At 40.3% G+C, this 142,859-nt stretch overlaps 8 protein-coding genes and 1 long non-coding RNA gene across 19 annotated transcripts; 4 read left to right on the top strand and 5 right to left on the bottom strand.

The window, feature by feature from the left end:
- Window positions 1-6,690: 6,690 nt before the first annotated feature.
- On the bottom strand, window positions 6,691-11,727 carry LOC120726677 (galactose-specific lectin nattectin-like). Of its 3 annotated transcripts, none has more exons than XM_040020439.1 (3): window positions 10,523-11,727; window positions 7,747-10,323; window positions 6,691-7,409 (listed from the first exon to the last, which is right to left on the bottom strand). In XM_040020439.1, exons 2-3 carry the CDS (start codon window positions 7,832-7,834, stop codon window positions 6,976-6,978), a joined length of 522 nt encoding a protein of 173 aa, XP_039876373.1. In that variant the 5' UTR covers window positions 7,835-10,323; window positions 10,523-11,727; the 3' UTR covers window positions 6,691-6,975. The 3 variants fall into 3 exon arrangements, with proteins under 3 accessions (XP_039876373.1, XP_039876371.1, XP_039876370.1); XM_040020437.1 differs by having other exon boundaries at window positions 7,747-10,654; window positions 10,782-11,727; XM_040020436.1 differs by having other exon boundaries at window positions 7,747-11,727.
- A 701-nt stretch (window positions 11,728-12,428) lies between these two features.
- Window positions 12,429-59,745, bottom strand: LOC120726676 (rap guanine nucleotide exchange factor 5-like). Of its 2 annotated transcripts, none has more exons than XM_040020434.1 (26): window positions 59,214-59,745; window positions 48,661-48,711; window positions 46,118-46,224; window positions 45,439-45,560; window positions 42,793-42,970; window positions 37,417-37,498; window positions 37,232-37,280; window positions 37,016-37,101; window positions 33,466-33,645; window positions 27,839-27,984; window positions 26,806-26,906; window positions 23,551-23,629; window positions 23,304-23,448; window positions 20,453-20,544; window positions 20,313-20,343; window positions 19,952-20,030; window positions 19,582-19,731; window positions 19,286-19,383; window positions 18,531-18,653; window positions 17,985-18,163; window positions 17,776-17,866; window positions 17,645-17,695; window positions 17,441-17,528; window positions 17,293-17,357; window positions 16,539-16,593; window positions 12,429-15,995 (listed from the first exon to the last, which is right to left on the bottom strand). In XM_040020434.1, the coding sequence occupies exons 1-26, from the start codon at window positions 59,355-59,357 to the stop codon at window positions 15,877-15,879; spliced, it is 2,691 nt and encodes an 896-aa protein (XP_039876368.1). In that variant the 5' UTR covers window positions 59,358-59,745; the 3' UTR covers window positions 12,429-15,876. The 2 variants fall into 2 exon arrangements, with proteins under 2 accessions (XP_039876368.1, XP_039876369.1); XM_040020435.1 differs by having other exon boundaries at window positions 37,028-37,101.
- Window positions 59,746-80,852: 21,107 nt separating this feature from the next.
- On the top strand, window positions 80,853-82,517 carry LOC120726823 (interleukin-6-like). The gene is made up of 4 exons (XM_040020792.1): window positions 80,853-81,093; window positions 81,236-81,337; window positions 81,441-81,593; window positions 81,996-82,517. Exons 1-4 carry the CDS (start codon window positions 80,929-80,931, stop codon window positions 82,197-82,199), a joined length of 624 nt encoding a protein of 207 aa, XP_039876726.1. The 5' UTR covers window positions 80,853-80,928; the 3' UTR covers window positions 82,200-82,517.
- A 3,871-nt stretch (window positions 82,518-86,388) lies between these two features.
- On the top strand, window positions 86,389-97,867 carry LOC120726824. Its single transcript, XR_005694382.1, has 4 exons — window positions 86,389-86,548; window positions 87,554-87,556; window positions 92,184-92,188; window positions 97,852-97,867. It is a non-coding gene; the product is annotated as an uncharacterized LOC120726824 (long non-coding RNA).
- On the bottom strand, window positions 91,634-117,550 carry fam126a (family with sequence similarity 126 member A). Of its 6 annotated transcripts, none has more exons than XM_040020786.1 (12): window positions 117,374-117,550; window positions 108,199-108,275; window positions 107,030-107,111; window positions 102,582-102,683; window positions 102,020-102,199; window positions 101,109-101,189; window positions 100,914-101,029; window positions 100,149-100,244; window positions 99,372-99,488; window positions 98,901-98,988; window positions 96,511-96,673; window positions 91,634-93,801 (listed from the first exon to the last, which is right to left on the bottom strand). In XM_040020786.1, the coding sequence occupies exons 3-12, from the start codon at window positions 107,078-107,080 to the stop codon at window positions 93,284-93,286; spliced, it is 1,512 nt and encodes a 503-aa protein (XP_039876720.1). In that variant the 5' UTR covers window positions 107,081-107,111; window positions 108,199-108,275; window positions 117,374-117,550; the 3' UTR covers window positions 91,634-93,283. The 6 variants fall into 6 exon arrangements, with proteins under 6 accessions (XP_039876720.1, XP_039876719.1, XP_039876721.1 ...); XM_040020791.1 differs by lacking the exon at window positions 108,199-108,275 and adding an exon at window positions 95,086-95,426 and having other exon boundaries at window positions 93,689-93,801; window positions 117,374-117,548; XM_040020790.1 differs by lacking the exon at window positions 108,199-108,275 and adding an exon at window positions 95,086-95,429 and having other exon boundaries at window positions 93,689-93,801; window positions 117,374-117,546.
- Window positions 117,551-119,398: 1,848 nt separating this feature from the next.
- On the bottom strand, window positions 119,399-121,195 carry si:ch73-345f18.3. Its single transcript, XM_040020854.1, has 4 exons — window positions 120,718-121,195; window positions 120,292-120,373; window positions 119,958-120,179; window positions 119,399-119,869 (listed from the first exon to the last, which is right to left on the bottom strand). Exons 1-4 carry the CDS (start codon window positions 120,769-120,771, stop codon window positions 119,472-119,474), a joined length of 756 nt encoding a protein of 251 aa, XP_039876788.1. The 5' UTR covers window positions 120,772-121,195; the 3' UTR covers window positions 119,399-119,471.
- Window positions 121,196-121,475: 280 nt separating this feature from the next.
- Window positions 121,476-128,841, top strand: klhl7 (kelch-like family member 7). 2 transcript variants are annotated; one of them, XM_040020853.1, is made up of 13 exons: window positions 121,476-121,963; window positions 122,092-122,194; window positions 122,720-122,813; window positions 122,911-123,035; window positions 123,116-123,291; window positions 123,387-123,561; window positions 124,605-124,747; window positions 125,012-125,252; window positions 125,476-125,677; window positions 125,769-125,866; window positions 125,985-126,168; window positions 126,566-126,739; window positions 128,014-128,841. In XM_040020853.1, exons 1-12 carry the CDS (start codon window positions 121,835-121,837, stop codon window positions 126,729-126,731), a joined length of 1,836 nt encoding a protein of 611 aa, XP_039876787.1. In that variant the 5' UTR covers window positions 121,476-121,834; the 3' UTR covers window positions 126,732-126,739; window positions 128,014-128,841. The 2 variants fall into 2 exon arrangements, with proteins under 2 accessions (XP_039876787.1, XP_039876786.1); XM_040020852.1 differs by having other exon boundaries at window positions 126,566-128,841.
- aste1b (asteroid homolog 1b) lies at window positions 128,376-133,287 on the bottom strand. 2 transcript variants are annotated; one of them, XM_040020850.1, is made up of 7 exons: window positions 133,176-133,287; window positions 132,275-132,537; window positions 131,557-131,823; window positions 130,438-131,441; window positions 130,110-130,341; window positions 129,788-129,980; window positions 128,376-129,485 (listed from the first exon to the last, which is right to left on the bottom strand). In XM_040020850.1, exons 2-7 carry the CDS (start codon window positions 132,510-132,512, stop codon window positions 129,149-129,151), a joined length of 2,271 nt encoding a protein of 756 aa, XP_039876784.1. In that variant the 5' UTR covers window positions 132,513-132,537; window positions 133,176-133,287; the 3' UTR covers window positions 128,376-129,148. The 2 variants fall into 2 exon arrangements, with proteins under 2 accessions (XP_039876784.1, XP_039876783.1); XM_040020849.1 differs by lacking the exon at window positions 133,176-133,287 and adding an exon at window positions 132,817-133,084.
- On the top strand, window positions 133,064-141,383 carry smarcc1b (SWI/SNF related, matrix associated, actin dependent regulator of chromatin, subfamily c, member 1b). Its single transcript, XM_040020848.1, has 28 exons — window positions 133,064-133,325; window positions 133,624-133,743; window positions 134,046-134,131; window positions 134,224-134,305; window positions 134,395-134,487; window positions 134,606-134,675; window positions 134,769-134,838; window positions 134,909-134,984; window positions 135,302-135,427; window positions 135,727-135,809; window positions 135,898-136,004; window positions 136,105-136,164; window positions 136,306-136,334; window positions 136,450-136,565; window positions 136,653-136,724; window positions 136,808-136,921; window positions 137,207-137,360; window positions 137,465-137,575; window positions 138,693-138,752; window positions 138,889-139,147; window positions 139,282-139,353; window positions 139,444-139,490; window positions 139,576-139,678; window positions 139,774-139,916; window positions 140,255-140,389; window positions 140,563-140,696; window positions 140,871-140,957; window positions 141,045-141,383. The coding sequence occupies exons 1-27, from the start codon at window positions 133,158-133,160 to the stop codon at window positions 140,884-140,886; spliced, it is 2,706 nt and encodes a 901-aa protein (XP_039876782.1). The 5' UTR covers window positions 133,064-133,157; the 3' UTR covers window positions 140,887-140,957; window positions 141,045-141,383.
- Window positions 141,384-142,859: the final 1,476 nt, after the last annotated feature.

The following is a 142,859-nucleotide window of genomic DNA, read 5'->3' as shown; positions in this document are numbered from 1 at the left end:
AGCCTCTTCTTGTTCCAATATGACTTTGTCCCACTGCACAAAGAAAGGCCCATAAAGGCACTGATGAGCAAATTTGTTGAAGAATTTATTTGGCCTGCACAAACTCCTGACCTCAATCAGACAGAATACCTTTGGGATGAATTAGAGCAGAGACTGTAAGTCGGGCTTTTATTATATTAAACCCTTTAGCTTAAGAATGGGATGTCATATGTGTAAGACAAGCAAATACTTTGGGGTATTTAGTGAATGAATCAATCAATAATAGAAGGTCTTCTTAGAGTCACTAAAGACCTCTGTCTATCCAAACCACTGGGAGGTTATTAAAGGACAAAAATGCACTTCTAAATATCACATCTCACTGTCAGAAATGCAATTAAAAAACTTCTGTTATATTTTAGGGCAGGGAGGGAAATACACTGTAAATATCCCAAATGATACAACATAAAAGAATCTGAAAATCCCAACATAAATGTTTTTTTTTTTTATAACAGTGAGTGTAGACTTTAGAGGGGGTTTTTAATCATTGTTTACAGAAACACAGAGTTTGATTTCCTGGTATAATTTTTATTATCTTCTTGTTGATAAGATGTTTTAATGACATGATAAAGCAACAATTACTCAGACAAAGAAAACACTAAAACATGAAAGTGCCAGAGTTCAGCAAGTTTTAACTTGTGCAATTATATTTTATTGGTTTTATGTTCTTTGTCTCACTGATCAGTTTTACCTGTTTTCTCAGCTGTGTGGTGTGTGTGTGTGTGTGTGTGTGTGTGTGTGTGTGTGTGTGTGTGTGTGTGTGTGTGTGTGTGTGTGTGTGTGTGTGTGTGTGTGTGTGAGTGTCTTACCAGCCTAATTTGGATTCTGGTGCTTTCTGTCTGCTGAGTTTTGTATGTTTTTATAAATCATATCTGATATTTAAAGCACAGTGAGAAAAAATGTATAAGATAAACGGCCAGATCACATGATAAGGGCAAAACTGAGTTTGGCAATGTAATAATTAGTAGTGGAGAAGCCCTAAAGCTGAGGACAGCAAGCAGAAAAGAGAACAAATTTTCCTCAGTCGAGTTACAAAGAAGTTAATTTTAAAAGAAAAGAAATAAATCGTAATAATCTAGGGTGCTCAAACTATAAACATAAAAGAATGAAAAATATGCAAGCCAACAAAAAACAAACACATTTACTAATAAACAAGTTTTAATGTCTTAATAGTTTATTTACTTATTTGTCCTGCCAAAATGAAAGCGAAGATCCTTCTGTGTGGAGAGACTTTGTTCTCTTTATGTTAGATTAACTCATCTGTTTTACTTTTCCTTTCGTAGCTCTGACCTGTCCTGTTTAACCCCTTAGCAGTCCTACAAATTTTGCCTAAAAGGGTTAGGAGTCGGACGTACCGTGGGCGGTACGTCCGACTGCTAAGGGGTTACTTGTTCATGGCCTTGATAAGGCTTTTTACCATGCAATAAATATATAACTACATAAAATAAAGAGTCAGAAAGAGTTATGCTCCTCTTCTTTGTAACTGTGAATGAGGGAAAAGCTTTTGCTGAATGCATTTGACCAGTGGCATTATTTCAGCTGTGCAGCCATGAATATCTGCAGCGCTTAAATTAAAGCAGTCACTTGTTTCAATACCAGCAGAGCATTTTCACCTCTGTTTCTGTGACTCTGAGAAAAAAAATCTCTTCAACATCTTAACAGTTTCATCCAGCCCTGAATTCTGTTTTCCTTTCAGGTGAACGGAAATTTAAACTGCAACGTGGAGCCTGTCCCATGTTCTGGTGGAGCTTCAACGACCGCTGCTACAAATATGTCGCCACCCACATGACCTGGGCTGATGCAGAGGTCTACTGTTTGTCACAGGGAGCCAACCTGGTGTCCATCCACAGTACAGAGGAACAGAGTTTTGTGAAAAACCTGATCCAGAACTTTGACCACGCAGAGGGACTCACCTGGATTGGACTCAGTGACAACTATAAAGAAGACACCTGGATGTGGTCCGATGGTTGTCCACTGCGTTTTGTCTACTGGAGTCCAACACAACCTAATAATCAGGGAGGAAATGAACACTGTGTTCACACCAATGTAGTATCAGATAAGAAATGGAATGACTACACGTGTGCTACCAATTTACCTTATGTTTGTGCAACACGCATTACCTGTCCTTAGAAGCACTGAACCTTCTGTTCCTGCTAGTACAATGCTACAATAAAGATGTGAATGCACACTGTAATCTGTCTTTTGTGTGTCTGTGCAAAAGTCATTAAATTTCACTCACCTTGATTTTCATGAATACAGAATCATCCACTGGTAGCTCTGATGGTGGATCACAGGGAATATTTACCCATTGTTTTAATCTCACAGCTAATGTTAATATGATGAAGCAGGAGATAAAAAAACATTGAACATCGATGCTAAATTTTCTTTGTCATTGTTTTGGTGATAAAGTCATTTTAAAATAAAATACAATCAAACTAACAATAAAGTATTTATGCAGTGACTCTAACCAGAAAGCACCAAAGAGTTCAGCCAGTCTAAATAAGGGATGTGGCTTCTGTCACGGCTGTCCTAATTTGAAGGCTGCTCCATATGCGGCCTTTATTTCCCCAGATTTGAAGGATAGGTCAGGTGTATCCTTCGTGGCCCACCATATCCCAGAATTCATAGCGCGGCCCAGCCAATTCCAGTTTCAAACAATGGCGACTGCTACTTAGTTGTAATATTATATTACTCTTATTACTCTTTCCAAAATGTTATCAATTAAATTAATAACTAATGTAATAATAATAATTAATAACTAATTGGAGGCCAATTACTGAATTTCCCTTTTGTGTTTTACATGTAAAGCAGGAACTGTATTACACACACGATAAATGCATTTAAAGTACATAATTCGCTCAGAACCAGAGCAGATTTGATCCCATGTTATTTTTTATATCTCACGTTTTCACGATTTGTTTACTTTAATTTTCACCTGAGTGAGACAGTCATAGAAAAAAAGATGTATTGAGTGTAACTGAAGGTATAATTATAGGTGTTACGTGTACAAGATGGAAACACCAGCGAAACACATCAAAGCAATGCTCACTCTGTTCAAAGCAGAGCAGTTGTGCTTTTGTTACATGCTGAAGCCTTTTTATAAATAATGGATTTGTATTAATGTTGATGTTTGAAGTCTGAACACTCCAAGTGCACATGTTTCTAACGTTTGCATTAAAATGCACTTTTTCAGATGTTCCAGTTGAGTTCTGTTAGATCTGCTGTAGAGTTATGATAAAGAGCTGCACATAAAAATAAAAAGGAACACACAGTTATCATCTGTGCATGAAATCACTCACTTCTAAAGACACACTTACTCTTTGTTGTCATTGACACTCCCCAGTTTGAAGTAAGAATGTGTTTTTAGAGCACAGGATGATCAGATTAACAGGATATAAATTGTATTTACTCTTTAGGGTGAGACTACATGCTTTTGATGTAATTTTAATTTACTGTTTAACATTTAGCTAATTATTGATTTCAATCCATGCTAAAATGCTGCTACAGACAAGTCACCAGTTAGCAAACTGACTGTTCGGCATACAGATATATCCATTCTGGGGGCTGTTGGTGTTTCAAAGCAGAGAAAACAACAAAACCCCTTTGAACGCACCCATTTTGACAAGGTTCGAGTTAAAACACACACACACACACACATATATATATATATATATTTATATATATATATATATATATATATGTATGTATGTATTTATATATGTACACACACACCAATATTTCCACAAAAATCTCGCATAACTAACAATAGGACTTTTTCTTGTTCTTTTGACATTTGTTAAATTTCAACATGTTCCAGAAAGCTGTGTTTGTTTTACTGTGTAAATATGTTGTATTGCATCACAGCAGTGAACAAAGTGCAGTTTACAATTTGATGGGGTGGGGGATGCTTGGAATCAAAGACTAAACTATGCAGCTTTAAGTTGTGGAAATAGCGGAAGGCATTTCACCATAAAGGCACTGTTCTCAGTCCTCAGCACAGCAATGTTAAGCAAATATCCAAGTAAAGTAAATTTATTTATTGTTTTTCAAGATACAAATCACAAAGTGCTTCACCTGATATAAAATCAACACAACATAAGCCCAGGAGTTAGATGACATCAGAATGAAATGTCTTAATAGGTCGAGGAAGATTTACAATATTGAACAATATTTAACATATTGCAATGTAAATCGTGCATCTGATATTCAAAGGGGTGTTGCAAGTCAAGACACGACAACAATATCATCAAACAGACTCAGTATTCGTGGGTGTTAAATATTTGCACTTCAATCTTCAAATGGCCTTTCCTCCAAGTCTATCGAATCTAAATCTATTTTTTCTGTGCTTCAAAGAGGAAAGTCAAAGGTATTTTTCCAGTTACCCATAAAAATTGAAATTTCTTACATTCCCAATAATAAGAACATTGAGAGGAGGCAGCACGAGGGCTGAGGTGGCTTTCAGCTGGAGCAGAGAGGGGAGAGCTGCACACACCTTCTCTAATGGAAGGAGCCACACATGTAAACAAAAATGACATCTGATCATGGATCATGATATCATAACAACATGAATCTTTACTGTGCAGTCTTAATGTGTTTTAACCTGTTTATATATAGTAGATAGTTCATAGTTAGTAAGTTATATCAGACATATCTTTTCTTCTAAATTCCTAACGACAAACAGTGCGAGTTGCACATAAAAAGGAAATTGTTTTTGAACACTCAAGCTCATTCCACGTGCACAGTTCTCCTTTCCTTCAGCGTTGTTTGGCTCTCCTTAACCCCAAAATTCAAAGATGATTTGAGACCCACATCAGACCACATCCATCTGCCTTCTTTGTGAATGTCCTAAGCTTTGGAATAATCTTCCTCTTCACATTAGTCAATCGACATCAGTGCTGGTTTTTAAATACCAGATTGAAAACGCATTTTTATTCACTGGCTTTTGACTCAGTGGTTGACTGACTTGTATTATATTGTTTTCGCTATGTTTATTATTTTATCGTATTTATTATTCTTATGGTATCTATTATGTTTCTATTGTTCAGCACTTTGGTCAGCCTTGTGTGTTTCTAAAGTGCTATATAAATAAACAATGATGATGATGATGATGATGTCACTGAGTCCGATCCTGGTGAAGACATTTTAACCACTTTCAGGTCTTACTCAAGGTTTTGATAAAATTATGCCTCTCCAAGACTGTGGGTGGACACAAGGTTGGTTCCCTCTGACACACGGTGTGGCTCTGCATCAGCTCAGGTCATAGCTATGGCATTGTGCATATAGCAGCGGTCGCTGTAGCTGTACCAGGAGCTGGTTTCTTTGGTAATTTATTTGATTGTATTTTATTTTAAAAAGGCTTTTTCAGCAAAACAATTAAACAAAAAAAGTTCAGTATAGATGTTGGGTGTTTTTTACTCCTGCTTCAATATTGTGGCAGGGTGTAGTCTGTGGTGGCGCTGCAGGGATGATAGAAGCACCTGCACGGCATCTGCAATCACGCTTCGCCGGCTTAAAATCTGTGCTCTGTCTGCTGTTGTTGTTGATGATGATGTGAGTGGCTGGCAGCTGCAGAGCTGCAGCCATGTGTGGAAGAAAAGTAGTTAATAAAGGTGATGCTGAAAAGCATGTTCATCCAAACTTCGTCTGGTCTGCTGTAGGTCATTTAAAAATATATTAACGTTAGTTGTGAGCAGTGTTGGGTTACTTTTAAAATGTATTCCACTACAGACTACAGAATACATGCCCCAAAATGTAGTTTGTAACGTATTTCATCACGTTACTCAACGAGAGTAACGTATTCTGAATACTTTGGATGCTTTTTACAACTACATGAATGTACTGTTGCTGTGTGATTTATTACTATTACTAAAGGCTACTCGCCATACCAATACCAACTAGATTTTTAAATCTTAATATAAAATGAATAACAGTAGGGTGGACATTAGGTAAGGCTGCACTTTTTGCAGCGATCTTGTAAAAAAAACTATTCCGTGCGTATATAAAACAGGTCTGCGGCACCGAACCGTAGTAAAGGGACCTCTGGCTAATAGTCGGGTTCTGTGTCACGCTCGTAGCTGAAAACTAGCTTTACTTTGTTGTCTGGGTCAACTTTTCTAGCGAGAGACAGAGAGAGGCGTTGAAAGGCTGCTCCAACGGAACTTATTGTTTGGGAGAAGAACACAAACACAGTGTACAGTCGAGTTTTAATGGCTTACTTACAACTGGGCTCATCAGGCACTGTTTTTGGCTGCAGTGGTTATTATTATATTTACATGCTTCCAGCTCCCGTTTCTGGTCGGTGACAACTCGTAGTTTTCAACTCTCCTTTTTCTCCTTCCTGGCGCTCATATACACATAACGGGTATGGCAGTCCATTCTCCCTGCAGCACGGACTACACTGCCCATGAGGCTACATTCATTAGGGCTATGCATGTAACACTCTGCCTGTTGCCTTCTTATTAAATAATTTTTTGAATAATTTTTTAAAACACTTCTTCACGTCATTATATGGGCCGCAAATAGGGGTGACGTGGACCGTTAGATTGAGACACAGGTATTACTGCCTCTTAATGTGTGTTTTGTCTGGTTTTACACCAGCGTGGAATTACCAAAAATAGAGAGGGCATAGCCTAACATATGAAAAAGGAAAAGACAGCTATGTAATCCATTTATTTCAACAAAGTAACTGTATTCTGAATACCAACCCATATAAACGGTAACTGTAGCGGAATACAGTTACTCATATTTTGTATTTTAAATGTGTAACGGCGGTACATGTATTCCGTCCATCTGAGCTAACAGTGGATGATTCTGTATTCATGAAAATCAAGTTGAGCGGAATTTAATGACTTTTGCACAGACACACAAAAGACAGATTACAGTGTGCATTCACATCTTTATTGTAGCATTGTACTAGCAGGAACAGAAGGTTCAGTGCTTCTAAGGACAGGTAATGCGTGTTGCACAAATATAAGGTAAATTGGTAGCACACGAGTAGTCATTCCATTTCTTATCTGATACTACATTGGTGTGAACACAGTGTTCATTTCCTTCCATATTATCTGGTTGTGCTCGACTCCAGTAGACAAAACGCAGTGGACAACCATCGGACCACATCCAGGTGCCTTCTTTATAGTTGTCACTGAGTCCAATCCAGGTGAATCCCTCTGCGTGGTCAAAGTTCTGGATCAGGTTTTTCACAAAACTCTGTTCCTCTGTATTGCGGATGGACACCAGGTTGGCTCCCTGTGACAAACAGTAGACCTCTGCATCAGCCCAGGTCATGTGGGTGGCGACATATTTGTAGCAGCGGTCGTTGAAGCTCCACCAGAACATGGGACAGGCTCCACGTTGCAGTTTAAATTTCCGTTCACCTGAAAGGAAAACAGAATTCAGGGCTGGATGAAACTGTTAAGATGTTGAAGAGATTTTTTTTCTCAGAGTCACAGAAACAGAGGTGAAAATGCTCTGCTGGTATTGAAACAAGTGACTGCTTTAATTTAAGCGCTGCAGAGAATCATGGCTGCACAGCTGAAATAATGCCACTGGTCAAATGCATTTGGCAAAAGCTTTTCCCTCATTCACAGTTACAAAGAAGAGGAGCATAAGGTAACAAATATCCACATAAAATGATCTTTTGTTAACATAATAACCACAAATAAAGGTAAAAGTAAATAAGGGAAAATAAGAGCTAGAAAATGGGCCGGTTACCAGGTTGTTGCTTCACTTCATTGTCATCAGAGGGAGACTCAGAAGGAGCACCCAGAGCCAGACCAAACAAGAAGATGAGCAAGATCATGTTGGAGCTTTAAGTCTCACAGTATGATGAGTAGCTGCTGAAGCTTCCTTATGTAGGATGGTTTCTTTTATAGCTGCCTGAGTGGGTGTTTTTACTGCTGGTGTGATATCATTGGTCAGATAGACCAAAACTCTCCACCATAAACAATAACAATAAATATAAGCCTGAAAAAATCAAATTCCAAAGAAATTCATAATTGTTTAACTGTTGAACAGTTTCCTCTTGGCACATTCAGGAGAACGTGACTCTTTATTTTATGTAGTTATATATTCATTGCACGGTAAAAAGCCTTATCAAGGTCATGAACAATTAAACAGGACAGGTCAGAGCTACGAAAGGAAAAGTAAAACAGACGAGTTAATCTAACATAAAGAGAACAAAGTCTGTCCACACAGAAGGATCCTCGCTTTCATTTTGGCAGGACAATTTAAAGTAAATAAGAAAATAACAAACTATTAAGACATATTTATTAATAAATGTGTTGTTTTCTCACTTTGGTTTAAATGTCAGCACTATTATGTCATTATGCTTTTTAGTTTCTATGAAGAATTACAACATGAGGACCCAAATGCAGACACTGACAACGGTGAGGGCAACACACACACACACACACACACACACACACACACACACACACACACACACACACACACACACACACACACACACATTTTCATATCTCAGTCAGGACATTTCCCTAGCTGCTCACCCTGACCATCAAAAATAAATGCTAAAGTTACTGGAACTTTCATGATACAATAAAAGCATTCTATCATAAACTAAAAAAACAAAACATAAAAATAGACTAAGAACAAAGTCCTGGTATTTACAGATAACCACCTTGACTTATCTGATGAAATTATCTTATTTCATCAGATAAGGATGAATAGTATTTGGAGCTGCACACATAACTCCACAGAAAGCAAAAGCAAAAGATGTAATTCTAGCTGGCAGAGGCCATGAGATTTATTAGCTACAAGTCTTAAATAGTTGTCAAATGCCACATTAAGGAACTTATAGAATTCTGAGATTTTATGTAAACATTTGCACAAGCTTTCACACATGCCACAGTTTATTTTTTAAACTCATTAAGTTCACAGTTTTTTTTTTACATTTTTATTGTTGTATGCTCATTACCATAGTACTGTAGTATCACCCCAAGAGAGCATGTTGCAGTCAGGCTGCTGGTTTACTTGTGGTTTCTAGGATGTTTAAAATAGAAAGGGAGGCAGGCCCCTCTTCTGTGAAACCAGCTTCCGGTTTGGATTTGGGAGACAGACACCCACTCTACTTTTAAAATTAGGCTTAAATTTTCATTTTTGATAAAGTTTATAGTTAGTGCTGGATCAGGTAACCCTGAATCCATCTTTTGATAGTTTGCAATAGATCTTGGCTGCTGACAGAATATAGGCATCAATAATACTACATCATTACAAATCCTTCAATATGTCCTCTTTTGAATTATGAGATTTGCAGGTTTTGTTTCGCGCCATAATCCATTGTCTAACCTGCTTCTCCCTGTGCTCAGGTTTTGCTTGGAGGACCTGTGGATATGGAGTGGTGAGCAGCCTTTATTTCACATGAACGTTTGGTAATTATTTGGAATCTGTGGAAACCCTGAAGGAAGACCGGGACTGTTACCACTTTGTGGCTGAGTTGCTGTCATTCCCAATCACGTCCACTTTTTTATAATACCACTAATAGCTGACTGTGGAACATTTGGCAGCAAGATAACTTGATGACTGGACTTGTTGCACGGGTTACATCCTGTTACAGTATCACACTGGAATTCACTGAGCTTCTGAGAGTGAGATATTTTTTTCACAAATGTTTGTAGAAGCAGTCTGCATGCCGAGGTGCTTGATTTTATACACCTGTGGCCATGGAAGTGATTGGAACACCTGAATTCAATGATTTGGATGGGTGAGTGAATGCTTGTGACAATACAGTACATGTGTGTTTACTTTTATATCATTTTGCCAAGAATGACTTTTATAATAAAACTATTCTATCCTGAACTAACAACAGAGTCCAGATATTTACAGCAGATAATGAACAGTATTTGGTGACCTGCAAGTGACCCCGCATATATAATCAAACATACGGAAAGTGAAAGCACAGGATGTAAATGCCACATTAAGGAACTTTAACAAAACTTTAAGTAGTTTAGTAGTTTTAAGTAGTATAGTTATAAAAGGTAAAAACTTGACTCTTGTTTTGAAGAAAGGTGTAATATTAAGGCTAATAATTTTGTCTGTCTGGTGTCTGGTCTTGTGCATCATTCTATGATTGCATATTCACGGCTTTTTTTCTTGTGCACCAGACCCGACGTCTGGAGCAGGACAAAAACACAGGACTCAGGCAGGCGTCGTGCAAAGATAGATCCGTTTCCCCAGCATCTGGAGCTCGCTACTTGTTGCTGGACAAGGAGAGGGGATCCAGTTGACTCCGCCTCCATTCCAACCAAGATAAGTGATAAGTGTCGTTGCCTGATAACAGAATAATCACGTCTGTGTAAACTCGATTCATTTAAACTCAGTATACCACGTTCTCAAACCACGTTTTTCCATGATTTGAACACTGGGGAACAAATTGTGGCAGATTCAGCCTAAACGCATGGACACAAATTCTGTCGGAGATAACTGCCATGGCACGACAGCTGTACTATTCACTGTGGTTGCTGCTTACCCTCTCCTGGGTCGCCTGACTGTTTGCCAGAATCGCTTCAAGGCAGTCCGAAAGTCTTCTTCCATGGCCTCAAAAAACTCCTCCCCAATCAACTTGGAGTTGACCTGGATTTTTCTGTATCTGAAAACAAACCTAACCAGGGGGAAGTACAAGTTTACAAATTCATCAACCAATTGAGACAAGAGTAAACAGGTGTGAAAACGCCCTAAGAAATTAATCGCCAGAAACATTCCTACTGCTAATATAGTAAAATACATACCTGGATAGAAAAATACACAACATCTTTGGAAATACTACAACAGTGCTTTCTGTTGAACGTCAGACATCTTGCTTTTAGAGTTTGCATTCACTTAATCCACAGAGGTTCTGCATAACTTGTGCTCCATTCTGGGGGCTGTTGGTGTTTCAAAGCAGAGACAAAAACAAAACCATTTGATGGGGGCGGGGAGGCTTGGAATCAAAGACTAAACTATGCTGCTTTAAGTTGTGGAAATAGCAGACAGCATTTCACCATGAGGCACCGTTCTCAGTCTCTCCTCAGCACAGCAATGTTAAGCAAATATGCAAGTAAAGTTAATTTATGTTGTCTTTCAAGATACAAATCACAAGGATATAAAATCAACAAAACATAAGCCCAGGAGTTAGATAACATCAGAATGTCAGGATGTTTAATATGAAATGTCTTAATGGGTTCAGGAGGACTCACAATATTGAACAATATTTAACATGCAATGTAAATCACAATATAAATGTAAATAAATGTAATGCAAATCGTGCATCTGATATTTATTCCTAACAATAAGAACATTGAGAGGACGCAGCGAGTGGGCCGAGGTGGCTTTCAGCTGGAGCAGAGAGGAGAGCTGCACACACCTGCACATGATCTAATGGAAGGAGCCACATGTGTAAACAAAAATAAACAAATAAACAAAAGTAAACATCTGATCATGGATCATGACATCATAACAACATGAATCTTTACTGTGCAGTCTTAATGTGCTTTAACCAGTTAGTAAGTTGTATCAGACATGTCTTTTTCTTTTAAATTCCTAACGACCAGTAGTGCGAGTTGCACATACAAAAGAAAGGGTTTTTTGGACACTCAAGGTCATTCCATATAACATCTGGGCCAAAGTTTATGTGTGCACAGGTCTCCTTTCCTTGACCCCATAATTCAAAGCTGATTTGAGATCCATCAGACTACATCCATCTGCCTTCTTTGTGAATGTCACCGAGTCCGATCCAAGTGAAGACATTTTCACCACTTAAGGTCTTACACAAGGTTTGGATAAAATTATGTTCCTCCAGACTGGATGGACACAAGGTTGGGTCCCTTTGACACACAGTGCAGCTCTGCATCAGCCCAGGTCATAGTTACAGCATTGTGCATGTAGCAGCTGTAGCTGTAGCTGTACCAGGGGTTGGGGACAGTTACCACACAATAAATGTACTTCTTGTTCATCTGAAGTAGATAGAGCACCCAGAACCAGCAAGAAGTCAAGGTCATCGTGTTAGGGCTTTAATCCGTCACTTTTGATAAAGTGTGTTGCTGGAATTTAAAAGGTGGATGTCACCAAGAATCCTATAGAGAAATGTGACTGGATGCTTTCTTTTATGGACCCCAGAGAGGGTGAGTGCAATGTTAGTCAAATATCACTGGCCAAAAGCACTTTCGCCAAATAAAAAACTAAACTTCATTTGGGCGTAACTGCACAGGATTTGAATATAAGCCAGAAAAGACCTTCCCTTCTCCACTGTCAGTCAGATTTTGACATAATCAAACATACTTCAGAGATTACACTGAACCGAGTCTGATACGACTGTCGTTGCATCAGCCACCACATTCGCTCGTCCACATCTACATAGTATCCGAACATCGGCCAACAAAAAGACAAACACCTGGAGATATGTCACATAAAACCTATAATTTATTCCTTTTCAGTAAAATCTTCACATAGTAAAACGCAGCTTTAGAAAAGACGTGACTTCAGCCGTCTGAAGGTCGAGGGGAGACAAAGGGAGACGTATTGCTTTGTGGTTGACTTTCTTTTTTTTTCCCCATTTACAACAGATAAATAACATACCAAACATAGGCATATATTTACACATCAACAATATTACAATAGTACAAAGCCTTCAACATGTCCTCTCTTGCATTGTGAACATTGTGGTTTTGTTTTGTTTTTTTCGTCATGCAAACAGGTTTTAAACAACACTGTTCTAAAAAAAAAAAAGTAACTTTAGACACTCATAACAGTGGCCGAGTAACACTACATAGAGTCTCTGTTGGTCTCCTCCCTATTACAGTTTTTACTGCTAACAAAAAAAGCAACAACAACAAAAAAAATCTGATCTCTGATCTGGTCCTCTGCTGCCCTCATGTGGCCACAGAACGTGACAGCAAGTCCTTTTACTTTCCCTCTTTTGCAGTTTCAAACCACAAACATCTTCTTCTGCACTGTTAAAGTTCCTGACATGGCACAAAAAACAGAGACATTTTTTTCCACCTATGAAATACATAAATAAACAATATATTACAATAAATAACTTCTGCTCTCTCAACACAACGAGCAGAGGTGTGTGTGCATGTGCGCTTTGTTTACAGGTTAATAGTAAAAATGACTACCACGAGGCCTTCATGTGACACTGAATTCAAACAGATCATGGCTCTCATTCATCACCTCCAGCCAGGCAAAGAATCACCAGCTTGCTTTCCCCACAACCAAAAAAGGAATCTTTAAAAATTTGAAGAGGAAAAAAATAAAGCCAAACAAATTAAAGTAATAAGAAGGTTAAATTTGTTTAGTGCAGCAACGTGCAGCAAAGGATGGCAAACATCAGATGGATACAGATGAATGCTCAATCCGACTTTTAACTAATTCTGAACGTGTCAGTTTTCTTTCTCTAAAGCACGACTGGACTCGAGGATTTTACACGACTCCAATACTCTTGAGATAAATACAAAGCAATGAAATGCAGACTAAAGGTGTGTCTGCAAAACATTCAGTGACAACAAAAGGGTTAGAGTGTATATTTCAAAGAATCTTTAATGCACAGTGAGAAGCAGCTTATAACACAAGAACTATGTTTAAAGTGACTCTTCACCTTCACATCCTTGAGTTCTTTCTTGTAAAGAACCAACGATGCCTTCGGCACTAAAACAGTGTCAAGAACTTTAAGAAGGTTCTGATCTAGAGGTGGAAAAAACAGCTCTTTGCTGTGAAAGTGTTTAAATGATGATGGTGGACACTTGTGGCAACATTTTTACTGTATTGCACTTCATCCTAATGTCTTGCCTTAGAAGAATCAAAAACAATGCAACACACATGTGGCAATGTGGAAGAAAGCCTACAGATGTTTCCTCCCACTCAGCAGAAATGTATTGCTGAAAAAACAGGCAAGGCATGAACAGATATCGGGCACAAAATAATGAAAATACTAGTATGTTTTTTTCCTTAATCTCTATTTCTCATCATCTGTCATTACTCCTCTATGATTCATCCAGTAGTCAATTTCTTTCGCAGAGTGATAGTTTGTGTAACAAGACGGCAGATTCTACTAATGGAAATATTAAATAAGGGTTTTTCACGTCTTATGGCTTTATCAACAAGACAACAACATAACTTGGGAACTAATTGGATTCAAAGTAGATTTCTTTAGGAGAACCACAATTAAAAGGTTCAACAATCTATAGAAGAACCAAAATTAAATATCCCATCCATGCACGTGTTATTATACAGGAATTCTCTGTAATTGTGCTTCCATTATTCAGTCTCTCCCTTTGTTATCTTTCAAAGAGTTTACATGAGACCACTTCTGCATGAAGTGATATTTTCAGTCAGTAGGAATTAATCGAAATCTCCTCTTAACTCTTATTGAACCCTTAATGATGACCTCTGACACCTCAGCATATATCAACAAAGATGTGGTTTTATGACCATTAGACTAGTTTCTGGGTTTTTCTAAAGGTAGGCAGAGACCGCCCTCACTAACTTCTGAGGCACACTCAGTCATTTTGTTCTATAAGTGGACCTGAAATACGACAGAAACCACTCAGGTTAGAAAAAGCGCTTCAAGGGGTAAAGAATTAAACCACAATTCTGTGGCACAAAGCTATTATTTATGTCTTGAGTTGGAATACTTTATCTGTCTAACACAATAAAACACAACAACAAACATAGAAAAGAGAACATAGCTCTGTGCTGGGGCCTTGTTTCAACAGAAGCCCGATACAATCTCACACACACAACCTGAACTCAGTCACGATGAAGTCAAACAGCATCTCAGTGAGAACTAAGACGTCAGATTTTCCTTATTCCAGGAAATAAAACTCTGTGACAAAAAGACACGGATTCCCAAACAAACCAAGAGCCTCACAGAACAATCTGTGCTGCAAGACTCCACGTGAGTTTTGGCACTGAAAAATGTGTAGGTCCATATACACAATGCAGTGTTATCAGTAACTGTTCACACAAAAACACCATAGAGAAGAGTGCGCGAAGGGCGTCGGCCTTAAAAGTCAAACAGGAGTTGGACAAAAAAAAACTTCAGCTTGTCCAGTGTTTCCTTCACTGTTAACGGTGCACCTTGACTCACAGACTCTATAGATCACAGAGAAAGTCTGAGTGAGTATCGCTGTGTAAAGTGTGCTGCCTCATCACAGTAACAAGAAAAAAGCTGCACCCCATCAACTAAATAACTACAGCATGTGCGGAGTTAATGTATCACAAGTCAAAGATGTTCCATGTAGATAAAATCAGATTAGAGCACCCACAGTAGCGATTGTGGCCACAGGTCCTTCACTCCTCTACAGGTGCTTTTGTGTTTGTAGCTGAACTGAAATGTAACGAGGAGGCTATCGACTCCTTACTGACCCCTCAGGGGGCACGACGACGTGACGGCAAAAAAAATAAAGTTTAAAAATTCCACCTGCTGAACAGGCTAATAAATAACAAAAGATCGATCACAAGAACAAAACGATGACATACTCAGTCCAATAGATACTGTACAAACTAATTACAGCCTCCTCTGCTCTGTGTCTGCGTTTGGCAAATCTCCACTTCGCTGCGCAGATTCGGTTCTTGTAGAAAGTTCACAGGTCGTGCGCAGTTTATGAATCCTTTCTTGGCATGTGTTTGGCTTTTACCAGAGCACACCTTGTTGTCCATTTGGCACCACTGCTGGTAGCATAATTTGTTGTCGGCATGTGACATTGTCGTGTACAGAGCGTCCTCTACGTCACACAGCAGCATTTCCACCATTGTGTCTCTGTGAGTGAGTGAGTGTATGTGTGTGTGTCTGTGTGTGTGTGTGTGTGTGTGTCTGTGTGTGTGTGTGTGTGCGTGCGTCTCTGTTTAAGCGCGGGGCTCCAGTTTGTGTGAAAGTTCAAAAAGCGTCTGCTGATTGTCGATAATGTGCAGGTAGTGAACGCTCGCCCTCACCTCTGCACTGTCGACCCCAATTACCTCGTTGCCTAAAAGACAAACGCACACACATCAGTGGATTCAACACAACATACACACACAGTTACTACAAACAGACTGTATTACAGCCTTGGAAAGAAAGAAATAAAAGACTGTCTGGAAATGGTTGCTTGGAAACTGGAAGAAACTGACTCAGGTAAAAATGCAGTACACTAACTGAGCTGCAGATGGCGACAGATTCTTCTCAAGGATTTGAAAACAGCATAAACAACAGCTTCCAGCAGAAAAAACAACTATCTTTTAATATTTTTTTACTTTTTGATGTCATGGCATTATAGATAGACACAAACTTCTAATGTGTAGTACATAGATATATGTGACAGCTCCTTTATGGATTATAAACTACTGGAAGTATATGATTTGTTTACACTGTGAAAAATATATACCATATACTTAATAAGTACCTAAACTTCAGCAACCTGCATGTTTGATATGTTTTACATTGGATGTCCTTCCTAACTACACTATGGAGTGATCAGAAGCGCGACTTTGAACCTAAAGATTCAGTTCAGTAAAAAAATGACATAACCCACCTGACTGGTCACTTTGGCAGTGGCGAATCATTCTCACCGTGTCTGCAATCATATGCTGTTGGTTTAAGAGAACACATGTTGCATTAGGGTGACATTAAACTGGAAAGATCACATTTGTTCTGGTGGACTGTAAACATCAAGAGCTTTTCTTTTGTCCAAAACATCCATCTTTTTACAAACCAAACACATTTAACAGGCCAGCGTTTTACTATTGGTGATGGTGGATTCACTACTCAGCATGTACTCTGGAAATACAAAGCATCTACTTTCATCAGTCAACTTGACAACAAATAGTAGATGGTGCCTTCATCAGATGTATGATGTATTCACCACAGATGCAACTTGGTATTGTTATAATATATTGCAGAATACTGACAAAACAAAAACTACAGAGCATAACAGTCCCTGCTTTTTTAAGGACCCTGAGCACAAACATGAATTTCCCATTTGTTTTCTCCACTGACATTTCAGAAAAAGCTCTTAGTAAGTCTGCTTTGGATGATTACAACATTATAGCTCATAATCAAAACCCCCATGAAAAATATAAATGTGATTTTTACTTCCAAAATCTCACTGTTGCACTCTTTCATTGTCACAATACAAATATCCAAGTATCGTGACCTTGTTATCACCTACACTGCAAAGCTTAAGTCTGCAGAATAAATCTAGAGAAGCTGAAAGGAAAAAATACTTAAATGTCACATGGAAATGGTTTGAGGCACTGAAAGACATTAAAGAAATGACTCAAACTCACCAACTTCTCAAAGTTGACCAAGTTGTCATGGAAGGTCTTATTTCCCTCGTGGATAAAAGTGATATCTAAAAGCAGGAGACAGGCTTATTAGGGATTCATTCAGTGTTTCTGTGTGTGTGTGCGTGTGTGTAGGATTTAGAGTAGATACCTTTTAAGAGAAGAGGCATGAAAGGGATCTTAGGAGGTTTCATCCTCTTGAAGGCTTCTCTGTAGGCTTTGTGGTTTAGAGATGGATCCTGGAAAAAGAGATGGAGGAAAACAGAAAGCAGAGTAAAGAAAAGGAGGAAGCATTTAAAGGAATAGCACATTTTCATCTCTGCGTGTTTCTCTATGTCTGTCCACCAGGTCTCACCGTGATGAGTTCCAGCTCTGAGAAGAGCTTCTTGAACTTCCCCGGACATTTCTGAAAGGGAAAGCGTTTGCTCAGAGCTGGACTTGAAAATAGGCATCGTAATGAACAGACTCAGTTCTGTTAAGACTTACCTCCCACGTTTGGTTGAGTCGACTGACAGCAGCTGTGTTAAGACCCATGATGATGGCAAATGCAGAGTTCAGATTTCTCTGGGCTTTACAGCTGTGTGCAACACAGGCAGAAGCAGAAAAATGTTATTAAAAAAAGGAGATAAAACATGATGTGCTTAAAACATACTCTTCATTTTGTTTACATGACCACGTGTGTGTTCTGTTCTTACTGAGCTGCAATCTTGATAAACTTCTTGAGAAGCTGTACTCGCTTGTTGAGCGATACACACATGAGCACCTCGGACATGACCCACTGCTGGACCTCGTTACAGCGCTGCAGCAGGACTGAGAGCGCCGCCGTGTGGCCAGTGCCAGGAGCGCGGCTCAGAGTGTAGTACACCAGCTCCTGCTGCATGTTGACGGAAAGAAAGAGTGTGAGTGAAAAACATCAAGAAACACACACTCTATAAACGAGGCTACCTCGCCATTGCTTGTTTCACTCTAATCTTGCTATTGCTTAATTTTTTTGAATTTAAAATCAAAAAGCCAAGATGGAGCCTGTGTCTCTTCATCTGTGCTATGTTTAAAGTTTTCACAAGAACAACACATCTAAAAAGCCACTCAGCTGCTGGCTGAGCTGTGCTCATGAACCAGGAAGTCTCGCTGAGCATTTGCTTATACTCTGATGCGTAAACTTCAGCAGCATCTGTCGTAAATATGAATTTATTTAAAACTCTGTGCATACACCACATACATTTATCTGTATGAGTGGATACCTCGTGAATGGATTTGAAGAGACTCCAATCCAGGTGTGTGAGGGCAGCTGCCACATCCCAGGTGTTGATGCCCAGGAGTCGAACTGGCCTCCTGCTTAGCTCAGCACTGTCTGTTAAAGGAGGCTGCACATACAAACCCGTAGAGAAATTTAAATTATTGCACAAAAAGACAAGGCATGCTCAAATAAAATCCTATCAGGAGCATTAGTCAATTTGCATCTGCATCAGTGTGTATGTGGCATTATGGCCACATCTGTTCTGGGACCTTTTCATTTATCAGCTGTTATAAACGCCGATAACGATAGTTCTGCAGATAGCTAATATCGCCCCACCAACAAATCAGTCAGGCTCTAGCCGCTAAGACATTCAGACATAGATCTCACTCTGTGATGATGATGCCCCTTTACAAAGGTGCCCTGAAACGGCACTTTCCAGTCCAGCTGTCACTGTCGGGCAACCACACAATAATTGTGGCTCACACGTTTTCCTCTCCTACTGAGCCAGAGTTAATAACAATCACCAGGCCTGAGCCTCTCCAGTTTGCTGCTGCATGACTCATTGCAACACTGAAAATATGTCTGCTGGGGAAGTGAAATACTCATTTTCATGCCTGATTTGCCAAGAAAGTGATACAGAGGCTAAATAACTAACTTTGTTTGCTGTGTTTTGCTTTGGACCTGCAAGCTGCAACTTGAGCTTCTTTTAAAGACTGAATGTTACAGAAAGACAAAAAAAAAATGCAGCCATTTACATACCAAGATCTCAGTAAGATCCCTGCGACAGGCCACAAGCTTTCCTTGTGGGGTCAGAGACTCAGAGTACACACAGTCACTGGGCTGTAACACCCTCCGCTCTTCAGAGACAAACACAGACAGAAGGAGAGAGATGAACGAGAGCCAAGAAAATGTATCAGTGATTCCCAGCTAGGAGGACTTGTACAGCTATTTTTGAGGAGCAGGTCAGGCAGCAGGAGTAAATCCCACATATTGCTTATATTAGAAAACTATCTTGACTATAAGTTCTACTTGAATTGTGCTTGAATCGCATTTACCTCCAGTGTGCGACACCACGGCGAGCACCATGTCCTCTTCTGCTCTGTCCATCTTCAGAGCCACAATCCGCAGAAGCTCATGGGCCTCCAGCGAGGGATGCGTGTGGACACTCAGGTAGGAGTCGGCACTCACGTACACGCAGCAAATAACTGAAAAACACGCAAACATGGCGAGAGTAAATGTCTAAAATAAACGAATACTGAAATTCTGGAGAAAGAAAACTTCAGTTAGTTTTTGCCAAAAATATAGTTGAAAACACCATTTAAGCAATTTGCATGTGCAAACTAAAATTACACTCCACAACTGTAATTATGCATAACTGTGTAGAGTTTGGGGCAGTGATTGTGTATGTCTGTGTCTGTTACTCACCCTCTCTGGTATCGGTCTGTGGACTGCGGAGCTGCAAACAGTTTTCCTTCAGACTCATATGCTGATACATTTGTTTGCTCTGCGAGAAGAACGGAGGACAAATGGAGATTTGAAATGCTTTATCTAGTCTGTGCTGGATGTTATTAGGCACTGATAGCACCTATATTATCTCCATCAGCACCTACACTGCTTAAAGAAAATCTAAAAAGGTTGTTTCTGTGTTATTTAACAATGCAAAAATACAGATCCTCCATCTGTTTTAGCTTGTTGTGGATAAGTCAGTAAGTACAGTGGCCAATGTGAGTCAATCTTTTTCTAAATATGTGACAGATTCTCTCTCATATCCATTTGTGTGTTATACCTTTTGGTTTGGAGGGCAGTCATCCACCGTGCTGCAAGAAACAAAGAAACTAGTGAAGGAGTGAAGGAGGTTACGGGTAGTCAAAATAAGGCAGACAGATGAGTTTACACATCATCACATGCTTCTTTAATGTCTCTTACTGCCTGCGACGCAGAAGTTTCTGAAACTCCTTCAGGTCTTTCTCCAATGTGGGGAACTCGTACAGATCTTCTAAAACACACCTGTACAGAGTCTGACAGACAGAGAAAGGAAATGTTATTAAAATCCATGATCACATGATTCATGCTAAATACTTCTTGACTAATGGTAAAGGTTGTCTGAGCCAGAAAAAAAAAATAAAAAAGAATGTGTGCTAACCTCACTCTATTGCACAGCAGGCATAAGAGCCAATCACAGCTTTTAGTGTGAGGAACATTTTATAAACACATGTATACAAAGACTGACCTCAATGCAACATAACAACCAGGATCACTCTGCGCTGACTGTGTAATAAACAGCTGTGTATGTGCCATAGTTATCTGAACTTAGCTGTACGTCAGAACACACTGATAAAATATCTTATAGATATATAACCATATATATTTTTGACCACTGATTTATTTCTGTTACTACTTTATGTTTATGTTATAAAAAATAGATTAAAAAATAAAGTTATGAATCTGTCACGGACCCGACTCTGGGGACTCGGGGTCCATGAGCAGTGAGAATTATTATTAACTATTATTATTATTATTATTATCATTTGGTGTGTGTCGTCTGCACTGCCACTGTTCTCTGTCCACATTTGTATGTAGCTGTTTTCTGTGGCCAAGTTACACAGAACTTCAGGCCTGGTGGGTGTGGCCCTGCTTGAGGACTGGCCACACCTGAAGTCCTTGCCACACACCTGCTGATGATTTAGGAGAGCGATGGAGCTTCCACCGGCGCGGGATTATTGCGTTAGACTTCACGTCAGTCTTGTAGTTTAGTTGGAAAATCAGTGAGTGTATTCCTGCTTGGATTAAGTGTTTTAACGGCCGCCTCTATTGTTTTCCTCAGGAGGAGTGTGGGACGAGAGACAGCAGTGAGCACGGGGAGTGCAGAGACACAGGAGCAGAGAGCACTAAACTGGGACTTTTCGGGAAGAAGACACGACACGGGAGTAAAGGGGGAGCACAGGAATTTATTGCTTTTTTGCACTGTAAATAAACGCACCGCTTGCAGTGAAGAGTCCTGCGTTCTGGGTCCTCCTTTCCCCACATCCCTACAGTTTGCCCTGGCAAACCGTGACAGAATCCCCATAACCAAAGTTAACTTAATCAGATTGTCTTGATTCATTTAGTCAAACCCCAAACTGCTTTATTTGTAATTGTTTTATCAAAATACATGCTGTCTAATAAATATGGAAGCATCAGTTCAACATTTTACATTTATCTGTTACTTAATGTTATACTTTTAAACCCAGATACTAAAGAGAAAAAGAAAATCTATAACCCATTCTGTGTCTGATACCTCAGCCAGGCAACCTGCCTTTACAAATATTTGTTTAAAAAAAATGTTTCGCTCTAAAGAGCTCAATGAATTTGAGCAAAGTACTGTGATAGGATGTCACTGTCATAACAGGTCAGCTCATGAAATTCCCTCTCTCCTAGATACTCCACAATCAGCTCTAAGTGGTATTATAACAAACTGGAGGTGATTGGGAACGACAGCAACTCAATTACAGAACGGGGTCACCGAGTTCTGAAGCGCATAGTGTGTAAAAATTGCCAACGCTCTGCTGACTCAGCAACTGCAGAGCTCTAAATCTCCTCTGGTGTTAACATCAACACAAAAATTGTGCACCGGGAGCTTCATGGCATGGGTTTCCATAGTTGAACTGTAGGTGTAATGTGTAGGTGGCGCAGCACAGACACCAATGCTGGGGATAGACTGCCACATTCCTAGACACATACATTCTGTTTAACTCCTTTAGTTCCAGTGTGATAGTTCCTCCATCACCAAGTGTAGTACTTAAACCTATGCCTGGACATGCCACAGAATAAGTGACGCGACTGAATTAGCTCTCAGAACTTGCATGGATCCACACAAACGCACACGCATCTCCAGACGCCTCCTTATTGTTGTCATTGACCCACTGTAGCCTCCGGTCCCTATTCCCCTCTCGTTCCTCAGTTACTAGGCAACTATCACCTGGGTTACACACTCCATTTGAGATTATACCAATGCCAACCCTACCACTTTGGTTTCCATGGCAACCCGGCACCGAGCAATGGGGCCGTCAGGTTACGGAGGGACAAGTGATGTGCGAGTATATGTGTGTGCGTGTGGGTGTACACGTTTGATTGTGTTGTGTGTGTTTGTTTGTTTCCCCTTCGGTGTCAGAGACATCCCGAGTCGATGCAGCGAACCATGTGAAAATAACAAGAACGCAGACAGACGCAAGCAGCATTTGTGAAGAAAAATGTGAGTTATGGGAGGTTATGTGACACTTAGGATTCTGTGTGTGTGTGCTTTCAATCACTACCATGCCCATACGTGATACAAATTGAAGAAGCTTCCAGATTATAATGTGGAATAAAGCATAATAATTGTATAATAATTGTCAATGTTATTTTGGATTCTTCTGTGAAGTCATACAAAACACATCTCACGATACATTCAGAAACTCCTGCATTTTATTATTTGCCAGAAGGATGAGATGAATCTAGTAAAGAAGGATTTGCTTGTGGGAGAAGGCAGGAACGCCGATCAGTTTGTCATCACATGCAGCAAGCGCACACATGTGCACAAACACACATACACAAAGCTCCTTATCCTTTCTAAAAAGCACTTGATGTCCAGTCATGCAGAACTTAAGGAAGGACAACTTAATTTAGAAGACAGGGAGACAAATGAAGATGAATGAGCCTTTTGATGTTCTTCAGCAATACATTTAAGAGAAGACAAGACTGGATCAAACTCAACATGTCTTTAAAACTATATAATCAGAAATAGTGAAGAAGGCCATACCTTCATGAAGCTCCTGACGTGCTCCTCTTCCTTTAGGAAATCCTTATAGAGTCTGCTCCAGTGGGAAACAAGCTGCAGTACTTTACGTTTCCTGAAGAGGGCATCTTTGCCCTCCTCCTGGCCCCTGCAGCGTGTGCTGCTATAGGTGACTGTGGTCAAGGAACAACAAAGGGGAATATGGAGTCTGAAACGTGTGTGTTAATATGACTGTGTTTGAATCAATGCATGGTTTTCCTTGTAAGGATATTGTCCCAGCAGGGCCTGACAGAGGTCATGAGTGGACATGAACACCAGATACGTTAACAGGAAATCATCCAGCAGCATTTCTGAAAAACAGAAAAAAACATTGTTAAAAATCTAAAATCTTTACTTGAAAAGTGATCCAAGATATGTTTTCTCCTTATCTGTGGGATTAAGATGTGGAAAGCCAAAACAAAGTATCTTATATTCTTCTATCCCTCAATTAACTTCTGATTTCCCCAGATGAGCAGCAGAAGTTAGTTTCACTTTAAAAATCAATTACAGCTTTTTAAGATACAAAAGAGAGGTCGAGCAATAAATCTTCAAGCTTGAGCTCAATGCCCTATTTTCTTCTTTTACTTGCCCTTCGACTAGACTTAAAGCAGCAATAATCACATGTTACATGAACAGTGTCTCTTTATAGTGAGGAATCCAAAGATAATTATAACCCATTTCCACAGTTCCCAGCAAAGCATTTTTAATAGTACACATTTATTAATAATAATAATAATAATAATGATAATGATACAGATGGATACATAGCAAACTACAACTCCAAACATTCACACTCTTCTCTTTCCCTTCACATGGAGATCTCCCCCTTCCTGAGCCTGGTTCTGCCAGAGGTTTCTTCCTCTTAAAAGGAAGTTTTTCTTTCCCACCTACACAAAGTGCTTGATCATAGTCAGCTGTTTGACTGCTTAGAGGTTTCTCGAGAATACTGCAGTGTCTTTATCTTACAGTATAAACTGCCTTGAGACAACCATTTGCTGCATAATTAAACTTGGATTGACATTAATTTAAATATTCTGGAGTTTAAAGTTACTTTCTTATGTCACCAACCACTCCCACACAGTCCTGACGAAGCAGATTATACTTTCTTTATAATTTTACCCAAAGCTGCTTTTTACTAAATATTGAGCTATTTTTCTTTGTCAAGAGAATTTTTGATGTCTCACCAGGTTTTTTTGGGTCCCCGGGGGAAAATTTAAACAAACCTATGACAATGAGCAAGTCAGGCTTTTCTTCCTTTTGGCTCATTTTCCAAACAACTTCAAAAAAAAAAAAAAAAAACCTACTCAAATTTATCAGAGTGGAGCGAGCTAATGTGCAAGGCATAAGCCAAGAGTGTGTGTGAGACTCAGCAGGTGATCAATGGGTAAGAACCAAATATAAACAGCCCTCGTGGCAGATGGGTAATGAGCCATTGTTGGTGCTGTGAAGAAGTTGCTCTGTGTGTGTGTGTGTGTGTGTGTGTGTGTGTGTGTGTGTGTGTGTGTGTGTGTGTGGTGTCAACTCTTTCCCTGGGAAAATGTGTGACCCACATATGACTCTGTCAGGCAGAGAGCAAAGAAATCAATTATAGAAGACCGAGCATAGGCTGAGGCATTAATATTTTATCAACGGTCTTTGCTTTAAAAATAAAAACACAACTCTTGAGAAATATTTTAAGCAGGTCTGACAGTACTTATCACTTTTTCAGAACCCCGTTCACTCACTTTCCTCACACTTCCTATTCAATCTGAGGAAGTGGAGCCCTTTCTTGACCATTTATCAGTTCTTTTCCTGTTTCCCACCCTCTGTCTCTCCATCCTAAAGTATCCCCATCTACCCCCTGCTCCACTACACACACCCCCATTTTTCATTTTCTCCTTCTTAGCGATTACATTTCCCCCTGCTACTTCTCTCCTCCTACATTCACCCTCTCCCAGCTCTCTGTGATGATAAATATCCATTTTCATCTTCAACATATGCCCTCTGCGTTTACCCGCTGGCACACACAAAGTCAAACACATGCGCTCAGACACACACATAGCACCCTGATGAATAACTCACTGAGTTCTGACCTTGGGCACTTTATCTCTTGTGAGAGAGAAAGGGGTGGAAACAAGAAGAGAGAGAAACTGTGTGTGTGCTGAACTAATCGCACTAATCTGCTGCTGTGTTTTTGTTGCGTCTGTGTTCTCTTTGTGCGTGCACGGTGCACGGTGAGGGGTGTTTGGGGTAATCGCTGCGGAAGCGTGTTTGAGCCTGTTCAACATGCTGCACCGTTAAGCCACCTAAAACGGCATACTGATGCATTCACTCACACACACATGCATACACACACATACACATATGTGCTTATTCAGGAAACACCAACCATAAAGCAAAGGTAGACATAGACACACACACAGATGGGGAGAAGATGAAGATAAATTTTGCATTCCCACTTCCTCCTTTCCCTGTCCTGTCATAAAAAAAGCAAGTGTTTTCTCATTTTCACTAAATAAATATCAGACAGAGCTCCTCCACAAAGACCATCTCAGTCCTCTCTTGCTCTCCTTCTCTCTCTCCCACATTTATCTCTCCGTCTTTCTTCGTTTGCTTCCTGCAATTCAGTGAGATGGCTCCCTGTGGACTGTTGGGAACTGGTGGTACTGAGGGGGCTGATGCATAAAGGAGCCTTGTCTAGAATAGATGCTAACAGACAAGTGCAGGGTTTTATAAAATGAATGCCGGACCCAGACCTCCCTCTGTGATTAAAGCATTATTATAGTGGACCTGGGATCTGTGATGGCTCTGAAATGTAATTAGAAGGAAAGAAGTCAAGACCCATTGATATTTAAGAAGGCCAATTTTTCACCACGATTTTAGTGCTTTCTAAATTCAAATATGATAAAAGATTAACTAATTACATCAAGGATTGCTATGATTTCCTGAGTAAAAGATTACTGCGCTATAAAACAATCCATAATGTAATAAGCTAGACTTAAGGTTTGTGTAAATGTGACATGACAGTTAACACTGAAATCGTTTGCGCCACAACTGCCTAAAGCACCTCGTGGCAATCATTTCACAAACCCATTAGAGCATTTAACCTCCTGAATGCTCCTCATATTTGTGGCCACTGACATGGCTGAATGAATGCACATACACGCACACCTGGATATGGTTTGAGGGCTGACTCATGCAGCCACACACAGGCTCAAACACAGCAGGGAAATGCTCATACCTCACAGGTCTGACCCAACTTCGGGGAAATTAAAAGAGACAGAGAGATCGGGGCTGGGTTGTGTTGTAACTTGTGCAGCTGGGAAACAAAGTCCTTGGCAAGAGGTGTGGGGCCTCATTTAACACAAGATACTAAGACTTACAATTAAACTCTACACCTTTACATTTATGCCATGATGTAGATGGTTCTTCACAAAGACATGCCTCTGACTACAGCTTCAAGGACAATCAAATGTGTGTTTGTGTGTTTACATGTCTCCAAACTCACCGCTCTCCTTGTTCTCTGGTGCCCCTCTTTGGTCATCCAATCGTAGGTCACTTAGCAGATGCTCCAAAATCTTAAGCGGCGTTCCGGACACCACCACATACCTGTAAGATGAAGAGTTGCAGTAATCTTCCTCACTATAGCAAGAGGACCAAGTACCACTTGTGTTCCTCCACCCTGCCACCCTGCCTTCGTCCATATTCTCCTCCGCGTCGTCGTCATCAATGTAGCGAAAATGGGGAACATTAAATGCAAACATCTCTGACTTGCTTCCATCATCATCATGACTGCTATCCTCCTCTTCATCGTCATCGTCTTCATCACTATCTTCATCTAAATCCTCCTCTGCCTCTGCAAGCGTGACTAGCTCAGAGGTCATCTTCATATCTAAACTGTTCCCAGTTCAGCCCTATAAGGGTCGCTCATTCTGGATGCAAACTGCTCTGCTGTCTGCTCCTGTCAGCCGAGAGCTCCAGAGATTGAAACCCTCTCTCTGACAGCTCCTACAGTAACTCTGACAGAGAACCAACGTCTACGGAAAACACTGAAAACTGCTTACACACACATACACATACACCCACTTAACCTGCCTGTCACTGACACTCCCTGCATTGTGCCTTAGGTCAAAGACTGTGGTATGCTGTGCTTCAACTTCGAAGAACTGCACTTGGAAAGGAACACAGATGTGTAATTATACGTACAGTATAAGATCCTAAAACACACTGATATATGGAAGGAAGTGAATCAGTCTTATGTGATCTATTTTCCTCTTCCAGCTGAAAACAAAAAGCCATTCTCTCCTTCCTGCACTCTGCCAGAAGCCAAAGCATACATTATCCTAGACAAACACACACACGCCCACACAATTTTGACAGCCCTACTGATATTCTGCTTGCATATGCAAAAGTGTGTGTCTGCAACTTGATATCCCAAAGAAAAAAAACTAAAAACCCAAAAGAGACAGGAGGACTATGATTATGTTTTCATTGCCATTGTTAGTGTGGAGGGCCCTCATTATGCAGGAGGAGGGACCAACCTCTTGTCGCAATCCTCCTCTCTGGACCCGCCCCCGGACGATGTTGGTGAGGGCCTGTCCGATGGCGATGTCACTGATGATGTCACTCTCCGCAACACCAATACGTCCCGACCCCTCTCCTTTAGACAAACCCTTCCTACCGCCTCCTAAAAGAGAAAATGTGAGAAAAATATAACACACAGTCAGGCAAGGACAAAACCGCTGGAAGGCAATTAAAGGAGTAGATGCAAGATTTCAAACAGAACAGAACAATACGACGCATCCCATGTGACTTTCTTACGTACTCTGTAGTGGATTTGAACACTCTTTGTGGTTTTTGCCAACTTTGTTTATTTCCCATCTGCTTTTACCAAACATTTAAGCAAATCAACTGCCTCCTTTAGCTTATAACTGTGGTCTCTACGTGGTGTTCAATAAATAATATAAAATTAAAGCGAAGGATGCATTTAAAACAGTAATTATATAAAATATGGTTTGTGTGATTCTATTAAAGAAAGCAGCTAGCATGCAATTCTAGTTTTTGTAAACCTCTCAGATATTGCCCTTATTATGTGTTTTTCCAACACATAAGCAAACTCACACCTCAGTTTTAATCCACACTTTTAGACACTGCCTGTGTTGGCAGCTTCAAAGGGAAGGATTGCATTTTCTCTGCCTTTGGAAAGATTTCAAGAATTATATTACAATGAGGACATCTATGAATGTCAGCTTTAAATGATCTCCGACTCCTTAAATGTGCAGCAACTTGATCCATGACTCTGATACACGCACACAAACACACAGACACACGCTCCTGCTATGATGGTGCAGTGTAACAGTAACAGAGCTCCAGGTGAACAAAGGAGCACAATAAGAAAGAGCCTGAGGAGAAGAGAGAAAAGCAGAGGAGAGAGAGAGAGATCAAAGGAGCAGGAGAGCAGAGATGGATAAAGAAGCGACGTCTCTCCTCCAGATGCTCGCTGCAGTCTCTGTCCCAGCCAGAAGGACTGAGCAGCAGTCACAACTGACACAGAGAGTCAGTGCAAGGCTGTTTTTTCTCTTTAGCTGGCCATAAAATTAACAATTTAGATGTAACATTTCCACTGACTGATAAAAAGAAACCAAACCTCTGAAAACAACACTAACCAGATCTTAAAAAAACGTGCTACGCTTCATAAAAGTGTGAACAACGCACTAGATAGTAACTGCTTTTGCAACGATCTGTGTCTAAAGTGAAAATATAGAGATTTCTGCTGAAGCTGATTGAGATCACAAACACACACATACCTGTATAGCATTTAGAAAAAAAACTGAGACAAGTTTGCAGAGAGCAGAGAGCAACACACACACACACATACACACACACATCTCTGGTATTGTACGATGAAAGGATCAGTCTGATCCCAAGAGACAGCAGGTGGGATCTGACTTGTGTCAGACAAAACAATATGCCCAAAGTGGTGTGTGTGTGTAGAGGTGTGTGTGTGCAGACATGTTTCAGTGATTCATATTCTATGGGAGTGTGACACAGATGTGCAGCAGCAGCCATCACATCCAGTGTGCTGTAGCGTGTCTAATTCTTTTTCTAAAGGAATGATAATTGCTGGTTGATGGTACCTTTACACCCCCTCCAACTTGTTAGAATAGTAGACTCTATCAGGCTGATCACCTGAACAGTTATTCAACCATCACACTTCCATGTTTAGAGCTCGTACTGTGATAAGCCAACAAGAAAATAAATATTTCATTTTTTGCTTAGTTCTTCTACTTTATATAACATTAAGTGTTACCTTAAGACCTCCCAAAACACAGCAAAGTAATAACTTGTGAAATCCCCTAGGGCTAAACTTTATCTAAATTTGGAGATAAACACAAACACTAAACTAAGCTGAATTCACAGACCTGAAAAGCAGACAAAAACACCATCCACCTGTAGAGAACAGGGACTTTCATAAAAGGACATAGTCCTAATGACATGATGTTTAATTTCCTCTATAACATGCTAAAAATAATCATACGGAAGGGTTAACAACACAGAAATGCAAACAGGATATTAGCAAAGCAGTGACAGCTCATCTGACAAACCATCATTAATCACATTATGGCCTGGCACAGACACCGCGCCCAGCGACCCTGATCTGGTGCCGAGATAACAAGTTTGGTGGCCTAAGGGTCTAAAGGGGACACGGCACTGAACAGAGACTGGGATCGGCTTTATCACGAGTCTCCCTTCTCTATCTCTGTTGACTCTTCCTGTCACTCTACACCATCAGATATATAATAAAGTGCTCTAGAAATACACTTAAAAAAACACACCCATTATGTAACCAATTACAACTACTGTAAAAACAAAGAAGAAAATGTTCTGCCTTCCTGATTCAGTAGCAAGCTGTTGATCTTTCCGACAACACTTACATTCTTTACACAGATGCCAAGAAAAACAACTCTGAGCCAAGAATGGAGGAAGGCAGTGAGACAACACAAACACACGCAAGATCAAAAATCTTTCAGAAAATGCAGCAAAGTAAAACTTGCAGCAGTAACACTATGACAATTAGTAACATGCACGCAACATCTCACATACGCTTCTACGTCGTAAGAATAAAGTGCAAACAGCAAAATGAGAGAAAAAGCATTTAATGTAGCCATGGAAAAGACTCAGAGGCATGAAAAAGTAAAACTATCCAAAAGGGCACTTGTGGAGAGGAGGGGTCAGAAAGTTATGCAATAGAAAAAGACAGTGAGAACGAAAAAGAAATGATAGATGAAAGGCAAGAGCCTGGGAAGTAAAGTGAGGGAGACAGAGGAGTGTGGGAGAAAGCAGCATTTACAAAAGACAAAAAACAGAAACATTTTACTCAAGCTGCCATGCGTTTTAGCAAAACATCTGATATGAAAGGAAAAACAGGGGATTTCAGGCAGTTACACATCAATGACAAAGAGAGAGCTTTCCAAATAAATAATGGATCTGTTTCAATGCCTCCTTACTTTACTGTCTCCCAATAACACCAACATATCAACCTCTAATGTATAGACTAAAAAAACTGTAGTTAAAAACTGTGGGTATGACATTTCTGAAATGTCTCAAAGGCATGAAAAAAAGAGCTTCTGACATTTCTTTAGACATTCACTTGTTCTCTGCTAACAGGTGTATCGGTCCGTTTCTTCCTGTTCTCATTGCTCCTTCCTCAAGCCATTTGTACTTCCAGCTCTCCTGCGTTCACCCAATTTTTCCTGTCCCCCCGCTCCCTCGCCCCCTGTCTGTCTCCAAATTGTGCAGACTTCATGCTCGAAAGGTTTGAGAAGTCGAAACAGAAAAAAGAAAGCTCAGAAACCTGGGGACACGCTGCACTCGTCACAGGGTCAAAGAGTTCAATCTGAGTGTGAAAAACGAAGGATATATTTATTTTATATATATATTCAGCTTTGTACAGGATTTGAAAGTCTCTTTTACCCTCACTGTTTCTATCAGTTAGTCACACACAGACACACAGCATGACGTAACATTGTCAGGAAAGGTGGATGCCCATGCAAAGCCTAAAGGAAGCACTCTCTGTTCCTTTCCTGTTCCTGCTAATGTATGTGTGTGTGTCAACACTGACCAAGCCATATCTTTGTTATGATAGCTCTGTGCCTGATTCCTGGAAATAATGGATAACACACAATGCTTTTAAGTCAGCAGCACACAGATAGTATGTGCAACCACACATAGTGGGACACACATAAAGCATTAATCCCAAAACCTGCCCAGTGTGTAGTGCATGGTGTAACACCGAAGAACCCTTTGTGTAGGTGGACCTCTCGAAACTTCTAATGCTGATTAAATGTGGAAGAGTAACAAAAATGCAAGTCAGAAATGACTATTGAGAAATGGAAAAACCCAAAGCAATGCAATGACACAGGAGTTAAATCACTATGGAAACAGCCCACACTGGTTTGTCAGAGCTTATCTGTCACAAAAAAAAAAGAAAATCACCATGACAACCCAGTAAAAGGAGAATGGTTTCTGTTGTGTATCGAGCTGGTCGTCTAGCTTTGGTTTCTGCTAAATTCTGCAGCCTGAGCTGAACGATGAGCTGAAACAATAACACCTACGAATAAAAGGTCAACTGAGTTTAATCAGGGCTGCAAAGCATCTTTGTTTCAAAATATGTTTTTAATAATTTATGATGTTGTGTGGCTCAAAACTGACACACGTATTGGTCACATGCAGTTTAAACTGCTTACACTGTAGTGCTATACAGCAACACCTGGGGATGTCACACCACACTTTTATGCTATAATATTAAAGGCATGGATAAATCAAATATGAAATGTGGCCAGTAATGCACCTTACACTACTTGTGTTCTGGTATATGAACAAGTGCACTTTTCTTTTCAACAAGATTTTGTCGATAAGGCACCTTAAATGTAAATTATACTTTGTAGAGAAAAAATGCTTTCAGTGCTGATGCGTCATTTATGTAAAGAAATCTACACACAGCCAGGCTGCTTTGGATTTCTGTTTGACATCCTGGAATAACCAAACAGTGTTCTGTTTACTCTGACAAAGTAAAAAATGGGCACGACTGCAGGATCAATAAACTACATTAACTTAAAGCTATACTTGCTCAGATTTATGTTACATGAGATAAATCCTTCAAGAGTCTAAATACAGATATAATGATATTGATACCTAAATGTTTAGAGCATAATGATTAGATTGGAGTCTAGTTGATCTCTCTCTTGCATCCCTCCTCTAATATATAAGATGATAAAATACAGTATATTTTTATTGTGTACATTTTCAAGAAATGAAACTAGATTTATGCACACTTTAGAAAATCCCTAAGGCTGGGCTTCAGTCAGACTCACACAGACACACAACCACGGTGATGCAGGGTGAAATGTGACTGCATTTCCTTCGTTTCCGGCCCTCAGGTGTACTGTAGAGCAGGATCATACAGTACAACGCTTCACTAACACCCCGCTCATTATCAGCCCACTCTGACTCAGCCTGCCACAGGGCAAGCAGCACATGAACATACACATGCAAGCGCCCACGAATGATTATAAGCTCTAGCCAGCAAACTGACACACACACACATCTACACGCACACACACAGTACTTGACAGCGTGTAAAAAGAGTATGAGATCACGATGCGCTAAGCCATTATTAACACCCACATTAGATGAGCTACAGAACTGGTGTATGTTTAAAGTAAAGTGATCTGAATGAACCCGAGCTCTGGGCGTCTTCAGTGATAACTTTAGTTGGCGTGTGCATGTCAGTGCAGAATTGTGCCCTCATGTACTGAGAAAAGGTCTAAAAAGGCCAGGCGTGCTGGAAAATACATGCATGCATGCGTGCCTATCCCTTAGCTGGACAGAACCACCGATAATGATGGTGCTGAGGAGGATTTACTCGCATGATCCCTGACCTGAATCCATGAGTAACTCTGACCTGAAGTGTGTGTGTCCCTGCTTAAAAATGATGACAGTAATGACAACATTAACCGCATGACGTCCATTACTCTCCACTCACATTAAGCGTGCAGCCACAACTCTGTCTGCAGATTACATGGTAAGAGTTCACAAGACAACGTCAGCAGTCCTGCCGATACTATAAGATGTACTATAATATCAAACTATAGCACTCTCTACTCACCGCCTGGTTCCTGTCGGGTAGACGGTAGTTGTGGTTCTGCAGCAGCCGACAGCCGTCTTTGGCCAGCCGCTGCACGGCCTCCAGCCCCAGCCGGCTGGTTAGCTCCTCGCGGCCGCACACGGTGCCCATCCCTCCGCCGCCGCTGCTGCTGCTGTCCCGCAAAGCACACACACCTCCCAGCTGCAACGCAGGAGGCATGAAGACATATCTCAGCCCGCAGTCCCAAGACATTGTAGAAACACTCAGAGTATGTTTGAGGAATGGAGGTCAACAAAGTTTGGTCATAATCCAGAAACACACAAGGAGAAGTTTGCTGTTGCCCCTATATGTCCATGTGAGTAGGATAAGAAAATGTGGTAATCCTAGCTCTCTCTATCTAATCTTGTTCTCCCTGTTATTATTACTTGTCTCTTTATTCTTTTCTATCTATTTCAGTCACTAATTCCTTTTTATCTACTGAACTTCTCTTTGTCTCAGTCTGACTGCTCTGTGTCAGAGGATCTGGTGGAGAAGGAATGAGAGTGTGTGATTAGTAGTATAAGTGGGCGGGAGTGGGTGTCTGTGTGAGAATAGTGTGCTAGGGTGCAAGTGTGGTGTCTGTCTCCTCCCCTCTATAGTCAGTACAGAAATCTGCTACTGTCCTGGTAGTCTAGCTGAGGCAGATGAAATAAGAGAGTGGATAAAAAGGAATGTATAACATCGTGGCCTTAAAAAAGGAAAACGAAACAGGAACATATTTCCCTGAAATAGCTCAAGGATTCTGGAGAAACCAGTGCTTTTGTCCCTAGATATACCTGACAATAGAAAACATTGCTGTGTGAGTGTGCTCCCCGGGGTGCTAGTATGATGGTTATCACCAGTGGCTGGTAGCCTGGTCTGTTTATTTTCCTTGGAAGAGAGATAGAAAGGGGAGGGGGGGGGGGGTTCATTTGGCTGGGGGTGGGTGGGTATCCTTTCCTGTGGGCTCAACTATCCCACGGTGCCATGTTCCAATAGAGGGTAACACACACCCCTGCAGAACATCGCTCATTTTTGTTTACTAGGAAAACACCCCCCCCTTCCCCCAATGGCACCACTTATCTGGCAGAATAGCCACGTACACAGAGACATTATATCACAACCCCTGTGCCATGTCCCTTACTACTTCCTGCAAACCTGCTTTCAGCTTCCTGTCAATGACACACCAAGATAAAACGCTGACAAATGTGTGTACTTGAATTGTCTGCCTGTTTCTTTGATTTGCTTTAATTTTTCTATGATCTTCAAGTGTTTAAGCTAAATTAGAAAGCACTATATTTTAGAGCCTTTTGAGTTTAACAAAATATCTGCATAGGTTAAAAAAAAACTGTACGCCAAAGGAAATGAAAGTTGAAATTCACATTGTTATCCTATACGTTTTGCAGTTGTACTTGTTTATTAACATGCAACACCCATGTTACCACTACAGTCTGCAGCAGCTCCTAAACAGCTCCTGCAGGATCAATGTAATGTGGATCAGTGTAATGGATCAGATTCACTATTCGCTGTATCCACCTGGGTTGCATAGCAGTTTCCACAGCATTCACGACTGTACCAACATAGTGAGGAGTCCTACATCATTTACTTGTAAATGTACATTAGTGCCTATATTCATTTGCAAATGACTCTAATTCATTTAAATTATGCACTTCATTTGTTGCTGGTAATTAAAGCAAAACTAGTTTAATGCGTTTGTAGTCAGTGAGAGGCAGAATGAGGAATGAGAGTGGAGAAGACGATTCCTCGTTAAGAACAGCTCTACTTCGAAGCGGCTGGATTCACAATGTGTTTGGGCTCATTTGGATATTTTCTCTTTTTCCTCGGCCAACAAAACAAATATGAAAATTTGAGCTTGTCTCATAAATAGCTTACTATGTTAGCCAGAACTCACTTCCAAGCTTCCAAAATCCAGATAACACGACATATTCAAACAAAATAACACTGTGCAGTTAGACTTTGTGGATTGATATTTAAAAGGAGGGATCAAGAGAGTAAAAGGAACGTGTCACTGTCAATTAGCTTTTCAGTATATGTGAAATATAAAAATCCACAGAGGAGCAACAACTGAGCAACAGCACAACACAAACACATACCAACAACATCCAGTGAACTGAACAGGTTATAATAGAATTGCTGCAGTCAGAAGCAAAATATAAATATGTTTAAACATATATGTTTTACTCTTTAAAGAATACTTTATCTGCTTTAGACCTCTACATTTTTTTTTCAAATTGATCATCATTTACACTGAAAATAATAGAGACATCTAACACATCACAAGGCATCACAACAAGCTGAAGTGTGACGAGCCAAAAACCAAAAAGTGGAAGTAAAATGTAAAGTGATCCGTTGGCTCTGTGTATGAAATGGTTTATGTACATCTAAGAGGGATGGCTCAATGCACAGTGCCTTTTTCCTATGATGAAGTATTTCTGTCTTGACTGCAGTAGTCTCCTCCAGGAGGTCTCAATATGCATGGGGCTTGAATGGTCACTAAATGATTATCTGACTACCAATATTACAAGCCTACTATGCTACGGCCTTTGCAGTCACCCCAGATCATCCCACCTAGGAGAGGCTTAGGACCAAGGTGTCAGGCTAATGTATTTTTAGCATTTGAGAGACACAAATTTCATTATTAGAGGGTGAACAGCTTACGATGCACTTTCACACGTTGTAACCACACAAATTAGTTGTATCAAACTGTACTGTCCACAAACTACACTTGCATGCTCCAGGCAGACTTGACAACAACTACTTCTTTGTGATCCATGTGCATGTCTTCAAGCACGTATAATCCTAGCCTTAGACAGTGCTCTAAACCACCATCATCAAAATACCAACTAGGGAATAACCTTCAGAAGAATGGTGTTTCACCGATGCTAAAAAGCACTGAAGCTATTCTAGTGTTGCATGATGACCCAGCACTTCACTACGACGCTATATGGATTTTCCTTTAATCTGTCACCCATCCGTACACATTACTATATGTGTGCAATTGTGTTTAAAAGCTGTTCTTCCTCCTGTTTTCTTGTTCTTTCCTCATTTCTCCGGTGTATCCACCGAATTAATAATTCATAGAGAGAAAGTTCTGGCTCTACATAGTTGGGACCAAACAGATCTCCCTCTGCACTTTGCTCTGACCCTGTTTTCTACATTCAACCCCATGTGTACCCCCTACATAAATTCAACCTGCAACCTTTAAGAGACAAAGATAGATTAAGCAAAACAATTATCATTTTTATCTCTTCATTTGGAGGGGATCTACAAAGTTTGTCTGTGGATCAGACTTTGTATTGCTGCATTAAGGAGCTACTAGAATGTGTTTATTGTGCCCTATTTAGACACTGAAATAGCTTCTTAACAGTAATGCAACAAGAACACAAACTGATTCGGCTGTAGGCCTACTTCAGGCAAGTGCAAACTGTCGAAGCAGCAGATTCCTTTTTTAAATGAAATTAACTTTGAAAAATTAATTGAAGGACAAGACTATGGTTAAAAGAAAAAAAGGGGGGTTAGAGACGGTTTTTACTGTGTGTGTTACCGGACTGCTCTCCTCGCTGGGCGTTCGAGGCTCCTGGTGGCTCGTCTCTGCTGTCTCAGAGTCCTGCTCTGACACTGTAACCAATCAAACAGTAGCACATTAACACGTTTCTTCTTACGACATGACATTGTCCTTTTCATTCTGTCTTCTCACTGTGGAAACATTGAAAACACACACACATACGCATCAACTAAATGTACTTACAAGCTTTACGTGTCTTTCGCGCAAGAGCAGCCGCCAACTCACTTTGCACCTATAAGAAAGAAGACTGAAGATGTTAGACCACAAAAACATACACAAACACATCTGGTGAACTATAACACAATCCAGTTTTCATCTAATGTTTATCTCATTAGATGATGATGCTGTATTGACCCTGCCACACTGACCGTAGAAGTGAGTCTCTCAAGAGCTTTCATCTGAAGAATCTCACTGCAGATGTCCCTGTTGCCTTCAGAGTCTTCCTCTGACCTTGGAGAGAGAGAAACACCTTTACTGGTAACTAACTGGTTCGTAAAATTTAAATAAAAAACCCCACAATGACAAAAGTTTAAAGTCCTCACTACACTGCCCCCTGGTTTAATAAGAAAGAACTACAGCCAGATCCAAATTGGTTCTATTCGTCTGAATAGCAGCGATGTTGGTACATCACCACTTTCCTATTTAATAAATTAAATAAGCTGACTTTTTTGTGGTGGAACCTTATTATAATTTTACAGTGACTTCATTAAGGTGGCACAACAAGTTCTCAAACAACAACCGATGAGAAATCTCATTGTAAAATATCGTGAAAGTGCACAAGACTTTTTCGTGACTTTGTTTTACCTGTATTCAAAGTTGCCAATTACAATTAAATAGGAGTTTTGACTTAATTGTTCTATAAAGCTGATTATGAATGCTAAACATTTTTAATGAAAATTAAATGAAAACATGACTGCTAAGGTGAATTCACGGGGAAAATCGTATTCCCTAAAGTTGTACCGACCCATCTGACTTATCATCCTGTGTTTATAGTTCCTCAGGGCCTGCATGGTTTTGTATTAGGAACTTCTCATCGGCCCTTTCTCTTTTTCATGTGGTTTATGCAAAACAGCTCGGAGACACACCCTTCTGTTGAAGTTAAAGTGGCCTAGTTTGTGTGTGTGTAGGTACTGGCAGTGAGTACATCGGATCACAATTTATATAGATGTGCAGCTCTTGTTGAGTTTTTTTTTTTCTAAAAGTGCTCTGTGAATATATTTAGGTTTAACTTCATTTGTGTGTGTGTGTGTGTGTGTGTGTGTGTGTGTGTGTGTGTGTGTGTGTGTGTGTGTGTGTGTGTGTGTGTGTGTGTGTGTGTGTGTTTTGGGTAAACAGGCGGTTGTTTGGGGGTAAACTCTGCAGCATAACTCAGTAATAATACAAGATTGCACTGAGTTTGCCTTCAGTGGCGACACACTGCACCCGAGGGCCTCTCATCTAATATGTTCTCTTACAAAACCACTGTTTGGATTGGTCTCCCACATACTGCCTCACCCCCACATGACACACACATATATTCTCCCTGCCTCTAGCACACAAACACACACTCACACACGTACACACACATGCCCCAATTTGCATACAATTTGGATTTTATCAACAGGTGCCGTAGGCACTTGTAATAGTTGTAGAGGAAAGAAGATGAAGCCCTGTGTTGACTTTGTGTGTGTGCATTTGTGCTTGTGTGTGTGTCTACACTGTAATCTGATAAGAGAACGGTGGATGCAGAAGCAGGAGAGATGGTGATAACGCATAGCCTTCAGCCTGACACTTCAGCTTTGGCATAGACAGAGAGAGACAGAGGCAGGCAGGACATCAGATGCCTGGAAGGAGAGAAAACCTTTCCTTATAGCTTAATTAGTCAGAATTACTGGTTTCTGTTAACAAACTCAGTGGAACAATAGGAGCAAATTATTCATTTTTGTTTGTTTCATACTTTACATTTTTATTACCCATCAAATCTAGAAGCCCATTACAAAACAAAGTCTATTCTGAGCCATGATAAATGCTAAATTTATTCCAAACAGTGTCCTTAATTTTGTTTGCTGTTGTTCATTTGGTAATTTGGTGACTCACCATGAGCCTGAATGCACCAGAGCTGAAAAAGAGGTGCAGTAGGAGGTGTGTCACCGGTCATTAAACAACACAAAGCAGAAATTGATACGAGATTATGATGATGGGTCACCTCCTTGTTCAAATTGTATCAGAGTGCACGGCACAAAGAGCAATCTTTGACACAGAGTTCTTCGGTCAGAATAATACAACTACATAACGTAGACACTGCGCACACGCATGTAGCCATGATCTGAATTTTTCTAGTCTAACAACAAAATAAAGGCTTTTCAACGGACTGCGGCAGACTGAGTGTGAATCATAAGGAGGACGTGTTCTCTGGAATAACCTCCTCTCTAGCTAAAACCCTTCGCTATTCTGCTAGACTGGCTTTTTTGGCTTTACTCGCCTCCCTTTTAAAATAGAGAGGGCTATAGATCGTCTAGTGTAGTACCAGAGGACTATGCAAAGCAAGCAAGTACGTTTTCCCCTCTCAGGCGAACGGTGGCATATTTTAGCTCCTGGCAAGTCTGCCTCTCCTGCACAATGCAGAGAACAGCGTTTTTCCACAGACGGGGAAACCAGCAAAATAATTGTTATTGACAACCACCTCATACATCACACAGTAAAGTGTGTATATGGACTATGGGTTACAGTATATGAAATACACAGTGTCATGCAGGATAAGAAAGGGATCCAGCGTCTAATAAATTGTTATTTTCGAAACATTTCCTCCTTTTGTCACTTTTAGTGTTGCTTGTGATCTCAACTTATTAACTTTTTAAGCAGTTGACACAATATTGTGTAAATTGTTAAACTACTGTAGTGTAGATTGAGTTGTACTGCACTCCATAATATTCAAAATGTAATGTTTAGTTTAAATCCTTAAATGTAAATGTAGCAGAGCTTATTATACTGAGTTATGTCACACTGGGAAGATGCTCATATGCATGTCGCTGTGTCATGGGATTTGGCAGCTGTATGCAGTTGATATTCAGTGCATGAGATATATTGATGTTCACATCTAGAGTACCCAAGACATTTCTATATAAGCAAGATTTACTCTTTATGTAATGGGAGGTAAAGCGTTTGGAAAAAGAATGATGCCAATCTCAATTTTTTTAATTGCTGTTGTCAAAAAAAGCTCATTAAATGAAAACGTCACTGACTTAATCAATGAAAGATTCTTGTATGACAATATTGGATTCGCTCATGTCGCAAGTTTAAACTTGCAATCTGCCTGAAACCATGACATTCCTGTCAATTTATAACAGCGAAAACTAACAATGAACTGACAAATCTCAGTGATGAAAATGTGCCTGAGAGCGTGTCATGTTGCTGAGACGCAGAGGTCCTTGGAGACAGAGTGACAGTGCTGGCGTTAACTGAATGATATTGAATGAAAGTAGTAAACCTCTTCTACACATGATGCACCAGAGCAAGCCCATTTAATTAGAGACGTGTCCTTCTTTTGCTTTACTGAAGCAGCAATCACTCAATGGTCAGCTCAGGCTGTGCAGCCAGTATCGTTTTAATTGTTCTCTTGTTAGATTAAACGGTAAAACACATGACGCAACGGTTCATGGGAGGCAGTCACACCAGACTGCAATTTAAATTTTGCTGCAGCATCTTTTTTTAAATATGCATTATGTAATGTTAGGTGATGTTTTATTACAGTTACAAAGAGAATCAATATCAACTGAGTCATATATTTAACAATTCATCAGCTCACTTTGAAGCAACTAGTAGAGTAACGTCAGCTATTTTCGACAACGGCTACAAATATTCTCTAAGAGGGGCAGAGGATGTAAGAAAGAGAGAAAGACAGAGAGAAATAGCCTGCAGAGAAATGACGCGACAGGCAAAGACAGACACAAAGCAACAGAGTCAAAGTAGCAGTGCGAGAATCCTGAATGGAAAATCTCATTTTTATCTGGTCTATAAAAACTAAATTGCTTCATTTTATTCAGATGCAGTTTCCAAAAGAAAATCTACAATCTATTTGAGCCAATATGGCACTACATCCATATTGATTCTTAGGACAGACATATTTACAGTCTTTTAAATATAAATGAGTGATTCAGCATGTTAAATATGCAATAAATTTCTTTTTCTTTCTCAAATCAAATTTATAAACTCTTCCAGCACCTGGTAGGAGTCTGAGTGCACATGTCGTGCATTATTATGTATAGAAAATAACCATACCTACAATGCAATACATGATAGTCACATTCAAATATGACATTCAATTCCCCCCGACTGTCTTTTTGTCTCTCTAGTGTCTCTAAATGCACCTTTTGATGTTGTTACTCAGAATTTCCTTGGCACGTTCCCTTGTTCCTTCGCACAAACACACACTGGTCCCTGCTTTTGTCTGACTGACACATCGAGTTCGGTAGCAGCCTCGACAGGAACCCCACACACGGAGCAACAAAGCAGGGAACTCTGGATGACACCGCTCTGCATGTTTGTTTCTGTATGCGTAAGCATGCATCAGAGCTCATCTCGCATATTTGAGCGATCGCATCATGCATCAGCTTGTGTGCAAAGGCGAAGACTCATTTTTTTCTAGGGCTGCGGAGGTGTGTGCGCCAGCAACTGGATGCGTCTCTCACATAAGCAGATTGGGGATTTGAAACAGTGAATAGAGATTAAGTTCCTTGTTGGGATTTGAGGAAAATCTTGGACAGCGTGTGTATTTGAGTTGCAAGGTCAGATATGTACTTGCAAGGATTGCAACATTTCCGCCAAGTCAAACACAGTCACATGTCTCTTTGCACAGTACATCAAATAGACAAATGGCCTCAATCCCTAATATAAACCGGAAACCTGTCGCTTCAGCTTTGATATTTTATTAGTGCAACAAGCTTCCACTTCAGGTCAGTGGAGCTGTGGTATCTGTCACTAAGATTCTAGCAACAGATCCTTTAAGTCCTGTAAGTTGTGAGGTGGGGGTCCCCATGGATCGGACACGTTTGTCCCATATGGTTACCGAGCAGAACATTGCCCGAAGCTTCACACTGCCTCCGTGTGCATCCTGTTGCCAGGACGCACACGTACCCGGCCATCCACATGATTCATCAAACCAGGCCACTTTCTTTCGTTGCCTGGTTCTGATGTTCACATGCCCATTGTTGGCACTTTCAAACTGAGGACAGGATCAGGACAGGCATCCACCTTTCCATCAGAACTAACACTAAATCTGTTTGCAATTTGACCTACAGTAATGCGTCTGTTGAATTGGACCACACAACTCAGTCTTCGCTCCCCACATGCATCTGTGACCCTTGGCCAGCCGTGGCCATATCGCTGGTTTACCGCTGTTCCTTCCTTGGACCACTGCAGAATCGTCACGACAATTTTGGACCTCATCAAACTCACTCAATTCCTTACGCTTTCCCATTTTTTCTGCTTTTCTAGGAGATCAACATTGAGGACAAAATGTTCCCTTGTTTCCCAATATAGTCCACCCACTAACATGTATCATAATGAATGTTATTCCTGATCAGTGTATTTATTCATGAATTTTTGTATCTTTTATTCAAAATTTTATCTGCAAGAAAATATTTGAGGCCAATACTTAAAATACTATTTATGAATTATAAGTGATTCAGATTTACAACATAATCTTTCCAATACATAGTGTGCATTTCTATAAATCCATACATGATCAGATTTTACTGGACACTTACGGACTATTGGCTCCACCTCCTGAGCGGAATTGGACATATGGAGCTAGTTGTAGGAGGAGCTTAACAGCCTCTGGCCACTCCCCCTCATTGTAACGAAATTCACAGGAGGGAGAGTCACACTCCTCAAAGCTGAACTGGTAGTAAGAGTTGGAGTCTGAAAACACCACCCGCTGGTCCACTGGAGAGACAACAAATAGAAGCACAAACACTGTGATGAAAGAGAAGCAATGGCACCTTTTAAAGCACATATGCTGGCAGCATGCTTAAAGGGGGCTTCTTTTGTATCAGAACCATGTTGTCTCATTAAGCGTGTAATATATAATTAATAGTTCAAGTGTATAAATATGATCAAAGATTGTTATGCCTAAATCACAATCAAAGCTAACAATCAGTCAGGTACGCGCTCAAGCGTTTCTCAACAGAAGTTGCCATGTGGCATGTTGCTGTTCTTTTTATTGATTATTATTTAGTGCAATCTTTGTGGAGATAAACATTATACACTCAGTGGCCACTTTATCAGATACACATTTTAAACTACTGAATTTAAAACAGCCTCAAATTGAGGAAGACAGTTGATTTAAGTGACTTTCAACGAGACACGGTTGTTGGTGCCAGAAAGTTTCTGAAATGAGTATTTCAGAAACTATCGATCTACTGGGATTCTCCCACACAACCATCTTTGGAGTTTACACAAAATGGCCATGAAAGAGAAAATATTTAGTGAGTGGCAGTTCTCTGGGTGAAAATACGAGGTCAGTGGAAAAAGACAAGAGTGCTTTAAGCTGACAGGAAGACAACACTCAAAAAAACACTCAATAACGCAAAGTATGCAAAAAGAATCTCTAAACACAACATATCGAAACTTGAGTTGCACATGGGCCACAGCAGCAGAAAACCACACCGAGTGCCAAGAAAAGAAACTGAGGCCTGAGTCACACAAACTCGCCAAAACTGGACAATAGAAGATTGAAAAAAAATGTAGGTCTGACAAGCCTCAATTTGTGCTACAACATTGAAAAGAAAAACATGACTCCATCCAGGCTTGTGTCAACAGATCAAGCTGCTGGTGGAGGTTTTGGAGCATTTGAAGCTTGGGTTCCTTAGTTCCAACTGAGCATCGCTGAAACACCAGAGTCTACTCACGTTTTGTTTCTGATCATGTCCACCAGATCTCAGTCCAATAGAGCACCTTTGGGATGTGGTGGAACGGGAAATTTGGATCGTGTATGTGCAACCGACAAATGTGCAGCAACTGTGATGCTGTCATGTCAACTTGGACCAAAATCTCTGAGGAATGTTTCCGGCACCTTGATGAATATGTGCCATGAGGAATTAAGGCAGTTCTGTAGGCAAATAGGTGTCCTGGTAATAGTAAGTGATCCCTAATAATGTGGCCAGCAAGTGTACAGTATATATTATAATATCTACAGCGGTAAAGCCTTCTAGAAGAAAGCATCAAACAAACAAAAAAGGCTGTCACACTCTTAAAACAACCACCAGGAAGAAAATTATTTAAGCCACGCTGATTTGATTTTTATGTTTAACAGCTATTTAAACAACAACTGTGCCCAATGTATTCTGTGTGGGTGAAATCCACACGGAGTGAAGTCTAGACAAGTACTGATGTGAGTCAACGCCTTCATGTGAGTTGTTACCTCTGCCAAAGAGGAGGAGGTGTGATTGGCCTGGTTTGTCTGTTTGTTTGTTAGCATGATTGCTCATAAAGTTTTGTATAGATTTGCATGAAAATGTAACCAGAGATGTGGCTCGAGGCAGTTTAGTCAATCCACATCTGAATCAAAGAATTCCTGGCAGGATTATTTACGACTGCGAGTTAAAACAAAACTGAACATCATATCACCACAGATCCATAAAACATTTGAAGAAATTTGGAGACATCATTTTGATTTTCAAGTCAATATCACAAACTCATTCAATTCCAGATATCTTGGATTCAGGGACTCAAGTCACACATGGTGTAGGTGGAATTTTAGCAGAGGTGCACAGTGTGTGAATTTTTCCTCATATCGAACTAGTACTGACAAAAACGAATGAGCACTTCTAAGTTGTAGTTAACGAGCAGAGACACAGCAGACAGAGTTGAAGTCCTTTTATGAGTAGCTGTGGATTAGCCAGACTGATGAACTGCACCTGAACACAACTGTTCATCCTCTGAAGAAGCATTTACTGCCTTTAAAAGCTGAATTTACAAAGATGAAGAATGCAAACAAATGTTTATATTACCCTGTTACTAGTCCACTTACACCCAGGCACAGCAGGGTATGAATGGAGCAGTCTGATATTAGATTAACAGACTCGTAGATGTGTCAGTGCTTAGCAGGGTGTTGTTAACAGGGAGATGTTTTGGGGAGAATAATTATTGAGATTATTCGGGTTATTGGGGGCTTCAGTGTAATTTAATTGTTGGAAGTTTTATCCCAGAGAGCTAATTCTAATATCTTCATTTGACAAGATCTTAATTTAAAATCAGGTTGAATCAGAAAATGAAGCTTTTTATATTACTTTGTTTTGTTTGGAACTGGTATCTCTAAAGATGTGTAGGTTGTTGTTGAAGGTGACTGTGAATGTTAAAATGCAGTACACTCCGCAGGCATGGTCGGTGTTTGTGCGTGTATGTGTTTTTACCAGACAGCAGGACTCCCAGCTCCAGCAGCACCTGCCAGACACGCACAGCGGTAGTCCGACAGCGCACATACACACATTGCTCACACAGCCACTGCACCAGCTCCACTCCCACATAGCTACGCCTGTTAAAATACACAAATGAAGATTTTCAGCACACAAATATGGCTATACAGTGTTAGCATGCATAATACATACACACACACACACACTCATACGCTATTCTTCCCTTGGCACACAGTTTGTCATTCTTATTTAGTCAATACCCATTGATTATTCATTAGTTCTCTGTAAGCCTTTTCCTCCAAAACACTGAACTATTCCCATCTGCGTTCCCTCAAATAAACTCCTCGTCCATGTGTGCTTCTAAATGCGTTCGTCTGACTGTACGTGCAATGATTGTTAAGAGTATCTATTTATTATTTCCCCAAGATGTTTGGATGGATTTTACATACATTTCAGTGTAACGTTACGTGCCCCATTGTAGTACATGTTGTCCCAGACTACCTTGTGCTTCACTGCAAAACATCTACATCCTGCTTAGTTCGTCACAGAGCAAAAACAAGTTGAGCGACCAATAAGGATGGAGCACAAGAGTGACTGTGAGTCAGTGTATATGCTTCACTGGACTCATCGATTCAGGTCTGCACAAAGACACGCAAATAGACAGAAACAAGTGTACCGTATGATTCTGGCCAGGTGTATCTTGTCCTTCGCTGGGTATGGTCCATGTGACAAGAAAGCATTCCTCACAGCCCGACCAGCACATGGAAAACTCTGGGAACAAGACTGACAAACAAACAATAACATAAAAAATAGTGTTATAATTTTAAAACCTGCAAACTTAAAAACTAAAGAAGGACTAAATGACAAAAATCTCAGTATTGGTTTAAACATGAATTTTTAAGTATAACAAGCTAATGTGGCTACATGCAGCTGTCATTGACTGGCTCACAAGGACAGCTCGATTTCTTTCCCCCTCAGGAACTGAACATTGACCGTCTACACGCTCAGCAATAATCCTGCTATTGATGCTACCGTAAATAAGACCGTATTTCAATTAGGCTGGTTACATGGGCTGTTTGTTCTGTTCTATTCATATTCCCTTTTACATGCAGCAGAGTGAGGCTCACTTAGAAGCTGATGAGGCTCCACTCACATTATGTTACAACATTAGAGACTCTCTTTATGTCCCTATCCCATCTTTTTTATGTAGTGCAGCTTTGTGGCTGCTGTGTACACAGGTTTTTCATAATAGATAAGTCACTAGGCAGTACACATGGTACCTGAAGAGTCCTATATATATAATGCATATAATGGCATTATAAGAAGATGAGAAGAAGCATGAACACCGTGAGAGGATTTCTTCACTTTGACTCAAAGAGAATTTTTCTAAGTTTTGATGGTTAAAAAATCAGGATCACTTTGACTCTTTTTGGCTAGAACTCACAAATTTTATAAAAGTAACCAATTTTCACAAAGACAATCCACTAGGACAGAACAATGACATTTTAACGTTTCATAACCAAGGTTTAATGCTGTGCCTGGACAGACCTGGGTGTAAACAGCAACTTTAATAATTGTCATCATATTATCATGCAAAGGTAAGAGCAGAAAACCAGAACATCAGTGTTAGACAAGTTCATCACGCTCACAAAGGCTCCATCAAAGTTACAGGTTATTCTTGTGCGTGAAGTGTAGCACACTGTCATATCCAAGACAACTGAATTTAGTTAACCACTAAATGAAGGTTCAGGAGTATTATGAGTCCATGGTCAACGGTAACCACGCCAAATAAAGAATGGAAATATGTAAATGCATCAGCATGCCGTAGCATTGACCATATTACCATATTACAGGCAACAACCGTGCCTTACTAATGTGGGACCCAACCAATAGGACAACACTCTCCATAACAATGTGGAAAAGCAACATTTCAACAAGTTATTACATCATTTGGTGTTTCAGTAATTTTTTTTCTTTATCATTTTATGCAAAACTTGTTAACATCAAGATCTGCCATCAATAGTTTGAACTGAATATTGTTCAGTACATCAGGAGCAAGAATTTGATGAAACGGAAAGTAGAGTGCATGAAAGTAATACTGTGAAACTGAGGACCCATTAGGTGACCACTGTGTGAAAGTTTGATTACATTCTAACTAATACTACAGGAGTAGTTCATTTGTCCTTTGACCAGACGAGGTAAAAAGTATTGGAAAAGGAACATTTAAAGTGGTTTGAAGTCTGAGTTAATTTCCTAATATGAACATTTACTACCGTGATAGTAGATTTTTGAAAAAAAACAAACAAACAAAAAGCAAAAACACAACAGGACCCCTTTAACTTCATGGTACCATCTTGTGGTTGTTCATCAAACTATAAAGGAAGAATTTGAAATTTCTAAACTCGAAGCAGAATTTCTGATCATTATTGGGGGCGGGCAAAGTAATGTCATCAAAGCCTGCGAAACGAATAGCCTCAGTTCATCCATACTCACGAGGCCCAAAGTTGTAAGGTGGAGATCAGTCTTAACTGTCTGACTAATCATCATCATCTAAACTAACCCGCCAGGTTTATTGATTAGTCTAGCTTTCAGTTACCAGATTCAGTTAGTTTTCACCTCCTGTTTGTTAGACAAACTTCATAGCAAGATTTAAAATGGCCTAGCAAAGACTGCAGCTTCTTCTTTCAAAGATCTCCTTGCATAGGTGTTCATGGAAAGGTTTTCCGTGTTGTAATGCTTTAGGCACTACATCAGATGTTGTGTATGGAGACTTCATTAAGTATATAATGACATACAGCCAATAAAAAATACAAAGTACTGAGGGGCAAAACAACCTGGCAGGTACAAACATTTTTTGGCACAAGTAACAGATTTGCTTTTGAATACATCACAGCTCCTCCTCAGATGTTGATTTCTTTGCTTTACTTTTTCTTTCTTTGGCTCTTTTTTCCCCGGTGTTGAAAGGAAAACTTCTCCTGTGTGATATTTAATCTTTGAGGTCTTCAGAGTGCTGTACACACACATATTTGAATTTCAAATTAACGCTGTGTGTGTATGTGTGTGTGCACGCGTCTGTGTAGTTGGTGAAATTAGCCTGGAAAAACCCTCAGGTAATATCCCCACTGATGTAATTTGTGTTGGGATTAAACAAACACACTTTTGCTTGACAGCAAAACTAAAAGTATGACATCACTTTCATGTGTGCGAGTGTTTCCTTACCTTATGTACAGCAGGTCCAGTGCTTGGTCCGGGGATAGTGTCAGGTGATTGCTGTTGAAACACAAAACACACGCCATCAGAGCCAAAACACACAAAATGACACACACAGAGTAAATACACTAAACAAACATGAGTGAGGTGAGTGAGGCCAGTTTTACCATTCCCAAACGACTAGGTTTTGTTTAAGCTTACTTTCCAGTCGATTGGGTGCTTTCATGCTAACACCTGTTCCTGCAATAAACCTAATAAACCTCAAGAACATGGCTATTAATTTATCTAATAAAAATATCACAATCTGCTTATTTAAACAGAAGCGTTTTCTCTCTGACATTAAACCCGGAAAACTACATCAGTTCAAATCCTGAGCAATATAATTCCAACTGCCAGCTCACTTATCACATCGTAACAATGACACTACAATAAATCCTTTCTTCTTACCACCATCATGACACCATTTTACAGCATTTGCCTTAGGTGTATCCACTGCACCTCTACTTCCCCAATCAGAAAATAAGCTGTTAATCTTTATGGATTATTATGGCGCCAGGGAAGGAAGATAACAGTGTTGAGACCGTGTTGACACACTAGCCCTAAAATAGATTAAAATTGATAGTAATTGTTAGATCAAGTAGACCGCAAACGAACTTCATAGAGACCACAGTTTCTGTTCCACTCTAGTGTGTACAGTATGATGTCATTTCCTAACTCCTTGTCTTGCGTCCTAAGAGCCCCATTTGAGTGGGTCTTAACAGTTAATGACTCCTTATGGTTTAAAAATCCAAACATAATAAAAAATTACAACAACTGGTAATTTTTTATGTTCCTTTTCAAAGAATAAAGACCCCTTTGTATATGAGGTACAGAGGTTAATTTAATAAATGTATTAAACCACCTGTAATAAGCTACAAAAAAAAACCCAAGCTAAAATGTTTTATACTCATACTGGACATCTTTGAGAAGTCGGGAATTAATCAAGCATAACATTCAACCACTAGAACTCGTTTAAATAATTTAAAAAACTGTAATTTACCACCTTAATCCAAAAAAATGCTTTACTATATGCTTTACATTTTACTGTATAACAGTAAACTCCCATTTGTAGTACAACCTGACTAAACCAACAATGAAAACATTTGCTCTAATGCAGTCTTTACTGCAGATATGTAGCCAGTACTTATTAGTTTTGCAAAAACACCTCGCCACAATGATTGTACAAAAACGTGTTACTTTATCCATAACCTGTTACTATTCACCTCCCCCAGTCTTTGACAAAGCTTGTTCAACACTTGAGAGAACAAAAAAACCTTTGTTAACAGTGAGCAGCAGAAAATAAATGAAGTCAAAATGAAAAATCTCTACAAATATTTCTCATTCAAGCACAGATACAAAGGACAGGATGACCATTTACATAAACATTAACTCCACTTTATAATGCCACACCTAAATCATCACTGGTGTAGCCCGGGGTTTTTCAAAGTTAACTCTTCAGTTATAGAAAAATCACCTCTCTCTAAACAAGGTGTGGTAAGAGACTTTAGCTTAAACAAGCTTCTACCTGCCAGGTGAAGTGGCTGTCTTATTCATTTTTATCTAAAATAACTCAGCTCAGACAGAAGAAATTAGGTATTTGCCACTTCATATAGAGCAAAGGTGTTACTAATAATGTGAATGATGCCTTCATTATACTCAAGTTCCACTAAGTCATGACTTTGTCATAGTGTAAAAGCAACTCGAGGTGACTGTTGCTCTGAAGGGGCACTATGTAAAGTACTGTGTAGTCTTCAGTTACCCTCATTTCTTTACATTTTGCTAGATAAAAATACATGACAGAAATAGATGCAGTGATTTATCAAAACGTGCATACAGAGAAATACAGTACACTACAGTTCTAACAAGCTTGAAAAATCAATATTTGGTATGGCCACCTTTATCCTTCAATACAGCCTGAGTCTTCAGGGATAGCTCAGTAGAAAGACATTCAAAGCTGCTCTTTGGATTTTTTCTGCCCTTTGTTCTGTTCTCTGTCAACATGATCCCACACCGCTTCAGCAGTGTTGAGGTTCATGCTCCGGAGAGGCCAATCCACAACTGATTTTGATTTCTGTGTTGCACTGTGTGCTTTTCTATCCAGGTATGCAAAACCTTACGGCACTTTTCTGCTTTCATACCTCAAACTATTTTGACACGATCCCCACCACCACTGGCTAAAACACAGCTCTAAACTATGGCAGAGCTCCCTTGTTACAGATGGCTGTAGACACAAACTCTCTCCTGACCACCTCCATACACAGTTAAGATGATTTGAACCAGAAACTTCAAATTCGTCACCCTATATGACCTGTTGCCATCTGTTAAATACAGTGCTTGTGTAACAGGACAAAATGAATGCAAAAATACAGGAGAGCATTAAAGCAAAACCTGCTGTCTGTGTTGGATTTTTGAAAGCTTATTTTCCAGTACACAAAGGTCCTGTAAGTGGTCACTATATTACCATGTCATGCAAAAATACCCAGCTTAAACAGTTTTGATGAGAAGAATTCATATGGCTAGTTATTGCATTTCTTCCATCAGGAAATTGCATGGTGGATTAAAATCTGACTGCACTCTTCTGCATTCACTTCCCTCAGTTTCACTCAACTGTGGTACCCCTCTCCTAATCTCCACTGTTAGTAAAACTGAATAGAGACACATCCCATATAAATATTACAGTTGCTGCCAGACACAATTTATAAAGATTTGCTTTCAAATTTAACAATAACAATTTTTCTTCTAGTGGTTTAAAAAATAGGACAATTTAGCATCATTATCAGTTGATCTGGGGTAAGAAAATATCACATACTAGTATTTGCTTTTAAAATGCTTTGGTAGTACTCTCGAGATAAAACAGAAACTGCAGGGTTGTATTAGAATGACAATCACGTTGCCATCATTCATTAAAAAGAGACAGATAAGAACCTCCTGCAACATGAGTGCAACTGGTCTGGGAGCTCAGGCAGTGAAGCAGGATCACTGACAGAGTTGTGAGTTTGACTCTCAGCAGAAACCTCTGCAGTGAACTGAGCAACTGCAGGCAGTCGTTGCTGCCCTTAGCTTCTCGCTGGCTGGCGATACCAAACCACCAGATGAAAGCAGAGCGATTCAGAAACATTACCTGATCAAATGAAAAGCACCTAACTGTGGCAGACAGATCTAGATGAAGAAATACAAATGTGATGATGTGCAAGACGAGGAAGAAAAGAGGAAGGCTGAACAATTGACATCAGTCTCTGAAAGTATGAGAGTATGACAGATGGAGAGGAAAAGAGATGAGGCAGTGAGAGACGGAGAGATCGTTTTAATTATAATCGTGAACGAGTGGTAGAGGGAGCAAGACAGAGAGGGAGAGAAATGCTTGGCTGTGGCTTTGAGTTGCAAGAAAATGAAATAGAGTGGTGATTAGTGAGATGTGGAGCTGCGTATGTGTGTGTGTGTGAGATCCTCATTTGAGCGATGATACTGTCTGCGATGTCACAGGCTCACACACACATACAGACACACTCAGGGCTACAGTATATGACTGCACTTATTTTTAATGCAAGTTACAAAACACTTGCTTACTTTTCATTATAGAAATAGATTCACTTTCTGAGATATATGCTTCTTTGCTTATTTAATGAGAGTCTGATGGGAAGATCAATACCACTCCTACTCATGGCATTAAGTTTAAAACTAAAGCCAGAAGCTGGTTGGATTACCTAAGACCAAAAACGATAACAGGGGAAATACATAGTTTGCATCTCTCTAAAAGTGACAGGGTTCAGAAAACTAATCATCACCTCAGGGGTTGAAAAAGAACTAACAAAAAAATGAAGGAAGTCAGCTATAGCGTGCCGCTCGTACAGTTCGGCTGCACAATTTGACAGCAGAAACATAAACACTTAACCCCGATCCAAAAATGCTTTTGGTATCTAGAAATCAGACAAACTCTATGAGGAAGCACTTCGCAAGAGCGGGAAGGAAAAACGTCCTTTTAACAGGAAGAAAACTCCAGCAGAACCAGGCTTTAAGAAGGGGCAGCAATCTGCTGCGACCAGTTGGGGGTGATGTGTCGTATAAACACATAGTGGTGAAAAGAAGTGAGTGTAGAAAAAAAACATTCGATGCATCATGGGAAGCCCCCAGCAGCCGAGACCTATTGGAGCATAACTACGGGTGGATTCAGGGTCAACTGATTCAGCCCTAACTATAAGCTTTATTAAAAAGGAAACTTGGCAAAATTTGCATCCCATTTACCCTAAGAGTGAGTTTTTACTTCATCTTGCTAACCAAGTTAGCTGCCTGGCATGTGTGGAGGTCTCAGTTGTGTCATGAAATATTTTTCGAGTTTAGGCCACACATTACGCGTTAGAAGTGGTAGATGGCAAACCACTTTAAAGGTCTGCACATTAATCAGTTTGTCCATTTTTTTTATCTCCCCTTATGCAAATATACTGATCTCTGGTCCAAAAGCAGTTTTTCCCCTTCAAAATAAAATGTGAGGTTTGAGTATTCGTTTGATCTGCTCTGTCATTATTTTCAGTAAAACGTTGTTTCCTCTGAAATATGTCAGGTCATTGTGGACATATTCCTTTATATTAGTAAGCAACAGAGCTTCTTTCCTGTATTTGTGCACTGTTTGGACTGGGGATCAAGTAGAGCACACCAGCCAGCCAAGCGCACAGACAAAATAAATTGTTTCTGTGTCTCTGTAGCTATCTTGTTCTGACTTTCTTTTGTCCTGGTCCTTGTATCTTCTCTCTCCATCTCTGTTTCTCCTCATCTGGTGAACACAGATCTCTCACGAAGTCTTTGTTTCTTCTACCATCATCTCTTCTCACAAACATACTCCAGACACATACCAGCATCAGAGGTGTTTCATTCATACTGTATCACACAAAAAGAAAACTGCCTGCTATGTTCTTGTCTCTTTGTCTGTGCTTCAATTTGTATTTCAAACAAGCACACACACATACAATATGTTGCCATGTTGTATCCTATAACAGAGAAGAGAAGAGAAGATGAATGAAAGCTATAAAGAGAGAGCACATGCTGACACGCTTATCTGTGTGATGACTTCAAAGTGTGTATACAGCAAGAGAGAGGAGAGAGAGCGAGGTCATTATCTGCAAGAAATGGATTACTCAGATTAGATTGCTGAGCACAGTGAAGAGCTGTAGCACAGTATGCTTGGCAAACCCTCCTCTCTCTCTCTCTCTCACACACACACACACTAAGCTCCTGTCGACTCCTCAACACATCTGTCATACAAGCAAGTCAAAATAAAGACATCAAAGAAGCTATAGCTCAATAGACACATATAAATACCCAAGCACACAAAGGCACAGTTAATCTGTTAAGAAACCTATCCAACAGCCCACGCCCTTCTGCAGGCACATGACCTTTGGCTTAAACGCATTCAGTTAGTCTTTATTTGTTTCTGTCATCTAAGAACAGAAAATAAAACAGTCTTGAGTTAGTTGCCTGATCAAAAATCTCCAATTTCTTCTTATTTTGAAGGTTTCCTGCGAGTATTTACACTCTTATAACTTAGGTTTTCCCTGTATCTGTGCATAATCTCTGAGATGTTTCTACACTTTTAATGGATTTAGAAAGGCGTCACATTGGCGTGAGGTTTAAAGAACTGACTGCTCAGACACAAGAGGGAGTTGAAGCGCAGATCTGTCCGAGGGCATCCCTAATTCTTAAATACAAGAAACGTGGATACACCAGAACCCTTTCACGGTCAAACTGAGCAACCGGGGGAGGAGGGCTTTCGTAAGAGAGATGACCAATACCCTGATGGTCACTCTGGCTGAGCTCCAGAGATCATGTGTGGATAGAGGAGAAACGTCCAGAAGGGCAACAATCACTGCTGCACTCCATCAATCAGTCTGAGCTTTATGGCAGAGCAGCCTCTCCACAGTGGAACATGTAGAAAAAACCTGCATGGAGTCTGCATAAAAATACCTAAAGGACTGTCAGACATTTTCTCTTTAAAATACACAGTTATATCAAAATCTACTTCACCTTGCAGTAAAAGTGTTTTGAACATAGATTTATGGAGGAAAATTTAATTCACTCAGTTTTTAGCATGAGGCTGCAAAGTATGGAACTGAATACTAGCTGGATTTGATGTAGCCCTCTGAAACCATTACCAGACCATCTGGTGATGTAGACTGCTGTTTTCTAATATTTTCAAAAATTAAAGCTATTACTTTGCTGAATTAAGAAAGTATTGTGTGACATTTGAATCCCAAAATAATTTTGGAAATTAACAGAGCTGCAGGGCTGCAATTTTTTGTACTTTGTTTTGTCAACATAATCATTATTTGGGGTAAATACCCAACCGTACGCTTGCGTAACATCACATATGTTCATTGCACCTAATAATTCTATGTCAAATGCTCCAAAAGTGGTAACAAAAAACATAAACGTTGGATATAACATTAGTATGTTTCTCAGTTCGTGGCCATTAAGAGCCTCTCTACTCCTCGGTTGTCTTTCATCTTACTTACATTAAGGTAGGATGCCTTATGGAAGGGAAATATGGCTGGAAGACATAAAACACAACACAAGCCACTATTTTTGTGCATATTAAAGCAGAAATGAGCTCATCCTCTGAGAAATATCACCAGCTTTCCTCTAAGACAGTGATCATAAAGTCAGATAGCTCGCATTAAGAGTGCTTAAGGTTTCATAATCTCATTTTACCGCCTAAAGCAGAATGCTGTATATTTGACTTCAGAGTTTGCAGAAGAAAATGTTGAATGTTTAAGTTCAAGTTTGAATCAACACAAAGGCTTAACTTTTCAAATTGTTGTTATAGCAATTGTATTATAAAACACACCTCTATAAGTACCATTTAGATATGAAAACTTGGTATCGTGTGGGGGCAGCAGTATAATTTCCAGCATGTAGTCTATCATAAACTCATTAGCAGCGAGGCTAAAAGCTGCAACCACAAAACCACAGAACAAAGCAAAAATAAAAAACACATGAGTGCACAAGATTATTTCTCCAAAATATGCCACTCCACATTTGTTTTTTCAAAACACCACCTCCATCTTTAACTCTTTCCTCATAAACAACATCTAACAACCTCCCAAATTTGGTTTGATGACCATTAGAATATTTTACGGGTTTTTCCGAGCATAGCTTCAAATTGGCAGAGGCTAAGCTCACTAACTCCTCATGCACACTCAGTCATTTTGTTCTGTAAGTTTCCGTGAAATATGACAGAAACTGCTCAGTTCAGAAAAGAGCTTCAAGGGTTACTCCTAGTAGTCCTTCAAAGGGGGTAAAGAGTTAGCATGCATAATTCCTTGGCTGTCTTTAAGAATGCAAACACATGGAAATGCAAGAATCAGGCAATACAAAGCACTCCTGCTAATGTAACGCAAAGTCTCTGCACCTCTTCAATTATGGCAGAAAATTCTATATTACCGTACAAAATTACTGACATCAATACACAGAATCTGGCTCAAGGGAAACTAACAGTTGACAGTTTTTCTTATTACTGTTGGCAGCATTGCCTTTTAGGTATGTTCAACACGCACAGAGGGCGAGCCGGGGGGAGTCCCAGCACCCCACATGCCACTTTCAGTAAATACAATCACGGAAGAGGCTGTTGTTAAAAGGATATGAAGCACTTAATTGGGATTATTTTGGTTTCAAACCAGGAGAAACGTTAAGCCAAAGGACGTGAATGTAGCTTCAGATAACGGATGCCGCTGCCTGCAGACTCTACATGAACAAGTCAGCAGAGACAATACATGCTATTAAATGATCAGGGTGCAGAACCACACATGCAGTTGTTGGTCTAGTTCCATGATTTTTGAACCGATGTTGCTTTTAAGCATGGGTTGAATGCCTGAAACACTACAGAAGGCTTGATTGTGTGAAAGGCAGAAATCATTGCAGCATTCATTATATTTTACTAAAGAACACAGATTATTACATTTGATAAACAAACTCAACATGACCAAGACAAAAATTAAATGGCAATCGACTTGCCAAATTGCAATTAGCCACTCGCCAAACTCTATTGAAAAACTACAATGCACTGTGGTTACTGACTTTTCAACTGCCCTTAAAGTGTTAGCAAATCTCCCTGCACCTGTCACATCGCAGCCAATAAAGGAGTAATAATTGAATACCACAGCAAGTCACAACAGACTACAATGCAGGACAGGATTTTTCAAGGTGAGGCTGCTGCAGGCTGCAACTTTAGGCGACAGATGCCTCCGTACAGGACAACAAGCTCAATTCACTTTATGAGCTGTCACCAAACATTAAAGAATCAGATAATGTGAAGAAAAAAAACACTCACGCAGGATACTGAGGACTTATGAATGCCTTCAGATACACGTATTAAAAAGTAAAATATCTCAAGACATGTGCATCTTGTGGGAGGGTACCAGAAAACTCTCCAGTGTTATTGACCAATCACCAATTAACAAGCTTTTGTTGAATCCAGATGAGCAGTTGCATTCTCTGCAAAGCAATCTTAAAACTCTCAGTTAAGCTAGCTTTTTAAAACTTTAAAAATCTCAGATAAAACCACAACTCTTATATGTAAAATATATATCCACAGGCTACACCAAAGCACTGAAATATATGGGCTGTGACTCCGAGAGACTAAGTCAGCAAAGTAGCCGATGCGTTCCCAGGAAGGAGATTGTTTACTTAAGCATGATTTTTGTTGGGCAAACAGTCAGAACTAAAGAAAAAGCATATATTTATATCAACGAAGATAGCAAGGGCTTTCTTTTTACTGTATGTGGTCAGATCATTCTTATTCCTATGTATCACCCACCTCTGAGCCACAAAATATGTTGTTGCATCTTTAGACAAGTGCCTCAGGTGCTGGTGCAGTGCAATGCAAAACAATCCCAGGAACCTCCCATCCAACAACTTTTTGATTTTTTTTTGTGCACATAAAAATAAAGTGTATTGTGGGTATGCCAGGTGAAGCAGAGGCGACTGAAAAGAGCCTGGTGAGGACCAGTCTGTGCAAAACACCCATACCTTTACACTACTTACCTATGCTTCATCACACTCACCCGCACAAACATAGAATGCTCACACCAAGATATCAGAAGAGAATGAAAGATTCTTCATCTACTCAAGCCTGCCATTATGTTCGCCTTCATGGGTACTGCACAAAAAGCATGGTTAATTCACAAAAGGAGGTAAATCCACCCTCTAATGCAGCCGTTCTCTGGTGGTTTTATAATAACATTCTTGAGTGGACTCACTTCAGTTGTCGTGTACAGCTGCTGATTTATTTTGACTGGAAAACGGGATCATACAAACAGGTAACAGGAGACTGAGTGGCCCCGATCAGTGGGTCATTCAAACATCAGTTAAAATGACCAGATGGAACATGACAAAGTGTTTATCTCTTTGGTCCTATGTGGCTTTAAACTACAAATGTTGCATATTTTTAACACGTCTGTCTCCAGTGGGACTGGAAGGAGTGGCACACAAGTCTCTGATCTCTAAGGAGGGAACTCAGAGACATATTTTTTTTTCCTTTTTCCCCTCCTGGGTGCCACTGATGATGAAGATGAGCAGAACTGACACTTTGAGCAGCCATTTGGCTTGTCAGGTGTGTTAGTGCCACAGTTGGGCACGTCAAGTCACAGTTACTGCTTAGCTGGCCAATCATGGAAAAAAAACAATTCAAAGATACATCAGATGGAAATTCTGATTTGATATATAAATATTAGGATAGCTTATTCGTCAAAGAACAGACCTGACTCAATCAGATGTTTAATCGTTTGACATTAGTTTGATAACCAATACATCGTTAAAGTTATTTACATAAACAAAAATGCAAGTAGCTGCTAGTCCAGACTTCTTTTTATGTCCTCCCATGAATGCTTTCTCTGTCTGACGCTGTTATCTCTGATTTCTGGGTGAGCAGACACACAGTTAAACAGAAAAAATCATATGAATACATCACAGTGGACTCAGAACTTGTGATGGTCATTTCGTCATAATTATTTATTTTATTTCTCTACTGAAAAACAAAAACTACACTTACAGAACATTACTGTGCAATCAAAATAACTGTGTTATGTAGCAGTGAACCCACGCACATTCCTTTATATATATATATATATATATATATATATATATATATATATATATATATATATATATATATATATATATAAACGTGTCTAATTCTTAGTGTATGTAAGTAGGTGTATCTAGTCAATATGGTGGAGGTGGTGTTGCCTTGACTACCAGAGTGTGAAGGTATGGTGTCCAACAGCAGTTCTGGTTATTATGGATGTAGCGTGCATACGCACGCGCGCGCACACACGTACACACACTGGGTGCCTCTGCGACAGCGCTGTTCACAGCAAAATACAAACACCTGAGTCGTGACAGGCTTACGAAACGGCTTCAGAGCCTTCACGGCGAGATGTCGGGACTGTTAAAAAAAATAAAACCCGTCCACCTTTCACCAGACATCAAACACGGAAGGACGGACAGTCAGACAGCGGTCGGTTTGAAGTACTCACGCTTTTCTTCCGCAGGTGAAGCCCGTGCTTCAGTAGTCCCGGCAGATCCCGGATTTTGTGTTTCAGCTGAGCTTGGTCTCTTGCGCTCCTGTTCCACCGCAAGCCCGCAAGTAAGCCGTCCTCTGCGGGCTCCGAGTCCTCCATGGTTCCTCTACTTCTCTCTGTCCTCGAGCCGCCTCTCTGCCTGCCTGCGCTCCCGGTGCCTACTATATCCTCAAAAGGTGCACCGCCGCCCGCGCCTGTTCGCCATTTCCCCCCGCCTCGCGCTCCCACTCAGCGACCTGCATCTGCAGCCGAACCGCGCGCAGCCTTAACGACCTACTCAATGTATTCCGCAGCACGCGACGCCGCTGCTCCACCCAATGGCTCGAGCGTCCTACTCTTCGGTAGGCTGCTGCCAGGTTCGTGTGTGTGTGTCTGTGTGTGTCTGTGTTGTCCGCGGGAGGGGGTGTCACAGGTGCAAACGAACATTGCATCACTTTCACCTCTCATCCTCCACCAGCCTGTCTACACCGGGGGAAATATTCACAGGGACTGGTGGAGCTGGCACCATAGTGTCACTGCTTATTTCTGTTAGAAGTTGAAAACTTGAAAGCTAATGACAGCAGTGTTTGGGGGAAGGGAGGGGGAAGAAGAAGAAGCAGACGGCACCCGGTAGGGCTACGTCACCACTTTACCTGGCTCAAATTTCCATAGGTAAACAAAGAGCCGCCACAGAGCGAACCTGTGTGGGTGTGCCTTTCGAGGTAGCTGACATTCAAGAGAGCATTTTCCTCATTTTAATCCATATTTTATTGACCTAACGTTTCAGCTTAACCTTTCTCAGAAGCACCTGTGTGCAACAGCAGTTGCACACCAATGTACCCCTCTGTGCGAGAGGGGTACACCATGTAGCTTTGTTGTAAGTTTTTGCCTCATGATGTCTCTTATGTGGTTCGCCCTACCATAAAAGTCCATAATAGCAATTATTAGACTGAAAAACGAGATGGTGTTTGTGTATCACCGTTAATTACAGCATGCAACACATTAATAATGTCACTTATAATTTTTGAAAAATACATGACAAGCATTATAAATTCTCTTGTGAACAATCAAAAACTATTCGTCATAAAGTGCCACACAAAAAACATTGCTAAATCAAATGGAAAGTTAGCTATTGTAAACTCAATCTTTGATCCAATTGAGGCCAGGATTAATTTATCCAGCTCAGACAGGTTCCAGCATATATGGCACAAATCTGGGTGCCACAGCGATTGCATGGCCCTGACTTTAAAGCAAAGAGATAGAGTCTGATCATATGACGCTAAATGGATGGTAAAGATGTCAATTTATAGATGGACATGTGATAATAGCACCCATAGTCTCCAGAAGTCTGATAGGAGAGGAACGGTGCAGTATAAGAGTGATTTAAACAAACCAATAGAATTACAGGAGAAACATCCAATAGAAAATCTTCAAGGCATTTTTAAGTTAGATACAGAGACACTAAACAAAGAGAAGCTGAATAAATAGTGGTAGAACATTTTAAAACTGGTCTCCTCCAAGCCAAGGAGAATTAAGTATGTCATCAACAATAAAAGTAAACTAAAGTTTTATTCTTTTAAAAGAATAAAAGATTTGTAAAGTCTTCTGAGTTCCAGCTGCGGAGCTTGTGTTTCTGTTGGACTAAATCTAAGCAGTTAGTTTTTCATTTGGCTTTGAAGTGATATTGCATAAGTGGTGTGTATATTTCTGTTAAATGAACAAAAAAAAGAGTTTGATGGAAAATTTCAAGAAGAAAGCACTAAAGAAATGCCCAAAAACTTCCATTCACCAGCCACTTTATTAGGTACATCCGTCAGTACCTCGTTGATGAAAATCTATAAAAAAAAAAAAAGAAATCAATGAATAAATCAATCACGTGTCAACAACTCAGTGCATTTAGTCATATAGGTCTGGTCAAGGTGACCTGCTGAAGTTCAAACTAAACATCAGAATGGGGAAGAAAGGTGATTTAAGTGACTTTGAATGTGGCATGGTTGTTAGTGCTAGACCGCCTGGTCTGAGTGTTCAGAAAATGCTGATCTGCTGGGATTTTCCCACATAGCCAACTCTAGTGTTTACGGAGAACAGTCTGAAAAAGCAAAAATAGCCAGCGAGCAGCAAAAGATGTCTTTCTGATACCAGAGGTCAACAGAGAATAACCAGACTGCTTTGAGCTGATAAGGCAACAATAACTCATATAATCTCTTGTTACAACCAAGGTATGCAAAAGAGCATCTCTGAACGCACAACATGTTGAACCTTGAAGCAGATGGGCTACAGCACCAGAGGAGCACAGCAGGTGCCAATCCTGTCAGCTAAAAACAGGAAGCCGAGACTACAATTCACAGGAGCTCACATAAACTGGACAGTAGAAGACTGGAAAAACATTGTCAATTGGATCTGATTTCTGCTGTAACATTCAGATTGTGGGATCAGATTTTGGTGTAAACATCATGAAGGCATGGATCAGTCCTGCTTTGTGTCAATGGTTCAGGCTGGTGATACTGGTGTAATGGTGTGGGGGATATTTTCTTGCGCCCATCTGGTACAGTGTTAACTGAGTACTGTTGCTGACCATGTCCACCTCTTTATAACCACAGCGTACCCATCTTTTGAAGTGATGCCACAAAGTTCAGATCATCTTGAACATGACAATGAACTCATTGTACTCAAATGGCATCTGAAGTCACCAGATCTCAATACAGTAGAGTATCCTTTAGATCTGGTGACTGTGGAAAATTCACATTATGGATGTGTAGAGGCTGTTTTACTGTTGAGGTCTTAATAGACAAACATTGTGAGCTGTAGCGACACTCACCCCATATTATCCTGATGAGTTACTGCTTGTTATTACATAGTTTTACCAGGAGAGAGCACCAATGAGTTATACGTTCAAATGTGAACATGATAATCGCTGTTCTTTACAGTTTGTTTGTTAGTTTTTTGTGTGTCATTTGGCTCCAAAAACAAAGAGCATGAGCCAGTAGACCTATATCAACCGGATGCCATTGTAACAATAATGGGCTCAACAATCCACCAATCAAGAGGGTGAACACTACACTGAGTCTATGACCTAACCCAGGAGGTTGCAACATTAGCTGCTGCTCTGAGGGTCACAGACTCTTACCAAAATCCAGATTAAAGAAATATCCGGCCTGCTTCTGGATTAAACAGGATTTTGACACATTTCCGGAACTGCTGGAACAGTACGATTTCAGAACCAAGGAATGAATGAAAGATCTCTCGCTCTGTTTGTTTCTATAACATTTTATTGTGCTTATTTATTTTCTTTTATACATACATAAATACACACACATGATCTACAATCATGAAAAGATCGGCAGTTCGAGACTGGGAGGAGACACAAACCCAAACTTGGGGGATGGTTGCATCAGGAAGGACATCCGGCATAAAACCTGTGCTAAATCAGTCATGCGGATCCATCCACTGTGGTGACCCCTTGGGAAATAAGTAAGCAGGTGACAGTACCTTCTAGTACTGTAATAGACTATGAATTGTAAGGCATATTAATCTCTGAAGAAAATATGTTTGGCTCTGTGGCATGCACATGAGAGACAAAGCCTGGGGGCTCGGCCTGCACAAGAGCGCAGTGGCCTAAGCAACAAGGCTGTAATACCCTCTGTAATGTATTCAGCACATTTTAAAATTCATTGGTATTATATGGGGCAATAAAGCTTTTCTTATTCATAATTCCAGCAGTAAAATATTGTTTGTTGTCCACTTGCATCATAATAAGAAGGATGTGTTTTTGCTACTTGCACTACACACCATGCATTTCTTTCTGGATATTCTTTGTGGGTTTATGAGTCGTGGGGGAAAAGAGTAAATTCACTATATGTATTTAAAAAGTGCAGCCTTCTCGGGAAGTTGTTTAATGTTCAATGACCTGATTAAAAAATTCAACTGAACATGACATGAAAGAGAATGAATTTATTAATACAGCAGATAGGAGAGGATCTGAGCCCGATGCTCCACACGACATAAAGCCAAGCAGAGTTCAGCTCGAGTGCTGCGGCTTCAGTTGTACAACTCAGATGTTGAGGCTGCTTCTTGATAGAACGTGTAATCTGGGATAATTGGCCCCTTTCTGGGACTCAGATTATACCACCACCATGGCTGTTAGAGGTAATGGGACAGTGTATAATGTTTGGCAGCTGAATAGCACACACAGAGAAAAAAGAAAAAAAGACATCAAAACTATTTTTATTTTTGATCAAAAGCCCACTGGAGCATTTCAGTCCTTCACATGTCAAACCTACAGACGCACAGTCATGACATGCTGTATATCAACTGTCTCCATCACTCATCGTACTTGCAGATGATGAACTGTAAACTCTACATAGACCTTTTCACTTTTGCATGTTGGTCACAATTTCTTTTACTTTATGACTGCATGTCAATTAAAACCAATAGACCCGAGTGCAGGTGTTTAACAGTAGGAATAGCAAGGAACACTGTATTGTGTGATTAGTACACTAATAACGACAATAGGCCTGTAACTTGCTAGAAATAATCAAGACATGTATATGATATCCACCATGCTACTGTGATAATGTCAGGGCCAAAGGATGGAAAAGGACACATTATTTCTACGTAGCACTTAAAGCCCATTGAGTCGGCCCCTGGCTCCTCTGGTCCACATGTCCTGGACAAAATACCAAATCCTAAATTTCCCCCTCACCATTCATCCATCAGACCGTTAGTGTGTCTGTGACTGTTAGAAAGTGCTTTAGGGCATAGAATAAAGAGCTGTATGAATGCGTGTGTGAATGGGCGAATGTGTCTCGTAGCAGAAAGCACTTTGAATGCTCAGATAGAGTACACTTACCATCACACTTCTTTTACAGGGTATCCTAATGGATACATGAAAACGAACATCGTCTTTTTAAATGAAATTTTCCACTATAAAGTAATGAGAATAATACATGGCAAAAACACTAATGTGAATTAATGTCAGACTTTATGGACAGTCAGTTCTGGCAGAAAATGTTCATGTATGAGCTCACCATCAGAAGTTTAATTCAGAAGTTTAATGCGACTCAGTCTGCTGTGCCTGCAATAATTTTAGCATCAAGCGTTACCTTTGACCTGAGGAAAACTGAGGAACAGGATGGAGTCTCTATATCAGGTTTTCACACAGGCTTGATAAAACACATATCTGCTGCATGAGAACTCTGTGGAGAGGCTGCCGTCTGTAGATAAACATACAGCTCGAAAATGGAAAGCAGCTTTGACATCTGTTAGTAAAATCCCCTTCTCCATGGACAAAGAACGCTGATTCGAAATGAAGAAGAAACGCCTCATCAGGGGCCTTGTGAGCGCCACAATGAGCCAAAAGCTGAGAAGCCGAGCTAAACAGAATTACTGAAAACCCATCAGTCATGTTTAGATCATTGTTCAGATAGCTGCCTTCTGACATTTTGTGGACACTGAAACAGAGGCTCTGAAACCACAGTTTCCGAGAAGATGATATTACAGTTGATAGGAAGAAATTGCCTGCGCTCAATCAAATCAAAACCTTCCACAACAAAAAACAAAAAAAATTCCTGCAGAGTGGCATCCCACAGTGTATGTTTCACAGTGACAGCATGGTAATCAGCGTGCTCTCCTCTAAAAGTAAAAAAACAAAACAAAAACAACAACAAAAAAGGAAATAAGGAAAGCACTCTGTGCTTGCTCAATGTGCTGAGGAAGCAAAAAGAAGAAAAGAGGACTTTGGGATTTCTCGTGGTAAGACTGATGAAATATGCTTCTCTGTCGTCCTCGGGGACACCACCGGGACCAGCCACTGATGCATGCACACGGTCATATATGCACACGCAGCGAAATCAAATACAAATGATTATATAGTGTTAGAAAAACACACACAGTAGTGTATATACTGTACTACACAGCACATGATAATGTGATGATGCAGTAGGGGGAGAATGGATTATAGGGGGAGGGGAAGGTGAGTAAAGGAGGAGATGGGGAAAAGAAAGAGGGGGCGAGAGCAGGGAGAGATAGTAAACCAATTACTCCAAGACCGGAGAAAACCTTTCATTCCAACTCTGTCACCACACAAAAATATACAACTTCTATCTCTTACTCCACCTTCCATGCATACAAATGCAGTGTCTACACACACTGGATAGACAGCTCTCTTTATCACTCACTCACACACATATTCAGAGCTCTCTTCAAACAAATGCACTCTTGATTAAATATTGAAGAGGGCCTGTGGCGAACTGAGCAGAGATACAATTTCTGCTGTCTCTCGTGGAGCTCTCCGTCCAGGGAAGAAGAAAAAGTCAAAGGAAGAACAGAGCGGCCTGAGGAAAAGGCACAAAGGGAAGAGGAGAGGAGAGAGGAAAGGATGAGAGGTGGGAAAAGGAAGAAGAGCCAACAAGGTTGCGATTACAAAAAAAATGACAGGAAAGGAGAAGATGGAGGATGGAGCAGAATCACAAAGGAAAGGAGAGTGAGGGGAGAACTGTTACATTGAGCTAAACACAAAATGACAGACAAGGTCATGTATACAAGAACAGAAGCAAAGCTCAGACCAGGAAAGAATGGTTCTTTCATTCTGGTTACTGCACTGACCTTTACAGCATGACAGATGTAACAGGAATTCTGACTCTGCTGCCTAACTGAGTGAAACAGCTCAAAGACTGTGAGACAGATTTCCCCTGAAGTTTGGGTAGAGCCTCATAAAACAGCCGTTAACTTACGGTGGCATTTCCCAAAGTTTACCATATAAGTTTACTGAATTTAAAGTGTGATGTGCAGTAGAGCATGATGATAATAGCTGAAGATATAAGGAAAAGGAGAAGCAAATAATAATGGTATTTTTAAGTAGTGAGTAAATTCAGGTTTTTTTTGGTTAACAACAAAAGATACAAAAAATATTTTAAGTCATTTTAAGCAGTATTTTAAAGGAAAACACAAAGATGTTTCTCCATATCGTAACAACAATGTAATTTTACAAGAATGGGGCGTGTCACTGAGCAACCTAACATCCTCATCCTACATTGTTGATGCTAGGAAACACTTATGTGAATTGTCAGTGTTTGAACTGTCCAACTTAATTAATTACAATAAAAACAAATCACAATAAAATTAAATGCATTCTTTTGGAATAGAATTTTAATCAATGTAAAAGTGAATTCAATCCAGGTGCTCTGAAACTGTGTTTGATCCCCATGGAAGATTCTTCGACTTTCACTTTGCAGAAGAAGAAGAAGAAGAAAAAGAACAACAACAACAACTGACCACAGATTCCCAGATCTCCTTTTAGTTAGTCGGCTCCATCTCTATAATTTAAATATCAAAGTACTACGTAGTTAATATCTAGAGAGGCAAGATTATCCTACTTAGTAATACAGCAAGATCTCCTAAAGGTAATGTACACTAGAATGGTTTTATGCATAGGAAACACTTACATGAACATTTTAGTGAAGCAGAAAGCATTAAACACATAACACATGTACAACAGATTCACATATACATAATTTCAAGCTTGGTCATATATTGCTGCAGTATTAGCGTGGGCAAATAACAAAACAAACAGTCCATTGCATACCTTCAGCCTCAGGAAAGTCAGCTTTCAAGAGAGAGCTGATCAGAGCGTGAATCCTTAGAGCTACACATGATTGCCATCTAGCAGCAGCCCCAGTGTACTGCAGTAAAGAGTTCAGTCTTACAGGCTCAGCCATCATGTACTGTACTGTATAAACCCTGACCCTGACCAGGACTCACATATCGTGCCCAGAATGTTTTATCTGAGAGGTATGCATGTAATAATGTCTAGCTTTTAAGAGCAGGACACTTCAGGCTGCATTTCTACACTGCAGTCCAAGCGTGAAAATGTAAACCAACAAAAAAATGTATTTATTAAAAATGACCATTTATAGCTATGTTATAAATCATGACAAGACCAAATTGTTTGTTCTTTTCATGATTTGCATTAGATAATAATTACTTAGTAATTACAACCACTGAATGTCAGTTACATCTGTTATCTTAATTTCCACATTCGGCCAGCTGTAATGAACTTGTCTGTATAAATAATTCATCTCCTTAGAGCCCTGGGTCAAACTTTGGAGGGTTTGATGAGTTTACTTTATACTGTTCCCACCTACTGTGTTTATAACAATGTTGGCGTGGAATAATTGTACAGCATGCATCTTTAGTGACTTTAAGGAACAAAAACTGTTTGGATTTTCTGGAATCTACACAGTGTTAAAAGCACACTAGCATCACTATCCACAGGGAAGCCAGATGTACATGACCATGGTCGGAGAGAGTGCCAACCTACAAAGAACAAAAATGGTGAAAAGGTGCAGTGATTTGTTGAAACGTGCAATCAGATGTAAACTCATTACATAAGGCATCAATATAGTTTGTACAATTCTAAATAGCTTAAAGGACAATATTTAGTATGACCACCTTTATTCTACAACGGTCTCAACTCTTTGAGGCAAGCTTTCTTGTCATTTCTCTGTTCTCAGCATAGATAATCCCACACTGCTTCAATAATGTTGAGATCCAGGGAGGCCAATCTATGACTGTTGCAAATACTGATAATGATTTGACCCAACAATTTCCTAACTGAATTCAACACTCCATAAGCCCTGCTGTTGCTGATTTGCATTTCTTGTGCAGTTTGGCATAGCTCAGCCTTTACTTCCTGCTTCCCTGCTTCTTTGCTCCAAATTCAACACCTTCGAACTAGACTGAATTTTCCAGCTGCTCACATGATGGTCAATGGACAAGACAAAGACTAATATATTTGGCCACAATGACAAGAGGAGTAAAGGTAGAGCTTTCAAACCTAAGAACACTGTACCAGATGTCAAGCATGGTGGTGGTAGTATCATGTTCTTGAGCAGTTTTGCTGACAGTGGCACTGGTACGCTGCACAAAGTGGATGGAATAATGAAGGAGGAGGACTCCAAAATCTCATAACTCAACTTCAAATCAGCAGCTAGCAAACTGAAACTTGAACACAGCTAGATGTTGCAACAGGATAATGATCCAAAACACACATCAAAACTGGGTTTGCAAAAGCATTGACATCAACCCTATTGAAAATGTATGGGCTACACTTAATCACATTATTTTATTGTATGATACCTTGGTGCCACTGGATTTTAACATGTCTCACACTCATACAGTAAGACAAATGGTGAGGGTCTAGTAAGGAAGTTGGGGGAAGCAGACAACTCCACAGGAAGAGTCTTTTGTGTCTTCGAGGACTCTGGGAGGTAGCAAGGGAGTGTGAACCTTAAGGTGTGAAACAGCTGTGTACTGCCTTTTGTTCCTGGAGAAGGTATTTATCTGAGAGCCATGCTAGGCTCAGGGAGACTCTGCTGACCGTCTGTCCCGCGGTCATGCAGGGACTTCATCAAGCTTGGTTGTCTGTTCTTTGTGTGTTTGATTAAAGAATGTTAGCTACCGCTCGTCTGCAGGCTTTATTTAAATGGAAAACTTCCACAACAGGCAAAAAAAAAAAAGCTTTTTGCTAAAAAAAAAAAGATTTAGAGCAGAAGTTTTTTGCACTGCATTTTAAAATGAAGACATATTGCATTTATTTATAATTAAAGACACACAGAGCAGAAAGTGTGTTACTGTTTTACATCCACAGACACACAAGAAAAGAAGCAGGCAACATGAGGTCAAGTTATGGCAATTTTATTTGTGTATTCCAGTACATGTATTTAGATTAGAGTTTTTAAAAAAACAAACAAACGTCCCAAGAAGGATGGGGTGAAAGAAAGGTGGAGAGAGGAGGAAGAAACTATTGATGTCCTCAAACTCGATGCTGCTGGGTCAGTTCTTTCTCAGCAGTCTGCTCCAGAATCCCCTCCTGTCCTCGGCTTGCTTTTCTTTTGCCTTCAGTTCTTTTAAGGTTTTGTTGAGCTGCTCCTCGGCATCTTTAAATTTTTCTTTCAGCTGCTGTTTGGCCAGTTTCACTTTGTGTTTGAGGAGCTCTTTAGCTTCCTTTTTGTGCTTTTGTATTTCTTTAAGTGCGTCTTTGCAGTCTTTCTTGGTCACCGTCATTTCTTTCTTGAATGCCTTCACCTCAATTTTCTCTTCTGCAAGTTCTTCTTGCACTTTCATCAGTTCCTTCTTCATGTTTTGAGTGTAACTCTTTGTATCTTCCATTTCTTTCTTTGCTTCCTGTATTTTAATTTTCTTTTCCTCCAACACTTTTTGAGCTTCCAACAATTCTTTCTTCATATTTTCAATCTCATTTTCTGCCTCGTGTTTACGTTTTTGCTCCTCTTCAAGTTGGTGCTTTACATGCAGTAATTCCTTCCTTAGTGTTTCAGCTTCAGCCATTACATTTGCAGCTTCTTGTGTTGCCAACTGCATTTTCCTTTTTTCCTCTTCAAAAGCTTCCTGCACCTCCTGTAATTCCTGTATCACATTTCTTGCCTCCTTCTTTGCAGTTTGATATTTATTTTTGGCTTCTTGTGCTGTGGTTTTCTCTTCCTCCAATGCTTTTTGAGCTTCCAACAGTTCTTTCTTCATGTTTTCATTCTCGTTTTCTGCCTGTTGTTTTCCCATTTTCTCTCCTTTAAGTTTGAGACCCACATGCAGTAATTCCTGCAATACTACTTCAGTTTCAAACTTTGAATTTTTAGCTTCTCCTCTTGATTTGTCTGCCTCTTCTTTTAATTTGACATTTTCAGCCTGTATCATTTGAAATTTAAAATTAATCAGCTGCACTGTATTGTATGGTGATGCACTCGCCGATCCTCTTCTCGTTCTCCCTTGATTCATTTTGGCCTTTTAAACAAAGGAACCAACGTTTTGTAGAGGAGTGAAGTGAAGTTTTCGATGTTTTTTCGTCAACTGTCGTTTGTCCTGCACAGAGATGCTGCTGTAGATGTGTCTCTAGCTGTGTCTGGATACAATGAAACATGCTGTAACTAAGTGCTTGTGTTGCACAGTTCTACTAAACATTCCATTTCATGCATGCTCTGCCCACATGGTCAGGAATGTCAGGTGCTGCATCGGCCAAATGCTGCTCCCGTTGCCTAGCAATAACAGCTGTTTACTTTTTGGGGTCTGGTTCATTGTTTAATAAAGAAAACATGTCCAAGTACTGGGTGCTGAGGCTCAGCGCATATTCTAGCCTGCTGTGTGGGTGGGCAGCTAGAAATCACTGGTGGGCAACATAAGTGAGGAGAAAACTGGAGCAGCCAAGCAGGGAGCTGCAGGTTGCTGGTTTGAGTCTCTGTTCAGATGCTGGTGTCTCCTCTCTCTGAGATGTCTGCAAACAGTCCCAGATAAAACAATAAGGATAATAAACAAACATGTGACTAAAATAACAATTATGACTCTGATGTGTTTCATGTGTAGCAGGATGGCCTCTATACAGCAGTCGCTGCAAGCATCCACATCGCCACACTTACTTTTCTTTAAGCAGGCGTGCTGGGGTCCTCCTAAGGAAAGTTTGAAACTTCATTTCCTTCATGCTGGTGAACTTTTTACCAAATATTTTCATCAAAGCTTCTCCATCACTGACAGGGATTGTTTGGATCTTCACACTCATCTCCACCAACCCTAAAAAATGAGTCTCACTTTGCTCATATAATGCCAGGAGTGTCTCCATATTTCACAAAAGTCTATGCAAACACGTAACAGTATCCCATATTCATAGAAATATTATTGATATTATAACAAAAGCTGTCACCAACACAATTGTCCCAAGTGCTTTTTTTATTAGTTATTGCAAATGCTTGATTGCAGTTCTTGCTAGATGACAAAACCACTTATTAGGTTTAGAAGGAAATGACTTTTTCTACATGAGGTAAAGTTGGAGAGCTGTTTCCCCAAACTAAATGAAATCATCATTTAAAAAACTACAATCTGTATTTACTCTGAACATCTGTGTTAACATTTGAAATTGGAAACATGTAAGTGTAACAAACATGTTAAAACAAGAAATCAGGAAGGGGCATGTATAGGAATTTCTTTTACTTATGTATTAATCACATTATTTTATTGTATGATACCTTGGTGCCACTGGATTTTAACATGTCTGACACCCATACAGTAAGACAAATGGTGGGGGTCTAGTAAGGAAGTTGGGGGAAGCAGACAACTCCACAGGGAGAGTCTTTTGCCTCTTTGAGGACTCTGGTAGGTAGCAAGGGAGTGTGAACCTTAAAACCTGGGTCTATGCCATGAAACCAAACAATGTGAATTAACTCTAAATTCTGCCAATTATGCCAAGAACACTGGTCAAATATCCAGGCAGAATTATGGCAGCTGATTGTATATTTTTGAGATGCAAATTCCTAAGAGACATTTAAGCCTACATGTATAATTTCTTTTTTACCTAATAAAACTTCAGTCTTGTGCACCCCATTCCTGTTTTTGAAAGTTATTAAAGATGTATGGTGTACAATCATTCAAGCCTGGAAAAAGCACAGTTCAAAGAGTTAACAGCTCCAAATTACCTTAACATTCATGCCCATGATGACTGCACGTAAACTTGACCACAACTGTATTTTGTATATTTTTATTTAGATTCTTTCATCTCCTGAGCACTTTCGAGGGCTAGAACTAGTCCCAATACACCCATGAGATTTGTGGCATATTTACTGTGAATAAGCCACGACTCACAGGCAGAGAAAGAATCATAGCTCTTACTTTTATGTTTATTGTAAGGCAATGCAACCATATACTGTATACTGTGAGGCAATCAAAATGAACAGGATCCGTAAGGTTGGAATTTCAGTGTCGATGCAGTCTCACTATTACATTATTAGTCAAAAACAGATATTCCCCTCTGTTTAAAGATGACTGCTAGTTTGACTTTTTTACACATACAACCAATACAACCAATGCAAAAGGAAAGTGAACTGAATTTCCCTGAATGTAAGTTTCATTGATAATGAAAGGAAAAAAAGGGGATCTTACTCATTTAGACACATTTTATTTCTATGGAACATGGATAGACTTGTCTGAACAGATACTGGATGTTATATAGTTAGATCCAAGTATTTCCACAATGCTGCAGTTTTTGTAATCGAGCAACTATGATGTGATCGACATGAAGGGTTTCAACTTCAATTCACAGTGTTAAAAAATATTGCATATTGCAACATATTTCCAAACATAAAGATCGTTTTTAATACTTGAACAAATATTTTTTTGGAGTCATTGACTGTTTAAAATCTAAAACAAATAGACATCATCCAATGTTGTGTTCCTTCACTCGAAATGATGAGCCAGGCCTTTACTGGAGACAGCTTTAGTTGCTGCTTGTTTGTGGGCTCTATTTCCAGTTTTGTTTTGAGTTACTGAAAAGCACACTCTGTTGGGTTGAGATCAGGTGACTTGGCCATTGAAGAAAATCCAATTTCTTTGCCTTGAGAAACTCTTGGTTTTTGCTTTTTTCAGTTTTTGTTTCAGGTCATTATCAGTTTTCACTGTGAAGTGCTGTAAGATCAGTTTTGCAGCATTTGACTGAATCTGAGCAGAGTATAGCCCTGTACACTTCACAAATCATCCTGCTGCTTCACCATTCCCTGGTTCTGCACATTTTCCTCTACTATGAACTATTACTCTAGCTCATGTTCATCTTGGTTTTTTCCCAGACCTGTGTAGGCTTATTTGGATTTTTTCTGTCTAATCTGGCCTTCTTGTTCTCAAGTGTTCTTCAGTGTAACCGGAGGTTTGTATGTTATTCTGAACCCTCTGTATTTCCATTTGTGATTTGTTTTTCTTTCAGACTTTGACAGTGATACAGCTGCCTTCTCAACAGTTTGTTTGTTTGTTTGTTTTTTGACTTGCTGTGGGGGGTTTCTTGTCAAGGAAATAATTCTTCCATCACTCACTAGTTTAGTGATCTTCAGTGGTTATTCAGGTCCTTTAGAGTTGCTGAGTTGGCCAGTGCATTTATTCTTTTTATGGATGAAGCAGATGATTGATTTTGTCGCTCCTGAAGTTTTTTGTTTCTTTGTTGTTGTTTTGTTTCTCTCTGATAGGTAAAATTTGTTTTTCTTTTTTTTCCTTCTTTTTTTTTTTAGCTTACTGATGGCTCCCATGATTTACACCGTCATTTCTTGGGACTTCATTCAGCTACCATTTGGATCTTTAACACTTGGAATCAACTCCAGATCTTTATTAGCCATGAAATAAAAGGGAACAGGCCTCACCTGGCCTCTGAAAATGGCAGATTGTATATAAAAAAGAAATAGCTGCATCTTCATTTGATGCAGTACTTTTATTAAAGAACTAAAGCCTGCACTTCAGTTACAGCGTAATAGTATCCACTTTGGTGATGCAGAGTTCAAAAGGTTATGTCCCTAACTGTAAATGTTACGATAAGCCATGCATGTTTCTTTTCGTCATAATTAGTAATTAGCTTCAGCTTGAGTCTTCACCTCAGCATTGACTCAAAGTGGTTTCAGTAGAAGGAGCTGCAGGTTTAAGACTAGTCAAAAGAAAGCAAATCTGGCAACCACTATGAGTGTGAATGAGTAATTTTCAAGTTAAATCATTTTCAAGTTAAATCATTCCACTGCCATAGTTTTCCCAAGATCAGCTTATTTGACTCAGTTTACTTTCGCATTTACAGATTGATGCACTCGAGAGAAGGAAAGCTCATTTCCTTTTGTGTTGTCACATCCTTACTTGTTATTTTTTGTAATGAAAAAATGGGAAGTTTAAAAAAAAGTGCTTGCTGCAGCCAATTTCATTACTCCGTGTTTTCATTTTATTGATCTTTTTAGATTTTAGACAAAGTGTGACAGAGACAGGAAACTTCCAAAGGATTCTTGCAGATGATGGGCAGCAAATATTCTGGATAATAATTTTTTTTTTGTTTTGTTTTTACTTTTGTTTTTGTTTTTTGAGAATCTGACAAGGATTAGCAACCTCTGTCCTCTGTCATAAACTAGACGGATGACATGTGACTTAACGATGTAAAGAGGAGGTACAACTGCATCGTCAGTTGCATGACCCATGGGCCACTTGACCCCAGGACCGACTTTTTTTCTTTTTTTTTTTAATCATGAATGTCGAACATTGAGTCAGCGTCTCAAATTATTTAACAGTTTCACTTCCCTTTACACGAGACTTGCTCTCTGCTATTTTCTTATAATTTATGTACATATGATTCTAGTTTTAGTTTTTTTCTTCAAAGCAGACACCTGGTTGGTTTAGTCGGTAGGTTTTATACAAAGATTGTTTCATTAAATTTAATTTAGCTCACAATGCTTACCTGTTTCTTGCTGATGTAGTTTTTCTTTCCATGTAAATCAGTACAAACCACACAGGAAGTCCCTATGTCTTTAGCTTGAACGTGACACACACTACTTCAAAACTACTACCTCATTTAGCACATAGAGATATATAGAGATATATGATATAATCTATATATATCTCTATATATATATATATAGATATAAGATTTAGACTGCCAAACTAAGAAAATATAAGAAATGGTTGTCTTGGAGCAGCAGGAAAAGCATGCATTAAATCATAATGTACTCCAAGGTGCTTAGTGTAGCAGATGGTAAGCCCCTTTTAAAATGCAAAGTAACAAAGTACAGAACTTCCAAATGCACACACACACACACACACACACACACACACACACACACACACACACACACACACACACACACACACACACGCACACACACACACATATCCTAAACAAATCATCTCAATACGTACTGGGCAGCTACAACACAGCAAGAAGTGGCATTATAAGCGCTTGTTTAATATTTAGATGAAGGATAAAATAAAATGTAGATTTTTTTATTTCCCAAGGAGAAGACAGTCTGTGGTGTGCTGTGGACTTTTGTGGTAGAAAATAAATGACTTTGGTCACAACTACAAAAAAGCAGAAACGAGAGAAATAACTTGCAAGACTTTCTTTCCAGAGAAAACCAACCAGGATAATCACACGTAAACTAAACCCGGTGAATGCATCTGAGAATTGTGGCAGTTATATTTTCCCCAAACCTTACAGATTTAACAATCTGAAATCGTGTCTTGAAATTAGGGATGCAAATGTCAAGACTGGCAATTCCCAATAACTACACCCACTACCCCACAACCACTGAGCTATTATAAAGCCTCAGAATGTCCACTGAAAGTACCAAAATACTCTACAATCAAAAGTGGAAATAAACCCATTCTTACAACATCTCTGGCCAAAAACATGTAGCGGCATGTTACATGTACTCTGTTGTTTAGGTTTGTTTGGTTTTAAGCCAGTTCAGGAGTTCTCTCATTTGATTCTCCACTGAGTAATCCCAGCAGACAGAGGGAAAGTTTCATTCCAAATATAGTAACAGGGGAAAATTAGAAAGAATTACATATTTTGACTATAAACCTCACACTGAGCTGGTGAACTGAAGCGCTCCAGACAGCTTGCTGAGGTGAATGCAAGAAATGTATCTGCATGTAATTGGTCCTTGAAATGAGAAGATTAAGAAAGAAAGAAAGTTGTAAAAACAAACCAAACGCTGGTGGAGGAAGTTGGGATCTTTAAGTATTAAAAGAAAAGGAAATGACATATACGGCCCATATTAAATCTTTGATTTTGACACACATTCCATGTAAAGAACAAAGCTCATGTCTAAATTGGGGTTATGAGCATCATATTTCAGCCAGGTTTCAATGTACTGAACAGATTTGAAAATCTTTTGTCTTCTAAGCCAAACTCTCGAAGAACAGAGAACAAAGGATAAAACACACTCACATACAAAAAATGTAAAATTCACCAATTTTTCTGACATTAGTTTATTTGAACACAGAGAACAGTGGTAACTGTTGTTGTAAGCTTGTTGCGACAAAGAGTAAACTCTATTATTCTCCAATTAAACTTTCTGTTAACTTCAGTCATTATTTCCTCCAAACCATGAATGTGTCTTTTAGACCCCACTGCTACAAGGCTGTCACAGCAAGTGGGAGATTACACACAGGTGGGGGACACAGCTGGGAGTAATTAACGAGACGAGACAAGGGAGGTAAAACTGAATACACTCACATGAGACACAGACCTTCACAATAAAACAGGAAACACGAAATCACTACACAAAGACACAGACTCAACACTGAGAGGCAGACAGAAAATAACACATGGAACCTGAACTACACTAAACGTGAGACACAACCGAAGAACAAATCCTTAAACATGAATAAACAGAAACATAGAATTCAAATAATAACCAACAAATCACAAAGGTAACAAAACGATCATCCAAGAATAAACCAAAACATAATAAACTCAGAATGCTGGGTCGAACCGACCCAGAACCGTGACAAAGGCTGCTCAGAGAAGTCCAACAATTAAATAATGCGTCAATCTTAAATATGATCAATCTTTCTCTGTTAATCAGCTATGTACCACAGGGCTTCAAGCTGGTAGTCGTTAAACCACTACTTAAATAGCCATCACTTGACTCAGCTGTCTTAGCTAGTTATAGGGCAATCTCCAACCTTCATTTTAACTCAAAAATTCATAGTTGTAAAACAGCTAACTGATCATCTGCAGAAAAATTGCTTATTTTCAAGAGCTTCAGTCAGGTTTATGAGCGAATCACTGTACAGAAACACTTTCAGTGAAGGTTACAAATGATCTTCTTAACAGTGTTTTATATACTAATATTTTATTTTATTACCTAATATTTTATTACAGTGATTACAGCATACTGTAGGTATTAAAGGTACAAACTGGATAATAGACTCCAGTTTGTTCTTGTAAATGGAGAGTCCTCTACACTAAGGTTAATTATGGAGTTCCACAGGGTTCTATGCTGGGACCAATTCTGTTTACGTAATATGCTTTTCTTGGGCAGCATCATTACAAGTAATTTTCACTGCTATGCAGATGACACCCAACTCTATCTATCCATGAACCCAGATAATGCACACCAATTAGGTAAACTGCAGGAAGGTCTTAAAGACATAAAGACATCTATGACTTCTAATTTTCTGTCTCTAAATTTTGATAAAACTGAGGTTATTGTACTTGGCCATAAAATCTTGGTAATATGGTATTTAACCAGATGCTTACTCTGGATAGCATTACCTTGGCCTCGAGTAACAGTGTGAGGAATCTTTGAGCCATTGTTTTTTAAGGATATGTCCTTCAAATTGCATATTAGACAAATATGTAGGACTTCCTGTTTTCATTTCCACAATATCTCAAAATTTAGAAATATCCTGGCTCAGAGTGACACTGAAAAACTAGTTCATGCATTTATTACTTCTTATTAGGATGTCCTAAAAAAAAAAAACTCCCTGACAATACTTCAGCTGATCCAAAATGCTACAGAAAGAATACTGACAGGGAGTAGAAAGTGAGAGCATATTGCGATCTCTTCAATGGCTCCTGTTACATCCAGAATTAAATTTGAAATCCTTCTGATCACATCCAAGGTTCTGAATAATCAGGCCCCATCTTATTTTAATGACCTTATAGTACTGTATCACCCCATTAGAGCACTTTGCTCCAGCAAAGCTCTGAAGTGAAGATGTAAGTACAGCCTCATGCAGTACAGTGGAAGACAGTTGAACCATTGGTCATTTCTTTATTATTTGTGAGGAAACTGGAAAATAGTTGCAGTGATTCTTTGAAAAATGGGAATTTAGTATGTAAGGCAACAGCAGAGTTTGTACAATTCTAATGAGCTTGAAAGTCAGCATTTGCCTTGAACCCCTTTATTCTTCAACACAGACTGGACACTGAGGCAAGCTTTCTTGTAATTTCTTTAAGTGGTCTTTGGGCTTGTTGAAGGACATTCAAAGCTCTTCTTTGGATGCCTGCTGCCTTTTATTCTATTCTCAGTAAAGATGATCCCACACTACTTCAGTGATGTTAAGGTCTTGGTTCTGGGGAGGCTAATCCATGACTGATAGTGCTCCACTGCGTGTTTTCTGTTCAGTTATGCAAACTTTGATGGTACTTTTATCCATTCTTATCATCAATTTTGACAAGATCTCCAACATTACTGTCTGATATGTACCAAACCATGACAGAGCCTCCATGTTTTACAGATGGCTGTAGACATTTGCTATTGTACCTCATTGTACTATTATTTATATTGATGAATATTTGATCCAAAAAAGTTCTTAATTGGATTCATCACTCCATCTCTTGATTTCTGTCTCTGTGCTTCCCCTGTGTTCCTTGTGTCACGTCTCATCTAGTTATCATTTTATGTCTGTGCTTCTCCTGGTTTCAGTGTCAAGTCTGTCTCATGTTTCCTGTTTTATTTTGACAGTCTCGTGCTATGTTAGTGTTTTCAGTTTTGCTTCACCTAGTCTCATTGTATGTGATTTCTCCCAGCTGTGCTCTCCTCCTGTGTCTCATTTCCTAGTCCTCCCCGTGCGTATATAAACCCATGTCATCCGCTGCTTGTTGCCAGATCTTCTGCAACCGCTGCATTTCCCATGTCTCATGTCACATGTCTCATGTCTTTAGTTTCTTTATACTTGTTTCTAGTTTCCTCCCAGTTTAGGCTTTGACAGTTTAGTCTTTGTCTTTCTTCGCTTTTGTTTGTGTTTTGATTCTGCCACAATTAAAGGCACGTTTCAGTTAAGTCCATTGCCAGTGTCTGCATTTGGGTCCACACTCTCTCTTCACTCCACAGTACTGTTTACTCGGTAAAGTTAATAAAAGTGTAATATCAATATGACGGTAAAATAAGGCTTATATTTAATTTGAAGTAGATTTATCTTGGATTGCTGTTTCTACCGCAGAAGCTGAAATCAAAAGGTTTCCTAAAAGTTTGGATGTGAGTCTAATGTAACATTAATAACCTCTGAGTGGCCTTTTGTGAAGTCACAGCCTAATCTACTCGATGCATAGCTACAAATCTTTCCCACCACTATCTTCAAAAGGTTTGGCTTTCTTGAAAAGCTGTCGTTTTTGAACATCACTGAGCAATGACTTGTCTTATCAAAACCCTAAATGATTTAATGGGTTTTTATACTTTCCAACCTTTATATTCTGCTGATGGGAAATATTTGTGATATTTAGGTCATCATGCTTTATCATTGCATTTTCAGGATATGCTAGTTACACACTTGTCCGTGATAACAGTAAAATCTCTCAGCAGTTCTTCCTTTAACGAGCTGCTTCACTGAGGTCACTCTATTGAAATTTAGCACAGCTTCCTTAGAGACAGAAAGCAATTTTATTTCGCAGATTTTTTACTGTGTATTTTCACTGAAAATGTGAAACCCCCATTTTATAGTAATACAAAATAAAATGTTAATGTTTGAAATAAATAAATAAATACCAATTTTATTAGTCTACATGTGTACATATGAAAGATGGCAAACTGCTAATGTTTAAAGTCTTGCTAAAATTATTATGGCTGAAAGTATGTAAAGCAAACTGTATTAAAGGTATGAAAAAATTGCTGTTCTGTAAATTGTCTGATTTATTATGACGCACGATATTATCAGATATATAGGGCACAATTATTCTATAGGGAAAATAAGGCAGAACCCCTTTTAACTTCAAATGCATGTTAGTACTCAGTTGATTGTCTGATAAATACTATGTTCAGTGACACCCCAGTTTTGTCACACCAATTGTCAAAATGTACTTAAGTAGTTGCCAAATCATAGCTTTACCTCGTGAATCTCTAATCTTTCCTTTTGCTTTCACACATCTAACACAAGAGAGTGTGTATTTTTTTCAGATAACTCCCATTACATTGGTTACAACGGTACATTTATATGTTTAGACTCATTTTCATGTGATGCAAATAAATGTATAATTCCTGTACATGATAATGAATGGGGTTCCATCTATTGATCATTTCATCTGCTTGTGCAGTGTATTTATGTATGTGTGTATGTATTTACGCATTGTTTATTCATTTATTTATTTATTCATTATATCATTTGATATATAAAGTTGCTACAAGCTAAATGCACTGGAATGCTGCTATGCAAATGTTTGGTTTTAGAAGGATTTTCCCTTTAAATTCTTGAGCTGAAAATATCATAGGGATTTTTTTACATGATGATTCTCTGTGCTTTATAACTTCTCCAATCTTTGCTAAAAAAAATTACTTAAATGGCACTTTTATAAATAATAATAAATACACAATAAATATATATATATATATATATATATATATATATATATATATATATATATATATATATATATATATATATGTATTTATTATTATTTATAAAAGTGCCATTTAACCGGTATATATAAAATATATAATACATAAAAAAATTCTCACAACATAATAATAGCAATCAAGCACCACCACCAACAGTAATAATAATAACAACAGTAATTTATAAAAATTTAATAATAATAATAATGATTATAATAAGGATCAACTGGTCCTGTTGAAGACACTCATGATCTTCATCAAATCTTCATGACGCAGTTACTGTTAATTCCGTTTTGCAAGTCGGGATTGGAAAATCCCATTCGTCTGAGGAATGTATAAAAACAGCGCATCTCAGATACAAGCCAATTCCTTCTGGCCCTGGCAGCCTTCAGCATCAGCGGAAACTTGACAAGTGCTTCCCAGCAGCGCACCATGCCCTCTATATTCAGTAAGTAATTTGCAGGCTGTGGTGCGCGAGTTTCCTGCGTATCTTCCTCTTTTCATTCATTCATTCGTTCATTCTTGTTCTGTCTCCCCAAGCAGATGTGCACGTTTTCTCTGCGGTGATGCTGGCCGCTCTGCTTCTCTGCGCTTCCGGCGCTCCGATTGAAGACGGAAGTGTGGCAGGTGACTTCTCAGGTGAGGAGACGGAGGAGGCGGAGATGTCCACTGTCAAGCCTTTTAATATATGGAGGTCACTCTTTGACTCAGCTCAAGAATACGAGAAAGCGGTAAGGGCCTGCTCATTAACTATGATTAACAGGTGTCATCAAGTCCGATTGGGGTTCTCTCGGACCCCTGGGACTCTAAAATACTTTAGAGTCCCAGCCTATTTAAGCCTATTTAAGTTGTATTTTAATTCTTTTCTATTAGTTTGAGCACCATTTCCAGACTCTGGAGAATCGCGATCAAGCTTTGGACTCCCACACCCCCGCCTCTATCCCGAAGCACTGCAATATTACCAAGTTCAGAAAGGTGAGAGCTCCTTTCTCTTTTTCTAATGCCGTCACTAACAAAGGTCGGTGGAGGGGTTGGGGTTAGTTCGATAACTCGGGCTGTTCTTCTCTCCTTTGTGCAGGAGACTTGTCTCCAGACGCTGGCCAAGGGTCTGCTCATCTATTCGGTTTTACTCAAGCACGTAGAGAAGGAGTACCGCGGCAGTTTGAACTTCTCCGACGCTCCGTCAAACATCGGCACTCTGATCGACCTGGCCGGCATGGTCAAAGGAAAGGTGGGTTTGACACGCGTCTTTAACTATCCTCCGAGGAAAAGTCAAATTTGACTTTGCAGCAGTCTCTTGGGTTTTTCCTGTCAGTAATGTTAGGAAGACAGATAAAGTAGATTTACTTCAGAAAAAAAAAACAATCCACTACATACAGATATTGAAAGTAAAATTCACAATAAAAGGTGACTTCTCTACCTTTAGCTGTCACAAAGCCCAGTAACAACATTTCTATTGTAAATGTGAGAGGAGCAGAAGTGATAGGTAGCACAAAATCTCAATTAAATACATCACCTCTCATACTACATCACTGTTTCACCAGAATGCCTGTTATCTTAGTACTGTCACATTTTCACTTCTGCGTCCTGTTCCTAAATAACACCTCATTCTACCATCTCTTCTGACCCACAGATGAAAAACAGCAATCAAGTCACACCGCTGACCAGCAGTGAGGAGGAGCAGCTTCTCAAGGAGGTCAACAGCCCAGATCCTTACCACAGCAAGTTGAACGCCTACAGCATCCTGAGAGCCCTCAAAGCCTTCCTGAGTGAGGGGAAAAGAGCTGTTTGTAGAATGGAAAAGCAACTGAACCAATCAGCAGATACCAGTTGTTAAAAAGATGAATAATGCTCAAATTACATTCAGTTATGAAATAATAACTCAGGGAAAACTGGATGGTTTTGACACTCCTACTTTCTCAAGATCATAACCTCCTCTGGGTACAGCAGGCCCCACAGCAACATACTGTGTATGTAGAATCACCTGCTGTGCTATTCTTATTTATCTTATTTATAATTGGTAGAGATTATTTATTAGAGAAAAATCTATTGTGCAGGAGAAATGCAGTGTAAATACAATTTGCACTGTACTTGTAATTAGCATTTCTGGTGCTGATTACTATTTATTGTTAAAGAATTTTACAGTACAGTGATCTCTTATGTAACACAACTGACTTTATTTTTTTGCATATGCTGAAATAAAAACAAATCATTTGCATAAAAAGCAAGGACTTATTCTTTCCCCGACATTTCACACATTTCAACGCAGCAGCGCATTCTGCAAATGCATGAATGTTGACAGTTAGATTTAGATCAGTCAACTCAACACATTAATATACACACATTTAAAGGTGGACGGAAAATGTTCCCGTTAATCTATGACTATGACTCATCATTACCATGTAAGATTGATACATTTGATATATCAAAACTTTATAATTGCTCAGTAAAATATTTGCTATCAGTTTCTTCTGCATGAAAGCGACTGGATTGTTTATATTAAGGAAGAAAAGAGTCGTTTCTTTGAGGATTTATTTTCAGAAATGTTAAATTACAAATAAAAACTAAGAAAAAAAACAGGAAACAAACATCAGTGCTTCGCATTAACAAAAAATAACCCTCCAACTGATAGTCCAATCAGCGTGTATTTCAAGGGACAAACCTGTTCACACATCTCTGTACATGTACCATAGTTACAGACTACATGGAAATGGATAACATCCAATCAACACTTTACAGATAGTGAGAAACAATGTACAAATGTCATCTGATCATTATTATTTTTAGAGGGGAAAGCAAAAGAAGTCCATTTCGTCCAGTCACAGGTGGGTCACATGGTTTGGTTGATGGTTAGGGATTGGTCGTGTGAAGACGTTCCTCAGCCCCAGAGCAAGCTAGAAGACAACAAAGAAAATCAATATTAAAACATCCTTGGAAATATGTTACTGACATAGTGAGGAAATAATAGTGTGATGTATTAACAGCATTGCCAAAATATATATATAAAAAAAAAACATGCTTACAAACGTTATCACAACTATCACTATGTAACTATGTTACATGGGCTGCTAACACACAGAAGTCCTGAAAACTTAACAATTTTGAGTTGTACAGGATGTTGTTTAGCGCAGCTCAGCAGAATGCAGTGCATTTAAAAAACAAACAAACAAACAAACAAAAAAACCCCACATCCCCCCATGGGATGAAACAGTTAACCCCCTTTTCCATTAGTACCTACTTGGATCGACTCGCCATGGATTGGCCACGACTTGACTGGTTTTCCTTTATATTCAGTACTACGCAGCGTGTGTGGTTGTCATCACAGCAACGCATCAAAGCGTCCCGCGATGTAATTAACATGCAAAACAAAGGCTACATAAAAGGTGGATGTCGAGGCAAGAATAAACCTACTGCTCGGTCCGTGGCTTTTTGTCAGACTCGGGGAACACAGTTGTTTCCATCGAGTGACGCTACTGACCAGCCAATCGGTGGTATACAGTCTGATGATGTCACATTTTAATATGTGTTTGGATCGTTGGAACCCGGGCCAAGCAGGTACTTAAAAAAAAAACCAGGTATTATGACCTAATGGAAAACCTTGTAAACCATGGCGAACTGTGCCGAGTCGATCCGAGTAGGTACAGATGGAAAAGGGGCTTTAAAGTCCTGGAAAACAAACAAAAACTATTTACATCTCATGATTTTAAGATAATCCACTAAAATGCAAAATAGAGAATTTTGCTATCATACCACTTGTACATCATGTTTAAATGCTTTGCAGAACGGTGCAAAAGTCTTGTGCCGACTCTCATTTCTTTATATTTTGCTTCCAAGCAGCCAGACTTTCTTGTAACTTTTTTAAGTGGTGTAGAGCAACAGTTCTCCAAGTTTTTTGAAAGTCTTTTAAAGTCTTCCTTGGACATAGGTTGCTTTTTTTCACTTATTCTCAGTGCCATGTGGCAGGGATAGCTCAGTAGGTAGAGTGGTGGCCCCATGATCGGAAGGTCGGGGGTTCAACTCCACTGAACGGCTACCTTGAGGTACCCCTGAGCAAGGTGCCGTCCCTACACACTGCTCACCGGGCGCTGCATTGGTGGCTGCCCACTGCTTCACTGGGTGAATGGGTTAAATGCAGAGGAACTATTTCCCTATGGGGACTAACACGCACACTTTACACCATCCCTGTACCTGACCAGCATCGTCATACATGCTAAAAAAGACACTAAATGTACATGTTAATTTCTAAAATATTGAAAACAATGACCACAGCTTAACTAAAGTCATAATTTCATATTGAATTATTTGTTTGTTCTCATATTTAAACAAAATCAAATCTCTATATAAAGTAAAAACAAACACTGATATTATTAGCAACGGGCTGTTGAGACTGGGAAGGCGGAGGAGGCGCAACAAGCAGCTCAGTTTCTGGTAAATATAGGTTACCTTTTTTCCTGTTTATCTATACTGAGATAACAGACAAGCCGTACATGATGCAACAGGTTCTTATAAAAAAAAAAAAAAAGAAATTAAAAAAACAGAAATAAAAAAAGATAAGAGATTCTTACAGGACTAAAAATAGCCTCACATCAGTATTCCAAGGCGGGTATTAAGACATCACACATCCTTTTCTCTTCAAGCTATCATTCAACTTTGTTAAATGGGCAGTTTTACTTAAAGAATGAACTGTTTTGACATATAATGTATTTTCATCCTTATGTACATGGTCTAAGTGTACATGAATAATCCCTACAATGACCCTACTTCATGAGACTGGACATAAATCTTGTTGGTCAGGAGCTCGCCCCCCCCCCAAAAAAACCCGATGTATTATTTGACTTTGGATCTAGGAGTAGGATGCTTTATTTTATTACACACATCTCAGACCGATTCGTCTTACCTTAAGAAAGTAGGTTCAGGCATCCCTGGATCTGCTCCTCGTTTGAAACCTGTAAGTCAAAACCATAAATAAGAATTATGAGGTGATTCTTGTAAGGAACGCTCAAATGTACAAGACACCAACTAACAGTTTTGAATTTCAGTGCAGTCCTCGTGTGCAATATTTTTCCCCACACAAAACCACATTGTACCCCTTGAACATAACTTCTTTTGTACACTTTATAATGTGTAAATAACTCATGTAAAGTGCACTATTCTACTGCTCAGCTCCATACCATTTAGGTTTATTTTCACCACGTAAGGGAGTAATGCCTTAACTTGAATGTTAAGGCTCAAATGAGTGGGGCTCGATTAGTGCTGAAGCGCTGGTGCACACATGACAGAGGAAAAGAGAATATACTGAAACTTTAAAGATGAGAAAAGAATGATGTGGCTTAATACGATGATGGCAAGATCTAAACATAAATCCCCCTTATTGAAAGCATTTTTTGGGGGTGGGGGTGGTCCCTCAAATTTGGAGATATGAATTTGAGCACCGGTTTTACTCATATTGTGGTTTATAACTAGTTTCGAGCCACAGTGAGTAAAAATACTGTCCTGTTGAGAACTAATGAAGCAAATCATTTGCTACTTCAGTGATTACAGTGCGTCAGCAGAATGCACAGACCCAGCAAAACATCCTGCTTTCATTAAACTAGCTTAGATCAGATCATTCCACAAGCAGCAGAAGACTACAAATTCATATCCCCCGATATCGATACTTCTGCCTTCATTTAAAGTCAAGGAAGTAGTTGAGCCTGACGCAAGACATTCTCCAAAAAAAAGATAAGAGGATCCCAGAAGGCGAAAAATAGCCTCCTGTTACCACTCTCCTAATATCAAGGGTAAAACCTGATTTCTTTGGCTGTTTTGTTTAGACCCGTCAGGTGATCACTGTGTTTAAGTTTAATTACATACGGGTGTATCAGAATCTATCGTGGGGCGATCGTGGCTCAAGAGTTGGGAGTTTGCCTTGTAATTGGAAGGTTGCCGGTTCGAGCCCCAGCTTGGACAGTTTCGGTCGTTGTGTCCTTGGGCAAGACACTTCACCCGTTGCCTACTGGTGGTGGTCAGAGGGCCCGGTGGCGCCAGTGTCCGGCAGCCTCGCCTGTCAGTGCACCCCAAGGTGGCTGTGGCTACAACGTAGCTTGCCATCACCAGTGTGTGAATGGGTGGATGACTGGATGTGTAAAGCGCCTTTGGGCCCTTAGGGACTATTAAAGCGCTATACAAATACAGGCCATTTATCCAGTGCAAAGTCAGAGTGATTGTTTCCATGTGATAACAGAACACGTAGGTGTCCAGTGAAATCGTCACCAACTTTACAGCTCCTGTATGCTTCGACCCCTTCAGCACCCTCGCCTTAACCAATGTTTCTGATCCAGAGTGTCCTGATTTGAGCTAAGTGCAGGAAGGTATTCATTCATGTGTGAAACCGGGATGGGCCACGTAGCCTTCAAATTACATCACGATATTTCAAGAAAGTTTTCCGTAACAAGATTTCTGAAATGTAGAAAAGAATTTTTTTTTTTGCTCCGCTTGCAGCTTGCAGGCAGCAGCAATCACAAGTGGAAGTAAATGATAGATATTTCCCACTGAGCTGTCACTGATGACACACTTCCTAATCTGAAGTGTGAATTTATTAAAAGAAGGTGCCGATAGCATCCGCAGCAGTATTATGGTGCAACAGCAGTGACACAGCCTTAGGGGTGATCCCCTACAACCCATCCAGAATTCGGGCTCCCACCGAATGTCTTCTGTATGCCACACAGCCAATCAATTACAGACGCTCCTGGCATCAAGAAGCCACATCTAAAGGTCAGTCTAAGGTTTGCCAGTGAACATCTAAATTATTCAGAGAAGGTTTAGGAGAAAGTGTGGTCGTCAACTCGACCTGCTGTGTTTGGAGGAAGAAAAATGTTGAGTATGAAGCAAAGAACACCATCCCCACAGTCAGGCACAGAAGTGGAAACATTATGCTTGGGGATGTTTTTCTGCCAAGGGTACAGGACAACTTCACTTCATTAATGGTCCAATGAACAAGGCCATGTACTGTAAAATCATGGAAAAGAACCACCTTCCCTCGGCCAGGACACTGAAGATGAGTCGTGGGTGGGTCTTCCAGCATGACAATGACCCAAAACATTCTGGCAAGGCAACAAAGGAGGGGCTAAAGACGCATATTAAGGTCATGGAGTGGCCTAGCCAGACTCCCCCACTGTCAAGTCCTGCTTTTCCACCATGTAACTACTTCAGTTTGTTTCACAACACCACTTGCTCTTCCTGTCTTAACTAGTGATCGCTCCAGCAGTGCTGTAAATGGTTTTCCATTTGGGTGGTACATCACCAGCTGCTAGTATCTCCTTTGTAGCCTCGTAGTGCATATCGACTATGTTTTTGCCTCAAGTGGTGAAACGCGTTTGCCTCTTTCAGTTTTCTTGTATCTTTTGCAAAGATGTTGGAGGCTGTTGAAGTAGCCCCATGTTTAGGCACCAAATTGTCATCAGAGGCTGACGCACAACTCTTGCTCTTGCGTAATATTATCTGACACAATATATGTGGTATAGCCATAGCGTGAAAACATTCATCATTTAATATACTAGTTGTTTAACTTGCTTGAAATATATAGAAAATGGTGGTAACCCAACAGCAGCATGTATTTAATTTAAAACTATTCTTCCTCAAGTAAATGAGTTGCACATGCAGAAAAGGCTCAGCAGGAGGGAAATGAGAGAAAGTGTGACATCACTGTTGGTGTTTCCAATATACTGAGAGGAATCTCTTAAGGCGTATGGTCACACATGCACAAGTCTCAACTTCCCCCCACATAATCCAAACCACAGCCATGCAAAAGTTTCAACTTCCCCATCAAAGCTCCCAAATACAGTGATGCACAGGTCTTCCCCAACACTCCTTCAAACCACAGCCAGCTATTTCAGGATCACAGAAATGTCTGAAGAAAAACTGTTTTGAATCTACTACCACAGGGACGTGTTACCCGTAAGGCACACAAGGTCACAGTTTACATCATTAAAGCAGAAGGGAACTCAACTCGCATAGTCAGCAAAGTGCTGCAAACAGAATGATATGCATTTGTGGCGGAGGTGGGGGCACAACATGGGAATCCTAGCAGGTTAGCATAAACTTAACTTTCAAAATAAGAGTGAAGGGACTGTCCACAAATTTAAAAGAATAAAAATTTAAAAAAAATATGAGTCAGAAAATATACCAGGGGTCTGTTAATTTACTTGGGCAGGCCACCCAATCAACTCTATGTGTGGTAAATGTCATGATAAACCATCATCCTTCCCTTTTTCTAAAAACCTCAAGTAGGGTTCCACCGCTGGCGTTATGTTTGCGAGTGGGCAACAAATAAGAGCCAATATTGGCCTATACCAGATATATCAATATCAGTAAACTTGCTGTTTGGGCAATTTTGAAATCTTATTGATTTACATACAGACAAGCGATGTGTTTTGGGTCTTCTTGTAAGATAAAGAGATAACCTTTCGCCTTTAAAATTCAGACCCCGTTTTGTTGCTGACTGCTTGAGGGCTTTTGGGTTGTTGTTTGTTTGTTTTTTTTTGTTTTGTTTTTAAAATCGCTCATATTTTCTTGGCCTGCTTTGCTTTAAAATTCAGAAGAGACATTTATATTTATATTTATATACGGCCTATGTGAATATATGTTACACGTGTTTAGAGCAGCTCATATACATCTCCATACTTACTTTTCCTGCCTTATCAGCACTGGTTTAAAAAAAAAAAAAAAAAAAACACCAAAGGCTACATTCACACTGCAGGCGAAAGCGCATCAAATCCGACTTTTTGACCCTATGCGACCCATATCTGATCATGGTATAATAGTTTGAACAGCACAAATCTGATATTTTCAAATCCGACCTAGGTCACTTTCGTATGTGGTACTGAATCCGATACATATCTGATGTTTTAGAAAGTGACTGCTGCTTGAATGGTCGTGTCACATTACATCTGTCTTTTACGTCACTGACACAAGACAGACGCCAATTATCAGCGCCGGAGAAGCGCCCGAACACTTCCTGACCATCTAGTGTAGATGTTAGTGAAACTGTTGGGAAGACAACATTGGAGAAACGTTGTTTTATTTGTACTATATAATCTGCAGATTCTGACAGAAATCTGCAACTATCCTTTGAAGCACCGCTCCTCTCTAAAACAGCAATAGGGATAATTATTAGGCCATATGTAAATAACAAAATAACTTTATAATTTAAAGCAAAATTAGGAAACATAAAGTCCGAAACAAGTCTTTATATTTAGGGCCATCAGTCAAACAATACTGTTTGGTCTGGGTCTAAACAGAGCGTGTAGTGTGTGACGTCTTCTTTTGCGCATGCGGGCCGCTTGAGGGTTCACACTAGAGCGCGTTTTCTGTCACATTTTATTTGTAGTGTGAACAACCAGACAAAAAAAAAAAAAATCGGATTTGATCAAAAAAATCGGAATTGAGCATTAAACTAAATTACGCTTCAAATTTGATAAATGTCGTCATTAATTCCCTCTGACTTTTGCTGTTTGGCTTCCACCACGATAAAAATCTCTCTCTGTACTTCAAGAACAGCTTCCCATCTCAAATCTCTGTTTTCGGCATTATTCATTCGCTTATTACCCACCTCGTATCAGAAAGCCTAATTTCTGCTGTTCAATACTGAAGACAGACATATTGTTTTAAAATTATGTAATATTGCAGAATATTTTAAAGGTTATCTGCTATAAAAATCCAGGCCAGGAAAATCTCCTTCATGTTTTTCTGTTTTATTCTCAGTTACTTTGACACAAAGGCATCTGCTTTAATGCTCACGCCTCTGATAAAATCTCACATGTATCAGTACTGATAAATGATCAGAATTATAATATTTCTGTCTGAGGCAAAACTGATTAGCCATACAAATCCATAGCATGAGTTCATGCTACATGAGTTCCTCTACAACGTACAGCAAAGCCATAGCTGATAGACTAGAGACACTTCAGTTTTTTAAAAATAAAACTGGGGCTCGCAACATTTTATTAATCATGTTATGTTTGATATGCTGTTTTAACGAGGGCCCCAATACAACACGTCAACCTCACCGGGACAGAAGAAAATACAGTTTAATGCTAAGAAGCTGCGCTAACCGGTTAGCATTAGCATCATCTCGCCGCATACCCCTCACTCCTATTCGGATACTGACCGAGGTACAGCACGGTTGGAATAAAACCCCATCGGATGACAAACTGGCCGCACTGGAACAGCTGCTGCAGCCGCTGTTTGCTCTCTTTGCTCAGTTTAGCCATGTTATGATCCCGAACAGACAGTCTCGTGCTGCTTCCAAGGGCAGGAAAAAGGAAGTGACGTTGAAGAGCTAAACACTTACCTTCTCCAGCTGTCATAGGACGCCTCCTTGTGGATGGGCGTGTAGCGGCGGCTGGTTGGAGTTTACATGCTAAACTGCCACACTTTAACTTTAGAAACAGATAGCATGTTCTCGATGAGATGATTTTACTGATTATGCCAGTTTTCTTTAAGCGGATTTGGCTTTAATTAAAGCCAAAACTTTATTAAGTCGATAAGACCGTTTAACTAACATTAGGCCCTCCCAGAGTCAATAGTTTGGAGCAATGTTCTTCTCCACTGTGGATGTAGACAACCATAAAGATCATCAGAAAGCAAATCACATCACACACATGGTTTAAACTTATATACTGTACCTATGGAGCAGTTTTGCTAGAAAAAAAATGGGAAATGGGAGCAGTTATTTATTGACAGATGCACAAAATCCTAAAGACACACTGAAATACAGTAAGACAGGCAAACAGAGCTTGAAAGTCAATATCTTATACTAGGACCTTTATTCTTCAACACAGCCTAGACACTGAGGCAAGCTTACTTGCCCTTTCTTGAAGTAGTCTTAAGGATTCTTGAAGAACATTCAAAGCTCTTCTCCAGATGTTGGCTACATTTTGTTCTGCTCGCTGTCAAAATGATCCCACACTGCTTTAGTAATCCATCACTGGCAGCATTGTGTTGTATCTTTTTCTATTCAGGTATGTTTCCACTGCACTGGCAGTGTCTTTGGAGTCATCAGTATCTACTGATTTTCAGTCCAGTTCTTGTGTACCTCAGCATGCCTTCTCCCTGCATGGCTAGAGAGCTACTGCTCAAGATCACTTTAAAAATAAGAAGTGAGGGGTGACTCCAGACTTGTCACAGTCCTGTATGTGCATGCTTTATATAAAAACTTGAAAGGGTTTCAGGTGACTTTATTAGTGTGATGTTTAGTGATGAGCAGAAAAAACAAACACAAGAGCAGAAAAGTGAAATATAGAAACACTTTATTCCCAGAAGTTGTAGCAGTGAGTTATTTTCAGACGTAGAAAGGCCAATATAACCGGTCTTGAGTACAACAGTATGATGTACAACAACAGCTTACCCGTTCACATTCTGTTAAACCACACACAGAAAAACATGATTATTGTCCCACCACGCTACAGACACACAGCTCTAGTATATAGACAACAGACTACAAGTTTGCTTGGGGGTCGAGCAGCATGAACGCTTGATTTAAGACATCAAAATTAGCTGATGGTTGGAGTTTTTATTTGTTTGCTGGTACAAGAGAATATCACCATGTCTTGTGCAGTGATGAACGACAAGAGGAGACACAGGAAACACGTCACTAAAGCACTACAAACAGCTGGAATGGTGAGTGGATCACAGGACGGGAAAGATGCCCTGTTGCTTCAGACGATCTTCCACAGTTAAGGTCGAGTCAGCGGAAAACTTTACTGTGAAGTACCAAATTCTTTAATCACTTTGGAACCTTTAAAAAAAAGAGCAACAAAGCATTTTTCTCTTACAGGGAAAGACAATGTTTGAGAGTCAAAACTTTCTCATGAATAAGAAAATACCAGCGCTGAAAAACACAACTCATTTGTTCTTCCATGTGCAAAATTTAATACTTAAATCACACACGCACGCACACACAGCCATCATCCATTTAAAAACCCAAATCCTCTTTGTCTTAGTTTTAAATTTTTGCCATCAAATACACAGCAGTTCAGGAAGGAGCGAGGGGGGTGGGGGGGTTGGTGGGGCAGGGGTAATATTGCTTCTCCATCTTTAATGAGAATACTGTGTGATTGTAAACATAAAGACCAGATTCTTATCATACTGGTTGATTTTTAATGTTTTAGTTGTAGGTTTTTTGTTTCTCTTTAGGACGAATAAAGCACAGGCATAACTTCTGATAAGTGCCAACAGAAGGAAGATTCAGTAAACAGCCCAAAATATAAAAAAAAAAAAAAAAAAAAAAAAAAAAAAAAAAAAAAAAAAAAAAAAACACTGAATAGAACAGTTTTGTATTGCTATGGGAAGGAATCTATTATTATCATCATCATTATTATTTTTTATAAAAGTAGTAGAAACAGTGTTCCAACTAGGAGAATCAACTATTTCACTTCATCAATCAGCAGCCTTTTTATCTAAAAACAGTTGTACGTACAGATAAAGTCAACGCACACACACTCACTCACAAACATGCTCGCGCACTCAACACGTGCCCTTTAACAAACCTGGGCGGTAAGGATGGATGTATGGAAAAGCCATGCAGAGGGCAACAAATACAGATTAGATCACTTTTGAAGTACTTTTCCACATAGTTTCTTAGTGATTTTGAATTTTAAGCACGCTCGTTTACGACCACAGTTATGTCCAGGTCACGAGCGCACTGCTAAAAGTCAGACAAAGCTGGAAGCGGCGTCCTCGTGCCTCTGACTGCGCTCGGCATTTCACAGCACAGAGAGTTAAAGACACCGGGGGGGGGAATAAAATAAAAAAAATGGAGTGACAAGGGGGAAACAGCTGGAGTGTTTCTTTTGCAGTCAACTGCAGTTAGCATGGCTTGGAGTTCCAGGTCACAGGTATGGGGTCACAGGATCAGAGATGAGTCAAGAGTCACACTTGAGTTCAAAGGTCAGAGCCGAGATGAACGCTAATGCTGGGGGAGCGCTGTGTGTGATTTGGCGCTGGACTCAAGTACGCCAAGCCTTCCTCCTGCAGGCTGCAGGAGTAGCGGCCGGCTTCGGAGGTGGTGTGGTTGCTTGAGGGAGGGGCATTGCCGCTGGCCACGTGCTCAAAGGAGCGTGAGAAAACGGCGCTGGCGGTGCGCGTCAGGCTGGTGAGGGCTCCCGCTTTGGGCACCGATTGGCTGGAAGTGAGCGTTAGCCGCTTAACAGACAGCTCTGCGTTCTCGCTGGCGGCCCGGCCCGGCATTAGAGGGCCCGCCTCCTTGTCCTTGTCCTTGCTGGTCCGCCCGCCAAGCCGACACTTCTTCATGGCTTTGGCCCCCAGGTTCAATGTTGTGACACTGTTGCTGATAGTGATGGTGGGTGGGGTCATGTCAGGCCCCGCGCCACCTGGCCAAACCCCTTCATCCACCTCCGAAATATCCATCAGCTCATCCGGGGAACCCAGATCCACTGCGTCTGTGAGATAGACAAGGGGAGAGGAAACAAGAGAAACATGAGAAAACGGCATACGTGTCAAAAGTGAAGAATCTCATCTGTCATCCAGTCTAATCCAATCAATCCTTTAGAGGCTTGTTTGAATTTTGCACAATATCATGCTGCTGGATGATAAAGGAGGTCCATCACTGTCCAGCAGGTGGCGACCTCACACTGCAATCTTTCACCACCTGACCAGAAACAGTAAGTCCGGGTACAGTACACAGGTTAAGAGACCCAGCAGCTCTGTGAGACAACAGTCAGTAATTTAGTGGCAGAGGAGTGCATGTTTGATCCCAAAAGCAGGAAAGGACAGCATCTAAGAGCAAAACCTATGAAAGACCATGAAGGGAAAGTAAGGGAAGCAAACCAAGGCACACCCTAAATATTTTTTCTCTCTTCACTAACTCTAAATACACAAGAAAACTTTTCCTGTTTTCTTGAATTCATGCATCCACAACTGTGTGTGAGCTTCCAACCACCTTCACAAACGCACATTTCTAATCTGATGCTACCACTGTAACACAAACACCAGAACAGCTGAAAAACAGATAAGCAGGTCTTGTTACACTTACAGTCTTTCGTGCTCAGATTTAACCTCTTCAAAACAAATATGCACTCATTGGATTCTAAATTTAAATATGGCGAAAGCACATAATTCAAGACCAACGTATCGTTTCTCAGTTCCTACCTACCAGTCAGAAGGAAGTAATCTGTGACCAGGTGCAACCTGGGGTAATGTGTCGAGGCAAACAGACCAAGAAGGTCTCTGATAACTGCGGCGAAAACACAGGAGTTTCCTCGATATGCTAACAAAGATATCTAGGTCTTTTTATTCAAGGTCATCATGACTTATCAGTGAGTATAGGCTTTTGGGGTGACCTTCACCGATCAGGAAAGTCTCATTTTAACACCGTTACTATTCCCCTCTCTGATTAATGCTCTGCTTTTAATGTCATCAACTCGCTCATCATAAGCACATGTCATTCCTTTGACTTTAATGCATTTTTTATTAGGTTATTGATCTGTTATTCAGTGGCATCTTAAATAATTCATTTGCCCTTTAGAAATTCCAGCAGGAGATCTTTATGAAGAAGCTTTAGCCACAAAGGAGAGAGTAAAAATGAATGATGCTTAATAGACAGATGAGAGGAGCAGCACAGTGAGAGGAGGGTAGAACCCAACGCAAACAGGTACAAAGGGGGGGAAAGGGAAAAAAAAAAAGATCATGCAGCTTTTTTAGACCACGCCCCCACAATTGGTTACCTAGGTTACCCCATGAGTGGGGCAAGGGGAAGGAGGGGTAGGACCTTAGTACTGGTTCCTCCCTGTGGAGGCTGACCCAGACCCCTCATTCTCCACCATTCGCCTCACAGACTTCTGCCTCCTGACCTCCAGACGTATGCTGGAGTCATGACCTCGGGGGTCCATGCTGACCTCAGAGGTGGCACCCATCATGTCGCCGTCTGTCGGGGAACGGCCATCGGGGCGTGGCCGCAGGGAGTCCCCGTTGGGCATTCGATCACCGCTCACGCCCGTTACATTGATCTCTGGGATGGCCACGCCCCCCACCGCAGCTTCACCGTCTACACACACCTCCTGGTTCTCTGCTGGTGGGTGGGTGCATGGACGGGGTAGTGAAACAATACACAAACATATAGACACACGCACGCACATGCACATTTCATGCAGAGGTACATGAAAAAAAAGAAAAGAAAAAAAAAAGGTTGCCAAAAAAAAGATCACAGACACAACAGAAAAAACACAGAGACAAACAGGTAATCAATGTAATGGCAGAAAAATAAAAATAAAAAACAAATCATAGTGATCAGAACATAACACATGGTCAACGTACATGCTAAATGGGAGTGAATACGAACACAGCACTTAAATGAAATACTGTTCATAGATCACTGCGCATCCTCGCAAATAAATGAATACTTAATACTGTTTTCCTTCATCATCTGCTCATAACAAAAGCTTTATATATAAACTCACCAAAGTACGATCTGTGACAGAAAAAGCAGGCGTTAGACTCAATGTGAAACCTACTTATTAAACTAGCTCAAGGCTGTAATTTACCCAGACGTAGCTACACTGGGAAAAGAACAGCCCTCTCCTAATTCTGCACCACAAAGAGGCTGCCATCATTTACTCTAGAGGGTAATGGAAGTCTGATTCATTTGTTCTGTGGTCATTATAATATTAATAAAAGTCTTCGGCACAAGGCTGAAACTGCACAAAAGATAAGCACACACACATTTTCTACCAGTATCCTACTTTAAAAACACTACCTGCACTCTGTCTGATCTGATTTATGTGGCATGCTGAATCTGTCTGCCTGGCAGGCTGTTCTGTCCCTGTGCTGCCAGCATCTCAAGAGTATTCTCAGAAATCAGACAGGAAGCGGTGGTTTTCAATGAGCAGATTCTAAGACGGAGAGGGACGGCACTAGTTAGAAAGCTGAGGATGGGCAATCTATGATCTTGAGGGGCTCCATGAGGGATGACAACAACACGTCGACTGTCACAGTGAAAAAGGGGAAAGCGCATGATGAGATCTAAACCTCTTGCTCTCTCCTTTGGTGTTAAATTCATTTGTTGGTTTTACCTTTTTCTTTTTAAAACATGAGAGAAGCGTGTAGGAACTCTTGTTTGGCAAGTTTGTGTTAGGCCTGTGTATGCGTCTCACCATGTCTCTTCCAGCGGTGTCCCCTGATTGAGAGGGAGGTAACAGCGTTGCGGGAGATCCTCGAGGAGGTAGGTGTGATCTCCACCTGAATACTCCGCGCACCCTCCTTATTGTTGCTTTTCAGTGCTGCACTGTGCAGTGATGACTTAATGGCGTTACCCACCTGGAGATAACAAGAATCACACATTTACTGCTTCACAGTTCAGTCTATTACTCTGTAACACATTTTAGGAGAAAGACATTGAGCCTTAGATCATGGGGGTTCTCAAAGTTCTGATGACTGAGTGCATAGTTCAAGAAGCCAGCACACAGATGAAGGCCACACTGAAATTATGCACCCATCAAGATGGAAAAATAACCCAAAAACCAATAATTTTATTATAGTTTTTAATTTAAATTTAATTATAGTTCAATTGATTCCAATTCTGCCAGAAAGCTTCCTTAGCTGCACAGCAGATGTCGTTATATTATCACAATCATCTAACAATGTAATAAAGTTCATAGACAAACTACAGCCTGTTGTCTATGTTTGCTCTTTTAGGTTTCAAAGTTCAAGTTTTATTTTTAGGTAATGTTTAAAATTTCTGGGTTTAAAGAGAGTTATGGTTTATGAAGGCAATGGTAAATTTATGTCCCAGGTCATGGTTAACCATTAGTCAGACACCTGTTACACTTCACACCAGCTGTATTCAGACTTTTTTTTTTTTATTAAAAAAAAACAAAAAAAAAAAGAAGAAGATTTATGCCCCAACATCTTTACACACACTAATCTTAGTATGAAGTGAACTGAGACTGATGGAAGAATACAGCAGTCTCATGTTGCATTCAGGCTCAGGTGGCATAAAACTCTGCTGAAGCAGCTTTACTACAACTAACTGTTATCGAAAGCTAGTGTGAATTTGCATTAGTGCAAAAATAACATAAGCAGAATTTTTACCATTTTAAAAAAAGTGTTTACTATAATTATGTTTTTATGCAAGATCAAGTGCCGAGGATTTACTGTGCACTGCCAAATTTAGAGTTTTTAAGCTAAGTTACAAAGCTGTCGATATTATAGGTGTATGCTATTTTACAGCTCCAAAATTTACAGAAAATTTCTACTTTCATTTCCATTTCTGTTTTTTCTTATTGGGCACAAAAAAAAAAAAAAACCAAAAACCAAAAAAATAAAACAGTACTAATGTATAGCAAGCACAACTTAGGATGTACACACACTGAGCCTTCAATTGGGCTGATAGCTGATGTTGATACTAACGTATTCTACTTAAAACTGATTTATTTATTTATTATTATTATAATTTTTTTTTTTTTTTTTTTTTTTTTTTTAAGTATTTCACTTAGCCAACAAAAACCTGATGTGAAACAGGAGAAGCTCTGCTCCTGATGACCAATATCAGCCAACATATGATATTCAGACACTATGTCAGAGCATCCCTGCTTCAACTACATTAGAAAATTGACCCCATCAACCAAGCACAGGATGGACATGAAGTACACGCTGATGTTCTGTCAAGTGGCTAATCCAACAACATCTCATCAATAATTTCACTTGCACATAGTAGACATGCAGGAATTAAGTAACGGAAGAAGCAAAATAAAAAGAAGGAAAACAAAGCCTTGTGTTTCACACTGAAATGGATTTCACAAGTCTTTATACAATAATCTTTGTTCCTAGTGCTCCTCACGGGGCACTTGTACTAATAATCTCCTAACAGCTGAGCACGTAACACACGGCAGAAAGACTCATAATCACAACACAACATGTCTTTTGTCTGTGAGGCTTCGGCACACTGGTCTCATGAGGGACACGCCACCACGTCACGCTAAGCTAGCAGCCACCTGGTGTATTCCACTTGCAACACAGAAACCGACAACACAAAATAGACATTTTAAACTTTCCACAGTATCACATGTGCAACTCCTTTACACGGGAAAAAAATAAAATAAACCATCACCACTGTTACTAATATGAGTGTAAATGCTGTTTGTTTTGATTGTTGTGAAGGAGCACACCTTGAACTGTGTAGTAATACTGTAAGTGCGGGTTCAATCCTCTACTCCCTGGGCCGCAAGGATTATAGCTTAACGGAGCAGAGTGGAAAGCATGTAAATAATCTCGTGGGATTACACTCTGCTTGCACTCTGACTGACTGACTGACACACACACACACACACACACACACACACACACACACACACACACACACACACACACACACACACACACACACACACCAAGACAATGCCGTATACTGTGCCGTGCATGAAACAAAACCAGAAGCCAGCATGTGCACAACCATCACATGCTCTCCCCTCTCTCTTACACTTAAAGACACAGACACACACTTAGAGGTGGTGTGATAGTGGCAGAAAAATATCATTGCACCCACCAACAGGGCTTCGGGGAACAACTCTAGCTGGGCTCGATACAGAACGTCATCCAGTGCTTTGGATCCCAGGTCAACTTCACCATTACACCTACACAGGGGCAGAAATGTGCGCACACACACACACACACACACACACACACACACACACACACACACACACACACACACACACAGTTTGTTGGTCTAAAACAGATTAAGGGATTATTGTTATTATCATTTTATTTTAATCTGACATGCTGAATTAAGTACAATTTAAAGAAATTAGCTGAGACAACAGAAAAGATTGTAATTACGTTTTCACATCACTTATAAAATGTAAGCTTGGAACATAAACTGTCTGCACTAATTATCTTAACGAGTATCAGGAGCTTCCTGTACCCAATCTCTGTGGAATCTTTTTAACAACGCAACTTTGACATTGTGACGCCATGAGAACTTTCACTGTGTGCTGGCGTGTGCGTTTGTACTCACAAGGCGTAGTGGATCCCTGTGATGAGCTGAACCAGGAACTCTGATGTGACTGTGAGCCGTGCGTTAATGCCTTTGTACCGCCGCATCTGTTGCCGTGGGTAACCACAAATACACACCCTGGTAGATAACCAATAAAAACACATTAGAGAGGTTTAGATGAGTAAGAACGGAAGCAGAGAAACCACTCCAGTGGGCCACTTAGCTGCAGCACCATTAAAGCCATTTACTTAACTGTGTGGCGAGCTGAGATGAAACTCACCAAGCAAGATTCTAAGTTAAACCACACCCACACACACCATGCATCTAACAAGCTTCAGAGGAGTCAAAAAGCATGAGGTAACACCTGTATATTAGAAGCTTTATGCATTGTACTGTGCTGCTAACACAGCAAACAGTTAGGCAGAAATCGAGGCTGATGACTTCTCTTTAGCTCAGCAGACCAATGCTCAGATTACTGAGCTGGGATGTGTGTACACTGCAGCTCTTTGCCAAATAGCGATATCTTGGCTCTCTCTGGCAGCAAAGTCTATAAGAGGATCAGATAAGCAGCAACTTGCAAACGTGTGTGTATGTGTGTGCGCGCGTCTGCGGTTGTGTGTGCGCGCATGAGTGTGTGGGTGTGTGTGTTTGTAAGTTGCCTCCATAAAATATTACCTAGAACTTCAGCAACACAAGCTATAAAGTTGGAAAGCAGTTTGTGTGCGTCTGACCCAGCTGTAGTGACCCACAAATGCTAATGCTCGTGGGCGTGTGTGTGTTTATGTGTATATATTTTACCTGGAGCTGAGCTGGCAGAGGGACTGCAGGGAGGTGGAGGACATGTAGCTGAGAGCGGCGTTGTAGCAAAGCAGGAGGAAGGTCAGCACCTCAAATCTCAATAACACAAACAAACACTTGAAATGGCACGTTACGTAAGACACACCAAAATCTTAAAACCTGAAATTCCATCTGTACAGGATATGATAGGATTAGGATAACAAGAACCAAAACATTCAAAATATTTGTGTGAGATCTTTAAATGCACCACTTTTTTGTCTAATAAGAATTCTCCAACTGGAAAACAAGCGATTTGTTAAAATTAAAAATGGTTAAGGCAGAGGACGTTCAGTTCAGGCCAACATGGCCGCCAGTCTTTCATCTGAGTTAGAATAATTTAAGAAACCCTAATGGCAATATAACAAGTTTAAATGTAACAAGGCAGAGACAACTGCCACAGGCCACAGCTGAAGCTACCCTAAAATAAAATAAAAAAAATAAAAAAAAACCATGGCAGCAGCTTAATTCCCCATCAGTACACAAGTCATCATGAATCTGTTTTAGCCAGTTTGTTATTAAAGGTAATGTGTCCTTTTTAGGCTATAATAAAAAGCATGCATTCACAAATGAATAAGTAAAAGTACCTTTTTTGATAAGATTTTCCATCTTCCTTTATGTGCATTCTTATTTTGTTAATTAGCTGGTGTTTGCTGCCACTTTGAAAACGAACAGACTGACATCCTGCTACAGGTAAAGCACATTTTAAAACCAACATGACTGTCTTACCTGTTCTGTGCTGTGAAGGTTTCTCTCTGGAGGTGAGGCCCGCTGTACACCACTCTGCTCAGCCCATGGTTAGCTAGAGCTCCTTCGGTAAGGGCCATGGAGCCAATAGTTGAAGGCTAGAGGTGGATACAGTCTATGTAAGTACATTTCTGCAGAAACAACCCTGGCACAACTTTGAATGAAGGACACACTCACCTCATGGTAAACTGAGGGTTTGGAGAGGGAAGGGACGGTAAAAGATAACACCTTACTCTGTCCATCCTTATCAACTATTTCCTGTAAAAGAGAAAGACAGGAAGAGGGAAAACTTATGTGGGCGAAAGCAAAAATAAAAAAGCCCTTTTTCCATCTGCGTCTGCCCTCAAACCTCTAAAGAGCGTGTGCTGATCTCTTCGAGCACAGTCATCCGCCATGTGTGGGTGGCTGTGTATAAACCTGAGGGTCTCATTTCCCTACTGACACTTTGTTGGTGTGCACTCATATGTATGCATGCGTGCTCACACAGGCACAAACCGCGGGGTTTTGGTGCCCCTCTATGTGCATGTTAATGTCAAACAGATTAATGGGAACCAGCCAGTACGCTGAGTGACAGCTGACCTATTCTGGTATTCAGAGAGGAAGTGAGGAGACAGTGGACTTTGCTGATAGATCACTCGGAGCTGAAAAGGATGAAATACAACTCAAACTTTAATCACTTCTAATACTCCCATCTATCTGCAAATGAAAAAAGGCATTTGCAAGGTGCTGTCCATCAGTGTATATGTGCAAAGTCACTGTTTCCACCACTCCTCCCCCGTATTTCCTGTCACGGCTGTCTAACAAGGCAGAAAGTAATCTTTCAAAACTCATGACGCAGATCCCTGAAATAGTTGAGCAGTTAAGTCCTCTTTGTTGGCAAATTGCATGATAATTTCCACTTGGTAAGGATCAAGGACTTTTCTAGTGTTTTTCCTTACTGTGCACTTAAAACACTAGATACAGTACATTTTATTGCGGTCAACCAGAGCAGCTCACCTCTAGTAAAAAATAAATAAAACCGATCACCCGTGAGCTTCATCTCTGCAACTAGAAAACAACTGCAACAAGTGCTTCACCCTCTCCCTCACCAGGTTGTAAATGCCTAGCAGCAGGGCCTCGATGCAGCCGGAGGTGTGGGGGTCTCTGGCTGCGCTGACGGACAGGAGGCTCCACAGGAGCTCTGGCAGGAACTGTAGCGTGAAACGCTGCAGCTGCGGCTCACCGCTCCGGTAAAACTCAAACAACTGGTGACACACTGGCTCTAGTAACTGCATGGGACACATATCCAAAAGAGAAAAAACACATGGCATACAATTAGGCCACAACATTTAAAATAAAAAACAAAGTAAAAATCACGAGACAAGAACTGCCAACTCATTGGCAACAAATTTTGCAACTAGCATCTACGGTTCAACGGTAAGATCAGGGTATAAACACAGCACTGCTTGAGGGACACAGTGTGTTTGCAAATCTGACACATCCATAAACACAAGATTATCAAGCCTGAGCAAAAATATAACAATAACAAAAACAAAGCAGGTAAATGGTCGGACTGAACACATGACTAAATACTAAGTACTGGTTAAAGGTTGGGTGGTCAGACTTTTACAATCTAATTTTCAAGTTAATAAAAGATTTATATCTACATACGTCACTGTAGTTCTCTCTGATGACCTTGTAGAGTGCAGGGACCAGGGCACCTTTGTCTTTTAGTGAGGCAGCATAGGTGGAGACGGCACTGTCAGGAAGGGTCTGAAACACATGTAACCAGCTGAAGTTTAACATGCTACACATTTAGGTCTTACAGCATTTCAGTTTGAAAAGCAAACACTGAAAAGACAAACACAAATTCATATTATTGACACTGATTTGCAAAAAAAAATAAAAAAAAAAAAAAATATATATATATATATATATATATATATATATATATATATATATATATATATATATCTATATCTATCTATCTCGATATTGAACCGTTCGATACAGTGCTTTCGGTTCGGTACGCATATGTATCGAACAATACAAAATTTGTAATTTATTTGATCAACTTTCCTTCTGACGATGCTGTCTGTGTTGAGCGCTCAGTGAATCTGCGTTCGACTACTCCGCCTAGGCTGCACTGTCAAACACAGATCCACTGAGCGTTCAACACAGACAGCATCGTCAGAAGGAAGAGCGCAGGGCAAGCTAGCGAGACAGAAGTTAAGCTCTCCTTGCAACATGGCAAATTGAACCTCCCCCACCCTCATTCAGATCTGGCGTTTGGAATTATTTTGGTTTTCATGTGACGTAAGACCCTGAAGGTAAGCGCGTCATGGACTAAAGTAAAACAGTATGTTGGATGTGCCACGCAATGCTCAATTACATGGGTGGGAACTAGTGTGTTAGCGCAGTTAGCTCGTTAACGTGTTGGCAGTCTAGCCCCACGCAGGGGTAGCTCAGTTAACAGAGATTTGCCGTGTTGTGGCGTTAACGTCATTTCAACGAGATTAACGCTGACAGCACTAGTGGGAACACAACGAATATGACTGCACATTTACGCCGACATCATCCTAGTGCAAAGACAAGTGGAAGCAGACAAAAACAACAAGCATGCATGCTACAAACTTTACCCGAGTCATTTAGACAGCCGTTAGCACATGATTCTCCTTATGGGGACCTGATATGCTTAATATTGTGGCGAGCTCAGACAAGGAGGAGACGGAGGTATCGTTTGGTCTTGCTTCCCGTGAGCTAGCCAGGGAGCACAGCCGTTTATTGACATCTGCAGAAGAACACTGCCGCTAGCTAACTGCTCAGCGCAGCAACCGCACAGCAACAACAACACACAGAGCGCCCTCTGACCCCGGAAGGACACACCGTCGCAGCGAGAGGGCGCCCCGTCACTATGGCACATAACAAACATAACCCAGAGAGCACAGCCGTTTATTGACATCTGCAGAAGAACACTGCCGCTAGCTAACTGCTCAGCGCGGCAACCGCACAGCAACAACAACAACACACAGGGCGCCCTCTGACCCCGGAAGGACACACCGTTGCAGCGAGAGGGCGTCACCCGTCACTATGGCAACATAAACAAAACATAACTGTACAAACAGAACCCCGAACAGCCCTGACCCGCTACAATATGCTGCTGAGAATATAGCCCAGAAGAAGCGTATAGTATAGCTTTTATTTTGGAAAGAGCCATTTCTCTGTAATAAACTCTCTTTTCCAAAGATGAGTGATTCCTCAATCAGATACAGGTGTTACCGCGCCAGATCCGCGGCCCCGAACCGTAGTAAGGAAACCTCTGGCAGTTACTTGAAGGTTCCGTAACTGACTCGTAGCCGGCAACAGCTTACTATACAGGTCAACTCCGCTAGCAAAAAGATCGAAGGAGGCGTAGGAAACTGCTTCACCGAACTTTATTTCTTCTCTAAGGCACGAACACCGCGTACAGTGGGCTGAAACAGTTTACTCACAGCGAGCATCGCCGACACAACTCTGGCTGTCGAGGGAGTTATTATATTCCTTTTATTTATTTTCGTCTCTTCTGTAGCTAACCGTTACTTTTTCCCCTTCTCCGCTCTTTCTCTTCACACACACACACACACACACCAGGCAGTCCCGCTACACACATCCCGAATACATTTCCCATCATCCATCCTTAAAGGGCCATGCCTGTAACACAGGGCTTGCAAAATCGCTAGCCCGACGTCCCGGGGCTAGCGATTTTTCCAGTCTGGCTTTTTCCAGTCCGACTGGAGGTTGATCGCGCAGAGAATCGCTGAGCGGTGTGTGTGTGTGTGTGTGTGTGTGTGTGTGTGTGTGTGTGTGTGTGTGTGTGTGTGTGTGTGTGTGTGTGTGTGTGTGTGTGTGTGTAAAACCAGCAGGATATATATTTTAGTTCTGCTGAGCCAAATAAGACTCAGCAGAAGAAGTGACAGCCAAAGAAAAGCTTACCACAAAACAGAAAAGTTATGACAAATCAGACTATAAGGCAAAAAGAAAGTGCAGCTTTATGGTTTCATGGACAAAAGAATTTCTGTGGCTGCAATATGACGAGCTATATAACCGGGGCTGCATATAAGTGGTCCGCAGGTGCGCATTCGCTGTCCAAAAAAAATAAAAAAAATAAAAAAAACGCGCACAAGATATGAAGTTGCAACGCGTGTTTGCATACATAAGATTTTCTGGAGGAGGACAGACATTTGTTTAAAACTCTTAAAGATGTCGAAGAAGCTCCTTTAAGCAATTACTTTGGTGTTCCTCCACCTCCAAACAAATGTCAGAAGGAGTCCGAACCACAAAAGAAGCGCGTATTCTCGGAAAAGTGGTTGCAGGAGGTGAGCTGGCTTCAAACAAATGATGAACGCACAGAGATGTGGTGCGGAATGTGCCGTGAAAATCCCACTCTAGCGGACAAAAACAGTGCTTTTTATATGGACGCAAACGCGCGTTGCAACTTCTTATCTGGTGCGCGTCTTTTATGTTGACAGCGAATGCGCACATGGGGACCACTTATGTGCACCCGTGTAAATAACATAATGTTCTGCCGGGTGTGTTGTTGGTTTTCTCTCGATTTCTGAGTCGACAAGCGCCTTTGTTACTGGGACCAGTCATTTTAAGAAAGGCTCCCATTAGAACCCATGAGAAATGCAAGAAATGCATTATTGCTCAGTCTGCAATATCTTTCCCAGAACAAACACCAATTGCAAATAACATACTAAAAATAAACCTGTATATCTGTTTAGAACAGCGTACTATGTTGCAAAGAGTGAACTACCACTGGCACAATTTAGCAGTCTTTGCAAACTTCAAAAAGCAAATGGCCTAGATCTTGGTTCCACTTGTCTCTTACTTGTGACTTCAGCGGAAATTTCAAATTCAGGATCTGACACAGACTGATTCATGTCCTACACAGTTCTTACAAGTTCATAGAAATTTCTGTTCAATTAGAACCAAGTATTTGAGTTGATGATTGTAATTTTTATACAATGTTGTAATTTGTTTTTCAACAATTTTTTGATTAATGTTTTGTTTCCTTTACAATTTTATACTTTAATGTATAATATTGTAAAGGAAACAAAACATCAATCAACAAGTTGCTCTTTTTTTTTTTTTTTTTTTTTTTTTTAATTCGGGCTACTTACATTTATTTTGGGCTACCAAAAACTGAAGAGTCCCTGCCCAAAGGGCTACCAGGGATTTTGAGAGCCCTGAGATATATTTATTTTTTTAATTACTTTTGTTTCAGCAACATTAAATTTAAAAACTGTACTTTTGAGTTAAAATATATATTTATAATTTTAATAAATGACAAATTAAAAAGGCATGAACATTTTTTTGTATCAAAAAAATATCGAACCGTGACACCAAAGTATCGAACCGAACTGTGAATTTTGTGTATCGTTGCACCCCTAAAATAAATAACTAAAAGATTTCTTTTTAATTTTTTCTATATCTATCTATCTATCTATACACACACACACACACACACATATACACACACACATACATATACACACACACACATACATACATATACACACACACACATACATATATATACACACACACATACATATATATAAAAATAAAAACGTTTTTTTATTTTTTATTAATAAAATCTGCCATTTAGCAGCAAAGCAGACTGATAGTCTGGTTTTGCTGCTTCTGAAATGACGTTTTAATAGCAGTGAAATCCTGCAGAGACCCTGACAGCTTCTTTAACCACAATCACTGTCTGTCACACTGAGCTGGTTATATTAGGTCAACTTTACAGACATGACAGCAGATTGGTCCTCACACATTCACACAGGAGAAAAAAAAAAAAAAAAAAAAAATCTCATCTGCTCCTTCATTAATATTCATCACTAAGCCGCAGCTCTAGTACTGGTCACCTAACAGCAAATGCTCATATTTGAGTAGGAGCGTGCAATTTTCTGGTAGCGAAGCACTTCAAAGTGTGTTTGTTTATGTGTGAAATAAATCCTGTCAATAATAAGAAGCAGAGTATGTACTGCATACAGATCACAGGTAAATGACTTTTTTAGTATTTTTTTTCCCCTGCCCAAACGAACACTTTCATACAGAAAATGAAGCTTTACCTTAAATTCTGACAGCCATTCCTCCACCACTCCTTGGTCCATAGCCAACATGTTCCTTCATCTGCAGTGGAGTTACCTCTACCTAAAAAAAAAAAAAAAGAAACCCTGATTAAAACAAAAACAAACAAACACACACGCTGCATAATAAATGTTAACATTTATGACCGCAAATATACAGAACACATACAAACAGTCCACACTTGAACAAAGCTCTACTAAATCTATCAGCCTTCTTTTTTATTTTTGGTAACTTTCAGAAAAAATAAATAAATAAAAAAAATTCTGTTACACATCAAACAGTAAGTCTCTCCTTCCCGCTCACTGCTCTCCAGACGCACACCTCTGCAGGCACCGCCTTCTCAACTTAGGCTTACAAATCGAAAAAAATAAATAAATAAAAATCATAAATCACCCACACAGAGAAACCTGGCTGGCTTCTCTTTTCAAGCACTGACGAGAATAAGAAATATGGCATGGCTGAATGCAGATACTTGCTGAACAGGCGCTACAGTTTATATGTCCATAAACAGACAGAGAGGTTCCTCTCCTACTTCAGCTGACATTTTCATGATGCAATGAAATCTCTGCTTCCTCCATTCCTGTTTGTTATTTTTGATATCGGTTCCAGTCCATCACAGTATTCACCCTCTCTGAGCACCCTGTACGCCATGCATGTGGCTTCTTTTCTATTGAAACTCCAATGGCACCTTTTCTTTCTTCACTTATTGCCTCCTTTGTTGTCATTTTAATTCTCACTTTGCAGTAGGAGCCATCTGATACTGTTTCTCAACTGCACACTCCTATTTGTTGCCTTTTCATCCTATAAGACCTGCAGTCACTTGTAGAAAAATTAAAAAGACAGTTTAACCACAATTCCAAATCTACTGCAGTTTGGGTGTAATTAAAACGCAGTAGTATTTGTTCCCTCAATTTCACAAATTTTAATTTAAAAAAAAAAAAAAAAAAAAATATATGTGTGTGTGTGTGTATATATATATATATATATATATATATATATATATATATATATATATATAAAAAATGAAAAAGTTGATTGTCTCTATGGACAAACACCTCTATTTAACTATGAATGCTAGATGTTAATGCTTCCATAGGTACATGTGAGTCCGATTGTGTTGTTCTATTAATAGTTTAGTACAACCACTCACCAAATCAAGAGTACTGCAGCCCACTTAAAGACCAGAAAATCCCATGGGGCCCATCCAATCTTAAATCTTCACTCTACCTAATCATATGCAAAAGACACAAGCTTCAATACAAGAGTAAGTAAATTTAGGTCAGAGCAATGAGTAATATCACAAACTAACTACCTCCTAATACCAGTTTTAATTCACTTTTTATATAAATAAAGTCACATGTGCATGCTTATACAGTAGGAACTGGTTAATTGTTAGTTTTACTATAAATTAGATTTTTTTTTTTTCTTTTAAATCACTGGCATCGTTGTTTACACACACACACACACACACACACACACACACACACACACACACACACACTAATAGAAGACTAAAATCAATATCGGTAATATCGATAATGGGGCATCAGCATTAAAAATTCGATAAATCAGCAGATATTTTTTCCTCTTTACACATGAACCATAAAAACATTTGTTATGTGCTGCTATTTAAGAGTCTGTGTGAAAAAAAAACATGAGAATGAAGTTTAAAAAATAAACTTATTTTATTGTCACAAATTTGTCTAGCCTCTGCCCAACTCTGTTCAGATCAGCAGGTTTGTGGCATTCCAAACGTGTGCTGCCAAACAGGGAAGTCACCGAATGCCCTTTGGTGGACAAACTATTCAACATAAGCACTCAAAACATTGTTAATTACATGTGTCTTCTTTACTTTGAATTTTCATTTATTGGCTGTTCTAAATGCTGATGCCCCATTATCAACAAATACATAATATTCGCTGATATATCTGTAGGGCTTTGTAAGTGAAAAGTCATGGACTTCAAGTCAACAGTCAGTTGCTTCAAGACCCTCCAATAATAGAGGAAACCCCAACAATGAGATAGCCCCATTGAGCAAGCACTTGGTGACAGTGGGAAGCAAAAACTCAATTTTAACAATGACCATTAATGTGATGGAAATCCCTGCAGCAGTTTCCTAATGAACCAATAGTGAGAGTCTGCCTAACACCATCCTCTTTAGAGGCATCTGCATAAATCACATTTTTAAATATTTACTTCTTAAATGTCACATTTTTTTGTATCACTGGAGCAACACATATGTACATGTTGACGACCCCTTAACCAAATCTACAGTGTGACTATCACTGTAAGACCATGGCAGGCCAGATACCACCTCTGTGCCTCTCTGATGAATCCTGTGTTTTCAGTGAATGGTGCCTGCGTTGTGTGCGCACTCTGAGACTGCAAGTACAAGGCTAAATTGACTGTTGAATGCAGACTCAAATTCCATGTTTGGTATGTCTGGTGAAAGAGGCTGAGGAAAAAGAAAAACGGGGAAGGAAAGAGTCCTTTTATGCTCATACCCGTCACACAGAAAAATGTGCTAAAATTTGGTGCAGGGAAGATGGCATATTTTCAATTTAACACTACTCCAATGTTTCACTTCTTAGATGAAAAGATACACAAGCAGTTATTAAAAATGTCTTTACTTTCACCTCAGGTAGAAGGCTGGCTTTGAAAGGTAACATTACGCAACATATTCTGTTAAAGAAAATACTCTTTAAAATAAATACAAAACCCACATTTTATAGATTATTGGACAGATATTAATCAGAAAATCTCCCAACAAGCACAAATAGCATAAAATGGTAATTAAAAAAAAAAAAAATAGTTATTTGATTTTTGTGCCTTCCTTTCCCTGTCCCTCTTTTACCCATCCACTTATCCTCCCACACATCATTTCTCTTTCCTCATGCTCTCTGCCTCCAGATGCCTTTTTCATCCATTCAAATGCTTCTTTTTGTATTACTTCAGTGCTTGGTCCCTTCATGGCAGCCAGGTGTCTATTTATGGACTCCACCAATGACAGGAATGACGAGGGGGGAGGGGAGCCAGTGACTCATAAAATGTGGAAGGATTATAACGCAGAATAGCCTCCATTTACAGAAATTAGTCCTTTGTGGTAGCCTGTTGTTCTGCTCTTTAACACTGATGAGGACAACGAGGACAGCCAGCATATGCTGTTTAATGGCAGACTAACTTGAGTAACAAAATAAAGAGTGTGATTAGACTGAGGATGAGTCAGACTTGTCAGAGGACTTCTTCCTCCTCCTACAGAATCACTTTTAACCCAACTACTGTCCACACCGGCGTCTGGGGCATGTCATCTGCATCATATGGCTCCAGAAAAAGACACGTGAAAGCTACAATCACCAGCTGCCAGCCTTGCCGCCTATCTATGTGATATATTTGCCTTCAATCCCAGCAGCAGGAAGAAACTGCAGTGACAAAGTTTGATGCATGGCCAGTAACAAGATACACTGAAAGAATAATAATGTAGAGACAATGGAAAAGGGTTAAGAGTCAAATCAGCTCAACATTGAAGGATACACGCAATTAAGTAATACTAAGAGGAAGAAGTCAGACCACCCTTAATATGCAGATTATTCTTGTCATTGAAACCACATCAATAAATATGTCTAATAACCAGTTAGAAATTGAGAACAGAGGCCATTTATAATTTCCAAAGAGCCAAATAAGGAAGTAGCCAGCTCAACTTACAAGTAGCCTTCGCAGAAACATGTGACAGAAACTGTTACAAAACAGGAGGCTGGAAAAAAAACCAAATATGAATGAATAACATGTTCAAATCAACACCCAGGTTGATTTTTTTTTCCCCAGTCAAATGACGCATCAGTCATACATTGTTAATCTTTTCAACTATGACTCATGTAGTTCAAGATAGGATCAGCATACCAAGGACTCATGGACGCGCCAGGTGAACATTGGCATCAGCCGATATCGGCCTTGTTGATCACCATTTTTCTGTTGCGTCTGTGTCAGGCTTTTAATTCAGTTATTTCATAAACTGTATATGAAAGACCTTTTCAAGCTCCCTTTGTCGTTTTTTTTTTTGTTTTTGTTTTTTTTTTTTTAAAAACCCTGTGCTTTAAAATCCTCCCTGTGCTTCTCTCATCTTCATGCACAAACGTGAACATGGGTCATGTTCACAACATGGCTTATTATTTCTTGCCATTTTATAACAGTGATCCAGAAATCTACAGTACTGACCTATCAGTAAAGCAGGGCGATATGACCAAAAATATTTATCACGATATAATGAGATTGTCAGGAATACCAACATTTCACTAAATCAATCTGATATCATCATGCAAATAAATGGGGTCAAGATGGCAATTACATGCAATTTCTCTGATAATGTAACAATTAATTATGATAAATGATCAGAAATCAGACATATGTTGCTGTCTGCATAGGCAGACATTGATATTTAACGATTACATTTGTGCTCAACAACCTTAATGTTCTATAGGAATACAATCGGAATGCAACCAGCTGACAGCCTGTTGCGTGAAGTCCCTTTGAGTTGTGCTCACTAACAAAGACTCATTCAGACTAATGACAACATGTTGGATATCCATCTGCATTTATACATTAGACAGCAATTATTTTCAAACCTTAAACAAACAATCTCTCTGAGAGTGATTTTAGTCAATCCAAGTCAGACAGCAACTGTTTGCAGAAAGCTTGCCTCCTATCAGCAAATCTACAATGACAAGAAAATGAAATATCACGATAGAATATGGGTAAAATGCACATGCGCAGTGCTTTTGTTTTGGTACGCACATGGTGGAAAAAGCATAGCGGCTACGGAGAATGAGAAGTGAAAAAGCGGATCAGTGAATGAAACGGATGAACCAGAATTGGTTTGTAAAAACGTGCAACTTCAGATACGTGGAACTGGTTTGGTTTTTGTCCGTCAGATAGCCACTAAAGCACATTTTTTTTTGTAGAACATGCAAGTGGACCGTCGTTATTACTGTATTTTTCGGACTATAAGGCACTCTTAAAAGTCTTTAATTTTCTCAAAAATTGACAGTGCACCTTATAATCTGGTGGGCTTTATGTATGAATTCTGTTTTGCTTACTGAACTCAAACCGATTTTATGTGGTAAACAGCACTCAGAAATCTGTCAAAAAATGTTTTAGTACAACTTTGGTAAGCTACAAAGCTGCACCGCTTGATGGATTGTCGGAGCATTACGGCTACCGTAGTCAAGAGCCTCACAGAGTAATACGTACTGCGCTTCAACATAATATAACCGTATTGTATGTGTATAAGGACTCTAAAATGGCACCTGTTAAGAGACATGCGTATGAAGCAGATTTTAAACACAAGGCTATCAGTCACGCAGTAGAACATGGGAAGAGAGCAGCTGTGAGAGAATTCAGCAGTAATGAGTCAATGGTACAGAAGTGGAGGAAGCAAGAAGAATGAGTTGAGTAAAGTTAGACTTATCTGACTGCTTTATTTTGCTTAATGCGCCTTATAATCCCGTGCACCTTATGGTCCGAAAGATATGTATTTGACTTATTTATTTGGCACTGTGGAGTTTCATGTTGCAAAGCACCTCTTTAACTTTTGTGGATATTATACATGGTTATGCTCAGGATATGTCATCCCATTTCCACTGGAAATGCCTTTTTGGTTAAACTGTCAGCAAGGAATTTGCATTTGTACCGTTACATTTTTATACAGCTTTAATGCACATAAAAACAGCTGCTTGTTTAAGTGAAAATAAATTAATGTTTTTTTTTTTGCACTAATAAAGTTGTGGAGTTGTAAAGTATTTTGTCTTGCATCAATTATATCATTATCGCAAATTTTCAAATATATATAGTGATAAATATTTTTGGCCATATTGCCCTGCCCTACTTGCGATCATAAGTAGTAGTGGATGTGAAACGCTCATAAGCTCTGGGTAACCGTTTACTCAACACAAACTGCAACAGGTCGGAGAATATAGGGAAAAAACAAAAACAAAGACAAGATTGTTTTTCTAGATGCAAGGAGGTTGCCATCTTATCTTTTGCTCATGTGACTGAGCTATTACCTTGCTCTGAATTAGGAGGTAGCTTTGTCAAGTTAAGTGTGTTGGCTTTTCAGCTGAGCTGACTTAATGCAACTTTGCTTGGCTAATGTTATCTCAGGATGGTTGGCATGAGATGGGCATTCTTAGAGTAATTTTATTTATTTTATAAAATATTGATATTTGATGTCCCTTTATTGATATAATATTGCAAAGCAACATATAATACTTTGCTATAGCGACGCACACGCACAGATATAATGATAACTCAATCTGAAACTACGTTAAAACCACAAGAGACAGAGATGCACACAGCAAATAATAACCTGTTTCAAAGACTTCTAGCCTCTATTGACAAACTGCAGGCAGACTCAATCATCTGGTGGAGGAAAATAGAAACGTAATTGTCTTGGGAGTACACTATTGAGCATAATTATGTCATTAAGCAGGTGTTTACCTTCCATCTAGGTCTGGCTAACTTGTTAGTGGTCTCTGTGTCATTACAGGCTCCCTAATCAAGACAGAAATCAATACAAACTGGAGGGAGCACCCTTGAACAAAAATGATGCAGTAGCTGATGAGTTTTCTCTGTGCAACTCAATCACGCTGACCAGTAAACACATGAATAAACCAGCGTCAAAGATAAGGCGGCAGAGCAGGCTTGACAAGCAACAGCAACAAATCGATGATGTGCTAAAGAAGATAGATGTGAGATAAAGGGAGAAGAGTTGCAGATGGGCAGTCCAGGAAGATAAATAGAGCAGAAATCAATGACTAAATTAAAAGCGGGATAGTGATATCTGTGATTCGGTATGAAAGAAATCTCAAGGGGTGGATAACTCAAGACAAGTGCGACACCAGGGTGCACTAGAAGCACATTCAGAGAGCAGACACCTCTGATCTAACATTAGTAATTTAAAATATTACTCTGTGACAACAATGCTCATTACAACATTACAATACTTTCTCACATGGAAATGTGGAGGCACAGCAATGGATTATTTGCAAACTGACTAACTAAAAATAATATACCCAGTGAAAGTTTTCTCACTAAGCTTCATAAGAAACAGCTAGATTTTACTCAGTCATGCCAACTGCCAAACTTCCTTGGTGGGGGTTATAAAAGCAGAAATTTCATCAGGGGTCGATGTTTGTTGCCCCTGGCAACCTCTCAGCCTCTGAGAAACACATGAGATAAGGAAGGATACTGTCACACATACATACACAGCTACGTCCCTGTGACCTAGACGAGCTCAAGGAATATCCTACATGTTAAGTAGTTTAACCATAGAAATGCAAAAAGCTGACAGAGCCAGCTACATGGCAGAAAGCAGCAGAGGATGTGTCATGGATTGTACAAGTGTGCCTGTGCAAGTGTGTTTATTCAAAGTCTGGTTTGACAAAACCTGTTCCTGTGAGCTAGCAGAAGTTGACAGCTCATTCCCTGTGATTTTTACACCTACACTACTGTCTTGAACTAACAAACACACGGACACACACTGGGCTGCCAGTCTAAATGAGCTTATTTGTGACTCCTCCTTCCAAGGACTTCTTTCAAAACAAAGGCTTTGAGTTTACATTTATAATCCTTGCTGTGAGCTTGATGATCTTACAGCGTTGATGCACAACACCTGAGGCAGACATACAATAACCCAGTATTTCCTTCACATGGTTTCATACAAAAGCCACATTTAAAAGAAAAGGAACGAACACACACACACACACACAATACCTGTCTGGGAGAGCTGGAGCAGAGAGAGTGAGAGAGATGAAGCATGTCCAAGTGTGAGAATGAATTAGGCTGACACCCACACACGTGTATACATATCTGCCTGTTGATTACATCATTTCCCATTACACACATACTTCGGAATCGGAACCTCCTTTTTTTTTTTTTCTTCTTTTTTTTTGGAGGAAGTTGTTTAGGCCAATTGGAGTGGACGTTTAAATGGAAGGGAGAAGAAAAGAGAATGACGAAGCGGGTGGTTTTAAGAGTGACTGAGCTGCCCCAGCTGCTTTTTCCTGTGGTACAGGGTTTAGTTACAGAAACTGCTGCTTAGCAAAACAATGAGAATCCTACTTACACTGCTACACCAAGGAAGAAAAGCTAAAGGAATGAAAGACAACTATAAAAATGAATGTAATAAAGTAAAATAAAACCTACAGTAGCAAATTACCCACACCTGACTTCAGATACACTTTAACTGTTATACTAAGCAACTAGTATCAAAAAGAGGAACTAAAAAACAAGACTGTTTAACCTGAACAGAAACAGAAGTTATTAAGGAACTACTGTAATCTACACTGTGGTTTGTAAAAGCAAAGTTAAAGGCAGGGTTGTGCAACTGTGGTCAAAAAAGGGGAAGACAGGAAAGAGCCTCCATCATGCCCAGAGCTCACAGTTTGACCCCACCTCCCGCTAAGAGTAATTTACACCATTCAGAAGACTTTAACATTTTATTTTGACATCTCTCTTCAGTTTATATCACTTCTCTTTTACACTGTCTGTTGGCATCTTCTTTATTTGGACTACCTTAACTCTGTTGCATCACTGACTCCCACCTTGCTCTCCCCCTAAAGTCTTCTTCAATAGGAGGTTTCGTGTAGCTTTGGGGGAAAGGGGATAGGCGGGGGTCTGTTTTTCTGCTTCTATTTTCTTTCATCCGTGCAAACATATAGCTGAGGACTGCCGGTAGCTAAGTAGAAATGACAACAGAGTGTGTGGTTTGTGTGTGGTTTTCACTGCTGAGGGAGACAGAGAGAGAGACCCAACAGCGAGGAATCCTCTTATAGCAGCCTACGCTCTCCTCTCTTGCCTCTAAGCTAGTGATGTATCCCTCATCTTGCCCCTCCAATTCTCCATCCTCCCGCAGCAAGTGATTAAAATAAGGGTTTTGTTTTTCCTTCCATTTTTAACACTTCCTTTTCTTTCCCCACCACATGCTTTGTTTCAGCTCATCCTGTTACAGTTAGGCAACTCACTTGTAGCCTCCTGCATACAATTAGCTTGATTTTCAAGGTTTCTTGTGGAGTTAAAGTGCTACATATAATGGTATTTATAAGTACAAAATACAGCTTAACCCATGCCATGCCTGTGTGTGCAAAAGATACAGAATAAAAAAAAAAAAATGGAAGAGACTGCAACAGTTTTCACCGCTCAAATTGCCAGGAAATTTCATGAGCCCTCTGGCACGAACGACTGTCCATGATGCCAGATGACAGCAGAGCCTGCACGATCTTTCTGCTCCATGACCTGCTGTGCTTCATTGTCAAAAAGCATTAAGAGCCCTAAGACACTTGCAGCCATGGGTGCCACACATTAACAAGCCTAAACTTGTGTCTGCGCGCGCGCACACACACACACGACATTACACTGACAGGGCACCCAACCAACAAACCCTAGGCACAGCCTCCGCCTAAGGTCAAAGGTAAACACACACACACATATGGTAAGCAAAGGACAACAACGAATTAAACGCTAAAACAAAAAACTGCCACAACAGCAGAAGCCTTTTTTTGCGAAGGTCACAGAGAAGTAAAACGAGCAGCTTTAAACTTCTGAGAGCACGTACTCGCAAGGCTCTGTGGCTTCACACCAGCCCCCCCTATACAGGAAGCCCCAGAACAGGATGAGTGGTGTGGAGAAAAGCTGCATCACATGACAGCTATTAGAAAAATCCCAACAACGCATTATCCAATATGCCCGTCTGTGGTGGTTTCTCTTCCCCTGTCACGAACACAAATCACCTGAGGAATAACAAGTGCACACACCTGCACACAGCTGTTACCAAACAGGATAAAGACAGGTACAAAGTCTGCCTCCACGACTGATGGGACAGAAGCAAAATGGTAGCAAAGAATATGTCGTTACTATGATAAGTTGGAAAGCCCCCCCGCCTGCTGTGTCATATCATATTATTTAGTTGATTTAAGTAGGATCCTACCTGTTCCTGGGCGCTGCTAACCAGCTAGTCTCACACCCTCAATACTGGTTATACACCTTCTTTTTTTTAAAAAAAAAAACAAAACAAAAAAACCCCGAGAATTTCTGTCCCGGTGAACTGTTAGCTCAATGGAAAAATTACATTAGCTTTCTCCCGCCGTTCACTTCAGAGCATTTTTTTAGCCCGTATGAGCCAGAGACCTAAAATTAATCCCGAGCCGTCACACTCTCTCTATATCGCCTTGCTGAATGACTTCGAGCTGTCACTACGGTTGCTTACAGATTAGCTAGTTAGCTGGCTCAGCTAAGGGGCGACTCTAGGCAAACTGAGGAAGTTGCTGTTTACTTACTGGCATGCTATCTGTCAGCTTCCTGCTATCACCGTCCTCCGTCGTTCCGCTAGGACGAGTAAACGGCTATCACTTCGCTACTCCATAAATCTCCTCAATAATTCAACAACATCACCTCCTTCCATCTTCATTACTTTCTCCACTCAGACTACCTTTTAGAGAAGAGGACGCGCTCTACACTGAATGCCAGGCTTCTCAGCCAATAAGAGAGAAGTATATAATCCAATTGCCGCACGCCCAACTAAACCATCCAATCAAATTAGACACGAGGACCGCAAGTTAATAATTTCCACGATCACTGTAGGTTGTCCCAGTCAGTCGCCGCTCTCTGACAGCCAAGTGATTTGTCAAATCTGCTATTAATGAAGATTTGTATGTATAAGAAAACATACAGTTTGCAGGATATTAATTATCGATTTTGATTATTTACTAAATATATGAATGTTAATGAGTAAACTATAAAAATATCCAGTTACCATTTTTAACCATTATATTTCACTAAAATTGGGTCCACGGCCTATATTCAAGATTTTCCTCTATTTGATCCTCGTTCTTTTTATTTGCCGAGTATTTTCATAAAAAAGGAAGTGTTGGTGTTGCTTCTCTTTTACATCACACTTTACACCTAATTAATCCAAAGCCAAAGACAGAAACACTGCTCCAAAACTGTCCCTCTCTGGTAAACAATAAATGACCATGTGACAATAGCCTTTAGAACAATGGATTTTTGGAAATTAATTATCAACATGGCATATGACCATGTGTTGGTGGGCTTTTAGGTTAATAACAGTGGGAAAGCTGCGGTTTTTAATCAGTTAATAGAAGTCTGTATATTGAAACAGTAAAACATCCCACGCACAATCACGACAAACCTCCAGTTTAGTTTTCAGCTGCTGTTGCAGTGAGCTTTCATGTCATATCATGTCAGCTCTGTCATGTCTGGGAAACATACCAGCCACGAAGTTCGCAATCTGTTAAAGCAGAGTCCAGGCAGAGTTGTGGGAAAGCTTCGCAGAAATCAGTGAACCTATTCTGGTAAAAGTCACACACACACACACACAAAGTAGTGGCACGTTTATAAATTTAATTCTGGAGTTCAGACAAGCTTTGTCATTGCGGTGCTTTTTCTAAAAGTCTGATGAGGATGAAACGATGAGCGGTTGTTAGATAAAAGTGAAGCGGCATTGCCCCCTAATGTTGGCTAGTGAAATTACATGTATTCGAGAAAGAAGGGGACCTGCAGTGCTCATTTTCAACTGCACAAGTTGCCAATTCCACAGCACTCATACATCCTCATACCACCAGAGATGCAGACTTTTGAACTGAGCACTGGTAACAATTGTCTCTTTAGTCCAGAGGATGGAGCTTTCCTGTTTTTGATTTGATTTGTCTGACCACATTGCCTCAGTCCAGGTTAAGTGCCTCAGGGAAGACAGCAGGGTTTTTTGATCATGTTCACATATGGCTTCTTCTTTGCATGATACGCCTTTAACTTAAATTTGTGAATGACATGGCAACGCATGTTTACAGACAATAATTTCTAGAAGTGTTTCATGAGCCCATGTAGTGATTTCCATGACAGGACTGTGCGTTTAATCCCGTGCATTCAGATTTTCAGCCTTGTCTCTTGTGCACAGAGATTTGTCCAGATTCTCTGACACCTTTGATGGCATTATGCACTGTAGATACACAGATATATTCAAAGTCTTCACAATTTACATTGAAGAACATCATCAAAGCTAAATCTAGAAGAAGAAAAAAATTCTAAAATGGAATATTTAACACAGTTTGAAGCTTGAGCTTTTGGCTTTTACACAGTTACACATATCGAGAGTTCATTATTAGAACCTTAAGCCAGGTTAAGTATGAGCATCTACCACTCTAACAATACATATGACAGAATGTAATGACGCAAAATAAAAAAAACACTTTAAACCTATTTAAAGTGTTAGAATACGTTTCTATTATAATCAAATAATAAAAGGAGATATGACAGTCTTGATACGATTGGTGGGGATATTTATGGAGATAACCCATGGAAATGCTGTACTTCCGCATTGTTGTCGGTTAAAACAAAACTTTTAGAAAGATATGTGCACTACAGTTGAGCCCCTGCTATCTGTGCAGCCTCAGTGAGAACTGCCGTGGCCTGTTGTCTGTATCCTTGAGACAACTCTTTGGCCCTCCTCACTTCCCTCATGTTCTCCTCCAGGTTCTCACTAAGTCTCCCTTGTTCTTGGTAAGTTTCTGCTGCCTTCTTCACTTGCTCAGCCATTTTATCATGGCTACGGAGCAACCAGCCGATAAGCTCTTGAAGGGTGGTCCCCTTTGAAATGGTCATCCTGGTGCTGTCAGAAGCACCCTTCAGTTCGTTCTGAGCCCTCTGCAGACGTGGAGGAAGCGGTTTCCCCTCACCTGAGCCCTCAGACCACACAGGAACCGCACTGAGGAAGAAGTCGTAGCCCTTCATCTTAAGAGAGACCTGGTATGTTGGTTCTGGAAGTACATGAGTTTTTAAAAAATGGGGGAGGGAGTGAGGCATCAGCTACCATGAAGCGTGTGTTAAAAAGTATGTGTCACTCACCCTGCTCCTCTCTAATCTTCCCCAAACACTGAACAAAAGCAAGGGTGTCATCATGGGAACAGTCACAGCTCTGCTGGAGGTTTCTTATATGCTGCACCATGGCCTCGTAGCCTTCCTGCTGCTTGTTGAAGGTCTCAGCCATCTCCAAAAACCTCTGATCCAGCTCTGGCACGCACACTCGCCTCATCACCAGCCGTCCAATCCGTCTCACAGTCTGTGCATCTGAGTAGAAAAAAAGAAAAAAGAAAGCACGAGTAACACAGCAAGAAAAACAGGTGGATCAAATTCATCTGTCATTTTTATAAGTATTAAAAAAAAGACTGAGATGACTTGCCGCTGTCCGCTGATGAACGGCTCAGCCTGGCGGATTCAGCACTATTGACTTCAGAGCGTCGGGAATCCAGGAGAGGCCGTCTCTGAAACAGCGAAAGTTGGTTTTATTTACATAGTGTTTTTTCTTTTCTTCTTCTTGTGCCACAAATATTAGGCATATTTGATCACGTGTACCAGTGCAATGATGTGATCATAAACTCGGCTTCAATATTATAATAATTATGTTTCAAATCCCCAACAAAAGTAGATTATTAGGTGAAGACCCAGTAATGCTACATTACAGCAGTTAAGAGGATCCCATCATTTTACTTGCAATGGAAAAATCGAGCGAAGCGAAGCTGTATAGTTTCCTTGCTAAACTCTAAGGAAGCCACTTTACGCTCTTATAAAGACACCATAAAACCCAGTGCAGCGCATAAACACATACCTCATTGTTGTTGGAGTTATCGCCAGAGAAGCAGCAACAGCATAAACGGAACATTTTCTGCGGCTCTGTGGCCTCTCAGTTTGTTTTCAGGTCACTTATTTCTAACAAGGCAATTGTAGTCCGCATTCTCCGTGACGTCAGCGTCATGAGAGTCGAGGAAAGAAAAACTTCCTGGTTTTGTATTTTACATAGTTGTACAGTTAAGAATTCAACAGGTGCAACGACAGGTGAGCTACTACAGCGCATGCGCTTTGCGGCGCTTTGCATGCCGCAAAGCTGAAGCAGCTTTGATATGCCTGTCCGATAGGATATAAAACTACAGTTTTGTTCTGAATAACAGAGTTCGCAGAAATATACAGTTAATATACAGCTAAAGTCCAACCAGAGCAATAACTAGTGCAGTAAACAAACACCCTGACTAAAAAAAAAAACCCCCTATATTATAATTAGTCCACAACCTATTATAACCTATATAGGCTTCGTCCCACCTATTCTGGAGACACCCATGACTGTAAGAAACAGCCTTTTCTACAGTCACTCGGAGACACTGACATATTATTCATCCAGGTGAAATTAGCTGTATCCCAACTGTACTATAGAGCTATACAGAAACTTTTATTATAACATAAAAAAACACCTGCTGTTTATGAAAACCAAAGGGAACTGCTGGGCTTATTTCACAACTCTTCTTGGTCTCAGAGTTGTAATACAATTTATGTCCAGGCTACAGGGGGCAGCATTACGACATTCTGTGCAGACCACAGAAGAAGGCGAAAAAGACGGAAAAAGAAGAAGCAGAAGAAGAGCATCACAACAACCAGAAAAAATTGAGTTCTAGCTACACGAATGAACAATTAAGCTAACACGTTGTGCTTATTTGTTTTGTTTTTTAACCCCTGGCAGACAAATTAATTTATCCATATGTAGAAGCCGCCGTGAAGTTGTCGGCCTTTAAATTCATACATTCACAACAAGCTGCTGTCGGGGTTTGCAGGCAAACTGCCTGTAGCTAAGCGACAACAAAGAGACTACAGCTGTACGCTGTAGTCATACTGTTAGCGTTGGTGCCAAAATCCTTCATTTTTTCCTTCGTTTTCCGTCAAGTAGTCAGACTGACATGACGGGGATGGCTTCTCCAGAGAAGGCGTCAAGCTCAAAAAAGAAGGGCGAGAGAAAGTGTGCCACCAAAGAGGAGTACAGGCAACTGTCCAGCATCATGGGAGTCATGAACAATTTGAGAAAACAGGTGTGAGTGTGTGTGCGGGAGAGAGAGAGGGAACACGAACCAAAAGTACCAGGCTGAATATCTTTAAGAGGGCTTTACATTAGGCATTTCCTCTGTTCTGACACCTGATTACTGCGTGTGATTTGCAGGGTACTCTCTGTGATGTGACCCTGGTGGTTCAGGGAAAGCACTTCCCTGCCCACCGAGTGGTGCTTGCTGCTGCCAGCCACTTCTTTAGCCTCATGTTCACCAGTAAGTCTGACAAACACAAACCAAGACCAATGGCGGCATATTGGGGGAGCAAGAGTGTGATTTCTTATTATATTTTAGAAGGTAGTAGATGCAGATATATGTTGCATAAATAATCAGAATTGTGGATTCCTGTTTTTGGCTTTTAAAAGTTGAATGAGCAAAAGGAAAGAAATTTATATGTAAAAGTAGATGCCAGGCGAGCATGTACTGCACCTCCACACCCCAAAGGCTGTGTCCTCACTGCAGAAAAACTGAATATTTTACTTAGTGTCATCTGCCCACTCCTAATCTAATAAAGGCAAACATAGGAATTAGTCTATTTAAGTAATTACATTGATTGTGTGTTTCTCAATAAAGATGGCACAAAAGCTGAAAGTTTATAACCACCCCTATAACGATTACTATGTATTTTTATGCATAATCTATTTATTACTGCTTCCCATCTTGACACACCGACAGTGATGTTGTCATGTAGTGCTAGTACACTTGTTATATTTGTGTTTGTTATATTTTCTTCACTTCTAGCCAGAATGATGGAGTCAATGTCCCACGAGGTGGAGCTCAGGAGTGCTGAGCCTGAGATTATTGAGCTGCTGATTGAATTTATCTACACTGCAAGGTAAGAATTGTGTATCAAATTAATTATTACAGATAAAAAAAACAGAAGCATTTTTATTGAGAGAGGCATGTTTGTTTTTTGTTTGTGTGTGTGTCAGAATCTCCGTGAACAGCAGTAATGTCCAGTCACTGCTGGATGCAGCCAATCAGTATCAGATTGAACCTGTGAAGAGGATGTGTGTGGAGTTCCTTAAAGGACAGATTGATGCAACAAACTGCCTAGGTGATTGCACAAATACAAATACAGACCTTCCATTTGTGTTACACATGATATTTACTTACTCTTGTTCTGTTCTCCTGTAGGCATTTCAGCCCTTGCAGACTGCATGGACTGTCCAGAGCTGAAGGTGGCTGCAGATGATTTTTTTCAGATTCACTTCACTGAAGTCTATAAATTGGATGAATTTCTGCAACTGGATGTTGCGCAGCTCACACATCTGCTGCACCAGGACAAACTCACCGTCCGTGCTGAGGCCCAGGTACGCGTGTATACATCCTTTAAATATATTTGTGCCAAAGAAGACGTCTGTCACCAAAAATTTATTAACATGTTCTTCTGTTGCATTGTGCTCAGATTTATGATGCTGCAGTGCGCTGGCTGAAGTATGATGTGTGTAACAGAAAGCAGTACATGGTGGAGGTGTTGGGGTGTGTTCGCTTTCCACTGGTTTCCAAAACATTCCTCTCCAAGACTGTCCAGGCCGAGCCCCTCATCCAGGACAATCCACAGTGCCTCAAGATGGTCATCGGTGAGCAGGAAGAGTCAAAAACACGTGCACGCATGTACAAATTCTACATTTCAAGTGAACAAAATGAGCAGACAAAGTTAACTGTCTCGTTCATGTCGATGGACAAAAAAAGCACAAGCAGTTCACACTGGCAAAAAAAAGGTTTTAAGGATGTTTTATAAATGCATTAAAGGAGTAATATCTCATTTATATGTAAGTATTTAGACTTCTCGTGCGGCACCCTTGGGTCCAGTCTACTTGGAATTATCCTAGAGCCCTTGCTTTTGGAAGTTTCTCTAATTTTTCTCAGCAGAATTATTCAGAAGGTTAGTTGCTCAGTGACTTCTTTCCCCAAAACACTGCACTTATCTGGTGCTTTTTGGTGAACTCCCTGCAGGCCTACTCTTGAGGTCTTAGCCACCTGTTTAACTAAGACGCTCTGTTTCACATTACTCAGGAAGCCTGTTAGTTATTCCAAATTTCTTCAATTTAAGCATGGCTGAGGCTGCTTTTAGTGCTTTAAAAATATTTGTAATCCGTCCCCAGATCTATACTTTGGCACAGTCCTGTCTCACAGGTCTGCGGAAAGTTCAACTCAGCTTCACCTCTTTGTTTTCAGACGGGTGTGAGTCTTTAGTAATTGTGTCCAGTCCAATTATTATATTGCTTGTAGAGGGACGAGTTAAACTGTATAAACCACTAACAGGTAGATTGCACCAGAGCTCATAATACGGGATCTGAATACTTTGGTAAATGGGAAATTTCGTAACTCTTTCCTTTTACTTTGTCATTGTGGATTATTGCATTTTGATTAATTGTGGAAAATAAATTCACTCCAATTTTATCCAAGTCTAACACCCTCTAAAACAAAATGTGAAATACTTGAAAGACTTGCCCTGGAGTCGTAGAAGTGCTGAATCTTAATCTAAATGATCTACATTCGACATTATTATGATAGCAAAAGATAGATGTATAACATATATTGGGTATTTCATTACCTCAAAGGGCTGCTCGCTTTACTTGAGCACGCACACAAAACAAAATAACCAGTGCTTTTCTCCAAGGTGGGATGCGTTACCACTTGCTCTCCCTGGAAGACCGTGAAGACCTGGGAGAGAGCAGTCGGCCACGACGCAAGAAGCACGACTACCGCATTGCTCTGTTTGGCGGCTCACAGCCTCAGTCCTGCCGCTACTTTAACCCGAAGGTACCAGGCTGCAAATGCTAATGAGTTATAGTCACAGGGGCAATCACACCAAAGAACAATTAAAGGGAGTGCAGATATGTGCTCTTGAGTATTACAGTATAATTAATAAGTTAAAGATAAGATTGTTTTTTGTTTTTTTTTAAAGGTTTTAATTTTACAGGCACCTAATCTGTTCTTTGGTTCACAAAACACTCTATGAGACTTGAGTTTAGTCAGGTCTGTTGAAATCATATTTGGGAATGTTTACAATGGTTTTCCATACAGGACTCTAGCTGGACTGACATCCGCTGCCCCTTTGAAAAGCGCCGTGACGCCACAGCTATCTTCTGGGACAATGTGGTTTACATTTTGGGTGGCTCACAGCTCTTTCCCATCAAGCGTATGGACTGCTACAACGTCCTGAAGGACAGCTGGTACTCCAAGCTGGGTCCACCCACACCTCGCGACAGTCTGGCTGCCTGCGCTGCCCAGGGAAAGATCTATACATCTGGGGGATCAGAAGTAGGTAAGCATGAAGTGAGGGGAGAAAAGCTTTAAAAATGAGAGACTCTGGGATCTTGTGCAACTACCCAAAGAGATGCAGACATGTGATGGGGAAAGTAAGCTGGTTTGTGCTACTATTATTACATTCTCTAAAAAAGTAGGAACATTTAAATAGTAAAGATGTCTTGTTAAAGCATAGATAATGATTTCTTCACGGTTGACTGACCACCAACATGTGCCTACAGGCAGCTCAGCCCTGGACCTTTTCGAATGCTACGACACCAGGACAGAGTCATGGCAGATTAAAACAAGTATGCTGATGGCGCGCTGCAGCCATGGATCCGTGGAGGCCAACGGGCTCATTTATGTTTGTGGAGGAACGGTGGGGAACAATGTCTCTGGCAGAGTGCTCAACAACTGTGAGGTCTACGACCCCAACACGCAACAGTGAGTCAACAAACATATAACATACAACGCTTCTTAACGTGCCCATTTAAAGTGCCATTGGCCTGTTCCACTCAATTTTTGCCTTTCACAGATGGAGGGAATTATGTGGGATGAGAGAGGCCAGGAAGAACCACGGACTGGTGGTTGTAAACAACAGGATATATGCTGTTGGAGGGCAGGGAGCAATAGGTAATTCATCGTCCCCCCAGATTTTTATACCGCCCATGCACTCCCCGTCATTTTTTTCCTACCTTCAGTGGCCCTAATATGCAATCATATGCACAACTGTCTGTGTGTGTGTTTCTAGGTGGACTGGACTCGGTTGAATACTATGATATTGCAACTAACGAGTGGCGTGGCGCTTCACCTATGCCGTGGCGAGGTGTAACTGTGAAGTGTGCGGCAGTTGGTGATATCATCTATGTGCTGGCAGGATTCCAAGGAGTGGGACGCCTTGGACACACCCTGGAATACCACACTGATACTGACAGGTTGGGTTATTAACTGAATACTACCCAAATAATACAATTTGATTGATACTGCTGAAGAGTCTTTATCAGTAGTATGTGAACACCGCATGACCACCTTCTTCATTGACATTTTCATTAAATTTTCAGGTCTGGCTATTTCATTCATTAATTCCTTAGTTGTTTTTGGTGGTTACTGTAGCTGGGTATATATTGCTAATAGGTGTAATAGCGTATTAGCTAATAATCATACTAGTAAAAAAATACTCATAAACATGCTGTCAAACCATTTGAGTTGCATTTCTTCACAAAACATTGTTCAATTCAGTCACCTGGGCAACGCAGGCTGTAAATCTATACAGTTAAGTAGTAACTTGTTTAAACGCTGAATCGAAATATTCTGATTTTCTTCTTCGCTCAGGTGGGTGACTTGCAACAAGGTGCGAGCGTTTCCCGTCACAAGCTGCCTGATTTGTGTGGTCGACACCTGCGGAGTCAACGAAGACGAAGACATGGACCTCATAGACTCTCAGCCACATGCTGCAGCCACTGCCGCATCATCTTCCTCAGCCTCATCATCCTCATAGCAGTAGAGGTAGTTTAAGCGTACTCGTATATTGAGTTGTGATGCTTGTCGACAGTTCTGACAGCCAGTGAACTGATTTCTGTGGGCTTGTTTTTCAGAAAGGAGCTCATAGTAAGGGTTAGGCTGTAAAGTGGTTATGTTCTTTAACCAGTGAAGTAGGCAGTTTCCTTTTGGCTACTCCAAAATTTTATGTCCTAATTCTTTGGGCTGGACACTAGTTTCATCTATCCATTCTCTGGATAGGTAGTAGGATTTAAAATTAGATATTCATCTGAAGGCCTGTTAAAAAGCCTGCCAACAACTCTACTGCTGTCACACTGTTGACCTGTCTCTACCTACTGCTCAGTGAATGGCAGCAACAGTGAGAGAGCAGCAGGACTCGGTGATGAGCTGTGGGTAGTTTTTGTTTGCATCTTGTTGCCCACACAGGCTCTGTGTTCTGGATGAGAGAAATGTTGCTTCTAACTTTGGTCTTTAAATGTTTTAATTCACATATAAACGTAGCTGAAATACGTGGGTTTATGTAAGGTCATTTTTGTTTTATGTTGCATGGATGGATGGATACAGTTGGATCCAGTAATTCATTGGACAAACTGTAACCGTGCCTCCGTACATAACTCCAGTATTTTTTGAATTAGACAATCAAGATGATCAGACTGGCAGCTATAATTCAGAGGGGTTTACATTTTCATACATTGGAGCCTCTGAAAATGGCAGCCTAAGTAATTAACGTCTTTTAGTGATGCTTTTTCAGGTGTGACAGCAGCAACAAATGCTAGTTACCGTAAATGGCAGATGGCAGAAACTTTAGGAGTAAAGTTTCTGCCATCTCTCTGATAGGTGTATTTTGGTGTTTCTGGATACTTCACTAGTATGAACATCTCTTTGGGCCTCATTATGTAAAAACAGTGAAGAGTTATAAAATACAAATGTTGAGACTTTGAATCAACTTTAGATATAATGACTGTGTCACATGTCATGAAATTGAAATGGAACAGGGCTCATCTAGTGATGAAACTAGATGATCGCCAATTGTCCAATTACTTTTTGAACCTCTAAAAAATGGGGGACCGCGCAAAAAAAAATGCAATACCAAAACAGTTAATGCAAACTTTTTGTTAAACCCCCTGAATTAAACCTGAAGGCTTGAACCTCAGTCGCATCTTGATTATTTGATTTATGTGGTGGTAGTGGTGTGCAGGAGCAAAAGTACATAAATTGTTTCTTTATTCAACAAATTATGGACCTAACTGTAATTTTAAACACTTTTCTTTCTTTTTCAGTGCTCAGAAAATAGCATTTGAGGGACATGTGCAAATTTTCAAGGGCCAGCGGGAAGTTTTCCCAAATTCATCGAAAAAAAAAGTTCTTATGCTTTTTAATGTTTTTCTTAGTTTATGTGGTTTACTCTGTTTGCTTATCTTTTTATCACTTCTGTAGTTTGTCTGCTGACAGGAAGGTCCTGTCAATTCAAACCCAGGACCTTCTTGCTGTGAGGGGACAGTGCTAGCCATTGAACTGCTGTGTGAGCATTTCATATTGTATATTCACATGTCATTTTCTTTTTACGATGTAACTTTTTTTGCTGTTTGAATTTAATGTGTGTAAATCAGTTTGTGAAAGAAAAACCAGTCAAATATTGGCTGGGTTTATATTTTATTTTATTTGGTTTGGTCCTTATACAAAACACTGTAAAATTAGATTTGTGTTAAAGTGTAGATACAGCATCTGTAAGTACTTAACTCTTGGCTGTGTGCTGATTTAACACTAGTGTAGCATCTTACTGTTCAGTAGCTTTGTGTTGTGCCTTTAAAGAGAAAGCGTTAACATTTTATTCTTAGCTATAAGCAGTTACAATTAAAACACATAGCTCAATGTGATGGTTTACAAAACACGTTTCCATTCCTTTTCAAATACAAATATGATTAAAAATATAAGAGCACCAAGTTAGTGAAACATAAGGCAGCTGCAATGAAATGAAGAAAATGTAAGATTTTATAAAATGCTCCAGACTTTTTCATTAGCTGCCATACAACTTTCTGCTCATGTTACTGACAACTGTTTAAATGTTGTGCTCGAATATGTAAATAAAACTGGGAAGCTGAAAACAAGTGCATTCATTAGAGTAAGATTACTTTGATAAAAGCTCATGATGCATAATGATGCTAAAATTGTGTAATTTGTGGAAAAACTGATGTTCTGATATGAACGTATGTCTTTACAGACATTACTCGAGATGGCAATGCACAATTAAACATTATGACTAGAGGAAGTTAAATTAGTGCAACATACACAGTGGTAAACATTAAGAGCTGTCATTTTTCCCTGAGCAACTGTTGTAAACCACTGACAGGCCTTCCTTAATTTGGCCCCCGAGCAAGTGTTTTTTATCCATCTATTAATTTTTCTGTCTCCCTATCAATAATCCTCATCGTCATCATCAGACTCTTCCTCGCTCATAAGGAGAGCAAACCGGTTGTTTATCTCATTAGCATCTCTCCCCCCTCCCTGAGCTCCTCTTCCTCTTCCACCTCTCCCTCTTCTTCCTCTTCCTCTCCCTCCCCGCCCTCTGCCTCTCCCCCTCCTCCCTGATTCTGAGGATGAGTGAGTGGCTTTGGAACTGCAGTTCCTCACAGCATTCAGCAGGGAGGAGTAGAGCTGCGCAGACAAAGATCCCCCAGGCAGCAGAGACTCAGCATTTCGGCCTCCTTTCAGATACCTGACGAGGCCGTGCACCAGCGTACCACTGAACAACCTGAGAGACAGAGGGAGTGAGAACAAGGCAACAAAGATGCAAAAATGTACTCTAAAAAATACTCTTTACCATCGTGGTATAACTGTGGACAGATATCACATATAATTATTATCATCCCATTTGTGTAAGCTTAGCAGAAAAACCCCAAACTCACTTCAAATGTAATTAAAGATTTCTACATGTAAATCTAGAGATAATTCTCTTTTTCCTTGCCAGCTCCTGTTTGTTGGTTGCACCTCTAGTTCTAATGCATACAGAGTACCATTTTCTTTTACTGTATGTCCCTGACATACAGTACCTACCATGAGAGATGAGGTTCTGGCAGCGGCAGCAGCAGTAGCTGATTTAGACAAAGTGCACTCCAAAGGCAGGCCTGCCATTGGCTGAAACTGTGAGCCATTCCAATATCTACTCCCCGTCTCTCACCTGGTCTCACACGTTGTCGATCCAGCCCTGCACACACTTTATGTTCCAGGGCCCAGTTTGGCTGCGGGACTGCAGTGTTTGAAAGCAAATACAAGCTTTTAGGTAATGACAAGGAAAATGAAAGTTTGGCATGTTACTAAGGCATATTAGTCTTTTTAACCATGTCGAAGAAACCAGGAGGGATACAATCCAACTAACCAGTGTGCTGATAGTGGATAGCTCCAAGCTGTGTGTTCAAGAAGACCTCTCCATAAACCATGCCTAGGACCAAAGCTTGCACCTGGGGCTGTGAGGGTGTCGGTGTGGCCTCTCGAAACCAGAATCCTGTCACAGCTACAGGCAGCTGCAGGTGGAAAGGAACGGAAACTAAGGCTGACTGGTTCACGCCCAAGACTTGTAACAGGGCACCAAGTCGGACTGCTGCAGGAGCCTGGAACAAAAATATTGAAAAATACAACCAGATCATGTGGAAAACTTCTAACTCCAGACAGATGCAAAACAAATACTGATTCTGAAAAATGTTTACCTGACCAAGTCCAGCCAGGTGTACATGGTTTCTGAGTGGGACTGCCTCCACTTCCATCTTCTTCAAGTTCAGGTCCAAGCGATCATACTCTTCCACAGAAATGGGAGCGCCCTGAGCCTGGACTGTTGATGACCCAGCTGCTTGTTCCTTGCTAAATGCTGCATTTATGCTCTGACCCCTACCTCCACACCCCCTTCCTCCTCGCCCTCTCCCACCTCTCATTCCCTGTCTGTTTTCTTGCATCCTCGTATCTTGTATTTCACCTCCTGGCCCCTTCATTGGCTGTGTACCACCAACTCTTCCTTCAGTTACATTATCTTGAGATCTGTGCAGTAATATCCCGTATACAGCCTGCCGAATGGCTCTAGAACTACAGTGGCTGCTAGCTAGTTTACTGTTCTCCACCTGCGGGATGAGAAGGACCCTGCGCATCACCAAAGCATCAAGCACCAAGGGAGGAAGCCGACCCTGAAGTGCTGCTGTCGACAGGCACTCCGGCAGCTGTGCCGGCCCAGAGGTCTGCCCTCCCTGAAATGCCTTACCTCCAGAAAACCAGCGGGCCGCAGAGCTCGGAGCCTTGATATGGTACTCCTGCATACATGCCAGCAGCCTGGATGCGAGACCACCCTTCTGCCCTCTTTTGCCCTTACAGGCTTCCTCCCCCATTAGGCTGCTCACTTCTTCTAAGGCCTCAGTCACAGTTTTAAAAGAGGACAGCCAAAGAAGGAGGCCTTCAATACGAGAAGGGGGTGATCTACCTTTACCCCTGCCGCCACCTCTCCTTAACAGACTTGCATCTAACAGAGAAAGAAGGGTTTCAGTATCTTTTGGAGTTCCGTAGTCATTTCCAGTCAGAACAGCACATAAAGGGAGCAACTCGGGGTTCATGCCCCCGAACAAGCGACACAGGCCTGCAGTGGTGTAGCAGCGAGCTAAGATGTAGCGTTGCGAGGCTTTACCGTTAAGGTTGGTCCACTGGAAAAAACGGAATGGCAGATAACCTCCTAAGATCAGAAAACAATTGAGATAGATACCACATGAGAAAATACATACTGCAAAATACTGTTACCACCAAAGGGCTATTTTGCATCTATGTTAAAGTCCAGAGACTATCCACACCTGGAAGGTCAAAGATATAAAAGTCACTGTCATTTGTCAGCACTGGGCATTTCCACTCTTGTGCCAAGCACGCAATCTCCCAGTCAGCCTCAGCTGGACACTGGATGAGCGGGACTCCACTCTGGATGAGGACCTGAATGAAGACGTCTCTTGTAAGAATGGGGAGAACAGAGCCATTGCGGCCGTGAGAGAGGTTGTCTGCCTCTTTTATCTTGGACTGCAGGCGCTGGCGTAGAGTATCAAACTTCTTGTTACTGGGGTCCATCCCTAATAATAATAAAAAGATAGGAAAACAGATGTTTGCAGGTGTTATAGCATTATTTAATGTGAAAAGTGGTTTTTGCTTTAGGTTTGTGCAGATTAAAGATATAAGCAACAAAAGCATTCATGAAAAGGTAAAGGATAAAAAAATCTAATATAGTTCAATGATATAATGATTTAATAAGCTACAGACCTATTTGTTATTACAATGAAAAGCAATATAAAGATGACTGAAGTTAAGATGTCCTATTGAAATTAAGGGGAATGTTTACTAAATGAGGTGAGTACTTAAATTGAAGATATTAGATGATGTTGTACCCAAATACAGAGAACTTAAAAAAAAATAAAAAGAATAAAAAGAAAAAGAAATAATGTAAGCTGTCCCCTTTTTTAAATGTCTAGAAAAGTACATACTTGAAACATCCTAACTTGACGGCCTTGTATAAAGCATCTTTACCTCCATCCAGAACCACATATGGCTGGATGTTACAGGTTGCCAGTGCAGTGAGGAACTGGGTGAGCAGGGAAGCAAAGGCATCGTAGTCCCCTCCGTGCAGCTGATCCAATCCGTGGCTAAAGTACAAGCGGAAATAAAGACTGCAGCCATCGATAACGAGCCGACTGTCCCTAAACTTCACATCTTGTAGGAAGTGTCTGTTCCCCTCTACAAAGGTCGTCAGACCATGGACACCCATTACATCTCAGGGCGTGGACGAGTTCCTAGAGTGAGATGATGTATAAGATAATGGTACTCACGATGGTTAAAATGCACGAAAGACAGTTTCTGTGCAATCATGCAATAAACGGAAGGTAACTGCCAGAAAATGACAGGAGTCACAGTTCGCTCCAATGTGAAGTAAGAGACACAGAGACTGTCGGCTGGAAAATTACGACTCATCGGAAGTTATTGCAACATAAAACTCTGAGTAACTGACGACAAATGACATCCAGAATCAGCCGTATTTAGTAGAGCAGTAAATGTTTACGAGTTTTACTAACCAATGACACTTTCTTCTCTTTACTTGCTCGAGTGTTTTTCTGTCTTGCGCAGTTCCTTCCTTGTACTTCAAAATAAAGTTCCCGGCTAGCAACAAACGTGTGTATTCCTCTGTAAACACGATAATATCTAATTTTCCTCTATATAAAAAATCAGCAAAGAACACGCGCAAATAAAGCCACAACACTGAATAATGACAGTTAAATTTTAATTAATTTGAAAAGCCTTACGCTAAATTGCGTTTGCGTTCTCGCGAGGGAACACGAGAACGCAAACGCTAGCGAGGGCGCTAGCCAGTTTTGTTCTCACGTTTGAAAAATAATTACGTTTTATTACGACCACAATGTCCGGAGGAACAAACCTCGGGATTCCCGGGACAAGCCAAGCCACCCCCGGTGCATTTGCACACCGAAAAAAAGACAGCAGCCCGTCCGCTAGGTTTTGGGAGAGTCCGGATACTTTAGCCCAGCTGGAAGTGGTGAGACAGTGGATCGGGAAGCACTACAAAAAGGTAGTTAGCCGACCAGGAAGCTAAGCAAGATGCTAGCCGCTCCCCCTCCCTGTTAGCAAGCCCAGTGGGTTACAGCGTAAACATAGGGTTACGTGTTCACACTGGCTGTCTAGATATAGAGAAATTAAGTCAGCGGACCCTGCACAAAAGGAAAAATATACAAACGTGAAGTGCAAATCTAGCGCAGTCGTATCACATGTAAATACAGCCCTAAGCTTGTGTATATAATAGAGTATTGAGTGGCACGATAAATAAAAATTCTACTCCTATCTAATTTCAAACCCTCTCTGTTTGTTAGTATGTACTGGCGGATGCCCCATCTTGCCAGGTCCTGGCTGCAGTCACCCTGCAGCTTCTCCAGTTCCAAGAGGATGCATTTGGCCGACAAGCTACCAGCCCTGCACTCACCAAGCTGCCTGTGAGTCTATCTCTCACTGTCTATCTAATTGTCGTCACAAGTGACTTTAAAATGCCTGATAGAATTGGCTTGTAAGTCGCTGTAAGTGCCTCACTTTGACTTTGTAGTGTACTTGGAGTATTAAAGTAGTAGTAGACTGATTATTGATTGATGAGTTTAAAACTGTGGAAGCAAATGCTTGCCTCTAAGTATGCGTGACACTTAATAGTGAAGAGGATAAAAACAACAACAACACACAAATATGAAAGTTGTTCATGTCCATGACCCAAACTCACAAGAAAACCTTGTTGATTTCTCTACAGGCACAGTGCTTCCTTGACTTGCGACCAGGTGATGGACTCTGCCACATTCTTGGCACAGCTTACAAGTTCAAGTTTGATCAGGGCTGGTGGGTAGTTTCCTAATATGATCCCTAACAGATCTCATTTGCTTCCACCTGTGTCCTTAATATCTCTTTGTTCTCTACCTATTTTCACACAGGCGAAGGTTTGACTTACAGAATCCATCAAGGACTGAGAGGAACGTGGAGATGTTTGGTACAATTGAAAAAGCACTGATCCAGGTGAAAACCGCAAATCTCAATACACACAACTGCACACACATACACACCAAGGACTGTTCCTTCACGAACTTGAATATTTGTCACAACAGAACAACTGCATGTCATTGCCTGTCGTATATCTGGACCCTACACTGGATCAGGATCTGGCCGGCAGACTAACTGGCATCATCACCAAACATCAGGTAAAGTACTGCAAATAAGCAGAAGATTATTTGTAGCTCAGAGTGAGACTAAATGTATGTAGCTCTGATACAGTAGTTGGATTTCAGTGCTACTGATTCACAGTTTGTCCCCCTGCAGGGTACTGTTACAGAGGACAGAACGCTTGCCAGTCATCACATATACCCCTGCCCTCCCTCGACAGAGGAAGGTTAGTTAAAGTTTGTATGTGTATATGTGTTTGCTGATGTTATGATGCCTACCACTTAGCTTAAATACATTTTGTATACACATCTGTTTTTAGATGAATGGATGCGTCCTGTCATGCGGAAAGACAAGCATGTCTTGGTACACTGGGGCATGCACCCTGACAGGTAAAGCAAGCACAAACACACACACAACACTTGACCAGCATGAAGTGACAACGTCTCTTGTCTCTTACAGTTATGATAGTTGGCTGTCATCGAGTGATGTTGAGGGAGAGGTTGAAGAGCTGCCACATCCAGAAAGGCCCTGGAGGGTTAGTGTGGCACCACATACATCATGCTGTCAGGAGTTAGTTACTGCTGCAGTTACTGAGTGATGTTTGTCTTCAGTTTTCTTTGTCAGACAGAATGTGATTGTCAGCGGGGACATTAAGGAACCACGCGTACTATAAATAATAGATGATTTTATATAATGTCTAAAAAATTTACAGAAATTTTACAGCTGACTGAATGCTATTCATTTAGCATGCTCTGTATTCCTTTCTTACACTTGATGAGATACAGAAGTATGCATCACTCATTAATATTCAATTTGTGTGGGTGTGTGTGTGTGTGCGTGCGTGTTCTCCAGGTCCATGCTGGTTGGATTCTGGACACGGATGTTTTCAACGAATGGATGAATGAGGAAGACTACTGTGTGGACGAAAGGAATGTGCCAGTCATCCTCCGGCAGCGTATTCACCTCCAAGACGACCAGGTTTGTGTGAAGTAGTAAAAAATGGCACTGGTCTGTAGGCTTAGGAAGGAGTTCCCCTTTTATTAATGCATGCTTACGTTTTAACAGTTTAATCAACTGCAAAAAGCAGGTGTGATCCTGTTGTGTGATTCTTTTGTTCTCAGAATTGTAAGCAGACACGCTTCTTTTCCCATTTCAGACAATTCTAGAGATGAAAAACAGCTGTCAGACACAAAGTTGCAAATCCTGCTCTTCTGTTTCAAAATAGTCTCTATTCCATTTTTAGTTTTTCTCCATCTGCCTTTAACTTTTTGTTACAGGATCCAAAGTCTACACCCTCCAAAAAGAGAAGGCGCTCCCCGTCCCCTCCCTCCTCTGAAGGCAGGAAGAAAGGAAAGAAAGGGTAAGACATAGGTGTTTCTTTTAATACGGGGCTGTGCTTTTGGGTTGTCACAAAAGGTATCACTGTTGATTTGTGTGCTCACACACAGGAGAAGGCGTGGACAACAGGACGAGGAGCCAGAAGAGGACCTGACCAAAGACATGGAAGACCCGATTCCTGTGCCTAACATGGAGGAGGTCATACTACCCAAGAATGGTGAAACTCTTGAAGACAGTGTCCAAAACTCATTAAAAATGTGTACATTTCCTCTAAAGTGTTTAAATGTGTTTAATATTTTCTTATCCGATCTATGTAGTCAACCTTAAGAAGGACAGTGAGAACACTCCAGTGAAAGGAGGGATCATGGCTGACCTAGGTAGGCATGCTTGTGCCATCGTAAATGCATACAGAGAAGTCTCGAAACATTAAAATAATTTTTTTTAAAATATGTCATTCTTATGTTTATGTGTGATTTTTGTTTTTTTTTACATCCTTGTAACCACTGTCTTTTTTTCAGATGACCAGGAGGATGATTTCCCAGGACGGGTAAATATGATGTCATTTCTCTCACTTAAAACGTTTCTAATTGTAGGAATTTTGGGTTTAGTTTCCAGATTTGCAAAAAGTAATATTTCTCTGTGTATTGCTCATCTCTCTTTAGGAAGATGAGGATGGAAGAGCAGAGATCCCACGCCTATCAGAGGGAGAGGAAAACATCACAGAACAAACACATCACATAATAATACCGAGCTACACATCATGGTTCAATTACAACTGGTAAGAATATGTATTTGCATTTACCTGTATGCTGAACTTCTTTATTTTATTCAAAAGACCTAAAAGCTCCCTGTGCATCTTGTCCAGCATTCACTCGATAGAGAAACGTGCACTCCCTGAATTCTTCAATGGGAAGAACAAGTCAAAAACTCCTGAAATGTGAGTACTGCTGATGTTTAGACTTTACCGCTATTACAGATGATGGAGAAGGCCTCAGTATAGCTTTCTTTACACCTTTGCAGCTACCTGGCATATCGTAACTTCATGATCGACACATACCGGCTGAACCCCCAGGAATACCTCAGTTCAACATCCTGTAGACGCAACCTGACTGGAGACGTTTGTGCCCTCATAAGGTATAACTTTGTGCGTGTGGGTGTTTGCTGTCATGTGTGTCTGCTGCATCTGCTAAATTAGGTTTAGTGTGTAGGTGTTCATCTGTGAATGTGTTAGTAAATGAAATCTGTTAATGCTGGAAAGGAGCAGTAGGTGGTATATGTGTCGTTAATGATTCTGTAGTTAATAAGTATTTGTGTCTAAAACATGTTGAGTTTGTTAATGTATTTACATGTGTTTGAGCTATGGGGGCTGTTCCAGCTACAGCAGATTAGAATTAATATGAAACAAATGTTTGTGTCCAGGGTTCATGCATTCTTGGAGCAGTGGGGTTTGATTAACTACCAAGTGGATGCAGAGAGCAGGCCTCTCCCTATGGGACCTCCACCCACCCCTCACTTCAACGTACTCGCTGACACGCCATCTGGGCTGGCCCCCCTGCAACACAAACCGCTACAGGTTTGTCGTGATGCTGTTGCGCAAAGCTCTCAGCACAGACAAGTTTAAAACACAGTTTTTGTCATGTGAAACATCTTCTGACAAACTCTTACTTATTTCCGCAGGTGTCAGCTTCACAGCACATGTTGTATTTCCCAGAAAAGAGCAGAGAGAAACCTTCAGACTGCCAAAACTTTGGTCTGCGTACTGACATCTATGCCAAGAAACACCCTAAGGTCTTACACTGTTAATACAAAAAGTAAAAAAAAATAGTTTATAATGGTGCTTACAGTAAAGAGCAACTACAGCTCAGTACAAGTCTTGATCCAGTTTTCATTTCTTTATGTTGTGCTTCCATGGTGCCAAGTCTTGAGAAATAGTTCTCCAGACTTTCTGTCCAAAGTTCTCTTTGGAAAGTGGATACTTTTTCAACAATTTTCAGTCCAGTCCTCTTACCTGATTATTTTTAGAGCATTTTAAGGCACTTAAACCACTTGACATATGAATAATAAAAAGGCACCAAACTCATGGGATGAACCAGTGTTGTGTCTGACACAACCAGTATCTTCAGGCACTTTGTGTCTTGCAGCCTGACGCAAAAATACAGAATTTGTTCTCATTTCTTTAGTCGAATCTGTGAAAAATGCTAAAGATAACACAGCTTGACAGGCATAAAATAGTGTTTTTACACTAACAAGGTGATTCTGAAAGAGCTTTTAGCTGATGAATTGGCGTTTCAAAGCATGGTGTGCAGTGTGTCCTTAAAGAAATTGAGCAAACCGGACAAGTGGAGGCCTGATAGAGAACAGAACAAAATGCAGCAAACATCCAAAGAAGAGCTTTAAATGTCCTTCAAGAAGCCTGGAGAATTATTTTTTAAGACTACTTAAAGAAACTGCAAGAAAGCTGCCTAAGAGAGATGATGGATTGCATTTATATAGCGCTTTTCTAGACATTCAAAGCGCTTTACAATTCCACTATTCATTCACTCTCACATTCACACACTGTTCAGGGTGTGTTAAAGAATAAAGGTGGTCATACCAAATATAAACTTCGAAGCTCATCATAATTGTACAAAGTCAGTTTTTCCATGCATGTGTACATGTTTTAATAAATCGCTGCATCCACATCCCATTTTTCTAGCAAAGTATTAAAGTGTAGCTCAAGACTTTTGTGTTATAAATCTTGAAGATACGTCTTAATTTGAGAGGTTTGTTTAACAGCAAGTCTCAAAATTCCTTAAAAGAGACACTCTTCCACTGTGTCTCATAGAATAGACCAGAATGTGTTTTATAATAGTGTCATACAGGCTTTATTCTTAAATTATTGTCATATTTGTGATACTTGTCTCAGACTAAAGGAGCGAGTGCAGGAAGAGAGTGGACAGAGCAGGAGACTCTTTTGCTGTTAGAGGTAAGACCAGTAACTTTATCGTCACATGCATTTTGCATTTTTTATTTATGAGATCTTTTATGTAATGAGATCTTTTACGTAAGCCCTTAAGCCTTGTTCGTCTTGGTCTCTCTATCACCACCTCTACGTTTCTTAGGCCTTAGAGGTTTACCGAGATGACTGGAACAAAGTTTCAGAGCACGTGGGCTCCAGAACGCAGGACGAATGTATCCTCCACTTCCTCCGTCTGCCGATAGAAGACCCTTACCTAGAAGACTCTTCGGCCTCTCTTGGTCCACTGGCATTTCAGCCTGTGCCTTTCAGCCAATCAGAGAACCCTGTTATGAGCACCGTGGCCTTTCTGGCATCTGTGGTGGATCCTCGTGTGGCATCAGCCGCAGCTAAGGCAGCATTGGGTAAGACTACAGAGGGAAGAAGGTTCATTTCTGTGTAATCTAGGTTTTTAAGTACCTCTGAGATAGTATATCGTATGCACAATGTTTGCAAAACAGGGGAAATGTGTGTTGTGACTGTTGCTTTCTGCTTTCAGAGGAGTTTTCTAAAGTGCAGGAGGAATCGACGGAAAAAGCCTCTGAAATGTTGAACCAGCCAGAAAAAAATGGTAATGCTGAAATATAGAAAGGGCAAAATTGCACATTACTCTCTCACTGTGCTGTCATAATCTAACATTTTATTGCGTTGTATCTTATAGAAGCGGTAGATGCAGAAAAGCTGGAGCCAAATTCTAACCTTCATCAGGTAATGTACCAGTAGGAGCTCAGAGAGTTTATTATGTGTGCTGGTGGAGTATGTTGCTTAACTTGAGCGCGTGTTTGCATTTCAGGTTACTGTCAGGACTGACGGGCTCCAGGTGGAACCCAGCTTGCCAAAAGTGGAGGGAGTCAAAAGAGAAAATGCTGAAAATATACTTGCTGAGGAGAGAGATGGTACATCAATATGTGCGCTACAGTGAATTTGCATCGTATGTATGCATATACGCATCAGCGGCTCTAATAACGAAATTTTCTCGTGTGCGCTTCAGTAAGGGGAGATGGCGACGAGAACGCAGGCCGGCGGGAGGGGGATGGGGACGACGGGAGGAGAGTGATGGAGCTGGAGCTAGTGGAGGGCAGCGTTGCCACGGCAGCAGCAGCAGCTCTGTCCTCGGCTGCCACAAAGGCCAAGGTAAAGCCCACCCACTGGCTTAAAATCCAACCAATCGCGCATATATAAACTAAAGAAATGCTTAAGTGGAGGGTTTGTTTTTTGTTTTTTTTCCCATTTATTCTACAGGTTTCCTAGCAACCAAAACAGATGTAAAATATCTTGAAGGTTACTTGAAGGAAACTCTCCCACTTTGCATATAATTGATTGGGGATATATGAAGAATATACTGTATACTTCCCAGTGTTTGTCTCCACTTCCTGTGGTTGTTTTACCTGTGCTACATTCTTAGCTATTACAACCACCATACCAACTACTGTTGTCTTCTATCACTGTCTTTTTTTACTCTGTATTTGAAGCATTTGGCAGCAGTAGAAGAGAGAAAGATCAAGTCGCTGGTTGCTCTGCTGGTGGAGACCCAGATGAAGAAGCTGGAGATCAAGTTGAGACACTTCGAAGAACTTGAAACCATCATGGACCGCGAGAAAGAGGCTGTGAGTGATAACGATGTCTTCTATTATATAGGGAAACTTTACTTAACTACTCCATGTCTTGTTGCTCATTTGTGAGCTATAATTCCACACTCCAGTAGATCTCTGAAAGGTTTGTGTCCACATAGAAACCAAAAACAGTATTTAACACCTGTGCATATGTGTGTCCCATGCAGTTAGAGCAGCAGCGGCAACAGCTGCTGACGGAAAGACAGACTTTCCACACTGAGCAGCTGAAGCAGGTGGAGATGAAGGTTCGCCAGCAGAGGGAGCAGCAAGGGGCAGCCGGGTTACACAATGCAGCATTCAGGTCTGAACATGGACACTGAAAGCATCCTATCAGTCTATAAATATGGTTAACCCTTCAATTCTTTATATAAAACCCATAACATGATCACATTGTAAGGTGCATCCACTGTCACAGAAATCTGTTCAGTCCTGTCTATTAGTCTGCCAATGAATTTTAATCCCTTTTCCTCCCTAGGCCAGTCCATTCCTAACCGAATGATGCCTGCAGGAGGAAATGCCCAAACGATGGCTCCTCGACACCCTGGAGCTCCAAATGGCATGTGTGAGTGTTTTCCGCTGTTGTCCTAGATTTATTATTTTATATTATTTCGGAGTGTACTGACACAAAGTTCTTCTGTCACTATCTCAGACCCACCCTCACAACCTGATGGGATAGCACCAGCTCCCACTGGTCCTCCATCATCCAGTCACAGCTGAACTAATCAGAAAACAGCACGTGCAGGTGTGAATACATCACTCGTCTTTCAATCTAAACCAAGCATCTGGAACAGCTGCTCACAATTAAACTCTGCAACGCTTCAGTAGTTTCATTTCAACACTGAAGGATTCGCAAACAGGTAGACACAGTTGATGTGTATTTGTTCAACAGTGCAGCTCATCCACTCTTTGTGAACTGTTTGTGCTCTGATGTCAGAGTTGAGAAATCTGTAGACTGAACTCTGCTCATTAAAGGTTCTTTTTTATGAAACAGTTTTGTTGCTTTTATCCTCGTTCAGCTGGTTTCTTTGTGACTTTGTGCTATTTGCAGTGGTCCACCTTCCAATCCATTGATTGGCATGTTGGCGGTACACATGTGCCAGAATATCATTTCAAATTAAATTACAGCCTGTGATTTGAGCTTTGAAATCATTATCATTATGTGTATGGCTTGTTAACGCAAACACCTAATCGTCAAGAGGATCTGCTGAAGTTTAAAGTGAATTTGGGGGGGTAGTCTTCCCACACAGCCATCTCTAGAGTTAACAAAAAATGGTTAAAAAAAAAATTCCATTGAGTGGCAGTTCTCTGGGTGGAAACGCCTCATCTGCTTTGAATAATGAGGTAATAATGAAGAAAATGGCCAGACTGATTCAAGCTTACAGGAAGGATGCAGCTCAAATTACTCACTACAACAAAGTTATACAGAAGAGCGTCACTGAATACACATGTTGAATCTTGAGGCAGAGGGGCTACAGCAGCAGAAGACCACACCAGGTTCCACTCCTGCCAGACAAGAACAGGAAACTGAAGCTACATATGATAAAGGGGCATATCACGAAGTTTAATTCAGCTGGTTTCTAGAATCAGTTCACTCAACCGGCCTCCACAGGCACCAGATTTCAGTCTAACAGAGCACCTTGTGGATGTGGTGGAACAGGAGACTCGCATTATGGATGTGCAGCAAACAAATCTGCAGCAACTGTGTGATGTTGTCATATAAACATGAACCAAAATCCCTGAGGAATGTTTCCAGCACCTTGTTGAATCTGCCATGAAGAATTTAAGCAGTTCTGAAGGTGAAAGCGGGTCCAACCCAGGCATTAGCAAGGTGTGCCTATTAAACTGTGACTGCATACCCTTTTCAGGAACCCTTAGGTAAATATGTTACATGTTTTTATATGATTGATAGTTACGAAAAAGCTGGATCAAATTATGTGTGTATTAATTAAACCTGATCACCTGAATTCTACAGTCCCACAATGCTGGCAGAGCTTTGAGAGTCAGTGATGGCTGTTCTGTGTTCATGTGTATCATAAAGAAAGTGTACAGGTCCTCTTCCAATTAAAGGCATCTGCATGGTAGAAATGATGCAGCCTATAGGAGTTCTCTAACAACACTGCAGTGGCTGCGACCTTTGTTCTCTCTTTGCATTTAGAGAAAATAATTCTCTCGATCAGTGAAACTGCTTTTGCTGTTTCTCTTGCGATGTTTATTTAGTGCGTAGGAGTCGGATGTTTGCATTCACTTGCCTTGTAATTTGTAATATATGTCAGGTGTATTTGTTTGTTTACTTTTTATATTGTTATGTGGTATACTTGTAATTTCTGCTGCCAGGTCTCTCTTGGAAAAATGAATTTTGTAATCTCAGTGAGGCTTCTACCTGGTTAAATAAAGGATATATCCATCCTCTTCCACTTATCCTATTCAGGGTCGCGGGGGGTCTGGAGCCTATACCCGCTGTCTT

Source organism: Simochromis diagramma, unplaced genomic scaffold (assembly GCF_900408965.1).
Source record: "Simochromis diagramma unplaced genomic scaffold, fSimDia1.1 OVJJ01000753.1, whole genome shotgun sequence".
Taxonomy (NCBI): domain Eukaryota; kingdom Metazoa; phylum Chordata; class Actinopteri; order Cichliformes; family Cichlidae; genus Simochromis; species Simochromis diagramma.
The sequence above is the reverse complement of the archived record's forward strand: the minus strand, read 5'-3'. Positions and strand labels throughout refer to the sequence as shown.

What these genes read in the sequence shown, in the direction of transcription:
- LOC120726677 (XM_040020436.1), bottom strand. Translation starts at nt 7,834, where the DNA reads ATGATCTTGCTCATCTTCTTGTTTGGTCTGGCTCTGGGTGCTCCTTCT. An exon ending in TGAAGTGAAGCAACAACCTG is followed by an intron (nt 7,410 to 7,746) that starts GTAACCGGCCCA and finishes TTTTCCTTTCAG; the next exon opens with GTGAACGGAAATTTAAACTG.
- LOC120726676 (XM_040020434.1), bottom strand. Translation starts at nt 59,357, where the DNA reads ATGGAGGACTCGGAGCCCGCAGAGGACGGCTTACTTGCGGGCTTGCGG. An exon ending in TGTCAGGCCCTGCTGGGACA is followed by an intron (nt 23,449 to 23,550) that starts ATATCCTTACAA and finishes GACCACAGTCAC; the next exon opens with CTATAGCAGCACACGCTGCA. An exon ending in TCTTCAAATCCATTCACGAG is followed by an intron (nt 18,164 to 18,530) that starts GTATCCACTCAT and finishes GTCAACATGCAG; the next exon opens with CAGGAGCTGGTGTACTACAC.
- LOC120726823 (XM_040020792.1), top strand. Translation starts at nt 80,929, where the DNA reads ATGCTGGCCGCTCTGCTTCTCTGCGCTTCCGGCGCTCCGATTGAAGAC. An exon ending in ATATTACCAAGTTCAGAAAG is followed by an intron (nt 81,338 to 81,440) that starts GTGAGAGCTCCT and finishes TCCTTTGTGCAG; the next exon opens with GAGACTTGTCTCCAGACGCT. An exon ending in CCGGCATGGTCAAAGGAAAG is followed by an intron (nt 81,594 to 81,995) that starts GTGGGTTTGACA and finishes TCTGACCCACAG; the next exon opens with ATGAAAAACAGCAATCAAGT.
- fam126a (XM_040020786.1), bottom strand. Translation starts at nt 107,080, where the DNA reads ATGTTGGCTATGGACCAAGGAGTGGTGGAGGAATGGCTGTCAGAATTT. An exon ending in ACCTTCACAGCACAGAACAG is followed by an intron (nt 100,245 to 100,913) that starts GTAAGACAGTCA and finishes TGTGTTATTGAG; the next exon opens with ATTTGAGGTGCTGACCTTCC. An exon ending in ACACCGCTGGAAGAGACATG is followed by an intron (nt 93,802 to 96,510) that starts GTGAGACGCATA and finishes TCTATCTCACAG; the next exon opens with ACGCAGTGGATCTGGGTTCC.
- si:ch73-345f18.3 (XM_040020854.1), bottom strand. Translation starts at nt 120,771, where the DNA reads ATGTTCCGTTTATGCTGTTGCTGCTTCTCTGGCGATAACTCCAACAAC. An exon ending in CCGTTCATCAGCGGACAGCG is followed by an intron (nt 120,180 to 120,291) that starts GCAAGTCATCTC and finishes TTTTCTACTCAG; the next exon opens with ATGCACAGACTGTGAGACGG. An exon ending in GAAGATTAGAGAGGAGCAGG is followed by an intron (nt 119,870 to 119,957) that starts GTGAGTGACACA and finishes ATGTACTTCCAG; the next exon opens with AACCAACATACCAGGTCTCT.
- klhl7 (XM_040020853.1), top strand. Translation starts at nt 121,835, where the DNA reads ATGACGGGGATGGCTTCTCCAGAGAAGGCGTCAAGCTCAAAAAAGAAG. An exon ending in TGGAGGGCAGGGAGCAATAG is followed by an intron (nt 125,867 to 125,984) that starts GTAATTCATCGT and finishes GTGTGTTTCTAG; the next exon opens with GTGGACTGGACTCGGTTGAA. An exon ending in TACCACACTGATACTGACAG is followed by an intron (nt 126,169 to 126,565) that starts GTTGGGTTATTA and finishes TTCTTCGCTCAG; the next exon opens with GTGGGTGACTTGCAACAAGG.
- aste1b (XM_040020850.1), bottom strand. Translation starts at nt 132,512, where the DNA reads ATGGGTGTCCATGGTCTGACGACCTTTGTAGAGGGGAACAGACACTTC. An exon ending in ACCTGGCTGGACTTGGTCAG is followed by an intron (nt 130,342 to 130,437) that starts GTAAACATTTTT and finishes TTTTTGTTCCAG; the next exon opens with GCTCCTGCAGCAGTCCGACT. An exon ending in CCAGAACCTCATCTCTCATG is followed by an intron (nt 129,486 to 129,787) that starts GTAGGTACTGTA and finishes TCTGTCTCTCAG; the next exon opens with GTTGTTCAGTGGTACGCTGG.
- smarcc1b (XM_040020848.1), top strand. Translation starts at nt 133,158, where the DNA reads ATGTCCGGAGGAACAAACCTCGGGATTCCCGGGACAAGCCAAGCCACC. An exon ending in CTGCACTCACCAAGCTGCCT is followed by an intron (nt 133,744 to 134,045) that starts GTGAGTCTATCT and finishes ATTTCTCTACAG; the next exon opens with GCACAGTGCTTCCTTGACTT. An exon ending in GAACCAGCCAGAAAAAAATG is followed by an intron (nt 139,354 to 139,443) that starts GTAATGCTGAAA and finishes TGTATCTTATAG; the next exon opens with AAGCGGTAGATGCAGAAAAG.